The sequence below is a fragment of the Chiloscyllium punctatum genome, chromosome 46 (assembly GCF_047496795.1).
Source record: "Chiloscyllium punctatum isolate Juve2018m chromosome 46, sChiPun1.3, whole genome shotgun sequence".
In the NCBI taxonomy this organism is placed as follows: domain Eukaryota; kingdom Metazoa; phylum Chordata; class Chondrichthyes; order Orectolobiformes; family Hemiscylliidae; genus Chiloscyllium; species Chiloscyllium punctatum.
In genome coordinates, this window is record NC_092784.1 from 9,277,795 (window position 1) to 9,421,973 (window position 144,179).

A 144,179-nucleotide genomic window follows, 5' to 3' on the forward strand; every position below is an offset into this window, starting at 1 on the left:
ATTGCACTGGTCAACACAATCCAGCAATCTTTCCAGAGTGGAACACTGCACAGATCAGATCAGGGCATTGGTCTATAAACCCAGACCATATATCTGTCCAGGGCAGTGAGCTGTGCAGACCACAGCAGTGCGTTATCTATAAAACTCAACCAGATAGTCTGACCAGCACAGGGACCTGCGCAGTGATCACCCATGAATTAATCTATAAGCCAGGAGCAGTTACCCTCTCAACATGTAGGACTGTGTACACCACCCCAGTGCATAGATCTGTAAACCAGGAGCAGTTACCCTCCCACCATGCAGGACTGTGTACACCACACCAGTACATTGATCTGTAAACCAGGCGCAGTTAACCACACAGCATGTAGAGCTGTGAATAAATTAAACATTTTATTTTTAATGGCACAGGGCCATGTAAACATAGTTCTGCTAAAGGTGCATGACGGCAGCAATGTTGCACCTACATGGAGCAGGGAATGTGATGGAGACATATTTTGGATAATGTGCAAAGAGACCTCATATGGTCCAGTTTGGGAGAGGATGACATTACTGTGTGATTCAGCTCAGAGAGGGAGAATATGTAATCTGCCCGAGAAGGAATGGCCTATTGCACTCTCTCTCCTTCATTGTTCGTCAAATCAGCAATGCATGCAAGCTAAAAAAAAGTTCTACAGTCATTGTTACCATTCTTCTTTTTATAAAATTCCTGCAGTGTGGAAGCAGGCCCTTTGGCCCAACAAGTCCACACCAACCTTCCCAACCCTTTCCCCTATATTTACTCCTGACTAATGCAACTAACCGAGAAATTCCTGACTACAGACAATTTTTGCATGACCAATCCACCTAACCTACACAGTTTGAGCTGTGGTAGGAAAATGGAGCACCCATTAGAAGCTCACACAGACACAGGGAGAATGTACAAACTCCACACAGACAATCACCCAAGACTGCAATCGGACCCAAGTTCCTGGTGCTACGAGGCAGCAGTGCTTACCACCGTGCTACTGTTTGGGTGATCCCTGACCAGAATTCACTGAAATTTGCTCACTGCTTAAAGGAAAGGGAACTCTCCAACTCTCCCAGGATGAAATCCATTGCTTGCAGCTGTGTGTGAGTAGAATATTTTCAGAGGCAGAATAACATTTTGGACAATCTCAATGTTTACTTTTGTCGTAAGTTACACTAATGTTTAGACAAAGGTCTTTCAAATTAAAATTGCAGAGATTTGGGTAACCGGTGTGTGTGTGTGTGTGTGTGTGTGTCTGTGTGTTTGTGTGTGTATTTGCAATACCCAAAACCTTTTCCATTCATCTTTTCATCATAGCTTGAGTGACATTGCTGTGGAAAATAAACATGTTAAAGAAACGAGCCTGACTTGTTGCTAAAACTGACGCTGACCCAGTCTCAGACCGATATCATCGGCCATATCACCAACCAGGTTATATTTAATATTTGTTGTGAGCAGTGGAGCAGTGGGACGAGAAAAGGAAACAGTGACACAAAAGGTCGGGGATCTATAGACCAATTAGCCTGATGTCAGTGGTGGGTAAGTTGTTGGAGGCGATTCTGAGGGCCAGGATTGACATACATTTGGGAAGGCAAGGGCTGATCAGGGTAGTCAACGTGTCTTTCAGCATGGGAAATCATGTCTCATTATTTTGGTTTAGTTTTATGAAAAGGTGACAACGAAGATTGATGAAGGCAGTTTGGTAGATATTCTCTATGTGAACCTCAGCAAGGTGTTCATAACATTCCGATTAGTAGACAGATTATTAAGGTTCGGTCTCTTGGGATAAAGGGGAAGCGAGTCATAATTGGCTTGAAGGAAGAGGGTATTTTTCAGATTGGAAGCCTGTGAGCAGCAGTGTGCTGCAAGAATCAGTACTGAGTTCACTGAATTTCATAATTTATATCAAACATTTGCATGTGAACATTGGGGCCATAGTTAGTAAATTACAGATTACATCAGAAAGATGGTGCAGCAGATTATCTCAGGGTACAACGAGACCACAATTAAATGGTACAAAGGGGCAAGGAGTGAGAGATGAAATTTAATTTAAATAAATACGAGGTTTTGCATTTTGGGAAGGTAGATCAGGGCAGAAATTGTACACTAGATGCTAAGGTCCTGGGGAGTGTTGTGGAACAAAGGGACATAGGGCTGCAGGTACTTTTTTCCTTGAAAGTGGAGTCATATGTAGACAGTGGTGCAGTACACATTTGCCTTCATCAGTAAGAGAATTGAGTATAGGAGTTGTGGGGGCATGTTGCATCTGTGGTAGGAAACTGGAGCACCCATTAGACGCTCACACAGACAATGGGAGAATATGCAAACTCCACACAGTCACCCAAGGTTAGAATTGAACCCAAGCCCCTGTTGCTGTGAGGCAGCAGTGCTATCCACCGTGCTACCCTTTGGATGATCCTAAACCAGAATTCACTGGAATCTCCTCACTGCCTAAAGCAAAGGGAATTCAGCCAAATCCAAGTCTCCCAGGATGTTGGTGAGGCCACTTTAAGAATACTGCGTACAACTCGGTTGTCTGCAGAAAAGATTTACATGGATGTTCCAGGACTGGAGGTTTGAGCGTCGGAGAAAGGTTGATTAGGTTGAGATCATTCCCCCAGGTGTGTCAGAGGTTGAGGGATAACATTATAGAGGTTTATAAAATCATCAGGTGTATGGATATTCTGAATAGCCACGTTCTGATCCCAGGATAGGGGAGAGTGCGAATGATTTAGAAGGGACCTGAAGATAAATGTTTCAGACAGAGAGTTTTGTGTGTACAGAAATTGCTACCAGAGGAAGTGGTCCAGGCGGCTGCAATCACAGGATGGATATTGGCCAAATGCTGGTAAATGGGACTAAATAAGATTTGATACCTGATCGGAGTGAACAGATTGGACTAACGGGTCTGCTTCCGTTCTGCATGACGCTCTGATTCTCTAAGAGAGATGACGAAAAATTCTTGCAGTCCTTTCAAGTGGGAATTCTCTTCACTGGAAGTTTTTATTGTGCCTCGATGTTCACATGAACTGAAAGCTGTGTTAGTTAATTATTTGACAGGGAAGTGAGTCACAGATAATTTATGTGACAGACAGAATTTATGTGTCACAGAGGAGTGAGTCACAGATAATTTATGTGTCACAGACAGGAAAGTGGGGCTGAGACCACAACTTGATCAGGCACAATATCGGTGCCTGGTGGAGGAGGGTCAAAGTATTTAATGCCCCACTCCTGCTCCTCAGTCCCATGTTTCTGTGTTGCATTCAGGCCCTCACATATGCTAGACAGGTACAGATGGAGGCTACTTTCATCTATTACCTGATGCACAGAAATAGAGGAGACCAATCAGCCCTTCAAGGCTGTCACATGCTTTGAAGTGATTAGAATGTAATTGAAGAATCCAGGCTGGGTATGAAAGAGGTCCGTCTCTCTCTTTACTGAGCTTCCCGTCTCTGAAACTTGTGTTTAATTTGTTGATCATGTTATAGACCCAGATTCACTTTGAATACAGCCCCCATATCTCACCCAGAGATGTCTCACAAAATCCTCTGGTCTCCTGACTGCAATGTTCAGTAATTGCACATTCATGAAAATAAAACCCACTAACTTTCCAATAACAGAACGTGAGAACATGAGAAACAGGGGCAGGTCATTCACTCCCCAAGCCTGTCTAACCCTTGTCTAAGATCATGACTGATCTGCTCTTGGTCTCAAATCTTCTTTCATACCCAATTCTTCATTGCCCTCAACTCTCTGCCAGGTCAATATCCATCGACCTCCTCTTCAAACACTTTCAGTCACCTAGCTCCCCGAACACTCTTGAGAAGAGAAATCCTGACATTCAACACCAGCCGTTTGAAGAAAACACTTGCTGCTCCTATACCATGGCCTCTTGATATGAACAAAAGATACTGACACAAAGGTTCAGGTAATAATGACTGGCCCTGCTATCAAGGCAGTGGTTGCCTTCTGTTGATTTCAAGGAGCTGAACAAAACTGGACTTAATGGGAATCAGAGTAAACTCTCCAGTGTTTGGAGTCAAACGTGGCACAAATGAAGGTGTTCATCATCTCAGTCATGGGTCACCTCCTCCGGGTAGCTTCCTCTTCAAAAACATCTTCAGCTGCTTCATCAATGTCTACCCACCCCCACCCACCCCATCATATGATGAGAATTGGGAATGGTAACTGAAGATTCAGAACATTTTGTCCCCCCTCACCTCCTGAACGGGTCTGTGTCCATGTGCAGCTTGACCCAGACACCACTCAGGTTTGTTCTGTTAAAGTGTCTGTAACATTCATGTAACTGCACTGCCTGACACTGCACATTTCCACTGCAAAACAAGAGTTCATTCAGCACCTCACGCTGGTTTCACAGGAATATGAGGAGGTCATTCAGCCCATTGACAGTATTGGAGAAGAACAGGGACAGCCCATTCAGTGCCTCCAGCCTAATACTCAGGAACAGAAGGAGTCTAGTGTGATGGTCCACACCAGAGCCCCTTGAAAATATTTGAAGGAGGTAGCCTAGACGCTAATATTTTCATATTTTAAAGAAAATGTGAACTGTCTTTTCCAGATGCAATGTGAATGATCAAACCACTCGGTGTGAAGCGAAACACCGTTTACTTAAACACGGAAGATAAAACGAAACCAAATAATCGGGAATTTAGAATAGCTTAATTCTATTGGACAAGTTGACAGAATAATAGATCCAGGAACTATTACTAATGAACTGTTCGAATATAGGAAAATCGCATAGACAAAGCCCCTGCCAAAAATGAATATTCAGATACAGATTGTAACAAACATTTCTCCAATCCAGGAATTAAAAACAGCAGCAAGAGAAAATTCAGGGAGAGTAGCAGCCAGGAGACATCCAATGAAGCTTCCAACTCTTTGGAGACCCCAAGAGTTTCTGATTTTGCTGAGATTCTAATCTGTGAGAGCTGGCCACACCCATTCAGGCCGCATTAAATTAAACCCAAGGCCTCCCTAGCTGTTTAATAAAGTGGTCTGAAGTAGCCAGCTTGGTACCAATCGTTCAATCTCTGTTCTAAAAGAATCCAGAACAAAATAACCTCTTATAGCTACAGCATCATCACACTTGTCAGCACATCGAACGGTTAAACAGGAATCAGGGGTAACCCAGTCAGGCCCTTGGCCCTGCCCAATCGGACAAGGAAGAAACCAGTCAGTCCGTTGAGTCACTGACACAGCAGTAGGATGAGGCTATTCAGCCCCTCGAGACAATTACACAGGAACAAGAGGAAGGTATTCAGCCCCTCATAAAGGAACAGGAGGAGGCTATTCCCTCTCAACGCACTTACACAGGGGCAGAATGAGAAAATTGATGCTGATTCCAGATGAACGGCTTATGCCCGAAATATCAATTCTCCTGCTCCTCGGATACTGCCTGACCTGCTGTGCTTTTCCAGCAATCTATTCTCTACTCTGATCCCCAGCTTCGACAGTCCTCACTGCCTCCAGATTGATGCTCTAAAATGATGAAAAAGTGGAGCAGAGGCTGCACAGACAGACTGTTCCACGTTGTTCATCGTGGCTCCGTTGCTCATGACACACATATGGGACTTTAACGTGGTGAGCAGGGAAGCCAAATGTCTTGTGTGAAGGCTCAAGAAGTCATCTTTCATCTCCGAGAAGACAGCCTGGTGTTCTCTATGTATGGCGGAAGCTTTTGGGAATTGCTACCTGTTTCAGAGGAAACGTATTGTGGCTGCTGCTGGGGATTGAGAGCAACATGCGTTCAGTACGGGTTCACACGCCAACTTCACATTAATGTGGGGTGAGTTAATTTAGGCATATAAACTCTTAGGAAAGTCACGTTATACTCATGAATTGATTCTCTAAGTTCAAATAATGATGATATTACTCATGTTGATCTTGTCTAGTTCAGGTAAAATTGACTGGCCCTGATATCAAGGCAGTGGTTCACTTCTATTAACATTAAGGAGCTCAACTGAACTTAATGGGAATCAGAGTAAACTCTCCGGTGTTTGGAATCAAACATGGCACAAAGGAAGATGTTCATCATCTCAGTCCTGGGTCACCTTTATAGGAGATCCTCAGGGTAGCTTCCGCTTCACAAACAACTTCAGCTGCTTCATCAATGTCTCCCCGCCCCCAGCCCCACACTCCACACCATAAGATCAGAAGTGGTTATGGTCACTGAAGATTCCACAATGTTCAGAACATTTTATCCCCCGTCAGTTCCTGAACTGGTGTGTGTCCATGTACAGCAAGACCCAGACTCCATTGAGGTGCGTGCTGTTCAAGGGTCGATAACATTCAGATAACAGCACTGCCTGACACTGCATATTGCCACAGTGAAACAAGAGTTCATTCAGCACCTAACGCTGGTTACACAGGAATATAAGGAAACCAATCAGCCTATTGACACTATTGGACAAGAACAGGGACAGGATTCTGGATTAGTGGTGCTGGAAGAGCACAGCAGTTCAGGCAGCATCCAAGTAGCTTCGAAATCGACGTTTCAGGCAAAAGCCCTTCATCAAGAATAAAAAGGGACAGGGACAACCCACTCAGTGCCTCCAGACTATTACTCAGGAAGAGAAGGCGTCTAGTCTGATGGACCACACCAGAGCCCATCGAAAATATTTGAAGGCACTAGGCACGAATGCTTTCTTATTTGAAAGGAAATGCAAAGCGTCTGTTCCAGATGCAATGTGACAGATCAAACTACTCGGTGTGAAGCAAAACACCATTTATTTAAACACAAAAGATTAAATAAAACCAAAGAAAGACGAATTTCGAGTAACGAAATTCTATTGGACTACTTAACAGAATAATAGATCTAGGAGCTATTAGAAATGAACTAGTCCAATGTAGGAAAATCTCATAAACACAGCCCTTCGCAAAAAGGAAATTTCAGGAATTCAAAACAGCATCAAGAGGAAATTCAGAGAGAGTAGCATCCAGGAAATATTCCCCGAAGCTTCCAACTCTGTGGAGACCACTGTATTTTTTGATGTTACTGAGAAACCAAAACCCAGTGATCCTAATCTGTGAGAGCTGGCCACACCCATGCAGGCTGCATTGAAATAAACCTAAGGCCTCGCTAACTGTTTACACAAGTAGTCTTAACTAGCCAGCTTGGTAACGATCATTCAATCTCTCTCTTAAAAGAAACCAGGACAAAAAAAAACTCTTAAAGCTACAGCATCATAACACTTGTCAGCACATCAAGCTGTCAAACAGAAACAGGGGTAACTAGTCAGGCCCTTGGCCCTGTCAATCGGACGAGGAAGAAGCCAGTCAGTCCCTTAAGTCAATTATACAGGAATAGTAGGGGGCCATTCCAACCTCAATGCGCTTACACAGGGACAGAGTGAGGTAATTGATGCTGATTCCTGATGACCAGATTATGCCCGAATCGTCGATTCTCCTGCTTTTCGGATGCTGCATGACCTGCTGTGCTTTTCCAGCAATCGACGCTCTACTCTGATCTCCAGCATCGGCAGTCCTCACTGTCTCCAGATTGATGCTCTAACATAATGAACAAGTGGAGCAGAGGCTGCACAGACAGACTGCTCCACGTAGTTCCTCCTGGCTCCGTTGCTTATGTTAAACACGTGGGTCTTTAACGTGCTTTTCTAGTGGTGAGGAGGGAAGCCATATGTCTTGTGTGAAGTCTCAAGAAGGCATCTTTAATCTCCAAGACGACAGCCTGGTGTTCTCTCTGCAGGACGGAAGCGGGTGGGAATGGCTACCTGTTTCAGATGAAAGGTAATGTGGCTGCAGTTGGGGATTGTGAGGAACCTGACGTTCAGTACGGGTTCAAACGCCAACTGCACAATAACGTGGTGAGAGTTAATTAAGGCATATAAACTATTAGGAAAGTCACGTTAGTCTGATGAATGGACCCTCTAAGTTCAAATAATGCAGATATTATTCATGTTGATCTTGTCGAGTGCACGTTCTGTTCAGTGTAACCTGTATGCCTTTGCCTGTCCAAGGCTGTTTCCACCCTATGATCTGTCTGGCCATGCTTACTAATATCTTCCTCCACTGCTCATAAATAAAGTGTTTCCCTGTACTGACGTACACGTGGCAATAAATCAAACCAACCAATCCTGGGTAAAATATGGAATTTCTCACCCTATCAATGTCTCTTTTGGAAATAATTGATCGCTGCCACTCCTCGTGTTTCAGCTTCACTATTTCTTCATCTCTAACAGCTCTACAGATTAAACACTTAGCTTCTTCACTCTATCCTCATGTTACCATCATCCGTCTGTGGTAACGAGATCATTCTTTACAAAAGAGATGAACTCTGTAGAGAGTGCCCCTAATGCTCTCTCAGCAAGGCTCTGCAACAGCAGGAAGATGGCTTTACTTACGTACTCGAATCATCTTACAATGAAGGACAGCATACCATTGACTGCACCCATTACTTACACAGGGTTTGGTTCGGAGCAGTCAGCGTAGTCTTGTGAGTGGGAGTTCATGCTTCCCAAATTTGTTAGAGTTCTTTGATGAGTGACTAGGAAGGATGCTGAGGACAGAGCGGTAGATGTAGTATCTATGGATTTCATTAAAGCCTTTGATAAGGTTCCACATGGAAGGCTGCTCTGGGAGAATCCAACACGTGGAATGCTGGGGGGACTGAGCAATTGGATGTACAGTTGGCTTGATGGTCGGAAGCAGAGGGTTTAGCAGAAGGATGCTTGTCAGACTGGAGGCTGGGTCCATTGCTGTTTGTTATCTATGATTTGGTTGAGAATGTACAAGATATGATTAGTAAGTTTGCAGATGACACTAAAAAAGTGGTTTCGTGGTCTGTGAGGAATTTATCAGAAATTGCAGCAGGACAGTAATTAGGTAGGGAAGTGGGCCGAGAAATGGCAAATGGAATTTACTATAGATATGTGAGGTTTTGCATTTTGGAAACTCAAATCAAGGTCGGAGTTTCATGGTAAATGGAAGGTTCTTAAGTGGTGCAGAGGGAAGGGAGACCTTGGAGTTCAGGTACACATGGTTCTCTCAGAGAGGAGTCACAGGTAAACAGGGCAGTGAAGAAGGCTATTGGCATATTGGCCTTCATCAGGCAGGATATTAAGTATAGAAGTTGGGAATTTATATTGCAGTTACACAGGACATTGGTAAGTCCGCACTTGTCATATTGTGTTCAGTTTTGTCACCTTTTTATAGGAAGGATGTTATTAAATTAGAAAGAGTGCAGAAGAAATTTACAAAGACGTCGCCAGGACCCAATGGTCTGAGTTATCAGGAGAGGTTGAACAAACTAGGACATTTTCTTCAGCGTGTCGAAGACTGAGGGAGTCCTTATAGAGCTGTATAAGATCATAGGGGGTATGGTTAGGATTAATGCTCTCAGTCCTTTTCCAAGGTTTTGAGAATCGAGGACTGGATGTGATCAGTTTACGGTTAAAGTGAAATGAATAAAAGGGAACATGAGTGGCCACTTTTTTACCCAAGAGGATGGTACGTGTTTGAGCTGCCAGCAGATGTGGTTGAGGGGGGTACATTCACAACATTTCAAAAGCTTTTGGATAAATACGTGGATAGGAAATGACTGGAAGGATATGGGCCAACTGCAGGGAAATGGGGTTAGTGTGGATGGACGTTTACAAGGTAGAGTCGAACCCCTCTGTTAATGAAAATCAAACAACCAGAAAAGCTCACCTAACCTCGTAATCTGTTAAAATATGAGCGACACAGATCTCCTACATTCCAGTACTTAAACAGAAAATAACAAGATAATTTCTTAACTTTAATAGTGAACAGTAAACAACAAATATTAACAAATTCAACTCCGTCTTTTCTTAGCTACTTACTATCTGACTCCAACTGTGTAAAAACATACTAGTCCAACAACCCACATATTAAGCATCACAATCTCAAGACCACACAGAATCCATCTATCCCGCTGTGTTCACTCTTCCAGCTGCGGATCTCCCTGGGTCATGTTTTTTTTATTGCGAGTAGGTTTTACATCGACATTTATCTTTGATAGAAAGTGTGTGAGATGGCCAGTTGGCACTCCAGCTCTACAGCATTTACTCTGTTGTTGGATGGCCTGACTCTCCCTCCTGTGTTCGAAATGCTGGGTTTATATACTTCCCATGATACAATAATTCTCATAATTTGATTGCTTTCCAGGCGTCCTAACAATAATATTCAAATCCCGTTGGCTTCTGGTATCCTAAGCGTTATTTAAACTCTTTGGTTGTGTTTGAATTTTTGTCAAAATAGCAACCAAAACTCAGGTATCCATTTCCCAGCTAATGGTGACATGTGGAACAGGCTGACCTTTTGCTGGCATCTGTGGCTGGACTTTCTATTCAGCAAAATCCATTCTGATTTAAAGTGACCTGACATGCTTTCGTCTCCATAACAACTCCCCCCTTCAGAAAAAAAACATGACCAAGCAGAATGAAAAGATGGCTACATTTTTTTCCCTCTAATTCTTAATCCCATTATTATGAATTACAAAAATCACAGCTATACTATGCACATTAATTCTGCACACATATATAACACTGCAATAAGTCAAATCTTACCTAAACCTCTTCCTTGAAATCTGCGATAACACATCTGCTATCACATTTTAGAACACACAGCATGTATATTTTGTAAGTTTAATGTCGGTAAGATAAGACTCCAATTAAATACTCTCATATTCTGGCCTTTAAATATTCAAACAAAATGTGAGAGGTTTGTCGGTATTCACAATCATCTCCGACAATTTGTTTGTCATATAAACATTAAAATATTGTCAGTCCAGTGCGAAACATAATCATTCTTTTTCAATCATGGAGATCTTGCATTTTTATTTCTGGTGGATATTGAGTTTTTTTCGACAAGTAGCAATTGGCCATTCAATTCCATCATCATCTTTCTGTATCAATACATCTCTGACCCCTATATCCCTAATATCAAATACAATTTTCAAAGGTTTTCAAAATATTTGGTGCAGTTAAAACTGGTGTGGCGATTAATGCTGCTTTAAAATTCTCAAATGCCTCCTGGCATTGTTCTGTCCACCATAATTCTTTGTTCTTATTTAATAAATTCAGCAGTGGTGCCAATATGCTGCTGAAGTTTGGAACAAACTTCCGATAGAATCCACTCAGTTCCAAAAATCGAAGCATCTCCTTCTTCGAGGATGGTCGTGGAAATTCCTCTAAGCCCTTCATCTTTGTGTTCCATGGGGTCAACCTTCCATGGCCAATGTAATGTCCCAAGAACATCACCTCTGCCTTCGCGAATTCTGTTTTCTTTAAGTTTATTACCAAGTTTGATTCTTGTAATCGTTCAACATGTTCTGCCAACTGTAACGTGTGAGCTTTCAATCGCTTGCAAAAGGTCACTACATCATACAGATGAACTGCACACTTTGTTCCTCTGGTCACATCTCTGTTCCCGAGTCTTCAATATGTCTGGAGCATTATTCATTCACATGACATTCTCTAACATTTTTTTATCATATCTTTACCAGATAGTTGAACTGACTCAACACTTTTCTTAAATTTTAAAGGGGCCACTAAACCTGGCTTTGAAGGGATTTCCTACCACTGGTGGCAATACTAATACGTCATCCACACGGGAAATCGTCAAAGTTTCAGACTTTTCATTTGCCACCTGCTTCACTCTCTCCTGTGCCCTCTCAGGTGCTGTTTAGCTAACTCACCTACTCCATCTAATTTCTCCCTCACCCCAAATACATAATCCAAGTGTGAGATCTCTGACTTTGGTCCTGTCAATTTATATTTAATTAATTTCAAAGGACCTCTCACTTCATGAACGAAAATTAACTCTAAGGATGTAAAATGAGTAGATTTATTTCGGGCATTTCGAATAGCAAACAATATGATGAGACGCATTTATTCCAATCATTCGGGTAATTCGGACAGTACGCTGTTAATATTGTCTTCAGCATCTGATGCCAACTTTTCAAGACTCCCTGGGATTCGGGATGCGATGCCCTTGAGTTAAACTGCTGCATGCCAAGGTATTCAAGACGTCCTTAAACAGCTGATCGGTAAAATGAGACCCTTTGTCTGACTGAATCACACTGCGTCGTCCACAGCAAGTAAAGAAAGCTATCAACACCCTTTTTGCCTTAACACCCCATAATGGAATTATCCCTGGAAACCGGTTAACAGATACATTATGATCAGCAGATGTTGGGTTCCACATTTATTATTGAAAGAGGAGCACCACAATTAATCATAACCCATGTGAAAGTTTCTTCGAATGCAGGAATTGGCAACAACGGTGCTGGTTTTAAACTGCCTGTAACTTACCAACCATTTGGTATGTATGACATGTACAACAAATTTAAACCACGTCCTTGTGCATTCTAATTACTAGAAATGCTTGAGCCTGATTCTTCCATGCTTCAGCTCCTTTGTCGTTTTCTTTCAGTTTTCCTTCCTGCTGGAACTTATGACAGTGGGATCTTGTTACTACACGGTCTGCTAAAATCCCTGGGTACTTTTCTCTTAATTCCCCTGTTCCCTGGTCTTACTTTGGCTTCTCCACCACAAGGGTGACTTTCCCACCTTGTATCCTGCTAAATCATTCCCAAAAACATCTGTATTCCTTGAACTGACACTCTATCACTCACTTTCACTGTTACTTCCCCAAGCTTGATTTGGCATTCCAACCTGATGTTACACAAGGGAATGCTTAATTTTTGTCCCCATGCCACAAATAATCACGCTGTTGAGTAAAATGTCAGAAAGAATGAAAATACTTCCATCTCTTACTATTAGACACCGAGGGAAAGTGAGGACTGCAGATGCTGGAGATCAGAGTTGAAAAGTGTGGGGCTAGAAAAGCACAGCAGGACGGCAGCATCCGAGGGGCAGGAGAGTTGACGTTTCAGGCATAAGTCCTACATCAGGAAAGTGGGAGGTAAGGGAGGGGGAAGGGGCTAAGAAATAAATAGGACGTTGGGGTCGAGCTGGGAGGAAGGTAGCTTGAAAGGCGATAGGCTGATGCAGGTGGGGTCTGATGGTGATAGGTCGGAGAGGAGGGTGAAGTGGATAGGTGGTAGGACAGCTTAAACGTCAATCTATACAGCATCAACGTTGAATTCACCAATTTCCAAATGGCCCCTCCTCCAACCTCATCGCTGATTCAACCGTTCAAATTAACACTTCCCTCTTGAACTGCATTAACTGTCCATCTTCCTTCCCACCTATCCACTCCACCCTCCCGTCCGACATATCACTAACACGCCCACCTACATATTACTATCGCCCCCCCCCCCCCCAGTGACCCTCCTGCCAACCCAACTCCTACCCTCCTATTTATCTTTCAGCCCCCTTGTCCCCTGCCACATTCCTGTCGATGTGTTTATGCCTGATATGTCGATTGCCCTGCTCTTCGGATGCTGCCTGATCTGTTGTGCCTTTCCAGCTTCTCACTTCTCAACTCTTAGAAACTGAACAGATCCCGCATCTTGCAAAATTATAACTTCTTCTCCTCTCTCCACACCCGATTTTTCCTTAATAAGATTTATCTACCGAGGCGAATTCTTTATAGAGATCAGGCACTGACTCCATACACATCCCCTGTCTAGGCTGTACACTCGCCTACAGCTCATCGGCTCTACATGGGGTCTCCTTCACCAGGTTCACTAATACCATTGAGTTAAACTCTTTTACCACATCTTTTCACAAAGTGTCTTCCTTCAACTTCCAGCACTGTGTGTCCCAGTTTCCTGCAGTGCCCTTCTTAAACCATCAGCACTGTAATTTTGTGTGTTCCACTACGTTATCGTGAGAACACCTGAGGCCTTTCACTTCCTTTCAACCTTTGGGCTTTTTTTTTCACCTGTGGTAAACTATTGCCAGTGTGCTTTACTCTATCTTTTGTAGTGTAGGATCTCCCCTTCTCCCAATTTCTATCCCTCACAGGATGAAAATCCTCCCAAAAGCTAAATTTCATCTCATGCCCCAACTTAACTGCCATTTCTGCTACACTTCTCATTTCTTGAACTTCCTATTCATTCACATAAATTCTTACCATCTCTGGAAGTGAGTCTTGAAACTCGTCCAGTATAATAATCTCCCATCGAGCCTCACAGGTCTTACCAATTTTTAAGGCCTGCACCCATTTATCAAAATGACTGTGGTTAATTATTTCATACTCATTGTAAGTCTGACCTGGTTCTGACTCCATGTTTCTGAACGGCTGTCTATATTCTTCGAGTACCAATTCATAAGCACTCAAAATAGCCTGTTTGACATCTGCACAATCTCCTGCTCCCTGATGTGACAGCACTGCATATACCTCACCAGCTGTGCCCACCATCTTAGTCGGAGCTAGCATTACCCAGAAGTTCACTGGACATGCCATCTGCTGAGCCAATTTTGATAATAAAATAAAATAGGTTTTCGCATTTTTCTCACCGATTTATGGCAATGTATTCATATAGTTGTATACATACCTACGTTCTCCCTTCATCTTCATCCTGCTAATTTAACTTTCTTACCTAATTGCAAACTTCTAAATTTCAAATTCTCCCTCTCTTCCTTTTGCCTCTCTTTCTCTTTCTCTGTCTTCTCTCTCTCTTTCTGACTCTTTCTTTATCTTCTAACTCCTGTTGTCCCACTTGCAATTAAAGTTTTTGTTCTAACTCGACTGCAATTTCCTGCTTCTCTGATACACCAAAGTGCTTGACCAACTCCATTATGTTTACAGCTTTCCTTATGTTCCTGGTGAAACCCAATTCTGATATACATGTTAATTCTAAAAGTATGCCCTTCCTTTGCCTTTCTACGCCTTTTTGTCAAATTTGGGAATCATCTTCAAACCTCAGAGCCGCTTTAGTAATGTTAAAAGCCATTTCTTTTAATTTAACCAACCACAAGGAAACAAAATAAAATGAATTTTGTCACCAGTTTTATTTGAAGATCTAGGTCACTAACTGCCAGGTGATGGAATCTACTGGGACCTTTTGTACTCCAAATCTGTACAAATCCTATATGACAACAAGCCTTCAAGCCATTATGATGTCGATGTCTAACCCCTCTGTTAATTAAAACCACACACCCAGAAAAGCTCACCTCGTCCCGTAATCTGTTAAAACATGATTGACAGAGAAGTCCCAACTTCCACTATTAAGCGAAAAATAACCATTTATAAGTTTGTAAATTAGCTCGCTGAGCTGAAAGGTTTGTTTTCAGATATTTCGTCACGATGACTAGATAACATAATCAGTGAGAGTCTCTGGTGACGCACTGGTGGTATGTCTCGTCTTTCCATTTATCGATCTTGGTGTGTGATGTCATTACCGGTTTTTTTGTTCAAGAGAAGGTAGATACTATCTAAATTGATGTGTTTATTGATGCACTTCTGGATAGAATGTCCTGCTTCTACGAACCTTTGTGCGTAGCTTTGTCCTGGGAAGGGTGTGTTGTCACAGTCAACGTGGTGTCCTTCTTTGTATGTAGGTAGTGGAAGCTAGTGACTGTGAGTCATGTCATTTGGTGGCCAGTTGGTGTAGTACGACAACAAGACAGTTTTAAATGGAAGGAAAATGATTTTATATGCACTGTTTAATCAGTGTGTGTTCAAATAAGGAAGATTGTTCATATGTGTCCAACACATTCTGAATGAACAATGGAGACATAGCAAACGAAAAATGATGCACATGATTTATAAAATTTATAAAGCATTAAAACAGTATTTGATCCTCATCTGAAGTGATACCTTCCCTTTCTCTCAACGTTCCCCTTATTTCTGGGATCCCCAAATCTAATCTCTCATTCTTGTCATGATGTGTGTTATAAATTCTTGCTTCTCGTGTCCCAACTTATTTCATTTAATCCCCTTTCTACCAGGAATTAAATATGTTGGCTTGCTGGGTTCTTTCCAAAACTAGTGTCTGTCGTATTATTGGAGATAAAAGTTATAGCATCAGACCCAGCATTTGAACATATTGTTCTGTTGTACGTGTACTATACAAAGGACTATATCACGCCGGAATTGCCAAAACATTAAGGGAAGTACATCTACTTGTTTCGATAATGAAGTTTTCACATTTTCCACATCTCCATATCCATATCCTCTCTCTCGTTCTCCCTTTGTATCTCGTTAAGAAATCCACCAATTTTTCTTCGTGTCCCACCTCTCAAAACTCCTTGTTTCAGTTTATATCTAATGCTCTCTTCAAGATTTAATGTGGTTATAATTAAGCAATGTAACTACAAAGGCATGCGGGTGTATCTGGCCAGAGTTAATTGAAAGGGGAGTAGAGCAGGGAAGACCACGGAGTAGCAATGGGAGGAGTTTCTGTGGATAATTCGGAAGATAATACTAGAAATGTAACACCAAGAAAATGAAACATACTCACGGGAGGACAAGGCAGCCATGAGTGATAAGGCATCAAACTATAAGAGGAAATATACCATGTGGTGAAGATGATAGGGAATCCAGAGAATTCATTGGCTCTGAAACTACATAAGGCTGGCATCACTGATACTACAAAACTCTTAATCATGGTCGGGGGAGAAACAGAGGAAACACATTCACTTTAAACACAGAAGATGGCATTTATCAAGGAAAAACATTCAAGTGAATTAAACATTTGAATTAAGATCAGTTAACTGCTTTTGCGGAATGTGTCAGATCGGAAGCAAGTCCCGGGGAGACAGACCCTCAGCAGAATGCGAGTCTGCAAACTGAAGTATTTCCACATCAGAAACCAGGTTAGGCCACTGAGTGCAGGGCTGATAGGTGAATGGATCTCAGTGAGAATTGGGGAACAGTCAGCAGAATTCCATTGCAGGGGGTATTGCATCTCGAAACTGCGTATTCATGTAGTGCTGTAGACCACAGCATCAGGAGAAGCAGAACAACATTCAATCACAACCTTTAATTTTTTGCCAGGATGACACTTCAGTCTGTCATTACCATCAACACCATCTATGGCTCAGTGACGAATGTGGGTAAACACATCAGAGTCAGAATCACATGAACCTTAACCTGATGCTAACTCATTAAAGCTACCAGACTTGATTAACAGATCTGAACAAAGCCCTGCAGTTCTGCCACGTTCACTCATAAATAGTGATCGACGATTACACAAATGACGGAGGAAAGGGCTCCACAAAAATCTCCATCCAAAATAATGGAACAGACATGCACATCAGTGTAAAAGAGACAAGTGTTGAGTCGATGATACACCTCACCCTCATCTTGATGCCCACAAAATCACAGATTACAGTCTTCAATTAATTCGATTTGCTGCATGTGACATGAAGAAATAGCTGAACACAGTAGATACGACAAAGGCAATGGGTCCTGACCCTATTCCTGCAATAGGACTGAAGACTTGTGCTGCATAACAAGCCATGTCCCTGGGGAAGCTGTTTCATTCCAGGTACAACTCTAACATCTCCCTGGGAATGTGGAAAATTACTCAGCTCGGTCCCATTCTCTAAGAGGCGAAGAATTACAATCTGACCAATTACTACCCCCATCACGAGAGTCAAATTAGTGGGAGTTCTTTATGACAGAGCTTTCAAGCAGCAAAGAAATGAACAGTTCAGTGTGGTTTCTGATAGGTCTCCATGTGGAGATGGTGCTGTTGTGGATATAACACTGGATTACTAATTCAGATCAGGCTAATATTCTGGCAGCTGGTAGAAATTAAAAATATTTAATAAAATATCTAGATCTAAAATCTGGGGTCAGTAACAGCGACCTTGAAGCCAATTTCGATTGTAAACAGAATTTCCTTCTCCAATGTACTTTTAGGAAGTGAATCTCCCGTGATTTCCTGGGCTGACCTAAAACTGACTCCAAAGACCCTGAGATGTGATAAACATTTCAATGGTCTCTGAAACGGCCAAGCAAGGGCACTCATTTGTATCAAACTACTCCGAAGTCTGAAAGGATGAAACCGGACAGAACATCAGGCCTCAGCATCACTGTCAGAAAAGGGAATGGTAACACAGTCCCGTCGACCCTGCAGAGACCCCCTTCCTAACATCTGAGAGCTTGTGACAACATTTACCAAGCTTTCCCACAGACTGCACAAATACAGCAGGAAAGGAGTAGGTCATATAACACATTGAGCCTCCCCTATTCTAGCTCATGGAAAAAATCTCCTCAATGCACTTTTCCCACACGATATACATAGCCGTTAATGTGAATAACCTTGGGAAACTACAAAATAGGAGGTACAGTAGTACGTTTGGTCCATCGAGTTTGCTACCGATATGAATGTAATGATGGTTGGCCCTTCATTTCGACACCGTACTCCTGCTCTCCCACCATCCCTTGACTGTCTCTAAATCCTTATCTATAATCAGTATATTGGTTTCCTGGTGCGAGGGAATTCCCCATGTTCACCAGTCAGAGACTGCAGGCATTTATTCTCATCTCAATGCACAGTGACTGCCTGTACCTAATACTGTGGCTCCTTTTTTTAGACGTCCCAGCCAGGGGAATAAGACCCCTGGTTCCAATCTGTTTCAGCATGTCAGAATTTTGTATATTTCTCTGAGATCTGCACTCATTTTCCTAAACCCCATGCAATACTAGCCCAGTCACCCGAAACTCTGCTCCCACAACAAGCCCGTCAACCCAGGTATCAGTCTGGTCATCCTTCACTGCTCGCCCTCAGTGTCAGGTTTGTCCTATATTAGGTACAGTGATCAAAACTGCCCACATTACTGCACAATGTTTGAGATGATGACTCACCCAGGCCCTGTACAGCTGCAATAAGACACCCTTTCTCCTGGACTCAAATCCCTTTAAGTGCAGGTCAGCAAAACAATTTATATTATTCACTGTTTTATTTTCTGCAATATTGCTTTCAGTGACTGGTGTACAAGGAGATCCAGATCCTTTTCAATGTTATAGCTCCCCACTTGCTGGTTCTATATACACTGGTCAGCGTGGCAATGTCATTCCTAGTATTGACTTCTGGTTCCAGAACTCAATGCGCTGCAGGGAGCTCAGAGGATTATGCAGAAGGAAACAACAAAAAGGAGCATACGCCCCTTTGTAGATCAACATGTTTCAACCAATCCCTTTCAAATGGTAGGCTGCCAATTTTTCGCTTCCACCAAAGGGCACACCGTCACCTCTATCCACATTGTTCGCCATCTGTCACGTATTACCCCATTCACTCCACTTAGTCTTCACGGTGCTTTTTTACAACGTCCTGACCCACTTACAATCCAACATCCGTTAGTGTTTTCAGCAGGCTGGGATATATTTTATCTGATTCCAGCAACCAATTGTTTAAAGGGCATTGTCAACTGCTGTGCCCCAAGCACTGATCCAAATGACACCCCAGCAAACTTCCTCTGTTAATTTCTATTTAGCTATTTCTTGAATCTGGGTGTCCCTGGCTGGGCCAGCATTTATTGCCTGTCCCTAGTTGCCCTTGAGAAGGTGGTGGTGAGCTACCTTGTTGAACCATTGCAGTCCACCTGCTGTGATTGACCTCCAATGCCATTAGGGAGGGAATTCCAGGATTCGGACCCAGCGAGTGTGTAGGAGCGATGATATATTTCCAAGTCTGGATGGTGAATGGCTTAGAGGGGAACCTGAAGATGATGGTATTCCCATACATCTGCAGCCCTTGTCCTTCTAGATAGACGTGGTCGTGATTTGGGAACAAGGTCTTTGGCGAATCATTCCATTGCAGCATGTACATAGTAAAACATTGCTGCTGCTGAGCGTTGTTGGTGGAGCATTGTGGATGAAGGGACAGTCAGACTGGTTTTTTTGTCTTGGATATATAAAGCTTCTTGAGTGTTGTTGGTGCTGCACTCATCCAGGCCAATAGGGAGTATTCTATCACACTTCTGACTTACGCATTGCAGATGATGGACAGATTTTTGAAAGTCAGGATGTGAGTTACTCGCCGCAGTATTCCTAGCTTCGGACCTGCTGTTATAGTTACCGTGTTTGTGTGGCGAGATCAGTGAGTTTCTGAGCAATGATTACCCACCAATACTTTGATACTGGGAGATTCAGTGATAGTAACAATTTGAATGCCAAGGGACAGGTTAGATTGTATTTTAGTGGTGATGGTCACGGTCTGGCATTGGTGTGGCCTGAATATTACTTGCCACTTGTCAGCCTGGATATTGTCCAGCTCTTGTCGCATTTGAACATGGACTGCTTCAGTATCTGAGGAGCCACAAATGTTGCAGAATATTGTACAATCATTGGCGAACATCCCCACTTCTGACCTTATAATGGAGGGAAGATCATTGATGGAACAGCCCCGAAGAATATTTCGGCCACTGCTCGAGGGACTCCTACAGGCTTGGAGCTGAGTGGACTGTCCTTCATCAACCATGACCATCTTCTTACGTGTCAGGTATGATTCTAACCAGCAGGGAGCTTGCCCCTGATACCCATTGATTCCAGTGTTGCTGAAGCCCCTTGATACCAGATTTGGTCGCAGGCAGCCTTGTTTTAAAGGGGTGTCACCCTCACCCCACCTCTGGAATTCAGCTATTTTGTCCATGTTTGAAAAGCGGTAATGAAGACAGGAGCTGAGTGGCCCTGGTGGAGACCAAACCGGGCGTCATTGACCAGGGTATTGCTGAGCAGGCGCTGCTTAAAAGCACTGAGGCCTTCCACCACTTTAATAATGATCGAGACTAGACTGATGGAGTGGTATTTGGCCGGATTGGATTTGTTCTGCTTTTTCTATACAGGAGATACTTGGGTAATTTTCCACATAATCGGGGAAAGCCGTTGTTGTAACTGTATTGAAACAGTTTGGCTAGGAGAGTGGCAAATTATGGAGCACAAGGTTTCAGTACTATTGCTAGAATGTTGTCAGAGTATGGACTCTTTGAAATATCCAGTATCTCCAACCGTTTCTGGATATCACGTGGATGAATCGAATTGGTTGATGACTGGTAACTGAATGCCTGCGGACCACTGGAGGGGGCTGAGATGGATCATCCACTCAGCACTTCTTACTGAAGATTGTTGCGAATGAATCAGCCGTACCTTATACACTGAAGTGCTGGGCTCTTCCATCATGGACGAAGGGGTTATTTGTGGAATCGCTGCCTCCAGTGAATTGTTTAATTGTCCCCAACGTTTCTCGACTAGATGTGGAAGGACTGCAGAGCTTACATCTGATCCTTTGCTTGTGCGATCATTTAGCCACGTCTATCATTTACTGCTTATGCTGTTTGGCACACACGTAGTCCTGGTTGGTGGCTTCAACAGGCTGACACCTCATTTTCAGATTTGCCTGATGCTGCTCCTGCCATCCTGCACACTCCATTGAACCAGGGTTGATCCTCTAGATTGATGGCAATTGTTGGGAGGGGGATATGTCAGACCATGAGGTTGTGCTGGAGTACACTTCTGCTGCTATTGATGACCCAAAACACCTTATGGCCACTCAGACTTGAGCTGCTAGATCTGTTTGAAGTCTGCCCTATTGAGCACCGTGATAGTACCACCCAAAATGCTGGAGGCTATTCTCAATGTGAAGGTGTGACTTTGTCTCCACAATTACTATGCGGTGGCAGCTCTTACCTATACTGTCATGGATACTAGCAGATTCGTAAGGCTGTGGTCAGCATGTATTTTCCTCTTGTTGCTTCCTTCACCACCTGCCGCAGAACCAGTCTAGCAGTTATATCCTATTGGACCCCGCCAGCTCAATCAGTAATACTGTAGCTGAGATACTCTTGGAGATGGACATTGAGATCCTCCATCCAGAGTACATCTTGCGCCCGTGCTACCCTCAGTGTTTCCTTCAAGTGTTGCTAAGCATGAAGGAGTACTGATTCATCAGTTGAGAGAGGCTGGGACATGGTAATCAGCAGGAGGTTTCCTTTCCCATGTGTAAACTAACGCCATGAGACTTCATGCGATAAGGAGTCACTGTTGAGGACTCCAAGAGTAATTCCCATCCAATTGTATGCCACTATGCCGCCATTTCTGCTGTGTCCGTCCTGCTGATGGGACAGAAAATATCAGGGGGAGGTGATGGGGAGTCTGGGACATAGTCATACTCATAAAATCATACCTTTTAGATAATGTCAGGTTATTGCTTGACGAGTCTGTTTATTTCAATTCACTGTTTCCTGCCAGCTGCCCCATTCTAGAAACATGTCCATTTATTAGCCCCAATCCACTAAGATTTGATTTTGAAAACTGGCCTTGCAGTTTTACAAAAACATCTCAAAAAATCCAAATGTTTTACTTCCATTGCTTCTCTTTCATTTGTCTCCCAGTCTATTTCTCAAACATAATTCCCATTTCATAAATCTATGTTAGTGTTGTCTATGACCATTACTTTCAGCCCCAATATTTTCTCCTAAAACATTTACTTACTATGCTCTATGTCCATGTACTCTATCATTTTCCCGCACCAGACTCGGGTGGCACGGTGGCACAGTGGTTAGCACTGCTGCCTCACAGCACCAGAGACCTGGGTTCAATTCCTGCCTCAGGCGACTGACTGTGTGGAGTTTGCACGTTCTCCCCGTGTCTGCGTGGGTTTCCTCCGGGTGCTCCGGTTTCCTCCCACAGTCCAAAGATGTGCAGGTCAGGTGGATTGGCCATGCTAAATTGCCCGTAGTGTTAGGCAAGGGGTAGATGTAGGGGTATGGGTGGGTTGCGCTTCGGCGGGGCAGTGTGGACTTGTTGGGCCGAAGGGCCTGTTTCCACACTGTAAGTAATCTAATCTAATACTTGATTTTCCTTGTATTGTTTGAAAGTTCTGTGAAGACAGAACTGAAGTTGTGGCTTCATAGTTCTGCGATTTTCCTGTTCCTCATTCTCCATTCTCCATTCTCCATTCTATAAGGAAACTGCACTTGTTTTCTCATATTTTTCACATTGACATAATTTATCAAGTTATTACAGTTCACTCTTATAACCCTTGTGAATATACTCTTCAGAAACTCATCAATTCCTGCCTTAAACTGGTCAATAATTGACCTTCCACACCATACACTCACAGGGGCAGAGACTCTTTGCCAACAGAAGTACAGCACGATCTATATTAGTCCCACTTTCCTACAGCAGATCCATAGCCTGGAATGTTATGACACTTCCAAGTACTCGTCCAAGAACTTTTTAATGATTGTGAGGTTACCGTGATAATTCCCCTCTTAGGAAGTAATCCCAGAACACAACACCCTCTCGGTGAAAAAAAATGTTTAAATCCTCTCTGAACCTCGAAATTTCACTTTAACTGTGTGCTACTTTGTTCTTGACCCTCTGCCTAAAAGGAACAGCTGCTCTCTATCCACCCTGTCCGTGCCCCTCATTATCGTATCCTTCTGAATCACGGACCCTTCATCCTTCTCTGCTTCAAAGTTAACAACCCGAGCTTATCCAGCCTCTCTCCATAGCTGATATGCTCCATCCCAGGGAACCTCCTGGTGAATCACTTGTGCACGCTCTCCAGTACAATCACATCCTTCATGGAATGTGTCTCCCAGAATTACATTCAGTATTCCATTTTGGCCGAACTAAAGCCCCGTATTGCTCCTGTAATCTATGCCCTGATTAGGAAACGCAACACCCAAGGTTCAATTCTAAAGTAGTCCATTAACCTGGAGAAATTGAGGACTGCAGACGCTGGAGATCAGAGCTGAAAAATGTGTTGCTGGAAAAGCGCAGCAGGTTAGGCAGCATCCTGTGTTATGGACGAGCCCTCCACAATCACCTGATGAAGAAAAATCGCTCCGAAAGCTAATTTGCTTCCAATTAAACCTGTTGGACTATAACCTGGTGTTGTGTGATTTTTATCCTTCTGATAAAGTCATGATGATTATCCATGATCAAACCTTGCGACTCTGATTGGAGTTAGATTTTCTCTTTCCCTTTTTTCTCCTATTGTTTCCTTAACAGTGATCGAATACTCGCTCGTCTATAGCAACCTGGTCTATCTCTCCTACCCGAACTGTGAAGTGGAATCGGTTTAGCTGTTCTCCAGTTCTCTGGCACCTCCCCTATGGTCAGATTATAAATAAAATATTCAGTCAGTGTCTTTCCTCCCTTGACCCCAACAAGGCCTGTGATACAACTCGTTCAGACATGGAGATTGGTCCAGATTTGTACAGAACAACGCCTCCAAACCCTTTCTCGTATTTTCCAAAAATCTGTTCAAGAGCTTTCCAGTCCATCTTCTTATATTCTGAACCTGCATTCTCCTTCTCCCAAGTAAAATAGATATGAAGGTCTCATGTAACCATTCATCAATGTTCTCCAGCTTGACACACAGATTTCCCCTTTAGTTTCTCATGGACACTAACTGTTTGCTGATTATTCTGTTCTACTTGTCCGTGTAGAATATCGTGGGATTCTCCTTGATGACACCTACTTGTACTTCTCCATGTCTCTCTGTTGTTCAGTCCCCTCCATGTTTCTAAGTTTCACTGCAATCACCTCTCACAGGCTGAGTTCCCACATCAGACAACTTTGCCAGTTTAGGGTTTAATCTGCATAATACCTTTTGCAGTTCCTCTGTAGTCAGTACACTTTTTTTTAGATTGTGACTCCGAACGATATGCAATACTTTAAATTTAGTCTCACCAGCACTCGATGCAACTGGTGCACGACATCCTCTATATTCCAAATTCATTGATATGAATGTTAACCTAATTTTTGCTTTCCCATTTGCATATGTTCTTCCTAATACCTCTCGCTTTAACGTTTCTTGTGAGCTTACTGTGTGAGTTCGTAAAAAAAAGCTCATGAATATCAAACTATACGTTATTCATTGGTTCTTCATTGCCTATGACCACAAGAATCATCTTCATACCGTTCCCAAAAAAATGTTTGCCACTTCTGGTTTTGCTTTCATCGATACATTATCATACTCCCCAGTTATGGTATTACCTTCTAAATATCTAGTAGCATGTTCTTTGTAAACGAGTCCAACAGATACATGACTGCGGATGACAAGATAACTAGTCTGTAGTTCACCACTCTCCATCTTCATCCTTTCTTAAACTGTTGGATAATATCTATAACCTTTGTCTTTGTCCAGATTGGTTAAATGCCTTTCGGGAATGTGTCGGAAAATAAAGTGAAAATCCGCGATGCAATCAAAAAGTCTATTGTTGCTTCCTCTGAAATTCTTGTATGAAGTACATCTAGTCTGTCAGATTTATAAATACTCAATCCAGCTTTCTTTTCAAAGATGACCTCAACACTGATAAGAATGTTCGTAGACTTTACTTACACAAGTCCCATGGTCACTTGGTATTTCTGGAAGAATTTCTGGACATTCTTCCATGAAGATAGACATAAAGAAACTGTTTCTTTTCCCTGTCATTTCTCTGTTCTCTACAATAAATTATCCTGAACGCACACTAACTGTTCCACATTTGACCTTGTCTTTAGTTTTTTTTTGATATATCGATAGACGCTTTTTAGGAAGCTTAATGGTTTTATTTCACTTGCACGCTTTTTCTCTTTTTGATTTTCTTCTCAGTTTCTTGGTCATCTTTTGCTCGGTCCAACATTTCTCTGAATCCACTGGCTTACTGCAAAACCTGGCATTTTTCTAATTTGCCTCCTTTCATCAAATAGGTATATGAAGGTGAGGTTGAAAGTGATAGTCAGAGAGGAGGGTGGACCAGATTGATAGGCAGGAAAGTGGACACATCGGAACGTTCAAAAGGGCGGTGCTGACTTCGAAAATTGGAGTAGGATAAGGTGGGATTAGAGTAAATGGGGAAATAGGGAAATCTACTATGATCTCCTGTGGTTGGAGGGTCCCAAGTCAGAAGAGGAGGCTTTCTTTCTCCAGGTTTCTGGTGGCTCAGGTTTGGCGATGGAGGAGGCCCAGGACACTCATGTCCTTGGCAGAGTGGGAAGGGGAGTTAAAGTGCTCAGCCACAAGGCAATTGAGTTGTTCAATATGGCTGTCCCAGAAATGTTCTCTGAAATGATCCACAAGTTGACCTCCTGCATCGCCAATGTAGAGAAGACCACATTGGGTTTAATGGATGCAGTAGATGGGGCGTTTTGTCTCCCTTCATCACCTCCCAGTTTCAACCCCACCTTCATCTACCTATCGCAAGCTCAGCTACCTCCTTCCTGCCACACCCCCTTCTCATTTAGCTCTCAGCTCCCTTGGCCCAGAAGCTTCATTCCTGTTAAAGAGCTTATGCTCGAAACATCGATCTATTTGCTCTGAGTATGCTGCCTGACTGTGCCTTTCCAGCACCACACACTTCGACTCTGATCTCCAGCATCTGTAGTCCCCACTTTCTTGTCACACCTTCATGGCCTGCATGACTCAGATTTATATCGGTTACTTCAAATAAAACAAAAATTGTCGTGAACTCAACCAGCATAAAAGAAAACCAATACATTTTGGTCACTGTTCCCAAAAGGTCCTTTACAGAAAAAAAATTCAATTAGCTCTTCTGTTCACTCAACACCAATTCCTAAATAACCTGCTCTCGAACTCAGTACTCGACATAATGTTAAGGGGATGTGGCGACCGATTTTTACGGATGTTGGTCGTCGACCGGTGCCTGTGTAGTCACATTTGTAATCGTTTCTACGTATTTTTTCGGCTGCAAAGTTGGTCGAACCTCCACGTGGTTCCTCCTGGAAACGACCTTTAAGAGGAAGCTCCAAACAGAGGAGTGGTTTTAACTTTTTTGGAGGTTATATTAGCATGGTTTTATCATTAGTTTTATCACTGATTTTATCATTGGTTTTACCTCTGGTTTTAACCTATGCTGTATTCCGCTGACAGTTTTACTATTTCCTTCTATTGTAAGAGGATTACTCAGATCAAGGCGGCGAATACGACCAGCGAAAGGAGTCGAGACGGCTGGTGACCATTCGCTCAATGATAGAAACCTAGTTTTGGCAGTGGCGATTATGGTTAACTCCAAAATCTCCGGTTGGGTGGGAGACTGGGAAAATAACCGCCCCGCACGGTTGTTATTGGTGGCACCGTGTGCGAAGTGTGTTAGCCAAACATGGACTGGACAATCCGTTTCGACACAAATGGAAGAGACCTTAAGAGTTACTCTGGCATGGCTGCCCTCTGGCAGGCACGAGGAAGCGAATAAGAAAGTACGGAGTAATCAGGACCAAATTCGAATAGAAGGAGTCTTAGAGAAGGTCCCTCTCGAGCCTGGTTCGTTTACTAGCTGGTCAATTTTTAATTCGAATTTTAAAAGGCCATTTGATTTTAGTCAAATTGGAAAACTAGAGAGCAACAAGGAGAGGAGTGAGAGTAGGATTATTCATCCAGTTATTAATGAGGAAGATAAATTAGAGATAATAATAAAGTACCCGTTCGATAATTTTATGTGTAAATTTTGTAACAATATTTGTAATACTTTGGGAATGTTTAGGAAACAACTAGAAGTATGTAAAGGGATTAAAGCTGTAAGAATTAAATGTAGTAACTTTGGCTGGGAAGGTAACTACCACGCAGTGGCATGCCACTATCCTAAGTGCAATAGTAATAGTAATAGTATTGATAATTATATAAAAGAGAAGGAAGACGAGAAATCATACCAATGTGAAATGTACCCATTGAAATTTACAACAGATAGAGGATTGGGACAACACGAGAGGCATGTGCATCCCAATTTGAGAAACGATAAGAGGAAAAAAGAGAATAAAGTGAATAAAGGTAGCTCAGAAAAAAAGTGAGAAAGGTAAAATTGGTATATGGTCTAATTCTGAAATTAAATTGGTACAACAATTAGAATTGGAATTCAGAGGTTGTAAACATATCAATAACATTATTGCGGAAAAATTGGAACCTAAAACAGCAAAACAGATTTCCGATAAAAGGAGATTGTTAAAGGAACATAATAAGAATAGCGATAAAGTTTGGGCATGAGTCAAGAAGTGGTCCTCACTAATGATAATAACAGTGAGGGTGAGGATAGTGCTCTAGACATAGATAATGTAATAGAGGAGATAGGAATTGGTGAGTATAATCGTCAAGGTAACAAAAGACTAATGGGAGTGTAGGATATAAAGATAGATCACTAATAGAATTGGTAGAGAAAATAGCGGATAAAATAAGTAGGAGTAAAGGGATAATGAAGGACTACGATCGCATCATGGATATGATAGTTGGTAAAATTAGAGATTGATAAGGAGAATAATAAGTCAAAGAAATTGAAGTATGAAAAACAAGTAGGTACGAAGCAGAGCATAGTACTCAAGTTTATAATAAGAAGGCAAATAATGCTAAGAGAAGATACAGTAGAAAAAAGGAAAGTTCAAAGAAGTACAGATTTTATGTAAAAATAAAAGGCAATACTTAGCCAGAACCTTGATGGGGGCTCTGGCTAAGTGTGAATGTCCGCTTGGCAAGGAGGAATTAGAGGTAAACTTTAAAGATAAATTGTCTAATTCCAATGATAAAAGCAATTTAAGAGGTTTTGCTAAAGAAAAGCTCAGATTGAGGGATCAATATGCGACATACTGACTGGTCCTATAACGGTAGAAGACGTAAATCAGGTCGTGAAGAATATGGACGTTAAAAGCGCGGCGGGACCAGATCGGATGACGCTGAAAGAAATAATTTGAATATTTAAATATATATAATATGGTAATTCCTAGAATATATACCATTTGCTTAAAAACAGGTAAAATTCCAAATAAAGTTAAAATAAGTAGAACAGTGCTGATTCCTAAAGTTGGTGATGAGGATGGAATAAAATATTTTAATAACTGGAGACAAATTACAATACGTCCAATTATGCTTAGGCTATTTACAAAAACAATAGCCAATAGATTAAGTAGAGTTATAAATTTAAAGAAAAGGCAGAAAGGTTTTATGGCAGGTGTGGCAAGGTTTGAAGAAAATATTAAAATCCTGGAGAATATCATAAATGGAGCCAACAAGAATAAAATTGATCTAGCAGTGGTATTCGTAGACCTGGCGAAAGCCTTTGATACCGTAGGACATAAATTAATAATAAATGCCCTTAAAAGAATTCAGCAACCCCAACATTTCTTAAAATAATTACAAGTTTGCATGAAAATAATTTTACTCAAATTGAAGGTTTTATTTGTAAAACTAGTAAGATTAAAATTTTAAGAGGCGTTATCATCAATTCTTTTTAATATTGTTATAGACCCCCTTAAAACACTATCAAAGAAAGGGAAAAAAAGGATTATTTCTAGGCCAAGATAAAGAGAGCTAACATTGTGCAACTTTAGCTTTAATTAGCCAATGCTACGATGGAATGGCATACAATTTAAAACTGGTTGAGAAATTTTGTAATAATACGTGGATGGAGGTCGATATAAGAAAAACAAAAGGGTTTCACTTTACCTTTTAAAATAAAACGTTTATATGTAATGAGAAGGCAAATTGGAAATTTAACGAAGGAAATGCTCAATTCATAGATCCAGGAAGTACTGATAAAATTTAGGAGCAAATATAGTCCCGTGGATTAGTGTAAATCAATCGGATTGGGAAAACCAACTCGGTATATGGATTGAAAATTTTAAAAGATCCCTTTTAAAACCTGTCCAGAAATTGGAACTTTTAAAAATCTATTTTACCCCTAGATTATATTATTATCTAATTTTATCAGAAGTATCAGTAAACTAACTTAGAAAACTGGATTACATAATTAAAAATGCAATGAAGGAAATTTTATATCTCCCACAATCCGTCACGGATGGGATATTATATACAAACTCCCGGGATGGCAACCTTGGAATAAAAGTTGACAGTTTATACAACTCCCTTGCGGCCTTGCGTTGTATAAACTGTCAACTTTTATTCCAATTGCGATTCTGCGGAAATACGAGACGCTATACAAATCCGCGGATGAAATCCTACATGCCTCGTTTTCATTCGAGGGTGGTAATATGGCGACGAAGATGCACAAGCTCAGTAAATTGAAAGTATTAGAAAATATCTGGAATCCCAATATAAATCGACAGTTGGGAAAATCTGATACTATCGAGGAAGAGAATGATGGAATAGAAGAATTTAGCATTAAGAACTATGTTAATTGGAGATCCATGGAACTTTAGAGATGGATGGCCTTGTGCTGTCAAGGGGCTGGTACCCGTTATTTTAAGAATTATAATATTTCAAATAACTGGTTGACAAAAATACAACACATGAAGACGTCTTAAGTAATAAATTCGATTTTACAGCGAATGAATTTCACATTACGCATCGCTAGCATATGGAAGACATTTTAATATCAAAAGTTGTCGGAGAGTAATGATAATTCTGGAACAATTATGCATATATGAGGATGTGTCCCTATGTTAAAACTATGAGGATGAAAAGACACAATGGGGTAGTGGAAGAACTAACAAAGTTTATTAAGAGAAAAGGATGGATAATATATGTGGAACCACGTATTAAAGCCAATACAAGGAAATTATGGACACCGGACTAAATTTTTAAAAAGGAAAATCAGATTATCGTGGTCGATGTAAATATTAGAACAGATGTACAGATCAACTCACTCGAACAAGCCTGGGAAGAAAAGAAAAACAAGTATAAATATCTGGAAAAAGAGATAATGGAACTTACAAAAGGAACAAAAATGTCCTTTTATGATTTTGTGATTAAATCCCGAGGAAAATGGTTCGTGAAGAATAAATTAATGAAAGACCTCGGGACCGAGAAATTTAAATCTTTTGCTCAGAACATGGCAAGCCTTGTATTATCTTTAAGTCCCCAGCTTTTAAGGATTTTATGGACACTTAGGATTCTCCAGTTGACAAAATTTAATAATTTTTAAAATTTTGATTGTTTTCAAACTTAATAATTATTAATTTTGATTGATTTTAAATTAGGATTTTAGGTTAATTTTCAATTACCATTGATTTTAACTAGTATTTTAAAGTTTTAATATTTTATTAATAAAATTAGAGTATTTTAAGTCACATTGGTGGTGGGTAATTAAGGTGTTAAGAATTAAAGTGCACGCAACATGCGACAGACGATGAGCGGTAACGTAATCTAACGTTTGAAAAATCCAGCTCATCCCTCGCTTTGTAGGTATTGTGTTCCACATTATTTAAACCCGTTCCCTTAAGATCGTCTGGCTGTGGTTAGCTAGATAGGGGTATCCATGCGTCGACGAGCGACAGTAAAACTCGAAAAGGACATGATCCAATCATATGGTACGTGCATGAAAATAAACCATCTCACACGTGGTCATGAAATCTATTTTTCCCAGCATTAGCATTCAATTGAGTTAACACGGTTTAGACATAATTTCAACAGTATATTATTACTGCAGAACCCAGAAATATGTACATCTCATTTCCTGTTTTATATCATACACAGCATTTGTATTGCAGCTTTCGCTTTGATATATAACGGCCATCAATGTTTGCTCCTCTTTGCTGTTTTTGTGCTCCGCCTTACTAGATTCTGTGGAATCTGAGCGACATGGGCTCTGGGGAGATTAATGGTAGAGATCATCTTGCCTCATCATTTATGATCTTCTCAAACTTTTAGTTCTCCAGATATCCCGTTATGCTGTGGAATGGAGAAAGACAATGATCTTCCAACAATTCTTTGTATTCGCCAGAGAGCTAAGACAGCTGTAACCTTGGTGGGAACTTTCCAGCAGGCTGGTAAAGTGTTGCTGCTGCGGTACAGGGTCTTAGTGAGATCATATCTGGGGTAGTGTGTACAGATTTAGTCTCTTCAATGAAGAAAAGATATTGGAAGGTGCTCAGTGTTGATTCCTGCAATGAAGATGCTACCTTATAACGAAAGGATGATCAGGTTGACGCAGTAGCCATTGCATTTTACAAAAATTAAAGATGATCTTATTTCAACATAAATGACAGAAGGAATCAACAAGTGCAGCGAATTACACAGATAGTGGAGGAATCCATTCCGTTCTCCAGCCTGTTACACAGGAGAAATATCAGGAGATTATTCAGGCCTTCAAGCCTGTTACACCATAACAGAACGAGGCTATTCAACTCCTGGAGTCTGATATACATCGACAGAAGGAGGCTAATCAGCCAATCTACCCTATAACAGTAGACCATGCTGCACCAGTATCCTGTTAAACAGCAACAGGATCAGTCCATTCAGCCTCCTCAAGTCTGTAACATAGGAACTGGAAGAGGTCACATAGTGACTGAAGATTGTTACACTGGGAAAGCAGGAGGCCATTCAGACCCACCGAGCCAATTGCAAGGGAATTGGATAAGGATAAAAACTATCTGAGACTTCTTTCATGAGAAAGGAAGCGGTAATTTAGACATGTGTTTGTTGTATGGGAACAGGAGAAGACCAATCACTCTCTCGCTCCCATCTCCGGTATACATGTGAAGATCATTCAGCATTTCCACCTGTTATGGAGAAGTATGAGAAGACCCATCAGCCCCTCAAAATGTCATACAGCAAAAGGAAGATTCCATAATCTCCCAATCCTCTAACAAATCAACTGGAGGAAGTTATTCTGGCGTTGGAGTCGACAACATGGGACCACCAAAATGACATCAGCCCATCGAGTTTGTATACCAGCGGGATGATGAGTCCAGTCAGCCACACATACATTTACACATCTATTGGAGTAGACCTCTTCAAAAACGCGTGACCATTAGACAGAAATTCAAAGAAAACGTGAAGATTTTCGAAAGGGAAGGACTTATAATAACTGTATGCATTAGGGAGTAAAACTTAACGATAGAACTATTGTAATTTAAGACAATTATTAGAATCCATTGTTGAGGATATTTGCAAAGCTAAACCGCAATCCATCGGCGTCAACATAGTTTTACAAAGGATAAATCAGGTTTGAAGTGTTTGTTAGAGTTACTTAAAGATATGACAGACAAGGTGGACAGTGGGAATCCTGAAGATGGAATACATCTAGTCTTCGTGAAGGCATTGGATACGTCACTTCTCCACAGAGTAAGGGGTAAGATCAGACAACATGGGTTTAGGAGTAATTTATTAGCTCGGATGGAGGATTGGTTAACCAACAAAATTCAGTCACATGGAATAAATGTCTCATTTTCTTTTGGAAAATGCAAGTTGTGGGGTGCCATTGATTTCTGTACTCATGCCTCAATCATTTGCGATCGATAGTATTACTGTACGCAGTTGACGGGATTGAAAATACGATACCACATATTCAGATTACAGTAACATCGGTGAGAAATTACTTCGGAATGATGATGCAAGAGGTTTTAAGCTATATGGATAGCTTGAGTGAACGGGCCAACATTTGGCATGGAAAATTAAAGTGAATAAGTATGGAGCTATTCAAGTTGGCTAGCATAATAGAAAAGGAGAAAGTGAGGACTGCGGATGCTGGAGATCAGAGCTGAAAATGTGTTGCTAGAAAAGCGCAGCAGGTCAGGAAGCATCCAAGGAACAGGAGAATCGACGTTTCCTGAAGAAGGGCTTATTCCCGAAACGTCGATTCTCCTTTTCCTTGGATGCTGCCTGACCTGCTGCGCTTTTCCAGCAACACATTTATAGCATAATAGAAAGGCAAATTATTATTAAAATGGAGACAAACTTCAAAGTGCTTAGGTGCAGAGGTATATGGGTGTCTGCTTGCATATCACAGAAAGCTTGCATGCATGTACTGCAAGTAATGAGAAATGCGAGAATGATTTCAGCGTTTATTTATAAAAGCATAGTGTTGAAAGGTAGGGAGTGTTGGTGCAGCTATGCAAGGCATTAATGAGGCTGCAACTGGAGTACAGCTTGGGTATCCTGCAGAATGAGGTATTTGTATTGGAGGCAATTCAGAAGAGCTTCATAAGATTGATCCCATATTTGAAGTGTTTGTCTTATGAAGAGAAATTGAGCAGTTTAAGCCAAAACTCTCGAGTTTATAAGAATGAAAGGAGATCTATTTGAGGTCTGATAAACGCTAAAAGTAATTGAAACTGTAGATGTGGAGTGATTTTTTTCCACGCGGTGCAATCTACAACAAGAGACTAGAGTTTTAGGATGGAGAGATGGCAGGAAAGTGGAACAGACGCCGCGATGACATCAGCCTCATCGAGGGGGTTGGATTCCTCACGGATGGTCCTTGTTCTTATACAACTCTTCGACTGTGTTGCACAGGAATGGGGCAGGACTGGGTATTATACTGGAAACAGGCACTCAGGATAAATCAGTTAGGTAGAATTTAACCAGTAGGGTCCCACAGTGACCAGCACTGGGTTCTCAACGATTAACTGTCTATCTTAATGATCAGCAGGACGGAACAGATATTCAGATGCCGAGTTTGGTGATGTAGCTGGTGATAAGCAAGATATTAAATTATCAAGAGAGGGTGGAGAGTCGGCAGATAGATTCAGACCGGTAAAGACAATAGATAATATTTTGGCAGATGTAATTTAACATGATATAACCCATCATTTCATTTACATGAAAAATGGAAGGCAGCATGTTACTGTTATGGAGAGGGATTAAAGGACTTTGTAATCCTGTGCTCTGGGGGGTTCACTAGGGCCCGTTCAGACATGGGAGGTTTTGCTCCATCCCTGATTGTCTGCTCCTTGACGCTCCAAGTGACCCCATTGCTCTCCGTGCATATGGAATGTTTTGATGTGGCTGATTGGTGGTGGGGATGATGTTTTGAAACTTGTATCAAGGGGACCGATTTTGCCCAATATATATTAATTCCTTTCTACGTGGAGACCCGATGGCTGACCGCTTCTGAATGAAGAGGCCGTGACTGCTGCCAGGACAGTTGATATCCACCAACTTGATGCTCTGTGCATGGGCACGCTGCAAATTTAATAGAGAGAGAGCTCTTTCAGTTCCTCTACCTCTCCACATTGACTGCGACTCTGCAGTTTCCATGTACACCATCGGCAATCCCACTATATTGGATACACCAGGCAGCTCCCTGCTGTGGGAGGAAGAATGTATTTACCTCATCCACCATATAGATCCTCCATCACCGAATGGTGACATTGATGTTGAGATACTGGGAAATGATAGATATGTCACCTAGTCCTGCCCGGGAATGAAATTGTGACCCAAACAGCCCCTGGTAGCACCATCCTCCCCCTGATGTGAAGCTGCAAGTCGTGTTGTTGAAGGTAACACCGCTCTGTGACAAGCTCTTGTTCAGTCGGGTCCCTCACACTCTGCTCCTGGATTAAGTGTAACTTGGGAAGATGTTCCAGGAATACTCGGGGTGGATACAGCAGATCCCTTTCCCCAGACGCACTCACTCCGTGGTTTCAGAGTTTCCCCTCTCTCTAGCCTCTGCTTCATTTGTTGTTCACTTGGGGATTATGCATTGAAGCTTCCAACCCTTCTGGGATTTCCCAGAAGCTTCTGAATGCTGCAGCAATGGACTAAACGAGAAAACCTCGTATGGGAGAGCTGGCCACTGCCCTCCCATTGTTACCAATGTTTTAATAAAACCTAAAGACTTTCTCAGCTATTTACCTGGATTCACTTTTTAGACAACAGTTCTGCACCTCTGCCTCTAAAGCCTCTCTTAAAAAAAAACCCACGAGAAAATAAACTTTTTAAATGGATACTGTCCTCACCACTCCACCTTTAATAAAATGATCCATCAATATACAAAGATGGATTCATTTTAGACCTCCCAATCTTCCTCTTTTAGTAGACTAGAATGCATATATATTACTTTGACTCTGTGTATACAAATGATCACAACGAGATTCGATTTCAGTCATTTTACTCTTGCCACAGAATGCATTTGTCATTCTTCATCCAAGTCTCCACAATGTGACAAAACGTAGGTGTTCTTGCCCTGTCACCTGTATAATTTCAACCTGAATGGCAGCAATAGTAAGCTCAATCGAAACAGACTGGTATTTTTCTCCCTAAACCCCTGCAAAATCTTTACTGGTTCACGATCCACAGTAAAGATTGAACTCAGGTATGTTATTCGCAAGTTAAGTGCTGAAATGTTGAAATGCAAACACCAAGCTCAAGGTCTCCTTCCTCATTGTGGAATAAATCTGTTGATGTTTCCACTGGACACTCCAACCACATGTTACATAATGGAGCACTTCTCATCTCTCCAATACTCCCTCTGAATGACATGTCTCCTCATGTCTCAGCATAAAAGAATTACATGCTTCTGTACCTCTAAATGCTGTAACCTCTTTACCTGCTACTACTAGCCTTTGCCAGTAAACCTTACTTTCATAGGCATATGCTTTAAGAAAATCTCGCACATTCTTCTCAATCTCTCACAGAAACCAAACTTTGGTTTCTGAACCCAATCTTCATCATCAGCTATTTCCGTTCCAGTCTTGCTGTTTTAATTCTCTGCTCTTCCACGCGAGTTCTCACGATTGCAGGAAGTGAATTGTTGAATTTCTCCAAAATAAGAATCTCTCTCACAGTGTGATAATTTTGCTCTGTTTTTAATACCCTTACTTAACTTTCAAAATTACTTTGTTTGATCCTTTCAAACTCAATGTGTTTTTAACCAGGGACCCTTTTTTAGATTCCTGAAATGATGTCTGTCGGCTTCTGGCAGAGGCTCATATGGACTTCAGATGGCTTTCTTTACCACCTCATACTGGCCAGATACCGCCTCTGATAGGGATGCAAATACAGACAAATGTCCACTAAATCCACATTGTCACTGGCCATTGGTTTAGCCATTTCTCAAATGAAAATCAAAATTCTTCCCCATCCTTCTCATCAAATTTAGATAATACGTGGATGTATTTAAACAGAACCCCATCAGGCCATTGGCGACAATAGGGTTGCTCAACCTCACTATTCTCCTCATACAGCCTACCATAAACATTCATCTCCGCCTTCCATGTCAATGTTCCTCTCTAAATGCCAACTTTTGAAGTTGAAACTCTCTAGTTTTCTTCTCTCTTTCTACTTTATTTCCTTCTCTTTTATTTCTACTTTTCATCATAATTCAAACTATTTCAGTTCCTTCTCATGTTCAGAGTACCTAATTTGAAATTGAATCCTAGCAATTTTCAAAGATTCTGATGGAGCTTCCATCAAATTTAAATGCCGAGCTATCGCTGTAAATTATCTCTCATTTTCTCACAGACAAACGCAACCGCACTGCAGCTTGTCTGCCAATTCCTACAGCTTTGCCCTCATTACCTGTTGTAAAACCCCCAACTCCACTTTTTTCCACACCCAGAGAACTCTTAGTGACTGATAGAATCTTTACACACAAAACACTGTTTTAACCACCTGAATTCAACATCCGGAACAAAAGACACTAACAACTACCATACGTAACCTTTGAAACCAATAGCCTCCCTGTGTATACTTACCAGTGTCTGCATGAACTTATTCTGGATTTTCTGGTTTCCTCCCACTATCCAAATATGCGCATGTCAAGTGAATTGGCCATGCTAAATTGTTCATAATTTTCAGGGATGTGTGGGTTAGGTGCCTTAGTCGGGGTAAATGTGTAATGATAAGGAAGAGGAATGGGTCTGAGTTGGTTACTCCTCGGAGGGTCAGTGTGGACTTGTTGGGTCGAATGGCCTGTTTGCAAATTCTAAACCCAATTTGGTATTATCGATTTAGAACCAGACAAAATTTCCCAGTTTGCTATAAACCAACCAGACTTCCTCAATCTATTTTAAGAAGGTAGCTTGGATGCCAACCTTTCCTTATTTTAAAGGTAGATGTATGTTGGGTGTTCCAGATGTGATGCTACTAGACAAACTACTCACGATTAAGCAAAACACAATATATTTGAATACTCTAATGAAAATCCATACAAAGTGAAGATGAATTTAGAATAACTTAACGATTGGAAATCTTAACCGAATAATGGATACAGTACGTTCTACAAATGAACTGTTCCAATATATTAAAATCACTTAAACACACCCCTTGGCAAAAGGGAACATTCAGACATGCATTCTTGCATACAGTTTTCCAATCCAGGACGAAACAGCATAAAGTGAGGTTACAGAGAGAACAGCAGTTCGGGATACTTTACTAAAATTTGCTACCCTTCTGGGACCCCAAGCACCTTTTGATTGTTACAGCTACAAGAAAAATATCTAGAAAGCCTTGTCTGTACGAGTTGGCCATTGTTACTACTATTTATTAAAAACCCTAAAAGCCCCGTAAGTTATTTACTTGAGCCGTTTTCAGTAGGAAGTCTGGCCTTTAAGACCTCTTACAAAAAAAAAGAGAAACTAACCTTTCATTTAAAAAGTGACAGCATTGTCCAGCAATTTAGATGCGTGGTCCTTTACTAAGTGGGTTTCCTCGTGTTGCTGATCGCAAGGTCATCTGAGAGGACAGCCACAGGTACAGACCAAGTTACAAGGATGTTTCTCATAACTTCTGAAACACGCCTGTCCATGGACCATTTCATGGGACATACTGGGAAATGAACAACAGCCTGACGCACCCCATTTCATTATTTCTGAGTTACACAATACCATCACTCGATACACTAGGGAGCAAAAACCGAAGGCCGGGGTAAGGTACAGAGGGACAGAGAGATTCAAATTTAAGAGAGAAACAGACAGTTAATTAACTGAAAAGATGTTGTGGAAATATGAGGAAAATGACAGGGCAGTGGGACTAACTGGAGAAGTGAGACCTTCGAGAGTAAAATGACAAGAATAAGAACATTGAATAAAGGCATTGGCAGATCAGCGGAAATGGTTCGTTACATCACATTCTCAAACTGCTTCACAGAACACCACAAACGACATAAACTGGGACAAGATGACAGCCCAGCATGGAGAGCTGTGCAGACCATGCTAGTGTGTTGCTCAGTACACTGCACTATCTGCCCAGCATGGAGAGTATTGCAAACTTTACTATCATATGCTAACTATACTCGCATCAGATTACTGCTTACAATGGGAAGGTTTTCTCTGTGTGTGTGTGTGTGTGTGTGTGTTTGTGTGTGTGTGTGTGTGTGTGTGTGTGTCTGTCTGTCTGTCTGTCTGTCTGTCTGTGTTCATCAGCCACTGAGAGAGTGAGCGTGTGCGTGCGCGATTGGCGTGGATGAATGCGAAACTCATTGTTTGAGAAGGAACACTTATGGAGGAAATTATTTTAAATACGAACAACTGGCAGGCTTTTTGTTAATCGACAGAGAGAACAGAGAGAATTTTCATGAACAGATGAGGTAAAGTGTTAGAGAATGTTAAAATAAAGGCATTGCCAGACACAATAGCAATATACATCGTTGTGCACATGAATGACAGATGGACCGGAGTTTGGTTTGTGTTAGAATCAGATTTGCTTCGGCAGGCTTGAAGCCGGGAGAGTCGGCAGCAGGGTATTGGCTTCATTAAGAATGTACTTCATAGCTCAAGATTCAAACAGCAGATGGAATAAACCAGTGAGATATATTCTGGAGTGGGGAGTATTTTAAGTTAGAAATGGTCAGGGAATGATGTCAAGAATCAGCTCATAGTCAAAGACAAGACAGTTGTGTCTTGTCTGCTTCAGCTGCAGATATTGGCCAGGCATGGGATAGAAACAGTGGAAGGAAGTGGAGTTTGTAACCAGGACAGTAGACAGTGACCTCCATGCTCTTAATAGCAAAGGCAATGATACAATACATTATGGTTCTCCACTGAAACTGAGTAGGTCAATATAGAGACCCGTGAGTAAGAGACCGAGACAGTAATTGAACACCTTCATTGTTGTAGTTAGTCGTGGTCTGTAGAGTAAATATCTGTATTCAGAGTTAAAAGCTGAAAAGCTGAAATATTAGAACATTTTGCCAACAGAGTCATTTAAAACAATGATATGTGTCGCTGCAGCTATATGAGGTGTTACTGAGAGGGCACCTGGAGTACATTGTGTTGTCTGTGTGTCTGTAACTGAGAAAGGGTGGACCTCCATTAGATATAGTTTACTGGCTGCTCGTAATCCACTGGTTGCTGTGTCATTTGATGTCTCGGGTCTGTAACACATGAACAGGTGGAGGCCATGAAGCCTTTTTTGTCTATTTCAGAGGGACAGGAGGAGGTTCATCAGTCTCTCCAGTCTGTTCTCGAGAAACAGGTGGAGGCCATTCACCCTCTAGACCCTATTTCTGAGGGACAGGAGAAGGCCATTCGGCCTCTCCAGTCTATTACAGAGGGACTGGACGAGCCTATTCAGCCTCTCGAGCATGTTTCAGAGGCGCAGGTAATGTTTATTTAACCTTCACGACGGTTACGCATACATATTTGTTTTCAACTAGTTGTGGAATCGGAAAACCCTGATGTAAACATTAAAGTTCTAACTTTGAATAAGGCCAATTTTGAAAGTGTTAGGCGAATCCTATGAAAGGCTGTTTGGAATACTCTCTTCACAGGTCAAGGGACGGTTGGAAAATGCAAGGCGATCAAAACTTGGTTTCAGAGGCTCCAGAGCCAACATGTTTCTATAATCAGATGAGCAAGGCTGGTGGGTTCAGGGAGTGCTAGATGGCTAGATATATTGATGCTCTAGTCAAGGTAAGGAAGGAGGCACATGTCAGGAAAACAGAGATGAGATCAAGTGAATCCCGAGAAGAGTATAAGGGCAGTAAGTGTATAGTCAACGGGGAGCTCGGGCCAGAAAAATGTGGACATGAGATGGCTTTAGAAAAAGGGTTAACGAGGCATTGAAGCAACTCTACACATCCTATCATGGCAAAATATTAACTAGGGAGAGAACAGGGCACTTTAAATATCAGTAAGGCTACCTATGTGTGGAACCATAGGAGATGGAAGGGATAATAAACAAGTATTTCTCCTCAGTCTTTCATGTAGAAGAGATTGCAAGAGCGAGAGAATGATGAAATATATAGTGATACCTTGAAAAGTATCTATATTACAATGAGATGTTGGACATTTTAAACATATGAACGTGAACAAATCCCTGGGACCTGATCAGTTGAATCGCAAAAGTTTGTGGGAAACTAGGAAAGAAATTGTTCAGCATATTGCTGATATATTTTTAGCATTTATTTTCACGTGTGATGTGTGAAAAGACTGGAGGGCTGCTAACGTAGTGTCATTATTTAAGAAATTAAGGAAAGACCAGGTGACTATACACCAGTGAGCCTGACGTCAATTGTGGTAACTAAATTGTGGGAGGGGATTTTGAGGGAAACGATGTATATGCATTTGGAAGGCCAAGGGCTGAAGAGGGCTTTGTACATTAGAGATCACATCTCACTGACTCGGTGGAAATTTTTGAGGAAGTGATGAAGATGATTGATGAAGGCAGTGCAGTGGTTGTTGTCTTTATAGAATTCAGTAAGAAAACTAAAATGTTCTACATGATAGACTGGTTAGCAAGGTTAGATTGCCTGTGATCCAGGGAGAGCTCGTCATCTAGATCCGAAATGTTCTTGAATATTGGAGACAGACCGTGATAGTGGACATTTGTTCATTAAACTTGGAGACCTGAGACCAGTGGCGTGACGCAAAGATCAATAGTGGGTCCACTGCCTTTTGTCACTGACACAAATCATTTGCATTTGAGTATATGAAGTATGGTCAGTAAGTTCGTGGATAATTCCAAGTTTGGTGGTATATTCAACATTGAAGAATGATATCTCAGAATATAATGGGATATTGATTAGGTGAGCTGAGGAGTGGCAGATGGAATCTAATTTAGATAAATGTGAGGTGTTGCATTGTGGCAAGAAAAATCAGGGCAAGACATTCAGGTAGGGTCCTGTCGAAAGTTGCCATTCAAGGATAACTCCATAGAAATTATAGAATCCTTACAGATAGGAAACAGGATTTTCGGCTCATCGAGGCCACACCGTCCCTCTAAACAGAATCCCACTGAACAAACCCCTGTCCTATCCCTCTGAGCCTGAATTTCCCATGGCTAATCCACCTCGCTCACACATCCCAGGGTACTATGCACAATTTATGATGGCCAATCTACCCATACCTGTATATCTCTCTATTGTCGGAGGAAACCATAGCACTGGAGGAAACTCACACAGACACGGGGAGAATGTACAAACTCCACATAGCCAGTCATTCAAGAATGGAATCAAACCCAGATCGTTGCCCTGTGAGGAACCTTGTGGTGCAGGTTCTCAGTTCTTTGAAAGTGCTGTCACAGGTCGACAGCATCGTTAAGAAGGCACTCGCGTGTTTTTCCCTCTATTGGTGCGTGCTTTGAGTCTAAGCATTTGCATGACATGTTGCATCTGTACAGGACATTGGTTTGGCTACTTTCGTAATACTGCCTTTAATCCTGGTAACCCTGATGTCGGAAAAACGTTGTCAAACTTGAAAGGGTGCAGAAGAGATTTAAAAGAATTTTCCAGGTATTGGAGGGTTACTGTGAGAGGGAGAGTTTTAATAGGCCTGGACTACTTTCAAGTGTTGAGGCTGATGGGGGACCTCAAAGAGGTTTATAAAATCATGAGAGGCATAGAAATGGTAAACAGTCAAGTCAATGTCTTTTCCCCATGATAGACGAGTCCAAATATAGAAGACAAAGTTTTAAGGTGAATGGAGAAAGATTTAAAACGGGGCTTGAGGGATAACATTTTCACACAGACACTACTGTGTATGGATTGAAAAGCCACAAAGAGGTAGTGGAGACAGGTACAGTTACACCATTTAAAAGGCATTTGGATGGATACATGCATGAAAGTTGCTTCGAGGGAGATGGGCCAAGTGCTGGCAAAGGGACGAGATTTATTTAGGATATTTGGTCGGCATGGACGACCGGACTGAAGGATCTTTTTGTGTGCTGTACATGTCCGAGACTCTATTGCCTATTGAGTGTATAACACAGGAACAGGAGGAGGCGATTTAGCTTCTGAATTCTGTCAGTCAGCTTGTTTGCTCAATTACTGACAGTTAAATACAAAAATAAATCATTCAGATTTTGATGGTGTTTTACAGCAACAGGAGAAATGTTTTTCGTCAAGAAAAGCTGTGAAGAATGCGAAGAGGCCATTCAGGCATTCAACTCCATTCCACAGGAGCAGCAAGTGAGCACAGAACTATTGCAGCCTGTTATTCAAGAGCAGGAGGAGGACATCTATTTTCACACAACTTCGATTAGGAGGCGGTCACTGAGCTCCTGAGGACTGGAACACAGAAATAGGAGGATGTCATTCAATTGCTCGAGACTGGGGCACAGGAACAGAAGGCTGTCATTGAACTGCTCGAAACTGGGACACAGAGAAATCTGGAAGCTCGTGAGGCCCGAGGATCCTGTTACGCAAGAACAGGAGGAGGGGACTCACTCCCCACTATATGGGACACTGGCAGAGAAGTGGAGTTTGCTTTGGAACAAATAGAAATATATGAATAAATTGCATGAATGGTCCATTTAATCCTGCCCCACCATTCACTAAGAGTACGGCTGATCTGATTGTGATTTCCTGATTCCATTTTCAGGAGTTTGTCCCCGATGCAGCCTCTGCTTATTTTGTTGGTCATGTTGCAGAGCCAGATGCTGTAATAACAGTCACCAGGACTCATCCAGAGGGTCAGGTCTAACCGGATGACTCAGGATTTGAAGGGTCCAATCACATGAATGAAAACATAAAATAAAGGTATTGCCAGATGTTTAGTTCTCTCACATTCGCAATCCAACTCACATAACCAGCCCATCCATTATACTTTCAGTGTGGAGCAATGTGTAGATTTGGCTTGCGTACTGCTGAATGCAACCCAGCAACATCCAGAATGTTACTCTGTGCAGCCCACATCAATGCTTGATCTATAATCATGGGCTAAATGTCCAGCTTGGGAAGCTGTGCAGACCGCACTGGTTCATTCATATATAAACCCAGGCTGTTGCATTGTTCGGTAACACTGTGTTAGATAGCTGCCCAGTGTGGGGAAACTTGCAGCCAATGTTGGAAGTGACAGGATGTGCAGCTTCCATCCATTTGCAGTTCCATAACTCCACTGTGCCTTGACAAGGGGTGCCATGGATGTGAAAATCACTGCGATGGAGAGATGTAAATGGAAACAGTTTAAATACCAATAGTTCTGATTAAGGCGAGTATCAAACCAGTATTTAAAGTTGAAATAACAGATAATATCCAATGAGGTTTCGTGAACGGTGCAAAGTAGTGAAAGCGGGATGGCAGTGTTATAGTGGTTGCACTATAAGCCTCCAAATCATCAATGGGAATTAGAGGAAGAAATATGCAAGGAGACTGGGGAGACTTGCAGAAACAATAGGGTTGTGATAATCCGTGATTTCAATTTTCCTAACATAGATTAGGACTTCGATGATTAAGAACTTAGATGGAACGTAATTTGTTAAGTGCGTTCAGGAACTTTTCCACGAGCAATATATAGAGTATCCTACTCGGTAAGGGACAATCTCGACCTACTGTTGGGAAATAGGGCAGGATAGGTGAAAGAGATAAAGTGGGGGAACATTTTGGGAAAAGTGTTTAGAGTTGTAGTAATTTTGAAATAGTTATGGGAGGGACAAAATTGGTCCACAGATTCAAGTTCTAAATTGGGGCAAGGCGTATGTTGTTGCAAATAGACAGGGGATTTCAGGGGATGATTGGAGTAGTTTGTTTCGAGGTAAAAGGAACTCGGGCGAGTGGGAGAGCTTTAAAAATGAGATAGCTCTAGTTCAAGGTTTCCATTTTCCTGTGAGGGTAAAGGTAAAGTGAGACTGGAAGAGCGAACCCTGGATGTCAAGAGATATTGAGGCTCTGACCAGAACAAAGGAGGCGTGGCTCTGGTTCAGGCAGCTCGTTACAAAGGAATCCCTGAAGGTATACAGGGAATAGAGGAGTTTACTGAAGAAGGGAATCAGCAACGCGAGAAGGGGGTTATAATATAGTCTTGGCTGAGAACATGAGGGTGAATCCATGTTCAGTATAGTAAAGATAAAGAACAACTCGAGAGAGAATAGGAGAATAAAACCTCAAGAGATGGGTGAATTCCTCAATTTCCTCTCTCTGTTTACCATGAAGAAAGACATGAAGACCTGTGACCTTGAGGAGGTTAGTTATCATATTTCTGTACAGTCCATATCACAGTAGAGTCGCTTTTGGACATATTATAATGCACAAAATCAGATAAATCTCTTGGTCCTGACCAGATATATCCAAAAGCACTGCAAGAGGCGAGAGAAGACAGTTCAGTGGCCAAGGTCCTGGAAGACTGGGCGGTAGCAAATGTTGTGCTCTACTTCAAGAAGGGCTGCAAAGAAAAGCCTAGGAAATATAGACCAGTAAACTTCACACATGTTTTTGCTGAACCACTTGAGAAGCTTCTGAGAGATAAGATGTGCATGCATTTGGAAAGACAGAGTTTGACTTGGAGCAGTCAGCATGGCTTTGTGCATGACGGATTATGCCTTACAAATTTCGTTAGAGATTTTTGAGGAAGTGACAAGGAACGTTGACGAGGGCAGTGTGGTAGACATATTCTGTATGGATTTCAGTAAGACCTTTGATAAGATACCACATAGTAGGCCGCTCTAAAAGGTTAGATCGCATGGAATCCAAGGTGAACTGGCAAATTGGCGACATAATTGGCTTGATGTTAGGAAGCAAATGGCTATGGTGGATGTATGCTTGTCGGACTGGAAGCCTGTGACAATTGGAGTGCCTCAGGAGTCGGTGCTGGGCCCATGGCTGTTTGTTATCTATATAAATGGTTTGGACCAGAGTGCACAACGCAGATAACACTAAAATTGGAGATATCATTTACAGTGGTGAACGTTATCAGAAATTGCAGCAGTACCTTGACCAGCTGGGAAAGTGGGCGAGAATTAGCAAATGGAGTTTAATATAGATAAGTGTGACGTCTTGCATGTTGGAAAGTCAAATCCAGGTAGGAGTTTAATGATGAATGAGAGGTCCTTAAGAAGTGTAGTGGAACAAAAGGACGTTGGAGATTAGGTGCATGGTTGTCTGAAATTTGAGTAACAGATACACAGGACAGTGAAGAAGGCTGTTGACACATTGGCCTTCATCAGGGCACTGAGTATAGACGTTGTGACGATATGTTGCAGTAGTACAGGCTGTTGGTAAGGCTGCAGTTGGAGTGTTGTGCTCAGTTCTGTTCACCGTTCCCAAGAAAGGATATTATTGAACAAAAAAATGTAGAAGGAATGTACAAAGATGTCTCCTGGGCTAAAAGGTTGAATGATAGGGAGACGTTGGACAGGTTAGAACTTATTTCTTTACAGAGTAGGAAACTGAGGGATACTGTATGATTAAAATTCAAAATAATGATTAAAGTTTACACATCTTGGATGAGATATGTGAGGGTGAGTGAGGGAACGAATGTTGGGGCTTGTAGACCAATTGAGTGTAGGCATTCAATCTGCATTGGATATGGGAGTAATGCCTTATGTTGTTGTGGTCCTGTTCGCCGCGCTTGGAATTTGTGTTGCAGACGTTTCATCCCCTGGCTAGGTGACATCCTCAGTGCTTGGGAACCTCCGGTGTAGCGCTTCTGTGATGTTGCCTCCGGCATTTGTAGTGGTTTGTCTCCGCCGCTTCTGGATGTCAGTTCCAGCTGTCCGGTGCAGTAGTTGGTGTACTGGATCCAGGTCGATGTGCTGATTAATTGAATCTGTGGATGAGTGCCATGCCTATAGGAATTCCCTGGCTGTTCTCTGTTTGGCTTGTCCTGTAATAGTAGAGTTGTCCCAGTCGAACTCATGTTGCTTATCATCTGTGTGTGTGGCGACTAAGGATAGCTGATGGTGTCGTTTTGTGGCTCCTTGGTGTTCATAGATGCGGATCGTTAGCTGTCTTCCTGTTTGTCCTATGTAGTGTTTTTTGCAGTCCTTGCATGGGATTTTGTACATTACGTTGGTTTTGTTCATGCTGGGTATCGAGTCCTTCATTCTGGTGATTTGTTGTCTGAGAGTGGGTGTTGGTTTGTGTGCTGTTATGAGTCCTAGTGGTGGCAGTAGTCTGGCTGTCAGTTCGGAAATGCTCTTGATGTATGGTAGTGTGGATAGTCCTTTGGGTTGCAGTCTGTCCTCGTTCCATTGTCTTTCCCTTAGGTATCTATTGATGAAATTGCGGGGGTATCCATATCTTGGCGAATACATTGTGTAGGTGTTCTCCTTCCTCTTTTTGCAGTTCTGGTGTACTGCAGTGTGTTGTGGTCCTTTTGAACAGTGTCATGATGCAACTTTGTGTATGTGTTGGGGTGATTGCTTTCATAGTTCAGGACTTGGTCTGTGTGTGTGGCTTTCCTGTAAACCTTTGTGGTGAATTCTCCGTTAGGTGTTCTTTGTACCATCACGTCTAGGAATGGGAGTTGGTTGTCCTTTTCTTCCTCTCTAGTGAATCGGATTCCTGTGAGTGTGGCGTTGATGATCTGGTGTGTGTTCTCTATTTCTGTGTTTTTAATGAATACAAATGTGTCATCCACATATCTGACCCAGAGTTTGGGTTGAATTTGCAGTAAGACTGTTTGTTCTAATCTTTGCATTACGCTTCTGCTATGAGTCCAGAGATGGTGAGCCCATGGGTGTGCCATTGATTTGTTCCAATATTTGATAGTTGAATGTGAAGTGTGTTGTGAGGCACAGGTCCAGTAGTTTGAGTATGCCGTCTTTGTTGATAGGTTCACCGTCCTGTTGTCTAACCAGCAGGTTGGCTATTGTTTCTCTGGCTAGAGTTTTGTCAATCGAGGGGAACAGTGCCACTACATCGAATGAGACTATCGTTTCTTCCTTGTCTATGTGTATAATTCTGATGATGTCCAAGAATTTCTGTGTTGACTGTATAGAGAGTCCTGATCCGCTGATCAGGTGTTTCAGTTTCTGCTGCAGTTCTTTAGCCAGTTTGTGTGATGGTGTCCCTGGTAGTGATACTATGGGTCTGAGTGGGATGTCTGGTTTGCGCACTTTAGGTAGTCCATAGAATCTGGGGGTGTTGTTGCTTTCAGGTTTCATTCTTTGTAGGTTAAACCTGGTTATCTGTCCGTTTTTTTGAAGGTTCCTCAGTGTGTTGTTTATCCTATTGGAGAGCTCTGGGGTGGGGTCAAACTTCCTCTTTTGGTAGATGCTGGTATCTGCAAGTAGTTGTTGCGCTCTTTGGATGTACTCTGCTTTGTCAAAGATGACCGTCATTCTGCCTTTGTCTGGTGGTAGTCTGATTATGTTCTTATCGTTTCTTTTTGATTTTAGTGCTTCCCGCTCGTTGGTGTTGAGGTTATGTGTTTGTCTTTTCCTTTTTATCAGAGGCACGATACTTTGTCTCACTGTTTGTTGTGTCTATTCTTTCAGTCCCTTGTTTCTGAGAGTGCATTCTAGTGAAGCTAGGAAGTTTGCTGTATTGGCGTCACTGTGGTTGTAGTTGAGTCCCTTTTCCAGTATCTTTCTTGCCGTGTCTGTGAGCTGTCTGTGGGAGATGTTTCTAACCCAGGTGTGTGTTGTGGTGTCGTACCTGTTGTGTGTTAGGTTGGCCATTTTTTCTTTTCGTGCTTTTCTTTTGCGGTGTGTGGTCCTGTTCTGTCCGATGGTGACGGCCTGATCTATGGTCCTGGTCAATTCCTGATTCACTAGAGAGGGAAAAGAACAACGAACTCCCATTCCTAGAGGTGATGGTACAGAGAACACCGAAAGGAGAATTCACCACAAAGGTTTACAGTAAAACCACACACACAGACCAAGTCCTGAACTATGAAAGCAACCACCCCAACAAACACAAAAGAAGTTAGATGAAGATAGTATTCAAAAGGGTCACAACACACTGCAGTACACCAGAACTGCAAAAAGACGAAGAACACCTATACAATGTATTCGCCAAAAATGGATACCCGACAATTTCATCAAAAGATGCCTAAGGGAAAGTCAACGGAACGAGCACATGCCGCAACCCAAAGGACTAGCCACGCTACTATACATCAAGAGCATTTCCGAACTGAAAGCCAGACTACTGCGACCACTAGGACTCATAACAGCACACAAACCAACACCCACCCTCAGATGACAACTCACCAGAATGAAGGACTCGATACCCAGCATGAGCAAAACCAACGTAGTGTACAAAATCCCATGCAAGGACTGCACAAAACTCTCCATAGGACAAACATGAAGACAGCTAACGATCTGTGTCCATGAACACCAATTAGCCACGAAACGACACAACCAGCTATCCTTCGTAGCCACACACGCAGATGACAAGCAACATGAGTTCAAATGGGACAAACCAAACAGAGAACAGCCAGGGACTTCCTAGAGAAATGGCACTCATCCACAGATTCAATCAATAAGCACATCGACCTAGACCCAATATACCAGCCACTGCAGCATCAGCTGGAACTGACAACCGGAAGCGGCAGATACAAATCACTATAAATGCCGGAGGAAACATCACAGAAGCGCTTCACAGGAGGCTCCCAAGCACTGAAAATGTAACCTACACAGGGGACGAAACGTCTGCAACACAAATTCCCAGCTCGGCGAACAGAACTACAGCAATGAGCACCCGAACTAAAAACCTTCTCACAAACTTTGAAAATGTTTTATGTTTTTTGGAACGTAAATATGCTTCTCTGTTTATAAATGGAAACATTTATCCTGTAACTACTGCTCAGTTATTACAATATCAGTAAAACATTGAGAGAACGTTTATACTCCATGACTGACAAGAAAATGTGCCTCAAAGACCGTGGGATTATAACAGATAGACGGTATGGATATGTTAACAGAGAATTGTACCTTCGAGACAATGGGGACTGCAGATGCTGGAAAATTCAGTGTATATGAAGTGTGGCGGCGGAAAAGGCACAAAATATCAGGCAGCATCCGAGGAACAAGAGAGTCAATATTTCACGCACGACCCTTCTTCAGGACTGGGGAGGGGGAAGGGGGATGAAAGACAAATCGGTGGTGGGAGTGAGGCTGAGGGAAAGGTAGGCAATAGGTGAATGAAGGTGGGAGGTGATAGTGAAAGGTCGGTGGGGAGTACAGAGAAGATCATTTGGTCTCCTCGAGACGGCGGACCTGAGTCATAAGTTTGGATCTGGGATCTGGGTTGGGGAGGGATGATTTGCAAATTAACTAATCCAATTTTCATGCCGTCTGTTTGTCGGCTCCCGAGGCTGAAGATGAGGTGTTCTTGGCAAAATCCTGCTTAACCTCCTCTGAACCCTCTCCAGCTTAATAATATCAGTCCAATAACAGAACGCCACAGAGTACTATAGAAGAGGATTTATCGATGTCCAGCGCAATCTCAGCATGATTTCCGAACTTGTAAAATCAATGGTCTGAGCAATAAAGGCACCTTAATCAGTCTTTCTGTATGCTGCAAAGGAATAGACATAAGCCCCTGGCTCCTGCTTTTCTACAGCACCATCACCGCACTACCATTAAATATATAATCCCTCCCTTTGTTTGTTTTACCAAAATCCAATACCTCATATTTATCCAAGTTAAAATCCATCTGCCACACCTCAGCCCAGTGAGTGATATTACTGCCACCTCCCCACCACTTCAGAAGTCCCACCCTCTCCATAAGTCCTACAAACGCCAGCCTTGACTTTGCCAAAGACGCAGAGCTTTGTTTGCCTTGCGCAGGCATAGGATAGAGTGGGTAAGGAGAGTCTGGAAAGGAAACAGTTGCCTTGAATCATTGAATCATTTGAGGGAGAGGGAAGCCACATGTTATAAGTTGGAAATAGTGACCAGTGTTTGTTGTGCTCTTTCGCCATCTTACACCATCTAGTATTGGGATTGTTTCGAGATACTTCATAGTGCAGACTGTGTTTACAGGATTTCTTTCCCAAATATTGCAGATTATAGATAATAGCCATTTCAACTGGAAATCATAGCCAAGCAATTAAAGATGTTCGCAGGTTATCTCAATCGCAAAGCACATGATCTCAACATCCTACAGTTGAGACTAATAACTTTAATTTGTTTAACCATGAGAAAGGTTGCCTGTGACTTTCAGTAATGATAATCAGAATTTAATAAATCCACACAGAGCGGAAACCTGACACTGAAAATATGACCCAAATTCTGGGCCTGGTTTAAGTCTTGTTTAGTGGATATCACCTCTGCTCATGTGCAAGAGTTCTGGATTCTTTTCCAGTCCATGAACATGTGGTAGTGTCACAATCTCTGGAACAGATGATCTGGATTCAATTCTGCCTGTTGTGGAGGTATGTCACAGCATGTCAGAACATGCTGATGAACACACAGGGGAATCATGTTGCAGCTTGAGGGGCTATTGCTGAGTGGTGGTAGTGTCCCTACCTCTGAGCTTAAAGTTCGAAGGTCAAATACCACAGAGATGTTTAACCCTATGTCGGAACTTAGATTAGATTTTCTACAATGTGGAAACTGGTCCTACAGCTCAACAAATCCTCACTGACCCTCCGAGGAGCAACTCATCCTGATCCATTTCCTCTGATTAAGGCACCTAACTCTATGGATAATTTAGCATGGCCAATCCACCTGACCTGGATTATGGGAGGAAACCAGAACACCTGGAAGAAGCCCACGCAGACACCATGCAAACTCCACAAAGACAGTCACCCAAGGCTGGAACACGTCGAATAAAATTGTTTTAGAATTGTGACTTGATGGAGACGAAAAAGACATAAGTATTAAATTTCTGAATTTTGGCCAGTGATAACTGAAAACACAGCGATTCGTGTTGACTGGAGTCACATCTGCACTTTCTAGAGCGTTATAAAATCATGGGAAGGATGAATAGTCAAGCTCTATTTCCTCGGGTAAGGAGTCCAAAACTGCAGGCTATAGGTTTAAGGTGGGAAGAGAAAGATTAAGAGGGACCTAAATGTCAACTTTACCACTCTGACTGTGGTGCGATTATGGAATGAACTGCCAGAGGAAGTGTTGGAGACTGTAACAAGCACAACATTTAAAAGGCATGGGTATATTAATAGGAAGGGTTTAGAGGGATATGGGACAAATATGGCAAATGGAATGAGATTAATTCAGAATATTGGGTCGGCTTGGATGAGTTGAAGGAACTCTTTCTCTGCTGTACATCTCCATGATTTGCTAATTCAATTGATCAAGGTCACTTTGTAATCTTAGACTATTAACCATTATACAAACCCCATCCAATGTACAACCAATCCTGACATAATATTTAAATTTGCTAATCACGCCTTCTGTAATTCTCATCTACATCATTAATATAAATGAAACAAAAACGTGAATCCAACACATGTGCTTCACGGCTGGTCCCATGTTTCTATTTCGAGAAACAACCCTCTACGAGCACCCTATCTCCAGCTATTAAACAGGTATATACACAAAAACACACGCACACAACCCTCTGCGACTACCCTGTCTATTGCCATTGAACAGATATGCACAGAAACACATGCACACAACCCTCCTCCAATACCCTGTATCCTGCCATTAAACAGCTATACACAGAAACACACACAACACACCAGCACCACTCTGTATCTAGCCATTAAACAGTTTTACAGAGAAACGCAGACACACAAACCTCCAGCACCATGCAATCTCTCGCCATTTAGCAGATATGCCCAGAAACACACGCACAAATCTCCAGCACCACCCTGTTCTCTTGCCATTGAATAGATGTAAACAGAAAGGCACACACACACCCTTCACCACCACTCTGTCTTCTCTCATGAAGCAGATATATGCAGAAATACCCACACACGAACCCAACCCTCCACCACTACCCTGTCTTCTGCAAATAAACAGATATACACAGAAACACGCACATGCATCCCTCCACCACTACCCATCTCCTGCTCTTAAACATGCATATGCAGAAACACACAGATACAACCCTCCTCCACCACCCTGTCTCCTGCCATTAAACAGATCTACACAGAAACACACACACAACCCTCAACCACCCACCTGTCTCCTGCCATTAAGCAGATAAACACAGAAACGCACACAGAAAAGCCTCCACCACCACCCTGGAAGGGGGGAATTGTTTTGAGAAACATATCAGGATGGAGCGAACAGCAAAGTAGAATTGATGGGCTAAATGGCCTTATTTCAATTTCCTATGCTGTGTGGCCTTAAGACGGCAGGAATATTTTCCCACGTATGCAATGGAGGCTGAGTTTGATAAATACTTTGAACATTCAATGGCCTGTGGGCTAGGTTTGAGTGTCTGCAAGGTCTACATCTGTTCCTATTTGCTGTCCCCTTATTTCTGAAAAGAGGAAGTGACTTGCTGTGAGGTTAACACATTTTACACTTTTACACTTGAGATTCAGTTGTTTGTTTCTCCTTCGGACTGTGTGATCTGTGGCACTGCCATCCCCAGGGAACAGTGAAGTCTAGATCATTGAAGATATTCAAGGCTGACCATAACAGAACTTTGATGGACAGCAGAATCAATGTTTAATGGGAACAGACATGAGAGGGATGATCAGCTGCAATCAGACCAGCCATGATGTTTCTAAACTGAGCAGCTGGCTGGAGGGGCCGAATGGTCAACTTCCTCTCCGACGTCACACGTTGTTCTGTCAATTGATGCCTCGAGGCTCGAGCGAGATAGAGAGGATTGTCCCTTTCAGCCAGTCAGAATCGTTACAGTGAGACATGACGAGGCCATTGTGCCCCTCTATGGAGATACACAGGAATAGAATACAGTTTTTTAACCCATTGACTTAATTATACTACAGAGGAGCAGGCCACACAATCTTTCTGGGCTGTTCCATAGGAACAGTTGAACCCTGGTTAGCTAGCCAGACAGACAGATTAGAGATAATTACTTGTTTCCAAATTGGAAAGCTGTAACTAGTGGAATTCCTCAGGGTTCAGTGTGTGTTTATCAACAGTTTACAATCTCGGTTAATGCCTTGAATGAAGTGGCTGAATGGATTGAAGATACAGTTTGCTCATATATCAGGATAAACATTCAATAAGATGTCAAGTGGAGGCAGAACACCTGCAATGGGATACTGAGAGAGGAGGTTAGTGAGTAAACCTGCGACAAAACAATCAGTACAATGTGAGTGACTGGAACTTTGTATTTTGGGGAAATGGCAAAACAGCAGTCAACAATTTAAATGGAGAGAGAATGCGAAACTTGGAGGTATAGAGGGATTAGTGCGTCTTAGTACATGACTCACATCAATTTACTCTAAAGATGCAGCAAGTGATTTGGAAGGTAAACAGAATGATCCTGTTTCGTGGAAGGGGTATCGAGTTTGGTCTTAGCAATTTTTTTTCTGTACCAGTGCAAGGCATTGCTGAGAAAACATCTGATGTACTGTCTTAAGTTATGATTCCCTAAACTGAAAAATATGGCAAAATTGCTTTCAAATCTTTCAAGGATATTTCTCTTTCGTCGGCGTTGTGATGAAGGCATTGTGTTATGAAGGATTGGCAGTTTAGGCCTGAGCCTGAGATATGTTCTTCTTGACCATATAAGATCGTGAAGAGAGTATAGCTGGTGAATACCTAATTGATCTTTCCGCTTGTGTGGGAGAATAAAACTTGGAAAGTAATTTAAGAATAAAAAGGGTTCAAAGGAAAGGTCATTGGAACAAAAAAGTTAACAATGATCACTCTTCATGCATGCTGACAGACGTACTGAGCTTAGCGAGCAATTTCTGTATTTGTTTAAGATTAGGACACATGCATTGTAACACACTTATTGTGAAAACATTAAATGTCTTATTTTTGTATTACGCAGGCACATATAAACACATCTTCAAATCAAGTAGGACCAATTTTTGTTAATGAAGTGATTCTGTGCATGACAGCCCCATTGATGCACTTGCATGGAGCAGGGAATGTGATGGAGTCATATAGTTCAGACAATGCACAAGGAGAGATCACATGGTCCAGTTTGGGGACTGATAACATCACTGATTCAACTCAGAGAGAGAAAAATGTAACCTGTCTGAGAAGGAACAGTCTATTGCTCCCTTTCGTTTCCCTGTCCCTCATCACAGCAATGTTTGAGAGGTAAAACAAAAGCCTCGTCAGCTTTACCACTCATGAAGCATTCCTGATGAGAATCTCCCCACTGCTTGAAAGAAAGGTAATTCAGACAAATCCAAATGTTCTAGGAAGGAATCACATTGTCAAAAGCTTGTGTGAGCGGAATAAATTCAGAAGTAATTATTCAGACCCGATAGAGAGGGGGGCAGACAGGAGATTCTGTGACTGCAAAAGATAATCCGGGATGGTGTGTAGCCTCACACGTGCGAGGGTGCAGGATTTCTTCGAGCGGGTGCAGTATATTCTCAAGGGGGTGGGGGGGGGGGGTGGAGCAGCCATACGTCATTGTGCAGTTGGTACAAATGACTTAGGTAGAAATAGTGATGAGATCCTACAGAGTGATTATAGAGAACGAGGGAAAAGGATAAAAGCCATGACCATGACCGCAGTAATTCCCGTTGTTCTTCCAGTGTTATGTGCCAGTGAGGATAAGAGCAGGAGGGTACAGAAGATGACTGTGTGAATAAAGAATCGGTGCAGGGGCAGTGGTTTATATTTTTAGAGCATTAGAATCTTTTGTGGGGCAGGGGTGACCTGTTCACTAAGGATGGGAAATACCTGAACTGGAAGGGGACCAATATTCTGGCAGGCAGATTTGCTAGTGCTACATGGGAGGGGTTCAAATAGCTTGGCTGTGGTTGACGGGGGGCGTGGGATCCTCAACAGCAAGGAAAACAAGTGCGAGGCTGGAAGGCGATACAGTAATGAGAAGCAGTAAAGTGAAGAGATAGGTTCGGCTGGAGCATGGCAGGGAGCAAGGAATGCCTGTAGGATTAAATTGTATCTGTTTCAAAGCAAGAGGTATTGCATTCAACTCTGGAGTGGATAGGTACATGGGACCAGGATATAATAGCCATTACAGAAACATGGTTAACGGAGGGCCAGGGCTGGCAGCTGAATATACCAAGGCACTGGTATTTTAGGTGGACAGAGATGTGGAAGGAGGGGAGGGGGAGTTGCATTTCTGATTAAGGTGAGTATCACAGCAGTGATCAGGGATAAAATAACTGATGGATCATCCAGGGAGGCTTTGTGGGTGTAGCTAAGAAATAAGAAGGGAATGGTGACATTATCGGGCTTGTAATGCAGCCTCCCAAACATTAAGCAGGGATTAAAGGAACAAAAGTACGTAGAGAGATTGGGAAGATTTGCTGAACCAATAGGATTGCCATATGAGGAGATTTTAATTTTCCAAACATACACTGGGACTGACATAGAACTAAGGCTTTGACGGGGTGAATCTATTAAGAATGTTCAGGAAAGTTTACTCAAACAGTATGGAGAGAGGCCTACTCATGAACGGACAAAACCTGACCTACTCTTGGGACATAGAGCAGGGCAGGTGACTGAGGTGATGGTGGGGGAGCACTTTGGAACCAGTGCTAATAGTTATATTAATTTTTAAATAGTCATGGAGAGGGACAAAGTGGTCATCAGTTCAAGTTCGAACTTAGGTCAATGTGAATTTTGATGGAATCAGAGAGGAGCTTGCAGGGGTTGATTGGTGCAGTCTGTTTGTAGGCAAAGGGATCTCTAACAACTGGGAGGCCTTTAAAAGTGAGATAGCTAGAGTTAAAAGTCTCTACGTTCCTGTGAGGGTAAAGGGCAACGTTGATTGGAAAAGAGAACCCTGGATGACAAGTGATATTGAGGCGTGGCTCAGGTTCAGGCAACTGGTATCAAGGGATTGCCTGGAGGTATACAAGGGATACAGAAGTTTACCGAAGAAGAAGATCAGGGTGAATCCAAAGAGGTTATTTAAGTAAATTAATAAAGGAGAATCACTGCAGTGAGAATATGACCCCTCAAGGACCAAAGTGGACATGTGTATGTGGAACTGCAGGAGATGGGCAAAGTTCTCAGTTAGCATTTCTCCTGTGTTTACCATGGTTAAAGACATAAAGACTTCGGAGCTTGAGAAGTTAGTGGTGATATTTTTGGGATAGTCCATATCATAGTTGAAGACGTGTTGGATGTATTGGAATGTATGCAGTTGGATAAATCTCCTGGTTCTGACCAGATGTGTCAAAGAACAAGGCAGGATGCTGGAGATGAAACTACGGGGATCACTTACTGATATTTTTACATCATCGTTACTTAAGGCTGAGGTCCCATAAGACTGGAGGATAGTGAATATTGTGCCCTTATTCAAGGAGAGAAGGCAAGAAAAACCTGGGAACTGTAGAGCAGTAAGTTTGCTGATGAGAGTGAGGGAAGTTTTCAGAATTTGCAGCAGGACCTCGATTCGCTGGGGAAGTGGGCAGAGAAATAGGGAAATGGAATTTAACAGGTAAGTGTGATGTCTTCTATTTTGGAAAGTTAAAACAAGGTTGGAATTTTATGGTAAATGACAGGGCCTTAAGGAGTGTACTGTAACAGAGGGTCTTTGGATTCGGGTGCATGGTTCTCTGAAAGTGGAGTCACAGGTAAGGAGGGCAGTGAAGAAGGATTTTGGCGCACTGGCCTTCATCAGTCAGGGCACTGAGTTCCTAATTTGGGAAGTTATGCTGCAGTTATAACGAGTGTTGGTGTGGCCGCACTTGTTCGTGTTGTGTTCCGTTTTGGTCACATTGTTATCGGAAGGATGTTGTTAAACTGGAAAGAACACAGACAAAATTTACAAGGGTGTTGCCAGGACCCAATCATCTGAGTTACAAGAAGAGATTGGACAAGCCAGGACATTTATCTTTAGAGCAGAGGTGACTGAAGGGGAGGGGGTCCTTAAAAGGGTGGCACAGTGGCTCAGTGGTTAGCACTGCTGCCTCAGAGCAGCAGGGACCCCAGCCTTGGGGGACTGTCTGTTTAAAAGGGACTTAGACAAGTACATGGATAGGAAAGTTTCAGAAGCATATTGGCCAAATGCAGGAAAACGGTGTTACAGTAGATGGACATTGGGTCAGTTTGGGCCAAAGGGCCTGTCTTCATGCTGTAGGTCTCTATGACTCTATAAGTTGAATAACATTTGTGCCAAACGCTCATTTTTCCTTTTGTCATGAGTTTGAATAGTACTGGCACAAAGTTCTTTCAAGTTAACGTTGCAGAGATATTGCTTTTCAGTTTGTTATCAAACGTGTATGTGTGTGTGTGTGTTGTGTGTGTGTGTATGTGTGTGTGTGTGTGTGTGAGAGAGAGAGAGAGAGAGTGAGAGAGAGAGAGACAGAGAGATCAATGTACATACTTGCAATATGCTTTCATCATTCTTTTTTTCCATCATAGCTTAAGTAAGTTTGTTTTGGTCATAAACGTGTTGTTTTAGCAGATTAGAGAAATCTACCTGACTTGTTTCTTACACCTTTAGAGAACTATATCCTTGGCCATAGAACAAACAGTTATATTTAAATTTATTTGTGACCATTGGAGGAGAGGAACTAGAAAAGGGAAGAGTGATCCAAAAACACACGAATTTATGGATTCAATGAACCAAATATCAGTGTAGAGGTACTTGTTGGAAGGTATTCTGAGGGATAAGATTAACATGCACTTAGAAAGACAAGGCCTGATTGAGGATAGTCAACATGGCTTTGTGCGATAGAAATCATGCCTCATTAATGTGATTGAGTATTTCGAAGAGGTGACAAGGACTGTCAAAGGCACTGTGTTGTACATTGTTTATACAAACTTCAGCAAGGCGTTGACTGAGGTTCCTCATCGTAGATAGATTATGAAGGTTAGATCACATGGAATCCAGGGAAAGCTAACCAATTGGAGAGAAAATTGGATTGAAGCTAATGGTGCAGTGGACAATGAAGGAGATGAGTAGAACGGCAACCTTGACCATCAAAGGGCCAAGGACTGGCAGATGGAGTTTAATTTAGATATTTGTGAGGTTTTGCATTTTGGTAAATTAAAGCAGGGTAGTGCGCTGGGGAATGTTGCTGAACAAAGAGATCTATGGGTGCAGGTTCATACTTCCTTGAAAGTGGAATTGCAGGTGGACAGGGTGTTGAAGAACAAGGTTGGAATGCCTGTCTGAATCGGTCAGAACATTTAGGATAGGGGTTGACGTGGCATGTTGCGCCTGTAGAGGACGCTGGTGAGACCACCTTAAGAATACTGCGCACAATTCCGTTGGCTCTGTGGGTGGGAGGAGTTTGAGACTGCGCAGTAAAGGTTTATCAGGATTTTTCGGTACTGGAGGGTTTGTGCTTCAGGGAGAGGATGTACAGGTTAACGCTTTCCCCCCTGTATAAGCAGAGGCTGAAGGGAGACATAAAAGTGGTTTATAAATTCCCGAGGGTCATGGATAGTCTGAATGGCCAAGGTCTTTTTCCCAGGGTAGGGATGGTCCAAAATTAGACGGCATAGGTTAAAGGTGAGAAGGGAATGATACAGACTGGGCCTTAGGGGTAACATTTTCACGTGGAATGTGGAGCAGTTAAGAAGTTCTTCCAGAGAAAATCGTGAAAGCGTGGACAGATACACATCTAAAATTTATTGGGATAGGAGCATAAATAGGAACGATTCAGAGGGATATGGGCCAAATTGTGGCAAATAGTACGAGGTCAGATTACGATATCTGGTTGGCGTGGGTAAGCTGGAATGAAGGATCTGATTCCATGCTATATGACTCTCTGATTCTGTAAGGGGGATGTGGAAAAAGTCTAAAAAGAGCTTTTGGAGTGCGAATTCTCTTCCCTCGAAGCTTGAGGTGACTCTTTGTTTACGTTTATTCAAAGCTCAGTTAGTAGAGAGGTGATAATGGGATAGAGACAGGAAAGTGGGGCTGAGACCACAACCTGATCAGCCACAATTTTAGTGCCTGGTGGAGAACGGTCAAAGTGTCTAACTACCCACTCCAGCTCCCAAATTCCACGTTCTTATATTCCATTCAGTCCCTTAAACCTGCTGGACAGAAACACTTAGAGAGGCCACTTACTGCTATCACCTGGTGCACAGGAACAGAGGAGACTATTCTGCCCCTCAAGATTGTCACACAGGGTTTAAGGTGATTTAGGAAATGTAATTGGAAAACCCAGGCTGGGTAAGAAAGAGGCCCGTCATCTCTCTTTTCAGAACTTCCCATTCCTTGCAACTTGTGCTTCATTTGTTGATCATGTTGTAGACCCAGATTCACTGTGCATACATCCCCCATACCTCACCCAGCGATCACTCGCAAAATCCTCTGCTCTCCCTGACTGCAACATTCAATAACAGACCTTTCAGGAAAATAATACACACTAACTGAATGTGAGAACATCACAAACATGAGCTGGTTAAAAGTCCACCATGCCTACCTTGCCCTTCACGACGATCATGGCTGATCTGCTCTCGGTCTTAAATCCTCTTTAATGCCCGATGCCTCATAGCTCTCACCTCACTGACAGGTCAAATCCACCTAACCCATATTTAAATAGTTTCATAGAACATAGTACATCAAACAGTATAGGCACTTCGAACCTCGAAGTGGCACCAACATTTTGATCCTACTCTCAGATTAGACTAACCAACATACCCTTCATTGTAATATCTTCCATGTGCCTTCGATGAGCTTACGTGTTCCTAATGTGCCTGACGATACGACCACTGCTGGCCGTGCATTTCACGCACCCACGATTCACTGTGTCAAAAATCGACTTCTGACATCTCCTCTAAACCTTCCTCCAAATGATGCCTCCTTGTGATAGCCATTTCTGCCCTGGAAAAACATAGTTCTGGCTATCCAATGTAGATATGCCTCTCAACATCTTCGACATCTCTATCAAGTTGTATCTCAACATTCTTCCTTCCAATGAGAAAAACCCTAGCTCCCTCAAACCTGCACTTCAGGACAGCCAGTAACCTGGTAAATTTCCTTGACACCGTTAATAAAGCTTCCACATGCTTCCTATAATAGGGTGAATAAAATTGAAGAAAATGTTCCAAGTGCGGTCTAACCAGGCCTCTGTTGAGTTGCAGCAAACCTCTGCAGCTCTTAAAGTCAATCCCCCTGCTAATGAAAGCTAACACACCATTCATCTTCTTAAAAGCCCGATTAATTTGGGTAGTAAATTTGAGGGATCCATGGTCATGCGCCCCAAGATCCCTCTGTTCCTCCAAACTGCCTATAAACCTGCATTCTACATTCAAATTTGAGGGTCAAAAGGGATCACTTCACACTTTACCAATTTGAACTCCATCGGCTACTTCTCAGCCCAGCTCTAAATTATGTCAATGTCCCATTGCAACCTACAACAGCCCTCCACACTATTATCACTCCACAAACCTTTGTGTTGTCCGCAAACCTACTAACCCAGCCAGCCACTTCCACATCCAAGTCATTTATACAAATCACAAAGAGCAGAGGTCTCAGAACTTATCCCTGCGGGTCACCACAGGTCCCTTGCATTGATCTCGCTCCCCTAACTCTGTGTAAGAGAATGCCTGACAGTCACTACCCTCTGTTTGAAGAAAACATTCTCTGCTTCGACACCACGACTTATTGATTTGAACAAAAGAGGAAACACTGGGGCTCAGGTAATAGGGACTGTCCCGGAACACAAGACAATATTTGACGGAGGACGACATCAAGGAGCCTGAGCAAAATCGCACTTAATGAAAATTGGTTGTGACTTCTCCACTTTTTGGAGTCATTCACAGCACAAGGGAAGATGTTTATCATCGGTGGACATCGCTTACCTCAGCCATGGGACACAACTATAGAGATTCTCAGGGTAGCTCCCACAGCTCAGGCATCCGCAGTTGGTCATTGTAGACTCCCTACAGTGCTAAAGAAGGCCATTCAGCCCATTGAGTCCAAAATTAGCTTAATTTGGGGATATTCACTGAAGTTTACATAACGTTCAGAACAAGTTGTCCGTCTTCAGCTCTTGAAGCAGTCCGTGTCCAAGTGCTACAAGATCCGGACAACGCTCAATATCGTGCTGTTAAAGTCTGGGTAACATTTATGTAACAACACTGTACATGTCCACAGTAAATGGTGAAGCTCATTCAGCTCCTCAATCTGGGTTCACAAAAATATGGGGAAGTCATTCGCCCATCAAACTATTACAAGATATATGATAGTTTACTCAGTCCCTCCTGCCTATTACACAGGGACAGAAGGAATCTGCTCAGTCCCATGCATCATTTACACGGTATCAGAAAGAGGTTACTTCACACCTAGATTGACATACAAATGAACAGGAAAAGGTGGTTCAGCTTCTCATGTTACTAATACAGGAACAGGAAGGTGTCAGAGATGCTCCAACATCACAAACAAATGTAAGAACTGCACAGAGAGACTGCTCTGTCCTGGTCCACATGGTTTAATTTCTCATAGTACATTAACATAATACATTAACATCGTGGTATTTTAACATGGATTTCTGGCAGTAGGAATGAAACCAAGATTTTTTAAACATTCTCCAAGGTGACTTCCATCTTCAAGAAAGCAAACCCATGGTCTCCATGGAGGTCAGACGCTGATGAGGAATGGTTAACTGTTTCAGAATGAAGTTATTGTGGCTGCTGATAGGATTGTGTACAAAGTGACATTCAATGCAGTGTCACACAGTAACTACACACTAAAGTATTCAGAATTCATTCTGAGCCTGTACCTCTCTGACAAACAACATGGGGGCTTGACACAATCACTTAAACTATCGGGAATTAAACATCCAAATAAAAGTATGAATCTTTCATCCTATTCAGATGTTTGGAACATCATGAGCATCCATCCATAACCATCAAGTTTCTACTTCGTTATTCTCTCACAGTGCCACAGATTAAACACACAGTTCCTGCACTCTCTGCTGATTGTACCATCATGCCAGGGTTTCGTCTGGTGAAAGTCTTTTGCACTCCCTCGGTGAGAAAGTGATCATTATTTATAAAACAGACCAAATGTGTACACAATGCACCACATACTCTCTCAAAAAACACTAGCATTGGGAAAGATACATGTCCGAACTCTGATACTTCAATCATTTTGTATGAAGAGCTACATATAACTTACTTCCTGCTCTGTAAGAATTCAGTTAGTGACTTATGACCAAGGACATCCAGGTCCTTTTCAACGAAGACACTTCCAAAACACTCATAATTTTAAAAAATGCATTTGTGAATTATGATATTTGCTGTTCCCATCTGAATTTATTTTTACCTTTGAACAGCTATTGCTCAAAAACTGATTCTCCTGATACCCTACAAGTCCTCAGTCCAGAGAAAAACACTGCTATTCTCGTATTTCCATTGTCCAATTTTTAATCCATCTGGTATATATTCCACCTCTACCTACCCATGGACACTAACATTCGCCACTCAGCTGTATTCAACCATGTCGAACATGTTCTGAAATGTAAAAAAACTCCACTCCCACTGATTCTTAATTGTCGATGTCACAACAGACAATCTGCACAAATTCCAGCAGGTTTATCAAAGATCATTTCCCTTTCCTCAATATAGGAATCTACCAAATAAGATCATTATTTTCCAAACGTCTGGGTGTCACAATCCTTATAAAATTTTCCAATGCTTTACTCACAGCTGACATCAAGCTAGTTAGTTTTCTTTTTTCCCTCTCCGTGCTGTTTTAAATGTTTAGGTTTACAGTAGCTGCTTTCCAGTCTACAGTATCCTTTCCAGAATCTAACCAGCTTTGAAGAATAATCCGTAATTCTTTCACTAGCTCAGTTGTCACCTGCTCAATACTCTGGGTTGAAGATCATCACATGCAACAACATGCCAAATTTCAATTCGATTAGATTTTCAAAAGCATACTCTTCATTAATTCTAATTTCCTGCAGTTTCAAATCAGCTCCATTGGCCAATACTTATAGTTACTGAGATATAGATTTCCTAGTATATCACTCTGTTTCATAGTATTTCTGGAAGTTAGTTTCTGTACATTCCGCTGTGGAGATTGAGCCATTGCCTTCCTCTCAGCAAGCAGGTGTCTTCTGTCAGCTCGTGATATATCAGAGGATTGCCCTTCAGAGATGCTGGGTATATAACCCACTCTGTCTGGAAAGTTCCAGAATCAATCCAGTTTTCTTCATGGTGAGTGTCAGCACAGTCCTGTCCCTAGTCTGAGACCACAGGTTATAGAGAAGGAGGGGGCACAGCTCAGTGAGCACATCATTGTTGAAACAAGCTTGTTTCAAACTTTACACCTGAATGGGTCCAGCGTAGAAAAGTGTTCCTGGAAATCTCAGAGAGAATAGAGCAGTTCCCTGTTACCCACTGCTGACAGAGCTTGCCTTCTGTGTAGTCGCCACTCCATTTGTTTACCATGGACGCAGCCACTCTGTAAATGCAGCCTCCAGTGTGGTGTCACCAGACCCGCGTGACTCCCTGAACGAACCCAACAGTTGACAATACAAACCCGAGGAAAGCATGCACAGAACCTCACCTGATTTTCTAATGACAGCAGCAACTCAATTTTCCCACACCCACAGTGCACCCATTCAATGTTGAAAATGCCTCCGTCTCCTCAGTTTCTCTTCCTGGCTGAGAAAGCTGTTACATCTTCATGCAGTCGCACATTTACAGTTCCTCTTGCCAAAGAAGCAGTTGTCACTATAATATTACATTTCTCTATATATCAGTAACTATAAGTATTGGCCGATGGAGCTGATCACCACACTCAGAGAAGAGAGATAGAGGGAAAATGCCTCACATTAAGCAGGGACATCTCAAAATAGATATGATATGCAGGAATATGCGAAAAGGAGAAATGTTAGAATAACTTTCCATTCTATTCTCTTTCCAGTCCATCATCAGCAATCCCTTTTCTTGCTTTTCCTTTATTCTCTCTCTCTCTCTCTCTCTCTCTCTCTTCCTGGAAATTTCCCCATCCATTCAACACAAACCTCCCACTCACCCTTCAAACCATCTCTGATATAATAATATTACTCACCAGTTGCATTCAGTTTTGACAGGGTCAGTGAACGCAAAACTTTATCTGTGTTTCTCCCGACAGACTGCCATACCTGCTGCGATTCTTCAAAATTCTTTCAGACGCTGGAGAATTTTATTTCAGATCTCAAGCATTCATACTTCCTTGGTTTATTCACCTTTAATGTTTTTGTTTCCCGGGATGCTAGCATCACTGGCAAGGGCAGCATTTGTTGTCCATCCTAACTGCCCTTGACCACGCGGCCATTTGTCAAGGCAATATGGAGGCAGCCACATTGTAGTGGGTCTGATGTGACGCTTAGTGCAGACGGACCAAAAATGTTAGGTTTCTTTACCAAAGGTTTTCAGTAAAATATGAAAGGAAATCTGATGGTTTATGACTGCCATGTGTGTAATTAGGTTTCATTCCAATTTTTGTCATTCGAATTTATGTTCAGTCATCAGCTGTGGCAGGATTTCAAACAATGCTTTTAGAGTTATACCCTGCGCCTCTGAATTACACAGTCAGTGACATTATTACTCTGATACAGAGTCCCTATTTTGAAGTAACTGTGGTGACAAGAGCAAGTTCGTGGTCAAAATATTTGTAACTGCAAGAGAGGTCAGAGGAGAACTGGAGCAATATAATCTGCCGTTAACAAAGGGGGAGATGATGGCGAAGTAAGCAACAGAACTCAAGCAGAGTTGGGGAGTGGGAATATCATGTAGGTGTGTATCGGCAGGTTTGATGACACAGAGAATATGAAGACGGTATTCACGGTAAAAAGGAGACTCAATGTTCCGAGCAGTCTTTTTCCTTCTCAGATTTTATGAGTAAGTAGTTTGGAAATGCATGAAAAGGAAGTGGAGTTTGTGACTGAAAGGTTATGCATTTGCTAAATATAATAAACCAGAATCGCAATAACAATCAGCATCATTTATAGAATTGACAGAGATAAGCTTTCTAGGAACACTAACAAGAGCGAGGATGTGATAGTATCCAGCTTGAATACTCATCAGTACGGCTCATATCCGCAACCCTAACTGTGGCCAATCCTGAGAAAGATAGTAAAGACCAGAGGATAAACTCCTGTCCATTGTTGGAACTTTCCAGTTTAATGTTCTCAGCTTCTGATCCACTGTTGGAACATTTCAATCTAATATTCTCAGATTCTGATCCACTGTTGGAACATTCTCACGTTGTCAGATTCTGATGTCTGTCTCTTTCTCTATAGCTGCTGATCCCAAACTTGTTGAGGTTGAGTCTGCCCGAATACTATAGCATAAAAAGCCGAAAGAAGGCCCTATTTATGGAAGAGGCTAACCCTCCAGTAACACAATTAAGTCCAGGGAGACTGATACTAATCGCAGTCACTGAACAAACAGCTCCAGTTAACTCTTTTCATGACAACCCTGACCTACCACAGTAATACTTCGTCTTCATGGGATGTTGATATCGCTGAGAATTGGGCTAATGGCACATCACCAGTTGTAACCTTAGAGGTGAAAAGCAAAGGATACTGCTTTCTCTTCACAATCTCGATGGGTTCTGCAGTGTTTTGGCAGGATAGGAGTTGCTGGGCTCCTGAGGCCGTCTCTGTCTGATCACCAGGCCTGCTGCATCTTTTCGTTTCACTTATTTATGTTTTACGTTGACATTTATCTGGCCAGAATTAAATGGCTTGGCTGGGTTTAGACATTTCTGAGAAACTACTACAGTACCATAAACGGCGTAGATACGGTCTATTCCTTGTAGATCTTGTAGCTGTGGCCTGGTCCTGTGGAGTGATAGTCAACCTCTCACAGAACCAGGATTCTTAATTTTACCTCTCGCTAGTAATTGCTGGGGTCTCAGCAGTGTCGGAAGGCATTAAATATATCCCGGCTGCTTCACTCTCTTTCTGATATTTCTCTCGGGATTGTTGTTTGATTATCTTTCCTCCTGGATCAGAGAACTGCATGTTTCCTGAATTTGTTTTTTCTGAATTTGTGTTTATTGGAAATACCATATTGCAGCAGTTCCTCTAAAGTCATTAAATAATCCATTATTCTGCTAAATCTTCCAACAGAATTAAGTTATTCCTAGTTCCTCTTCCTTTTGTTGTATTCTGAACACAGTGTTTGAACAAATTTTGTTATGTTTAATTTCGAATATTTTGACCAAATGAATTGTATCTGGAACACAGCAACTCACATTTACTAGCGGAATGGGCGAAGCTAGAAGAGTGACAGTTTTGTCAAGAATTATATCGGATACTCAATACACCTCACAGATCCCTCCCAGGCACAGATAAGCCCGGATGAGATACCTGCTCAGCATGAAGCACTGCGTAGACCAGGCTAGTGTAAAGATCAGCAGACGATCGAACACGATTTCGAGCTCACCAGTTCACTACTTATGTGTCTAACAGTGCACTGACCTATAAACCTGGACTCAATGATCTGTTCAGCACATGGCGCTGGACAGAACACACAAAGGCATTGTTCTATACATAAGGACTGGGTATCTGTGCAGCATTGGGAGCTGTGCATTGAATAGCAGTGAATTTATCTGTTAATCTGGAGCAGTTACCTTCCCAGCACATATATAGCTGTGTCCAGCAACACTGAATTGTTGAGTAACACTATGTTAGATCGCTGCACAGTGTGGGGAAACTTGCATCCCATGCTAGAAGTGACAGGATGTTCAACTCCCATGCATATACAGCTCCATATCTCCGTGGCGTCAAGACAAGGGGTGCTGTGGGTGTGAAACTTACTGCCAGAGAGAGGCCACCAAACTGTTGAAATACCATCAAAGGGGAGGAGCTTGGTTAAAAGAGAGGGGGAGATTAAGAGAGAATATAAGAGAAGGATCTGATGGTAGATTTAAAAACTGTTAAATGAAAACATTTCGATAGCATCTTTCAATATGCGCCTCTGTTTCCAGGAATGATAGGTGAACAGGATATTGGTGTGATTTCGGATGTTGCAGTGCATTGGATGAGCATTTGTTCTGCAGGTTTGTAACTGGGAGCAGGGTCAGCAGTCTTCGACTCATTGGGCTGAATCTGATAATAATTTGTCTCAGTGTCATTTTCATTGAATGTGACAGAGGGATTGTCTTTCCAGGGCCGAGCTAGTTTCCAAATGCTATCTTATCGATCTCACCTTATTTATTACCCACTCAGTCCCATGATGTCCCTCTCATTCAATGCAAGCCCAATTCTCAAACCCATCATGGTTGGAGGTACTCACTATCGTCCGGATGTCTCTGGATATTCTGTGATCGATGGCACTGGTGCCATCTTTAAAAGGCCAATGGGCACACGGTTGCGCTTTCTCAGTTTGGAACTGCCCTGCAGAGTTTACCCCGAGCATGGCAGATAAGGGGCAATTACACCACGACTTGTCGATACGGGCATGGAGGTCCTGGTGGATCAGCTAGTACAGAGTTGAACCATTCTCTTCCCGGGGGAGGCAGCACCACCAGACCAACAGAGCATGGTCTGAGATTATCACCCTGCTCAGTGCAGTATCTGCGGTCTGAAGAAATGTCCAGCAATACAGAACAAGCATCAATGACCTTCCCCACTCTGTCAGGATAACTGTTACCGTATTCGCTTTGCTCCCTCACACTCACTGCATATCTGTTACAGCGCCATCCCCAGAATAAGGCTCCATCACTCTCACTACTGCATGCAGCACCTTCTCTCTCTCTCTCACCTATGCAACAGCCCCACACTGTTATAAAATGTTCTAGAGAGTTTCTAGAATTCTCCGAATGATGTAGTTTGTGCAATGTTCCAGATAATTTTCAAATTAATACACAACTTCAATAAAATGTTCGTTCCCAATGTGTAACACATCAACGAAAGAAGCAGAATTTTACTTTTTAAAAAAAAATCACTCAGGACGAAAGTGTGTCATGAGGTCATTAATCCTCTCGAATATACTCCACGATTCAGACAAAGGGAGCACCTAAACACTTGAAGACTCACTCTCTTCTTGATGACAGGCGCCACATTGGTGGTTCTCAAGTTTTGCTGGAACACTCCAGCCATCCAGAAAGTTATGGAATATTTCACACAGTGCCAACAGTCACTCTGAAACCACTTCTATTAAAACCAGTTTTGAATTGCTGATGACCTGTTTACCCTTGGTCTTACCTGTTGAGAAAAGCCTTGTTTGTTTTATTAGATACAGTGCAAGAACTTCCATCTGACTGCAATTTTGTTTATATTATTGAAACTCTTTGTGAGTTCCCCTGTGAGGAACGATTTCAAATAATGTTTTAAATTATCTGCCTGCTCCCTGAAACCAAATCCCCAATCACATCCTCCAGGTTTCTCACGTATTCTTTCCTGCCTTTCTCCTAAGGGTCACACACACATCATGAACGTTTTGTATTCGATATGGGAAAACTCTTGCGGTTAGTTTTTTTTCATGTTTCTTGCCAGTTTTGGAATACTTTTCTTGGCATTTTACTTTATACAACCTGCTTCCGGTTCCAAAAATAAACTTCCCAAAGCTGGCGGATGCTAGAGCTCCCCAATCTGAATTCTTTAGTTTGTGATTGATTAGTATCCTTGATAGTCTTTGTCCATCATGGGTGGTTGATATTCACATCTTCATATCACCATTTTTTTGATCAGAGTCAATCATTGCTGAGCGTTATGAAATATCTGATTAAATGTCTCCCGCACATAACTACTGACCTTCACCTGGGTCGATTTTAACATTCCGTTTTGGACAATATGTAAGACATAAATCTGCAATTGAAATGCTTGGCTCTTCTCAATCATTCAGGAGGAACCTCTGTATGTGGCTGAACGCAAGATCAGCTGAGAGTGACTTCATTCATCCAGTTTCTCTGGCTGTAATTTCTGTTTGATGATGCCACATTCCAGTGGGAAGCTTCCGACATGTCATCCTTTTCTCTGAAACGAGAATACTTTCATTCTGGTGGACTGAAAATTCAACGGTAACTGTATCATCTCCCTCACTTCTGCCCTCACTCTGTCACCTCCTTTCCAGAATAATGATGGATCTCGCCTTGTCCTCACTTCCTCCTGCACTCGAGTCCATATTCACAGAATCATCCTCCGTCACTTGCACCACATCCAGCGGGACAGCACCATCAAACACATCTTCCCCGCCCATCTACTGTCAGCATTCCACAGGGACCATTCCCTCTGTGACACCCTCCATCACCATGAACACAACCCCTCCCTCCATGTCACCTTTGCATGCAATGACATAAGCTGCAACACTTGCCTTTTCACCTCTTCCCTTTTCAGTGTCCAAGGCCCGAGTCACAACTTCCAGATGAAGCAGCATTTCACTTGTACACTTTCAATCCAGTCTCCTGTCATTGCTGCTCACAATGCAGTCTCCTTTACATTAGTGAACCAAACAGAAACTGCTTTGAGGAACACCTCCAGACTGTCTGTAGGAAAGACCTGTTCTTCTGATTGCTCTCCAGTTCAATAAACTACATTGCTCTCAAGCTAATGAGAATTTTATGAAGAGGTAACAAGCAGGTTAGATCAAGGAGAGCCAATGGGAGTTACCTATGTGGACTTCTGGAAGGCCTCTGATAAGGTAGCATGCAGGAGGTTGCAGAGTAAGATAAGGGCCCATGGTGTTAGCGGCCAGGTACTTACATGGATGAAGTTGGATGTCTGGCAGAAAGCAGAGAGTAGTGTAAAATTGTCCTTCTCAGAATGGCAGCGGGTGACTAGTATTGCTCCACAAGGATTAGTGGTGGGACCACAACATTTCTCTTTATAGGTTAATGATCGGGATGGCAGAACTCAGGGCACTTTGGCTACGCTTACAGATGATGAAAAGATAGGTGGAGGGCCAGGTAGTATTGAGGAGGCAGGAAGACGGCAGGAAAAATTCGACAGTTTAGGAGAGTGGGAAAATGAGTGGTAGATGCAATATAATGTGGCAGAGTGTGAGGTCATGCATTTTGGTATGAAGAATACACGTATGGACTATTTTCTAAATGAGAAGAAAATTGAGAAATCTAAAGTACAAAGGGACTTGGGGTTCCAAGTCCAGGATTCGCCAAAGATAAATTTGCAGTTTGAGTCAGTAGAAGGATATACGAATTTGTCATTCATCCCGAGAGGACTCGAATATAGAGATGGGGATTCGGAGGCTTTCTAATGCTATGGTCAGACCATAGATCCAGTATTTTGTGCGTAATTCCTAAGGAGGAATGCATTGTCCTTGGTGTGTGTGTGTACAGGAAGTTCACGCGAAAAATCCCAGAAATGAAAAGCTTAACACATGAGGAACGTTTGAGAACTCTGTGTTTATACTTGATAGAGATTAGAAGGATGGCGGGATAGAACATAGAACAGTACAGCAGAGAACAGGCCCTTCAACCCACGATGTCGTGCCGACTATTGATCCTCATGTATGCACCCTCAAATTCCTGTGACCATATGCATGCCCAGCAGTCTCTTAAATGTCCCCAATGACCTCGCTTCCACAACTGCTGCTGGCAACGCATTCCATGCGGTCACAACTATCTGTGTAAAGATCCCGCCTCTGACATGCCCTCTATACTTTCCTCCGATCAACTTAAAACAATGACCCCTCGTGTTAACAATTTCTGCCCTGGGAAAAAGTTCCTGGCTATCAACTCTATCTATGCCTCTTTTTCTCTTGTACACATCAATTAGGTCCCCTCTCTTCCTTCTTTATTCCAATGAAAGTAGTTCGAGCTCAGTCAACCTCTCTTCGTAATATAAGCCCTCCATTCCAGGCAGCATCCTGGTAAATCTCCTCTGAACCCTCTCCAAAGCATCCACGTCTTTCCTATAATAGGGCGACCAGAAATGGACACAGTATTCCAAGTGCGGTCTTACCAAAGTTTTATGGAGCTGCAACAAGATCTCACGGCTCTTAAAAACAATCCCCCTGTTAATGAAAGCCAAAACACCATATGCTTTCTTAACAACCCTGTCCACCTGGGTGGCAATTTTTAGGGGTCTATGTACTTGCACACCAAGATCCCGCTGTTCCTCCACATTGCTAAGCATCCTGTCTATAATCGTGTACTCAACGTTCAAGTTCGACCTTCCAAAGTGCATCACTTCGCATTTATTCAGGTTGAACTCCATCTGCCACCTTTCAGCCCATCTCTGCATCCTGCCAATGTCATGCTGCAGCCGACAACAGCCCTCTATACTGTCAACGACACCTCCAACCTTTGTGTCGTCTTCAAACTTGCTAACCCCTCCTTCAATCTCCTTATCCAAGTCATTAATGAAAATTACAAACAGTAGAGGCCCAAGAACTGAGCCCTGTGGAACACCACTCATCACTGACTTCCAGGCAGTTTATTTTCCTTTCACTATCACTCGCTGTCCTCTGTCGACCAACCAATTCTCTATCCAGACAGCTAAATTTCACTCAATCCCATTCCTCATGACACTGAATGAGCCTAACATCAAGTGCCTTACTGCAGTTCACATACATCACATCCACCGCTTGACCCTCATCAACGCGTCTAGTCACATGCTCAAAGATTTCAATACGCTTTGGAGGCATGATCTGCCCCTGACAAAGCCGTGCTGACTGCCTTTAATCATGCCATGCTCTTCCAGCTGGTCATAAATACTATCCCTCAGAATCATTTCTAACATCTTGCAGACGACAGACGTGAGACTGACTGGTCTGTAATTGTCGGGGATTTCCCTGTTTCCTTTCTTGAAGAAACCATCTGATTGAAACTCACAGAATACTGAGTAGCCCGGACACAGTGGACTTTGGGACGACGTTTGCAGAGGCAGGAGAGCCAAGGACCTGAAGGCAAAGGCTTAGAGCAAAGCGAAGACCCTTTCAAACAGAGATAAGATTAAACTTCTTTAACCAGATAGTTTTGAAACTGTGGAATTCCTTACCACAGAAGGCTGTGGAAACCAGATCATTTAGTATATTTAAAACAGAGACAAATATGTTCTTGATTGCCAAGGGTCATAATGGTTACTGAGAGAAAGCAGGGAAATGAGTTTCAAAATCGAATGTTGGAGCAACCCGATGGGCTAAATGGCCTAATATCTGCTCCTAAAGCCTTGTGCGATAAAGTGTTCCAGTCCTGGGTGGCATGGTGGTTCAGTAGTTAGCAGTACGACCTCACACCACCAGGCCCATGGGTTCGTTTACAGCCTCGGAAGAGTACCTGTGTGGCGTTTGTACATATCTACATGGATTTCTTCTCACGTTTCAGAGATGTGCATATTCGGTGAGCTGGCCATGCTAAATTGCCTTTGATGAAGATTCAACCACAATCTGCAACTTTTTTCCCGGATAATCCCTCAGGCTCCCATTACCATGAAGCCAATCTATGGTTCAGTGAGAAGTATGGGTGACATGTCAGGGTCAGAACCATGTGTACTTAAACCTGATGACAACTCATTAAAGCTTTTGCACTTACTGCTTACATTAACACACAACAGAACTAACATCTAATAGAGAGGGAGCAATGATCCATTCTATTGAAATCAACTCAGAATTTCTGCTGATCTGCCTACCCTTACATTTATCTGTTTGTTAGAAACTCTGTTCCTTTTTTAGAGATGGTTCAAGAACTTCCCTCCTATTAACATGTTGTTTATATCATTGAAATACTTACAGTTCCTTCCCCTGTGAGGAATGATGTAACACGCGGGTATAAATTAGCTGTCTACTCACTTTAGCCATTTCCCCAGTCACCCCTCCAAATGTCCTCAATATACTTTCCTGACTTCATTTCTACCTAAGGTCACACACTCATATTGTAAGTGTTTTTTTAAATAAACACAGAAAGGTTTGTGATGCTTGTTTTTTTGTATTTCCTGCCAATTTGCTTACACTTATTTTTCTTCCCTTTTCCTCACTTTTTAAATTCATAGTCATATAGTGCAAAAAGAGACGCTTTGGTCCAACTTGTCCATGCTGACCAGGTTTTCCAAACTAAACTAGCCCTACCTGCTTGCATTTCCCCCATATGCCTATAAACATTCCCAATTCACACGTTTGTCCTGATGTCTTTGAAATGTTGAAGCTGCACTTGCATCTACCAGTCTTCCTCTGCAGCTCATTCCATAAACATATCACCCTCTCTGTGAAAACGTTGCCCCTTCGTCCCTTTCAAAGTTCCTCACTTCCACCTTAAAGCTATATCCTCTATGTTTTAACTCTCCTGTCCTGTGGAAAAGACCTTGGTTATTCACCCTTATCCATGCCTCTCATGAATTCATAAGCTTCTATAATGTCACCCCTCGAACTCCTACACTCCATCTGATAGTAGCTTGAAGAACAAGCATTTTTAGGTAAGCACTGCAAATTTGAAACAGCATTCAAATGACAGGTAAACAACACTCAGCCCAAACTTCGTACTGTGATTTGTTTTTATCCATATTTCAACACTAAGGCAGCATGCAACTTTTACTAGTGCCAATAAGAAGTAAAGCACCTGAATTCTTTTGTCGAAAGGGGCTGATGATTTCTACAGTGAAAGCGTATCTCTGGCTAGATCCATGTAAGAAAGGGAATTCCAATACCACACTGTCAGCGTGCGGTTCCTTTTAACAGAGAGCTGAGTATACATTTGGAAATTAGCAGCAAAGTGTGAATTCAGGGCAAATGGGGAGAGGTGCTTTCAATAACGTTTCCAAGAAAGTTTCCTCCAAGAAGGAAACTCTCCGGAATGAGATGTGAGTGGGAGGTGTAAAACAGCAAGAATGGAGAGGCCGAGCCACACTGAGACCATAGGCAAAGTGGCAGCACAAAACGCAGCTTGATGCCTGTGCAGGGAAGGTAGACTCGATCAAAGAGCTTCAGGTGAAGTTGGGAGGGACCATAATGTGAGAGGATGTGCTCTGTAATTGGAGATGGAGAACCTGGCATCAGGAAAGGGAGACAAGCAGGGAAGAGGATGGAGCAGCAAGGGCAGGGGTTTCTGGGATAATTCAGGAAGCACAGCTGAAAGTCATGCCCTGCATCTGCTTCTGGTCCCTGAAATAAACATTCGATATCTGTCCCTACACTAAAACTCATCAAATTGTGATTGAATAGTATACTTCGCAGCTTTTTGCAACAATGGGTGATCCATATTCTTATCAAGTCCTTCTTTTTGAACAGAAACAATAATTTCTGAGTATTGTGGAATATCTGCTTGAATGTCTGCCCATGTACACCCACTGACCTTCCTCTCGGTCTACTTCCACATCCCACTTCAGACCAGATGTGAGACAGAACCCACAATTTAGAAGTCTGGTTATTTTCAAGGGGTCCTTCTGCAAGTGGTTGAACACATGATCAGCGGGGGCTGAATCCATTCTCCCAGTTTCTCCAACTCTGTTGTTTCCGTTTGATGATGCCACATTCCAATAAGCTGCGCGTGACATGAGCTATTTTTCCTTCAAACCAGAAATCCCCTAAATACAGTGGATAGGGCCTTCAGCTGTGACTGTCCCCTTTCCCGCGCTGCCGCCCTCACTCCTTCCCCCCATTCCCTTGTACACTTTCAATTCAGTCTCCTGTCATTTCTGCTCACAATTCAATCTCCTTCTACACTGTGGAGACCAAACAGAGACTACTTTGAGGAATACTCCCAGTCTGTCTGTCGGAATAACCCTGAAATTCTCATTGCTTCCCATTTCAATAACCTACCTTGCTCTCATGCTGACATTTCGGTCCTGGGCTGCTGCAATGTTCCAGTGAAACACAACCGAAGCTCGAGTAACACGTCACTTAACACTTTGGTATGTTACAACCCGTAGGAGTTAATATTCGATCCCGTAACTTCACAGCCTAAACCCCCTTATGGCCTTTCTCCATTTTTCATTCATTCTCCCTTTTGGTTTCCCCATGAGCTTGTGTAGTTGTGTCGTCTTTACCTTGCGCACAGTAGAGGGAAACCATTTCCGCTATTCACCTATTAATTGAAATCCGTTCTACGTCATCTTCTCGTAAAAGCCCGTTTATCTTTTGCAAAAGATAAATGGGCTTTTACAAGAAAATGATGTAAAACACCCTCTATTCCTCGTCACCCATCCCACACCTCTGACAAGCGATTAAAGATTCCATTTTACCAACCTCTTCAGTTCTGAAGAAATGTCACACTGGACTTGAAACGCTAACTCTGTTTCTCTGTCTATGCAGATGCTGCCACACCTGCTGAGTTTCTCCAGAAATGAATAGGCACAGAACAAATTTTCAATTAAACAAATAATTATGGATACTGTAAATGAAAAGGCAAACATTTCTGGAGAAACTGGGATCTTTGCAGAAAGGTCAGTGGATGCGAAGGATTAACTCAGCTTTCACTGCACAAGATGCTGCCGGACCTAGAGTCATAGAGATGTGCAGCATTGGAACAGACCCTTCCGTCCAGTGTGTCAAAGCTGCCTAAACGCTCTGTCTAACACGGAGCGCCATACACCAGGAAATGAACGATAACACATGATGCACTCATTCATTGGTTCTGGAACTACAAATCGCTGACGTCAATGACTCTACAGAGCTCTTAATCGTGGTCAGGAAGAGAAACGGTGGGAAATAAGTTCACATCAAACAAAGATGCTGACATTACGGGAATGGAAAAGATTCAGATGAATATGTTAAAGAGTTTGAATAATGTAAGAAATTGGAGGCGTGACACCGGGGAGTGACCTATCTGAATGAGAATATGGAAAAGGAATTGACGCATCAGAAACCAGGTTAGGTCGCTGAGTACAGGGCTGATTGGGTGTGAATTGGGGGTCAGTCACTAGAATTGAATTGCAGATATTTCAGCTCAAACTGGGCATTTTTGTGATGATGTAGATGAAAGCAGCAGGAGCAGAAGCAGAATTGTGTTCAATCACTATCTGTAACTTTTTTTCCCCGGGATAATCCCTCACTCTATCATCACCATCATCCGATCTATGGTTCAGTGACAAGTGTGGGTGAACATGCCAGAGTTAGAACCATGTGTACCTAAACCTGATTACAACCCATTAACGCTTATGCACTTGAATGGTTGCATTCCAAACAGCAGATCTAACACCTGACAGAGAGGGTGAAATGATCGCCAGACCAACAGATGAGATCTAAACTCTGCCGTCCTGCCATATCCAATTATATAGGTCAATGCACTCTTAAACAACTCACTGGAGGAGAGGACTCCACAAATATCGCAATCCTAAATAATGGAACAGCCTTTTACCTCAGTGTACAAGATAAGGATGTAGTATCTGCACCATCCTCAGCCAGAAATGTTGATTCGATGATCCACCTCACCCTCCCCATCATGCCCACAGAATCACAGATGTCAGTCTTCACCCAAATTGATTGGCTGCAAGTGACATGAAGAAACAGCTGAACACAGGAGATACGATTGAGGCAATGGGCCCTGACACCATTCCTGCAATAGGACTGAAGACATGTGCTGCACAACAAGCTGGGGAAGCTGTTTCATTCCATCTCCAGCTCTGACATCTCCCTGGCAAAGTGGAAAATTACTCATCCATGTCCCGTCCCCTAAGAGGGGAATAATTACAAACTGGCCATTTACCACGCGCTCAGTCCCATCGCTATAGTGAAATTGGTGGGAGTTTTTTTTTTGGTAGAGCTGTCAAGCAGCACAGAAATAACCAGCTCAGTGTGGTTTTTGATAGGTCCACATGTGGAGATGATGCTTTTGTGGAAATGTCACTGGATTACTAATCCAGACCAGGCTAATGCTCTGGCAGCTGGTGCAAGTTAAAAGCAATTAATAAAATGTTGAGATCAAAAATCTGGCGTCAGTAACAGTGACCCTGTAGCCAATGTCAATTGTAAACACCAATTGCCTTCCTCGAAGTACTTTCCGGAAGTGAGTCTCCCGTGCTTTCCTGGTCTGGTCTAAAAGTTACTCCAGACACTCAGACATGTGATACACTCTTCAATGGTCTCTGAATCGGCCGAGAAAGACGCTAAATTGTATCGAACCATTCCAAGTTCTTAATGGATAAAACTGGACAGGTGATCAGCCCTGGGAATAGGGAATGGAAAACATAGTCTTGTTGACGCTGCAAATGTCTCCTTTCTAATATCAAAGAGTTTGTGACAGCAGTTAAAAAGCTTTCCCACAGACTGCACAGAAACATCCGGAAAGGAGTAAATCATTCAACACATTAAGCCTTTCCCGTTCTCGTTAATGGAGAAAATCTCCTCAATTCAGTTTTCCACATACAGTGTTTATATCCCTTACTATGTTTAAACATAGGGATATATAAAATAAAATAAAACCTGCTGTAATCCCTTCGGTCCATCAATTTTGCTCCTCCGTTCTAAATACAGGCAGTTCTCCGATAATGTGCGTTTATCAAACCCGACTTCAATCCAACACGATTGGTGAATTGTGCAACTTTCCTTATAAAGCGAGCTCACGATCACTGGGACACGATTCCTTCCCTGGCACCAGCTTAACAGCAAATCCCAGCCTCAGGATACTCTGACTGCAAAATGCACCCTCAGCGTGTTCAGCTCAAACATGAATGTAATCCGCTCTGCAGGCCTTGAACCTGAGCCTGAAACTGGGAATTGCAGTCAACATTGGGAATGAACTTTATTTTAAACTGGGAGAGAATCTTGATGCAAACTGGAATTCCGCGTCTGCATCATGTGGTCAGTCAGCTTGCGCGCTTCCAGGTGAAGAGTTTGGTGAAAGGTGCAAGGCTGTAGTCAGCTGTTGTGTGAAAGTGTTACATTTACTGCACTATTGCATTACAATATATCATTTGAAGATTTACGTACACTGCTATCGTTTGTGTTTGGCTGACATATTTTTGTTTTGATTTTTCCTGACAGTATTGCGGCTTCGCCCATTATCCTCTTTTCCCCCATAGGTCCCATTATTTATATTGCACCATTTTCTATAATATGGTGTTCCACAGGAACGCAGCTGCTGCATTACTGGAGAACCAATAATTGAAATGATCGCTGATTCCCGCCTCAGGCAACTGTCTGTGTGGAGTTGGCACATTCTCCACGTGTCTGCGTGGGTTTCACCGGGTACTCCAGTTTCCTCCCACAGTCCAAAGATGTGCAGGATAGGTGAATTGACCATGCTAAATTGTCCATAGCGTTAGGTGAACGGGTAAATGTAGGGGAATGGGTCTGGGTTGGTTGCTCATCGGAGGGTCTGTGTGGACTTGTTGGGCCGAAGGGCCTGTTTCCATGCTGTAAGTAATCTAATCTAATGCAATATCTCCACAACATACTCCTGCTCTCCCCCCTATCCCTTTCGTGTCTTGAAATCCTTATTTATACTCAGTGCCTTAACTTCCACAGCCTTATGTGGTATAGAATTCCCCAGGTTCACCGTGTCAGAGTGCAGACATTTATTCTCACCTCAGTGCAGAGTGGCCTGTCTGCACATAATACTGTGAGCCCTTGTTTTAGACCTCCCAGCCAGGGGAATTATCATCCCTGCTTCCAATCTGTCTCACCATCTCAGAGTTTTATATATTTCATTGAAATCTCCACTCATTTTCCTAAACCCCATTCGATACAGGCCCAATCAACTCAACTCTGCTCCAACAAGCCTGCCATCCCAGAGATCAGTCTGGTCATACTTCGCTGCACACCCTCAATGTCAGGTTTGTCCTTTATTAGGTACGGAGTCCAAAACTGCACACAACAGTGCACAATGTTCGAGATGGGGCTTCATCAAGGCCCTGTACAGCTGCAATAAGCTATCCTTACTCGTGGACTCAAATCCCTTTGAAATGAAGGTCAACACACCATCCACCTTCCTAACTGCATTCAGCGTCCAAAATCAAGCAACCATAGAAACATAGACTCTGTACCATCAGAAAGGCAGCAGAAAGGCAAATGTATGATCTGGGAGCTGGCTGATCCCATTGTGAATGGCAGTGACCACATCTGCAGCAAGTGTCGGTTGCTGGAAGAACTCCAGATCAGCGTTGATGATCTGGAATCTGAGCTTCAAACACTGCAGCACATCCGGGAGGGGAGAGTTACCTAGACGCTTTGTTTCAGGAGCCAGTCACACCTGGGAGATTAAGTAATTCACATTCAGCTAGTGATCAGGCTCATCAGAGTGTGACTCTAAGTGAGGCAGGTAGGGGGAACCTGAGTTCAGGAGTGGAGGAGCCTCAGCCCTTGACCTTGTCCAACAGGTACGAGATTCTTGCTCTCTGTTCGGATGAGGAAAAGGCCTCTGGACAGGTAGAGCCAACTGAACAAGGCACCACGGTGCAGGAGGCCATTCAAGAAGGGGGAGTTAATAGACAAGTAGTGGTTATAGGGGATTCTATAATTAAGGGGACAGATAGTATCCTTTGCAAGCCGGATCGGGTGTCTCTCATGGTGTGTTGCCTGCCCGGTGCCAGGGTGCGGGACATCTCCGACCGGCTTGAAAGGATAAGGGAACGGGAGGGGGAGGATCCAGTTGTTGTGGTCCACGTTGGTACTAACAACATGGGCAAGACAAGGGTGGAGGACCTGTTTGGGGATTACGAAGCACTAGGCAGGAAATTGAAGCTCAGGTCCTCAAGGGTCATAATCTCCGGATCACTGCCCGAGCCACGTGCCCATTGGCATAGGGCAAGAAAATTAGGCAAGTAAACACGTGGCTAAGGGATTGGTGTGGGAAAGTGGGATTCCACTTCATGGGGCATTGTCATCAGTCTTGGAACGGGGGGGGGGAGATCTGTACCGTTGGGACGGTCTCCACCTGAACCGATCATGTACCAATGTTCTAGTGAAGTGGATAAATACGGTGGTCAGTAGGATTTTAAACTTCTGTGTTGGGGGGAAGGGAAAGTGAAAGCGAGAGGGAGTATGGCGTTAAATGAAAGATAAGCAGCAGGAGAGCATGCGTCCAGGCAGATTTAAAATTGAGGCAGACTGGGAATGCAGAAAAAAGCAAGGATAACTTAGGACATCATATGACTTCCAATATCTCTAATAATAAGAAAGTTAGCATTAAGTCACTTTACCTGAATGCGCGTAGCATTCATAACAAAGCACATGAACTAATGGCACAGATCATAGTGAATGATTATGATGTGGTAGGCATCATAGAGACTTGCTTCCAGGGGGGTCACGACTGGTAGTTAAACCTCCAAGGATTTTCAATTTATCGAAAAGACAGGGAGGTCGGCAGAGGGAGTGTGGTTGCCTTGTTAGTGAAGAACAAAATTAAATCTCTGGCATTGAATGGCATAGCGTCAAATGACGTGGAGTCTGTGTGGGTGGAATTGAGGAACCACAAAGGCAAAAAAAAACCAAAACTGGAGTTGTGGACAGACGTCCTAAAAGTTGTCAGGACCAGGGACGCAACATGTACCGGGAAATAGAGAAGGCATGTCAGAAAGACAAGGTCACAATGATCATGGGCGACTTCAATATGCAGGTGGACTGGGTAAATAATGTTGCCAGTGGATCCAAAGAAAGGGAATCCATGGAATGCTTACAGGATGGCTTTTTGGAACAGCTTGTCATGGAGCCCACAACGGAGCAGGCTATTCTGGACCTAGTGCTTTGCAATGAACCAGACTTTATAAAAGATCTTAAAGTAAGGGAACTCTTAGGAAGCAGCGATCATAATATCGTTGAGTTCAATCTGAAGTTTCAGAGAGAGAAGGCAAAATCGGATGTAATGGTGTTACAGTTAAATAAAGGTAAATATGAGGGCATGAGAGAGGAACTGACAAAAATAGACTGGAAGCAGAGGATCGCGGGAAAGACAGTAGAGCATAAATGGCAGGAGTTTGTGGCTATAATTGAGGACACTGTACAGAGGTTCATCCCCAAGAAAAGAAAGATTATCCAGGGAGGGAGTAGACTGCCATGGCTGACAAAAGAAGTCAGGAAATGCATTAAAGAAAAAGAGAGATCCCATAAAGTGGCCAAGAGCAGTGGGAAATCAGAAGAATATCTGTTGGTATTCTTTGAAGAGGTGACAAGTACTTTAGACTAGGGAAACCAAGTGGATATGGTCCATCTAGACTTCCAAAAGGCCTTTGATAAGCTGCCACACGGGAGACTGCGGAGCAAGGTGAGGGCCCATGGTGTTCGAGGTGAGCTACTGGGATTGATTGAGGATTGGCTCTCTGACAGAAAGCAGAGAGTTGGGATAAAAGGTTCTTTTTCAGAATGCCAGCCGGTGACAAGCGGTGTCCCGCAGGGTTCAGTGTTGGGTCCACAGGTGTTGGCATTAGATATTAATGATCTGGATGAAGGGACTGGGGCCATTCTAGCGAAGTTTGCAGATGATACGAAGTTAGGTGGACAGGCAGGTAGTACTGGGGAAGTGGGGAGGCTGCAGAAGGATCTAGACAGTTTGGGAGAGTGGTCCAGGAAATGGCTGATGGAATTCAACATGAACAAAGGCGAGGTCTTGCACTTTGGCAAAAAGAATAAAAGCACAGACTACTTTCTAATCGGTGAGAAAATTCATAAAGCCAAAGTACGATGGGATCTGGGAGTGCTAGTCGAGGATTCTCTGAAGGTTAACATGCAGGTTGAGTCCGTGATTAAGACACCGACTGCAATGTTGTCACTTATCTCAAGAGGGTTGGAATATAAAAGCACCGTTGTGCTTTTGAGACTTTATAAAGCTCTGGTTAGGCCCCATTTGGAGTACTGTGTCCAGTTGTGGTCCCCACATCTCAGGGAGTACATACTGGCACTGGAGCATGTCCAGCGGAGATTTACACGGATGATCCCTGGAATGGTTGGTCTAACATCTGAGGAATGGCTGAGGATCCTGTGATTGTGTTCATTGGAGTTTAGAAGATTAAAGGGAGACTTAATAGAGACATACAAGATAATACATGGCGTGGAAAACGTGGACGCTAGGAAATAGTTTCCGTTAGGTAAGGGGACTAGGAGCCGTGGAAACAACCTTAGAATTAGAGGGGATAAATTCAGAACAGAAATATGGAGACATTTCTTCAGCCAGAGGGTGGTGGACCTGTGGAATTCATGCCGCAGAGTGCAGTGGGGGCCGGGACGCTAAATGTCTTCAAGGCAGAGATTGATAGATTCTTGTTGTCTCGAGGAATTAAGGGCTACGGGGAGAATGCGGGTAAGTGGAGTCGAAATGCTCACCAACCATGATTGAATGGCAGAGTGGACTCTATGGGCCGAATGGCCTTACTTCCACTCCTATGTCTTATGGTCTTATGGTCTTTTCTATTTTAATTCCACTTTCTTACATGAAATCCGAAGCCATAAATGTTATGATACTTCAAGTGCTGGCTCAATTGCTTTTTAATTGTTGTGAGCTTACACGTCACACCTACCCTCTCAGGACGTTTATTCCTGACCCCAACACCCTCTGTGCGAAAAACAATCCTCAAATCCTCTATTAACCTCAAACCCTTGACTTGAAAGGTGTTCTCCCTTGTTCTTGGCCCTCTGACTAAAAGGAACAGCTGTTGTCTATACATCCTGTCCATGGTCCTCATAATCTTATCGTACTGAATCACGTCGCGCTCAGCCTTTCTGCTCCAAAGTAAACAGCCCGAGCTTATCCAGCCTCTCCCCATAGCTGATATGCTGCATTCCAGGGAACGTCCTGATGAAAGTCCTCTGCATCCACTCCAGTGCAATCACATTCTTCCTGTAATGTGGCTCCCAGAACTGCAGACAGTATTCCATTCTGGCCGAACGAAAGTCCTGTATACACTTTAAAAATCTATATCTCGATGAGTAAACACTATGATTACTATCTCCTGTGCCATCTTAACTAACATATAACTCTGCCTAGTGACATTCAGGGATGTATGGAGAAGCACTCCCTGAGCTTCCTAGTGTGCAGCATTCATTGAGTACCCTCCTGTCTGGTTCCTTCTTCCAAAGTGCATCACCTCATATTTATCAGGGTTACATTCCATCTATCGTTGATCCACCCATCTGACCATTCCATCTGTATCTTTCTGAAACATAAGGCCTTCCTCTTCACTGCCAACCACTCGGATAATATTTGTATCCAAACACAAACTTACTTATAATACTTGATCCACCCCCTCCACATTCACATCTATATCATTTATAAATACCACAAATAATAAGGGATGCAGCAGTGATTCTTTTGGTACACCAGGGGACACTGATCTCCAGTCACACAAATAGCTTTCTACCACCACCCTCTGTCTCCTGCTACTAAGACAATTTGAATGCCAGTTGCCTAAGTACCCTTGATACCATGACCATGAGATTGCACTTTCTTCATCAGCTCTGTTAAAGGTCTGAATGAAAAACCATATAAATAACCTCTTCGAAAAAAGTAAATAAAATTCACTCGGTTTGACTTTTTTCTAATGATTCATGCTGACTATCCCTGATCAAATATTGCCTCTGTAAATGAAGATCAGTTTTTTCCTTTCCTATTTTCCCCAATAGTTTCCCTGACACTGATCTGATACTCACTGATCTGCACTTCCCTGGTCTATCTCCACTAGATTTCCTGGAAAGGGTGCACTCCAGAACTTGGGCCCTCTCTCCTTTGACCAGATTCTACTGAAATATTTGTTTCAGGGCCTTTCCTCCCTCTCTCCAACAGCAGCCTGTAATGCAACTCATCCGTACCTGGGGATTTGTCCAATTTTACACCAGCCAAAGCCTTTATTACCTGCTCGCATTTTATATCATTCTGCTCAAGAGCTTCCCAGTGCATATTCTCGTATTCTGTATCTGCCTTCTCCTTCTCCCAAGTAAAACACATGTGAAGTTCTCTTATCACAACTTATTAATGTTCTCCAGCTTCACACATAAATTGCCCCCTTTGTTTTCTCATGGGCCCTGGTTATTCTGTTCTGCTTGATGTCCTTGTGGAATATCTTGAAATTGTCGCTAAACCTGGTCACCCTAATCAATGCCCCTATTTTCTTTAGTCCCCTCTGTTTCAATACGTTAAATCTTCACTGGAATCATCTCTATTCCCTGAAACACTAGAGAACAAAGGCTGAGTTTCCTCAGCAGACAATCTTGTCATCTGAGGAATTAGTCTGACGAATGTCCATTCAGTATTCAGTTTGTTTTACTTACATCAGGACATCAAAACTGTAGCTGAAAAATGTGTGGCTGGAATAGCGAAGCTGGTCAGGCAGCATCCAAGGAGCAGGAGAAACGACGTTTCGGGCATAAGCCCTTCTTCAGGAATCCTGCCTGACCTGCTGCGCTTTTCCAGCAACACATTTTTCAGCTCTTATTTCCAGTATCTGCATCCTCACTTTCTCGTACATCAAAACTGTACACAATACTCCAGATACAGACTCACCAAAACTATGTGTGACCGGTGCAGAATGTCTTTGCTTCTAGTCAGAGCAAATTACTCCAGAATCTGCAATCTGTACTGAAACTAACGTATGCTGGAGATTACAGTGAGTCAGACAGCATCTGTGAAGAGAGAGCATGGAGCTCTACATCGGCGATACGTAATTCCCTTTAACGCAGTCAAACCTCACCTTTCCTTTCTCTCATTTGCATATGTTCCTCCCAATACCCGTTGCTTTTTTTTTCTGCTAACGTATCGTATGAATTCTTGAAAAATCCTCCTGAATATCCAACTATATCACATCCACTGGTTCTCCGTCATTTATATCTCTAAGGGATATCTTCAAGCAAGAAGTTTGTGAATGTTGCCTTGCTTTTCAGATATCTAAAATCATTCTCTTCGTGTTTGCTATGATTTTCGAAGAGTTCGAAGTCGCATTCTTTACAATAAAGTCCAGCAGATTCCTTACTGTGAGTGACAAGTTAACTGGTCTGTAACTCTCCACTCTCCCTCTTCTTCCCTTCTTAAATTATTGAAATGCATTCCAAACTGAATATAGAAAATCACAGTGATCCCTAATGCAGTCAACCCGTTTATTTCTGCTTTCTCTGAAATTTTGGTATGTCCCTACAGCCTTATCAACGCTCAATCCAGCTGTGTTTTGAAATCGTAGCTCCTCACTGATATGAATGATTTTAGTTTGTGGTTATGCAAGTCCATGGTCACGTTATATTTCTGGGAGAATTTCTGGATCTTTTTCCATGAATAGAGACATAAAGTAACTGTTTAATTTCCTGTCATTTTTCTGTTCTCTCCAACAAATTATCCTGTCCGTACATTCAATATTCTACATTTGACCTTGCTTTTTTTTACTTTCAAATATTCATAGAGGTTTTTCCGTCAGGCATTTTGTTTCTGGTTAGTTTGCATTCTTGTACTCTTTTTGATTTACTGAATACTTTTTTAGTCCTCTTTTGTTGTGTCATAAATTTCAGTGAATCCATAATGTCTGGCAAATTTCTGAGGCACGTTCTTTGATCTAATGCAATTTTGACATCTTTTGTTAACCCTCGTTGAGTCACCTTTCCCTTTTGCTATTTACACCTTGGACGGATATATGAGTACTGTATGCCTTACAGTGTTTCTATAAGTAACAGACATTGCCTGTCTTTCATTAAATATTTTTCATGTACTTTTCAAATTCGCTGAAGCCAACTTATTCCCCATATGTTCATGTGTTACATGACTCAGGAATATACACGTAATTTAAGAAAAAAAAACTCCTTTGTATTCAGACGTCATGTAAATTTCAATGTATTGAGGTCATTATTCCCAAAACCTCCTTTACACCAAAGTTTCAATTAGCTCTTCTGATTACACACCACTTCCAAAATCGCCTCATCTCTAACTTGGTGCTCAACATACTGTTAAAACAACCCATCTTGTACACGCTCAAGAATCAGATGTAACAAGAAGCTGTCCATTATTACTGCAGTACCCACAAACCTGAGTATCTAATTTCTTGTTTTATATCATACCCAAAAATTGTATCAAAATTTTGACTTTGATATATAACTCCCATCAACGTGTGCTTCTCCTTGCTGTGTCTAAGCTCCACTTTACCTGATTCTCTGGAATCTGAGTGGCGTTGGCTCTGGGGAGCTTAATGGTAGATTCAGGCGAGATGTTTGGCGACACATATCTAGACATTGATATTATCTCATCACATCTTACCCGTTTTTCTCCTGCGCCATTGTAACATTTTCTCCAGATCTCCCGTTATGCTGTGGAGTAGAGAAGACAATGATCTTCCAGCAGTGCTGTGTATTCCCCCAGTGACCTGAGACTGCTCTAACCTGGGAGGGAACTTTACAGCAGGCTGGTAATGTGTTTCTGCTGCTGTAAATGATGTTAGTGAGATCACATCTGCAGTAGTGTGTACAGATTTAATCTCCTCACTGAGGAAAGGATTTTGGAATTAACTCAGATAGTGTTCCCTCAACGGTTTCTGCAACAAAGGTGTTAATCATAGAATCTCTACAGCGTAGAAGCAGGTCACTTGACCCATCGACTTCACACAGATCCTCTAAAGACTATCCCATCGAAATCCAATCTATCCTCCCCGCCTCTCCTCCCCCCCATCCACCCAGTCACTGTATCAGGGCATTTTCCATGGCTGATGCACTTAGCCTGCACATCTTGGTACTGTGAGAAGAAACTAGAGAAACCGACGGAAACCCATGCAGACACGGGGAGAATGCGCAAACTCCAGACCTGAGTCTGGAATTGAACCTGGGTCACTGGTGCTGTGAGGCAGCAGTGATAACCACTGAGTTACCCAGTGAGGGCAACATAACCTGTCTGCACATTTCAGCCCTCGAAATGTGACATGACAGGAGGGTGTTTCCATAAGTCCCCAAACCTGTCGTTGAGCAACAGGAGGAGGACACTGAGATCTTCAACGGCTTGATCAGGAACTGGAGCAGGACATGCAAGGCATCGAAACTATAATTTTGGAACACCAGGAGGACATTCATGCCATCGAGACGATAATGTTGGAACACTACGAGGACATTCAGCCCATCGAGAGCATAACGTAGAAACACAGGATGATATTCAGCCCATCGAGAATATAATGTAGGAACACCACAAGGACATTCGGCACATCGAGACAATAACGTCAGAACACCAGGAGGGCATCCAGCCTATCGAGTGTGTAAACCAGGAACACAGTATGAGTCCATTCCGAGACTCATGTCCCTTACACCACAACTGGAACAGATCTTTTACAGCTTTGTGCCTATGACAGCGGAATTGAAAGAGAATGTAGAGGTTATAGAAAGGAAAGAATTTAGAATAATCAGCTTCACTAGGGGAATGGAAAGTAATGGACAAACTATTGGGACTGAAGACAAATTGTTCGAATCTGTTATTGAGGAAATAATAATGGGAGATTTTCAAAGCCAAACCACAATCCATCACAGTCAACATAATTTTATGAAGGATAAATCTTCTTTGAATGATGTGACAAAATTTCTTTTAATAAAAAAATGACAAACAAGGTGGATAAAGGGAATGCTATAGATGTATTATATCTGGACTTCCATGTTGCATAATGTGTCACACAAAAGATTAATATGCAAGACAAGAGCACATGGGGTTAGGAAATGTTTATTTTCTGGGAGAGAGGATTGGCTACGAATAAAAGCCATGATATGGAGATGCAAGAAGCCATTCTTTCTCTATGCACTCGGAATGATGTGGAATTTAAAAAGTGTCTTGCATCTGTATGTCAGCATCAATAAAGCCAGCACCAGAGGTGCCTGTCCAGATGAATATCACTCTCGGGAGATGCTCAGTCAGAAAGAATTCACTCGAAACAGGGAGTGGTCAGCTGCCTGTCTAGAAATGAGCTGGAAATATATGGGGAGCAGGCAGAGGATTGGAGTTACCGTTGCTTTTGTTCATCCCTCACAAGAGGTGTGCAGCCTTGGTCAGGCCAGCATGTTTTGCTGATCTTGAACTGAGTGGCTGATTCAACTGTTCCACTGGACAGTAAATAGCAAAGCACATTGCTGTGGGTTTACAGTTAAACAGAGATCTAACCTGGGAGGGATGTCCCATTGGCCTTTCTATAAAGGACACGAGTAAAGCAGATGGGCTTTTTCTCACAAATGATGATGGTTTCATTTAAACGCCCCAATTCAATTCATGAGCTATCTGTGCCTCCAGATTATGAGTCAATGACTTGACCACCATACACTCCTTTGGACTGTGTGATCTGTGTGTTGTCATTCCCAGGGAACAGTGAAGACAGCGTCATTGAAGATATTCAAGGCTGACCTTAACTTACTTTGTTGGATCGCACAGTCAATGCTTATTGGGAACAGACAGGAAAGGAGGTAGTCAACGGCAAGCAGACCAGCCATGATGTTTATAAATTTAGTAGCAGGTTGGAGAGGCCGAATGGCCAACTGCCGCTCCTATCCCACATGTTGTTCTCCCAATTCTTCCTTGACGCTGTTACACAAAGAAAGGTAGACTGCATTCAGCCAGTCAACGTTTTTATTATGAGACAGAAGCAGGCTATTTTGTCCCTCAATGGAGTCATGCAGAAATAGAATGCAGTCTTTCAGCCTATATACTAACTTATACCATTTGGAGGAGGTCCTACAAACTTTCTGGACAACAACAGTTGAACAGGGTAGCCCTGGTTCGTCAACCTGAAGTACAGTGTAGAGATAATGTCTCATTTTCAGAGTGGACAGCTGTAAATAGTGAAAGTCCTCAGGGATCAGTGTGAGTTTATTAGCATTTTACAATCTGGATTAATGATTTGGATGAGGGGGCTAATTGGATGCGGCTTCAATTGCCTTATACACCAGGATAGTTTTACAAAAAGCTGTCAAGTCGAGACAGAGATTCTGGAATGGGATAAAGACAGGTGAGGATGTAGTGCGTCTGCAATGGGATTCAGACAAGAGGAGGCAGAACGCCTACTATTGGATATAGACAGGTGAGGTCAGAGCATCTGCAGTATGATACAGACAGGGGGAAGACAGGGTGGCAGCAATGGGATATAGATAGGTGGAGGGCAGAGTGCCTGCAGTGGGATACAGACAGGGGCAAGGAAGAGCGTCTACAATGGGATACCGACAGGGGCAGGGCAAAGCATCTGCTATTGGATACAGAGGGGGGAGGGCAGAGCATCTGCAGTGGGATACAGAGGGGGGAGGGCAGAGCGTCTGCGGTGGAATACAGACAGGGGGAGGGCAGAGCGTCTGCAGTGGGATACAGACAGGAGAGGCAGAGCGTCTGAAGTGGCATAACAACGGCGGCGGGCAGAGCGTCTACCATGGGATACAGAGAGAGGGAGGGCAGAGCGTCTGCAATGGAATACAGACGGGGGAGGCAGAGCGTCTGCAGTGGGATACAGACAGTGGGAGGGCAAAGCATCTACAATAGGATACAGAGAGAAGGAGGGAAGAGCATCTGCAATGGGATACAGGCTGGGGGAGGGCAGGGTGTCTCCAATGGGATACAGGCAGATGGAGGCAGTGAGTAAACCTTCGCCAAAAACAGTGCAATGTGTGTAACAGAAACTTTGCGTTTTGAGGTCAGATAAGAAAACATTCAATTATTTAAATGAAGAGAGATTGCAGAACTTGGTCGTGCAGAATGATTTGCTTGTCCTGGTATACGAATCACATCCAGTTAGTCTGGAGTTACAGCAAGTGATTTGGAAGGTAAACAGAATATTGCTGTTTTCATTGCAAAGGGTATTGGGTTTGATCTGAGGAATGATATTTCTGCATCTGTGCAGTTCAGTGCTGATAACACATCTAATGTTTTCGTGTAGTTATAATTTCCTAAACTGGAAAAATAAACACAATGGCTCACGAAACATTCCAAGATGTTCCTTTTTTCTTGTTCTTGGGATGAAGGCATCATGCATTGATGGATTAACAGTTTATGCCTGAGAATGGGAGATGCTGTTATTGAGCATAGAAGATCAGGAGAAAAGTGAATACCTGATGGATATTTCCTCTTGTGTGCGGGAAAGTAACTGGGGAAGCAGTGTATGATTAAGAATGATTCTGAGGAACCATCACCAGATCAGAAACGTTAACTCGGAATTTTGGTCTCAGATGCTATCGGACCTCTAGAGCTTTTCCAGAAATATCTGTATTTGTTTAAGTTTAGGATGCATTCATTCCAACACAGATACTGTGAAAGCATTAAATGTTTCATTTTTAAAAAATTAGACAAGTGCAAATAAATATATCTTCAAATCAACTGGCACCATTTCCTGCAAAGGAAATGGGAAGGTGCAGCGACCTGAATCAGGGAATGTGAAAAAATACAGTTTGGGCAATATTCAAGCAGATCTCATATGGTCCAGTTTGGTGTTGGATAACATTATTATGTGATTCACTTCAGAGAGGCAAACAAATGTAACCGTTCTGAGGAGGAATGACATATTGCTGCCTCTATCTTTCCTTGTTATTTCTCCCAGCAATGTGTGCGACCTAAGAAAAGAAATCTATCAGCCAACTTTATCAGACATGGAGGCTGTGGGAGGTAAGGGTCGCCACTAGAGTCCCTGCTGACTTTGCCTGCGCGAATTGTACCTAACTCTAGTTCTTCACAGACCTCGTTCGGGAATTGGAGCTGGAGCTGGATGAAATTCAGATCAGTTGGGAGGATGAGGGGATGAGAGAGAGGAGTTATGGGAAGGTAGTCACATCTCAGTTACAGGATAAAGGTGGAGAGGTAACCGTCAGGAGAGGGAAATGGAATAGGCAGAGAGTGCAGGGATATCATTTGGCTCAATAACAAGTATACCGTTTTGGATGCGGTTGGGAAATGGGACCAACCAGGGGAAAGCAATAGTGGCCAGCTCCCTGACATTGAGCATGGGACTGTGACTCAGAAGAGAATGAGGGAGATTAGTAGAGCGACAATAATAGGGAATTCAGAAGTGAGAGGAACTGACAGGAGTTTCTGTGGTCGTGAGCAAGACTCCCGGATGGTATGTTGCCAACGGAGTGCCAGGGTCAGGGATGACTCAGATTGAGTCTACGGGATTCTTCGGGGTGGTGGTGGGCGGGGGGGGGGGGGGTGAAGAACAATCAGAAGTCGTGGTACACATTGGTACCAATAAGACAGGTATGGAAAGGGAGGAGGACCTGAAAAGTGAATATAGGCAGTTAGCTTGGAAGCTAAAAGGCAGGACAAGCAGAGTAGTAATCCCAGGATTGCTACCGCTGCCACCTCCGTCTGAGACAATAACAGAGAGAGCGAGTACAGCAGACACGAGGCTACAGGGCTGGGGTTGGAGGGAGGTTTTCAGATAGGTGTGTCATTGGGATACCTTCTGGGGAAAGTGGGATCTTTTCAAGAAGGACGGGTTGCACCTGAACTGAGTGGACAAAAATATCCTGGGTGGGAGATTTGCTAGAGATCTTTTGGAGGGCATAAAGTAGTTTGACAGGTGTGTGGGAACATGAGGTACGGATCACATGATGCAGTCGATAGCGATCAGTTGATACAGAGTGCAAAGAGTCTGTGAGGAAGTGTGGGCACTTGATAGGTCAAATGTGCAGTCAGTGTGATGGGTTGAAGTGTCTCTATTTTAATGAGGACAGCATGAAACAGACTGATATGCTAGAACCCTTGATTTTAAGAAAGAGTACGTGCTGAATATTTTGAAAAACGTAAAGATAGATAAATTCTCTGGCCCAGATGGGATATACCCAAGGTTACTAAACAGAATCAGGGAAGAGAATGCTATGTCTTTGGTCATGATCTTTGTGCCCTCACTATCCACTGGAGTCATACCAGAAGATGGGGTAAAAAACAACGACTGCAGATGCTGGAAACCAGGTTCTGGATTAATGGTGCTGGAAGAGCACAGCAGTTCAGGCAGCATTCAACGAGCAGCGAAATCGACGTTTCGGGCAAAAGTCCTTCATCAGGAATAAAGGCAGAGAGCCTGAAGCGTGGAGAGATAAGCTAGAGGAAGGTGAGGGTGGGGAGAAAGAAGCATAGAGTACAGTAGGTGAGTAGTGGAGGGGATGAAGTTGATAGGTCAGGGAGGAGAGGGTGGACTGGAAAGGTGGAAAATGAGATAGGCAGGTAGGATAAGTCTGGACAAGTCACGGGGACAGTGCTGAGCTGGAAGTTTGGAACTAGGGTGAGGTGGGGGAAGGGGAAATGAGGAAACTGTTGAAGTCCACATTGATGCCCTGTGGTTGAAGTGGTCCGAGGCGGAAGATGAGGCGTTCTTCCTCCAGGCGTCTGGTGGTGAGGGAGCGGCGGTGAAGGAGGCCCCGGGTTCTCTATGTCCTCGGCAGAGTGGGAGGGGGAGTTGAAATGTTGGGCCATGGGGCGGTGTTGTTAATTGGTGCGGGTGTCCTGGAGATGTTCCCTAAAGTGCTCTACTAGGAGGCGCCCAGTTGCCCCAATGCAGAGGAGACCACATCGGGAGCAACAGATACAATAAATGATATTAGTGGAAGTCCAGGTAAAACCTTTATGGATGTGGAAGGCTCCTCTAGGGCCTTGGATAGAGGTGAGGGAGGAGATGTGGGCGCAGGTTTTGCAGTTCCTGCGCTGGGAGGGGGAGGTGCCAGGATGGCAGGGTGGGTTGTAGGCGGCGTGGACCTGACCAGGTAGTCACGGAGGGAACGGTCTTTGCGGAAGGTGGAACGGGTGGATTGCAAAGGACCCACTCTGTATTACATCCTCAGGAGGATTCATACTCTCAACAAACAGTATTTCAATTCCATCTCAAACATCAAAAACTGTAAGTAAAACAATCTTTTATCTAGCACCTCCATAACCAGCGCTCCTCAAACATTCCAGAAGATTCCCCTGGCGTCGGAAACTACTCAGAGGCCATTAGCCATGAGGTTGATGCAGATGCCACCCCCACGCTGATTGATGATGTCACTTCCGCCCCATCATGGCCACTCTCACAACCACTTCTGCAACTCACAATTCCTCATGCATCACACGTGACAACACTTCCGACCCTCACATCATCACCGATGCCACACGCTCAGTGACTTCCGCCACCCCTACTGTCGTGGTCACCACCAATTCCGCCCCCACCAGCGCCACGCACCTGCATTCTGCTGTTACGCCCCCGATACACCACACTGTCACTATCCCCACCCCCAGAACCCCGAGGGGAACACTAACCCTGCTCATGACTCCACCCCATTACCCCCACCACCACCCACTCCCAGCTTCATACCCACACCAGAAGCCAACTCCCAGCCGCGCCGAGTTTTCACCATTCCTCCAGACCTCCCCCTCACTGAGGACAAACGATCAGTCCTTTGCAAAGGACGCATCTTCATCCCACTCCGTCCACGCATCAATGATTTTAATACACGCCGTGAAGTCGAACAATTCTTCTGCCGCCTCCGCCTCCGAGCTAACTTTCACAATCAGGATTCCCGCCCACCTTCCGAGGACCCCTTCGCCCACCTCCAACACATAGCATCCACCTGGACACCCCGCGCTGGCCTATTACCTGCCCTCGAAATCTTCATTTCCAACTGCCACCGGGACATTAACCGCCTCAACCTGTCTACCCCCACACCCACTCCAACATCTCACCGTCCCAAAGCGCAGCCCTTTAATCCCTCTGCTCCAATCCCAACCTCACCATCAAGCCAGCGGACAAAGGGGGTGCAGTGGTAGTCTGGTGCACTGACATCTACACCGCTGAAGCCAAACGCCAACTCGAGGACACCTCTTCCTACCGCCCCCTCGACCATGACCCCACCCCCATCACCAAACCATCATCTCCCAGACCATAAAGAACCTCATCACCTTAGGAGATCTCCAACCCACAGCTTCCAACTTCATAGTCGGTGAACCACGCACTACCCGGTTCTACCTCCTTCCCAAGATCCACAAGCTTGACCACCCTGGCCGACCCATTGTCTCAACATGCTCCTGCCCCACTGAACTCATCACTACCTATCTCGACACTCTCCTATCCCCCCAGTCCAGGAACTCCCCAGATAAGTTCGAGAAACCACCCACGCCCTCCAACTCCTCCAAGACTTCAGTTTCCCGGCCCCCAAACACCTCATCTTCACCATTGATATTCAATCCCTCTACAGCTCCATCCGCCATGACCAGAGCCTCCAAGCCCTCCGTTTTTTCCTCTCCAGACGTCCCCAACAGTACCCTTCCACGCACACTCTCATTCGTTTGGCCGAACTGGTCCTCACCCTTAGCAATTTCTCCTTCGAATCCTCCCAATTCCTCCAGATCAAAGGGGTAGCCACGGGCACACTTATGGGCCCCAGCTATGTTTATCTCTGTGTTGTCTACGTAGAACAGTTGATCTTCCATAATTATACTGGCACCACTCCCCACCTCTTCCTCCGCTAGATTGATGACTGAATTGTCGCCACCTCGTGCTCCCGCGAGGACGTTGAGCAATTCATCAACTTCACTAACACATTCCACCCTGACTTTAAATTTACCTGGACCATCTCTGACACCTCCCTTCCCTTCCTGGACCCCTCCATCTCCATTAATGACGACCGACTTGACACTGGCATTTTTTAAAAACCCACCGACTCCCACAGCTACCTGGATTACACCTCCTCCCACCCTACCTCTTGCAAAAATGGCATCCCGTATTCCCAATTTCTCTGCCTCCGCCATATCTGCTCCCAGGAGGGCCAGTTCCACCACAGAACACACCAGATGGCCTCCTTCTTCAGAGACCGCAAATTCCCTTCCCACATGGTTAAAGATGCCCTCCAATGCATCTCGTCCACATCCCTCACCTCCGCCCTCAGACCCCACCCTTCCAACCGTAAGAAGAAAAGAACGCCCATGGTGCTCACCTTCCACCCTATCAACCTGCACATAAACCAAATCATCCGCCGACATTTCCGCAATCTCCAAAACAGACCCCACCACCAGGGATATATTTCCCTCACCAACCCTTTCCGCTTTCCGCAAAGACCATTCCTTCCGTGACTACCTGGTCAGGTCCACGCGCCCCTACAACCCACCCTGGCACCTTCCCCTGCCACCGCAGGAACTGTAAACCCTCCTCCCTCACCTCTATCCAAGGCCCTAAAGGAGCCTTTCACATCAATTAAAGTTTTACCTGCACATCCACGAATAACATTTATTTTATCCGTTGCTCCCGATGTGGTAGACCACATCGGGACACCCGCATCAATCAAACACACCGCCCCCTAGCCCAGCATTTCAACTCCACCTCCCACTCTGCCGAGGACATGGAGAACCCGGGGCCTCCTTCACCGCCGCTCCCTCACCACCAGGCGGCTGGAAGAAGAACGCCTCATCTTCTGCCTCGGAAAGCTTCAACCCCAGGGCATCAATCTGGACTTCAACAGTTTCCTCATTTCCCCTTCCCCCACCTCACCCTAGTTTCAAACTTCCAGCTCAGCACTGTCCCCGTGACTTGTCCAGACTTGTTCTACCTGTATATCTTCTTTTCCACCTATCCACTGCACCCTTTCGCCCGACCTATCACCTTCATCCCTCCCCCACTCACCTGTTGTAATCTATGCTACTTTGTCCCCACCCCCACCCTCCTCTAGCTTATCTCTCCACGCTTCAGGCTCTCTGCCTTTATTCCTGATGAAGGACTTTTGCCCGAAACGTCGATTTCGCTGCTCCTTGGATGCTGCCTGAACTGCTGTGCTCTTCCAGCACCACTAGTCCAGAATCGTACCAGAAGATTGCTGGGTGACAAAAGTTATTCCCTTGTTCCAGAAAGGGAATAGGGTTTACCTTGGGAATTAGATACCAGTCAGTCTTAGGTCGGTGGTGGGCAAGTTATTGGTGAGGATTCTGCGAGGCAGGAATTCTGATTGTTGTGGTTATGTTCGCCGAGCTGAGAATTTGTCTTGCAAACGTTTCGTCCCTGTCTAAGTGACATCCTCAGTGCTTGGGAGCCTCCTGTGAAGCGCTTCTGTGATGTTTCCTCCGGCATTTATAGTGGCCTGTCTCTGTCGCTTCCGGTTGTCAATTCCAGCTGTCCGCTGTCATGGCCGGTATATTGGGTCCAGGTCGATGTGTTTGTTGATAAAGTCTGTGGATGAGTGCCATGCCTGTAGGAATTGCCTGGCTGTTCTCTGTTTGGCTTGCCCTATAATGGATACCCGTGCAATTTCATCAACAGACGCCTCAGGGAAAGACAACGGAATGAGGACAAGCCGCAACCCAAAGGACTAGCCACACTACCGCACATCAAGAGCATTTCCGAACTGACAGCCAGACTACTACGATCATTTGGACACGTAACAGCACACAAACCAACAGCCACTCTCAGACAAATTACCAGAACGAAGGACACGTTAACCAGCATGAGCAAAACCAATGTCGTGTACAAAATCCCATGCAAGGACTCCACAAAACACTACATAGGACAAACAGGAAGACAGCTAACGATCTGCATCCATGAACATCAACTATCCATGAAACGACACGACCAGCTATCCTTAGTAGCCACACACGCAGATAACAAGCAACATGACTTCGACTGGAACAAGCCAAACAGAAACAGCCAGGGAATTCCTAGAGGCATGGCACTCATCCACATATTCAATCAATATGCACATCGACCTGGACCCAATATACCGACCACTGCAGTGGACAGCTGGAAATGACAACCGGAAGCATCAGATTCAAACCACTACAAATGCCAGAGGAAAGATCACAGAAGCGATTCACAGGAGGCTCCCAAGCATTGAGGATGTCACCTGGACAGGGGACGAAACATCTGCAACACAAATTCCCAGCTTGGCGAACAGAACAACAACATAGGAAAGATATGGAAACTTTAGAGAGGATACAGCGGAGATTTATCAACATACTGCCAGGACTGTAGGGAATGCCTTATGAAGAAAGGTTGAAGGAACTCGGGCTTTTCTCTTTGGAGTTATAGAGGATAAGAGACGACTTGATAGTTGGACTGCTTGTACCTAATACTTTGACACTGTGTTTTAGGCTTCTCAGCCAGGAGAATTATCATCCCTGCTTCCAATCGGTCTGGCCCTGTCAGTGTTTTACATACCTCTCTGAGATCGCCACTGATTTTCCTAAATCTCATGGAATACAGGCCCAGTCGTCCCAAACTCTGCTCCCACAACAAACCTGTCATCCCAGAGATCAGTCTGGTCATCCTTCACGCCTTTCCCTCAATGTTAGGTTTGTCCTTTATTAAGGAAGGAGACCAAAACTGCACACAATACTGCAGAGTGTTCAAGATGCAGTCTCACCAAGGCCCTGTACAGCTGCAGTAGGACACATTTACCCCTGGACTCAAAACCCCCTGAAGTTAAGGTCAACACACCATAAACCTTCCTAACTGCTTTCTGTTCCTGCAATATTGCTTTCAGTGATTTGCGTGCAGATAGATCCAGGTAGGGGGAAGTGACGACGACCGGAGAGGCAGCCGGGAAGGAAAGCAGTGAGTATAAATACTCACCCTTCGACGCTAACGGTCATTTTGAGTGCGAGCAGCAGCTAAGGTAAGACTGTTTGTTTTAAAAGTACTTACCGGTAGCGGGCAGCGGTGGTTTTTTTTCACTCTCTCTTCACAGAAAGAGCGGGAGCAGTAGGGGGAAGTGACGACGACCAGAGAGGCAGCCGGGAAGGAAAGCAGTGAGTATAAATACTCACCCTTCGACGCTAACGGTCATTTTGAGTGCGAGCAGCAGCTAAGATAAGACTGTTTGTTTTAAAAGTACTTACCGGTAGCGGGCAGCGGTGGTTTTTTTTCACTCTCTCTTCACAGAAAGAGCGGGAGCAGTAGGGTAAGTGACGACGACCAGAGAGGCAGCCGGGAAGGAAAGCAGTGAGTATAAATACTCACCCTTCGACGCTAACGGTCATTTTGAGTGCGAGCAGCAGCTAAGTTAAGACTGTTTGTTTTAAAAGTACTTACCGGTAGCGGGCAGCGGTGGTTTTTTATCACTCTCTCTTCACAGAAAGAGCGGGAGCAGTAGGGGGAAGTGACGACGACCAGAGAGGCATCCGAGACCCGGAAGCAGGTAGAGCGTAAGCTTACCTGGGTCGGTTTGTTTCCCCTTTAAAAGCGCGCAGCTGAAGAACCCGAGGCACTACGGAGGTAGTGCCTCCCACCCGCCCTCCTCCTCTAACCTAATAATAAGATCCGTTGCAGTAAGGAGGTAAGTGCCGAATTTTGCTTGTTGTATTCTTTAGACCCAGTTTTTTGATTAAAATAAAGGTTAGCTTTAGAGGGATGGCAGTGAAGGCAGTGCAATGTTCCTCCTGCAACATGTATGAGGTGAGGGATGCCATGGACATCCCTGCTGATTACACTTGCAGGAAGTGCACCCATCTCCAGCTCCTCCAAGACCGTGTTAGGGAACTGGAGCTGGAGTTGGATGAACTTCGGATCATTCGGGAGGCAGAGGGGGTCATAGATCGGAGCTATAGGGAAGTAGTAACTCCAAAGATGGCAGATAGATGGGTGACAGTGAGGGGGACTGGGAGGAAGCAGCCAGTGCAGGGACCCCCTGAGGTCGTTCCCCTCAAGAACAAGTATACCGTTTTGGATACTTGTGGGGGGGACGACTTACCAGGGGTAAGTAACGGGGCTCAGGCCTCTGGCACGGAGCCTGTCCCCGCTACTCAGAAGGGAAGGGTGGAGAAGAGCAGAGCAATAATAATTGGGGACTCGATAGTTCGGGGCACAGATAGGCGGTTTTGTGGGAAGGAGAGAGACTCACGTTTGGTCTGTTGCCTCCCAGGTGCAAGGGTACGTGATGTCTCTGATCGTGTTTTCCGGGTCCTTAAGGGGGAGGGGGAGCAGCCTGAAGTCGTGGTCCATATTGGCAGCAATGACATAGGTAGGAGTGCTGAGGATGTTAGACAGGCTTTTAGGGAGCTAGGTTGGAAACTCAGAGTTAGAACGAACAGAGTTGTTGTCTCTGGTTTGTTACCCGTGCCACGTGATAGAGAGTCGAGGAATAGGGAGAGAGAAGAGTTAAATGCGTGGCTACAGGGATGGTGCAGGAGGGAGGGATTTCGGTACTTGGATAACTGGGGTTCTTTCTGGGGAAGGTGGGACCTCTATAGACAGGATGGTCTGCACCTGAACCTGAGGGGCACCAGTATCCTTGGGGGGAGGTTTGCTAGTGCTCTTGGGGGGGGGGGGGTTTAAACTAACTCTGCAGGGGCATGGGAACCCAGACTGTAGCTTTAGGGTGCAGGACCTGGAGTGTAGGGAGGGTAGGAATATGGCATCAATCTTAAAGGATGGTGCCTGTAAACAGAAGAGTGGCTTGAAGTGTGTATACTTTAATGCCAGAAGTATACGAAATAAGGCAGGTGAACTCGCAGCGTGGGTTGGTACCTGGGACTTCGATGTTGTGGCTATTACGGAGACATGGCTAGATCAGGGACAGGATTGGCTGTTGCAGGTTCCAGGGTTTAAATGTTTTAGTAGGGTCAGAGGTGGGGGTAAAAGGGGTGGGGTGTGGCTTTGCTTGTCAAAGATAGTATTACAGCGGTGGAAAGGAAGATGGATGAAGATTTGCCATCTGAGGTAGTTTCGGTTGAGGTTAGGAATAGGAGAGGTGAGGTCACCCTGTTAGGAGTCTTTTACAGGCCTCCTAATAGTCCTAGAATCGTTGAAGAAAGGATTGCGAAGATGATTCAGGAGAAGAGTGACAGTAATAGGGTGATTGTTATGGGAGACTTTAACTTTCATGATATTGATTGGGAAAGCTATAGCTCAAGTTCGTTAGATGGGTCAGTGTTTGTGCAATGTGTGCAGGAGAGTTTCCTGACACAATATGTAGATAAGCCCACAAGAGGTGAGGCCATACTGGATTTGGTTCTGGGTAACGAACCAGGCCAGGTATTAGAACTAGAGGTAGGTGAGCACTTTGGGGACAGTGACCACAATTCGGTGATTTTTAGTCTAGTGATGGAGAGGGATAAGTGTGTACTACAGGGCAAGAGTTTTAGCTGGGGGCAGGGAAATTATGATGCGTTGAGGCATGACTTAGGATGTGTGGATTGGAAAAGTAGATTCCAAGGCAAGAGCGTAATTGATATGTGGAACTTGTTCAAGGAGCAACTATTGAGTGTCCTTGATAAGTACGTACCTATCAGGCAGGGAGGAAAGGGTCGTGTGAGGGAGCCGTGGTTTAATAAGGAGTTGGAATCCCTTGTTAAATGGAAGAGGGCGGCCTTTGTAAAGATGAGGCGTGAAGGTTCAATAGGGGCGATTGAGAGTTATAAGGTAGCCCGGAAGGACCTGAAGAGAGAGCTAAGAGCAGCAAGGAGGGGACATGAAAGGTCCTTAGTTGGTAGGATTAGGGAAAACCCTAAGGCTTTCTATAAGTATGTTAGGAATAAAAGAATGACTAGGGAAGGAATAGGTCCAATCAAGGATAGTAATGGGAAGTTGCGTGTGGAGGCTGAAGAGATTGGGGAGGCGCTGAATGAATACTTTTCGTCAGTATTCACTCAGGAACAGGACATTGTTGTCGATATGAATACTGAGGCACGAATAAGTAGAATGGATGGCTTTGAGATATGTAGAGAAGAGGTGTTGGAAATTCTGGCAAAGGTGAAAATAGATAAGTCCCCTGGGCCTGATTGCATTTATCCTAGGATTCTCTGGGAAGCAAGGGAGGAGATTGCAGAGCCATTGGCCTTGATTTTTGTGTCCTCTTTGTCTACAGGAGTAGTGCCAGAGGACTGGAGGCTAGCAAACGTGGTTCCCTTGTTCAAGAAGGGGAGTAGGGATAATCCTAGTAACTATAGGCCAGTGAGTCTCACTTCTGTTGTGGGCAAAGTCTTAGAGAGAATTGTAAGGGATAGGATTTATGCACATCTGGATAAGAATGATGTGATCAAGGATAGTCAGCATGGTTTTGTGAAGGGCAGGTCGTGCCTCACAAACCTTATTGAAATCTTTGAGAAGGTGACGAAGGAGGTAGATGAGGGGAAAGCGGTAGATGTGGTATATATGGATTTTAGTAAGGCGTTTGATAAGGTCCCCCATGGTAGGCTACTGCAGAAAATACAGAGATATGGCATTGAGGGTGAGTTGGAGGTTTGGATTAGGAATTGGCTCTCTGGAAGAAGACAGAGGGTAGTAGTTGATGGCAAAGGTTCATCTTGGAGTGCCGTCACTAGTGGTGTTCCGCAAGGATCTGTTTTGGGACCATTGCTGTTTGTCATTTTTATAAATGACCTGGAGGAAGGGTTAGAAGGTTGGGTCAGCAAGTTTGCGGATGATACGAAAATCGGAGGAGTTGTAGACAGTGAGGAAGGATATGGCAGGTTACAGCGGGATATAGAGAAGCTGCAGAGCTGGGCAGAAAGGTGGCAAATGGAGTTCAATGTAGCTAAGTGTGAAGTGATTCACTTTGGTAAGAGTAATAAAAAAGATGGATTACTGGGCTAATGGTAGACTACTTGGTAGTGTGGAAGAGCAGAGGGATCTTGGTGTCCATGTACACAGATCTCTGAAAGTTGCCACCCAGGTAAATAGTGCAGTGAAGAAGGCATATGGCGTACTGGCTTTTATTGGTAGAGGAATTGAGTTCCGGAGTCCTGAGGTCATGCTGCAGTTGTATAAGACTCTGGTGCGGCCGCATCTGGAATATTGTGTGCAGTTTTGGTCGCCATACTATAGGAAGGATGTGGAGGCACTGGAACGGGTGCAGAGGAAGTTTACCAGGATGTTGCCTGGTATGGTAGGAAGATCCTATGAGGAAAGGCTGAGGCACTTGGGGTTGTTTTCTTTGGAGAAAAGAAGGTTTAGGGGTGATTTGATAGAGGTGTACAAGATGATTAGGGGGTTAGATAGGGTTGACAGTGAGAACCTTTTTCCACGTATGGAGTCAGCTATTACAAGGGGGCATCGCTTTAAATTAAGGGGGGGTAGATACAGGACTGATGTTAGGGGTAGGTTCTTCACTCAGCGAGTCGTAAGATCATGGAATGCCCTGCCAGTAGCAGTAGTGGACTCTCCCTCTTTATGGGTATTTAAGCGGGCATTGGATAGGTATATGGAGGATAGTGGGTTAGTGTAGGTTAGGTGGGCTTTGATCGGCGCAACATCGAGGGCCGAAGGGCCTGTACTGCGCTGAATTGTTCTATATTCTATGTTCTATGTTACAGCTGTCTCCGTGGTGGATCTTTGTAGATTGGGCAGTGTGCCAATGCTATCCCCAGTATTGACTGCAGGCTTCAGAACTCACTGCCCTGCATGGACCTCGGATCTCTGCGCAGAAGAAAGCAAATAATGGAGCGTAGGTCCCTTTACAGATCAACATTTTTCAACCAATACCTTTTCAAATGGTAGGCTGATGTTCTTGTTTTCTAACAAAGTACACAACATCACATCTACCCACATTACTCTTCATCTGACACAATTTTGTCCATTCATTCTACTTGTCTCAATCAATTTGCAGGTTTATTTTTTAACATCGTCTTCATGTAAAAACCTGCAAAAGAGCCTGATCTCTAACTCAGTGCTGACCATCCGGTTAAAGAAGACCATCTCACATTGGCTCATGAAATCGATTTTCCCAGTATTGCCATTCCCTTGGGTTAACACAGTTTAGTCGCAACTTGAATCTGTCTATTTTACTGCAGTACCCACAATCTTGTATGTCTAATTTCCTGTTTTATAACAAACCCAACATCTGTTTTACAGCTTTGATAGACAACTCCCATCTTTTCCTTGCTGTTTCTAAGCTCCACCTGAGCAGATTCTGTGAAATCTGAGCCACGTGGGGTCTGAGAAGATAATTGGTTGATTCAGGGCGATAGTTGGTGAGTCCAGTGTACACCGTGAGATCATCTTGTCACGCCTTACCTGTTCTTCTTAAGTGTCACTGTGATATTTTCACTAGATCTCCCGTAATGCCGGTGGAGAAATGAAGGAGAATGGTCTCTCAGAAATGTTGTGTATTCTCCCAGACAGCTGAGACAGTTCTAACCAGGGTGGGAACCTTACAGCAGGCTGGTACAGTGTTGCTGCTGCTGTACAGGTTCTTAGTGAGATCACATCTGGTGTAGTGTTTACAGATTTAGTCGCCTCACTGAGGAAAGGATATTGTTACACTGGACGCAGCTCAGAAATGGTTCACTCAACTGATTCCAGCAATGCCGGTGTTCGCTTATAAAGAAAGGATGTTCAGGTTGATCCAATGCCCATTGGGCTTTACAAGAATGGAAGAAGATTTTGTTTTTGCATAGAACACTGGAAGGAGTCAAAAACAGAGGCCAATTACAGAGCAAATGCAGAATTGCATTCCGTATCTCCATCCTGTTACACAGTTACAGCAGAAGGATATTCAGGCCTTCAACCCTGTTAGACCAGAACAGGACGAGGTTATTCAGCCCCTAGAGCCTGATTTACAGTTACAGGAGGAGGTCAATCAACTACTCGTGTCGACAACACTGGGCCAGAATAGGCCATGCAGCATCAATAGCCTGTTACACAACAACAGGATCATTCCATTCAGCTTCCTCGAGTCTGTTAGTACAGGAATGGAAGAGGTCCTACAGTAACTGGAAATTGGTACACTGGGATAACAGGAGGCCATTCAGCCCCATGGAGCATGTTGCATGGGAATTTGATAAGGATGCAAACTTAATGAGACTTCTTATTGCAAATGAGGAAGAAGTTCACGTTTCTATTGGAGTTTGGGGACAGGAGACTAAATACTCCCTTGGCCCCATTTTCGGGATGCGTTAGTAGACCATGTAGCAACTCCAGCCTGGTTTTGAGGAATGTGAGGAGACAACTTCAGCCCTTCAAATGATTACATAGCAACACGAAGATTGCATAAGCCCTCTAGCCTCGTACACATTAAGAGTATGCCATCAACATGATAATGTAGGGCCATCAATTTTGTACACAAGGAAGAGTGTTAGTCCAATTAGACACCCATATCACCTAAAGATCAATCAGACAATTCATTTCAAGCCATTTGCGAATCATACAGGATTGGAGGGAACGTAGAGTTTATCGAGAATTAAGAATTTAAATTATCACCTCCACGATGGAATAAAAAGTATGAGAAAACTCTTTGAATTTAAGAAAGATTCTTAGAATATATTATTCAGGAAATAATGGCAGAACGTTTGCAAAGTCAAAACCAATCTATCAGAGTCAACATGATGTTGTGAAGGATAAATCGTGCTTCAATTATGTGCTCGAGTTCGTTAGAGATGTGACAAGCAAGATGGTTATTGAGAATCTGGAGATATAGTACTTGGACTTCCAGAAGGCATTTCATAAAGTGTGCACAAAAGATTAATCTGCAGAATAAGGCCATGTGATTAGAAGTAGCCTTTAGCTTGGAGACCGGATTGGGGAACCAACAAAATGCAGTGAGATGGAATAAATGGGTCATTTCCTGTTTGGCAAAATGCAACTTTCTGTCCCCAGGCCCCAACCATTGGCAATCTGTACTATTACATATTTGCAGCGATAGACAAGCAAGAACCAAACTTTCAGATGACACTAGCATAGGTGTGAAATTGCATTGAAGATATAAGACATTTTGAAATGGATATGGATGGTTTGGGCCAACATTTGACAGATGAAACTGAACAACTGATAGTATGAGTCTATCATTTTTTGTCAGCGCAACAGATAGGCAACTTATTATTTAAATAGGGAGAATAACTTGAGAGTGTTTAGGTTCAGAGGGATCTGAGTGTCCTCATACATGTCACAGAAATCTCAGATGTAGGTACAGCAGGTCGTGAGAAAGGGAAGTGCAGTTTTGGCATTTATTTATAAAAGAGCAGATTTTAAAAGGAGAGAGGCGCAACTGGAGTACACAGCACAGTTTTGGTGACCAGACTATAGGAGGGATGTAGCTGCCATGGAGGCAGTTCATAGGTGGTTAATAATTTGATTGCAGAGATGATAAATTTTTCTTCTGAAGAGAGATTGAGCAGTTCAGGCCGATACTGTCTGGAGTTTGGAAGAATGAGAGGAGATGTCACTGAGGTCTGGAGGATGCTAAAGGTGATTGATAGTATTGATGTGGATTAGATAGTTCCTCATGTGGGCAATCTACAACAAGAGATCAGAGTTTTTGGGTAAGGCAGAGCAGAACAAAAACAGGGGTAAGGAAGACTTACTTCTCTCAAAGGGTTGTTCACTGCTCATGATAAGGCACTTAATTCACTGTCCCAGAGTGCAGTAGAGGCTGGGACATTGAGTAAATGAACGGATATGAAGAGCGTGCAGGAAAGTGGAACTGAGGCAGCAATGACATCAGACATGATTTTAATCAATGGCAGAGCAGGGTCAGGGACTGAATTGCCGACTGATTCAACTCGTTCTGATTCAGCCTTTTGAATGTGTTATACAGGAATGGGGAGGACTGATTATCAACTTGGAAGCAGGCACTCTGGGTAAAACTGTCTTATTTACTTTGTCAGAACGTAACCAGTAAGGTCACCCCGTGACCAGTACGAGGTCCTCAGCTATTTACAAACTATATCAATTATTTGTAGATGTAGAACAAATGTTCTATCACTAAGTTTGGCGATGTCACTAAGATAAGCAGGATATTAATTTATGAACGGAGGGTCTGCAAATGTATATTGACAGGGGAATTCACTGGATAATGGTTTGGCAGGACGAATTCCACGTAACATATAATCTGTATGTTTTTTCAAGAAGAATGGGAGACAGTACACGACAAAAATAGAGAGAGATTACAGGACTTAGTGATACCGTGTGTACTGGACGGTTCGCTCTGACACGTTCAGACATGGGAAGTGCTGCTCCATCTCCCTGATGGTCTATACCTTGATGTCCCCAGGGCCCCATTGCTCTCATTCATTTTATATATCCTCTGTTGCAGAATTATGATATTGATGTCGACATGCTGAGCAATGATGGATATGTCACCCTCTCCTGAATGGAAAGGTCCGGATCATAGAAGATTATTGAAACAGTAACCCTTATAGCCTCTGGCAGCACCGTCCTCCCCCTGGTGTGAAGCTGCAGGTCATGTTGAAGGAGGTGATACCGCTCAGTGACCAGCTTCTTGTTCAGTCAGGGTTCCCTCTCACTTTGCTCCTGGGTTAAGTGTAGCTTGGGAAGGTGTTCCTGGAAAACCGGGGTTGATACAGGGGATCTCTTTCTCTAGACACACTCACTGTGTTGTTTCTGAGCTTTCCCTGTCTGCACCCTCTGATCCATTTGGTGTTCATGTTGCAGACCCAGACGCTGTAACTACAATCCCCATATTCCGTCCAGAGTTTGGTCAAAAATCCTCAGGTCTCCCTGAATGTCTGAGGCAGTTCACAACACAACCTCTAGCAAACCATCCCCAACCCCTCCACTAACTTTTCAATAACAGGTGTCAGTCATAAGCCCCTCACCTACACGTTGTTTGGGACCAGACCAGGCCAGAGCACTCAGATATTTTAAGAAGTCAGCCTAGACCCTAACATTTCCTTATTTTAACCTTAGATGTGAAGTGCGTGTTCCAGATGTGTTGTGACTGGTCAACCCTATCAACGTTAAGCAAAATGTAATCCATTCAAACGCTCGAGTTAAAACACAATCAAAGAGAAGAGCAATTTGCGATAGCTTCTTTACTGGAATACTTATGCAAACAATACATACACTACATTCTACTAAATAACTGTGCTAAGACAAGAATATCACATAAACATATCCTTTGGCATAAAGGTAAATTCAAACACAGAATCTTACGTGCAGTTCTGTAATCCAGGAGGAAGCAACTTCAAGAGAGTTTTCAGGGAGAATAGGAGCTAGGGATAATGTATTAAAACTTCCAATCCTTCTGGGACCCCAAGCAGATTCTGAATCCTGCAGCAAAAATCAAAACTAGAAAACCTGTCTGAGAAAGCTGGCCGCTGCCCTTCCATTGTTACCAGCGTTTTAATGAAATCTAACATAACTGCGGTTACTTACTTCAGCCATTTTCAGTCGGCAGTTCGGCATCTCTACCTTTACGATCTCTCTTCAAACATAAAACAATGGAAAATAACAGTGGGCGGCACGGTGGCCTCCCAGTGCCTGAGACCCGGGTTCAATTCCCGCCTCAGGCGACTGACTGTGTGGAGTTTGCACGTTCTCCCCGTGTCTGCGTGGGTTTCCTCCGGGTGCTCCGGTTTCCTCCCACAGTCCAAAGATGTGCAGGCCAGGTGAATTGGCCATGCTAAATTGCCCATAGTGTTAGGTAAGGGGTAAACGTAGATGTAGTGGGTATGGGTGGGTTACGCTTCGGCGGGGCGGTGTGGACTTGTTGGGCCGAAGGGCCTGTTTCCACACTGTAAGTAATCTAATAACCTTTTCAAAATGACAGTATCGTCACACCTCCCCCTTTGACAAAATGAACCATCAATACACAATGGCAGCTTCATTTTAAACCCATTATTTTACTATATTAGTAGACTACAATGTGTATATAAGACATTGACACTAAGCATTCACAACTCTATTCTATTTCAGTCAGTTTATTCCTGCAACAGAACGCCTTTGTCTTTCTTCATTCACGTCTCGACAAATTGTCAGCAAGTATGGTTTCTCGTCATGCCACCTGTATAACTACCAAATTGTATAGCAGCAATAATAACCTCTATCTGAACAGACTGGAAGTTTTCTCCAGAAATTTCTCCAAAAAAGGTTAAGGAGTTATGATCAGTATATTGATTTGTCTCAGATTGGCAATTGGCAATTTAAATGCTGAATTGTTGCAACATCAACAACAAGCTCAAGGCCTCCTTCCCAATTGTGAAATATTTCTGCTGATGATTTCACCGGACACTCCAACCACACGTTCCATAATGAAGCAAATCTCATCTCTCCAATTGTCCTTCTGAATGACATGGCTTCTCATCTCTCAGCATCAAAGATTTGCATGCTTCTGTACCTTGTAATGCTGTAACCTCCACCTTCTAGGCCTGGTCTATGCCAGTAAACCTTACTCTTACAGGTATAGTTTTTAAGAAGATCTCGCACATTTTTTTCTATCCCTCACGATAAACCAAATTTTGAGTTATGGGCCAACTGATAATCATCAGCCATTTCCACTTGTAATCTTGCCATTGTAACACCCTGCTCTTCCACACGAGTTCTCACGACTGCAGGAAGTTAATTTTTGAACTTCTCTAAAGTAACAATCTCTTAAGAGTGTCATGGGTTGCTCTGATTTTACTACTCCTATTCACCTTTCAAAACTACTGTGTTTGATTCTTCCTCTCCTTTTCTTTTAATTCTACTTTTAATCACATTTAAAACTGCTTCAATTCCTTTCAGGATTCAAGCTGCCTCATCTGCAATTGAATTCTAACCATTTCCAAAGACGCTGATGGTGTTTCCACCAAAATTAAAATGTCAATCTACAGCTGTAATTATCACTCCTTTTCTCACAAACCCAACTCCAACTTGTCTTCCAATTCTTACAGCTTTGCTTTGCTCACATTTTGTAAAATCTCCAACTTCACTTCTTCCACACCCAGAGAACTCTTAGAGACTGAAAGAACCACTGGCAACAAAGCGTTATTCGAACAACTCGAATTCAACACCGGAACAAAAGACACTAACAACGACAAAACACCGCCTTTGAACCCAAAAATCTCCCTGCACACTCCCCACCCCCCCCCCCCCACCTGGGTTTCCTCTCAGTTTTCCTCCCACAGCCCAAAGATTAGATTACTTACAGTTTGGAAACAAGCCTTTCGGCCAAAAATGTCCACACCGACCCTCCGAAGAGCCATCCACTCATTCCCCTACACGCAATTAGTGATTCTAATTCTGAATCCCATTTGGAATTGTCGATTTCGAACCGGGAAAGAGTCCACAGTTTGCTATGGACCAGACCAATCTGTCTTAAAATATTTTAAGATGGTATCCTGGACTCCAACCTTTTCTTATAGCAAATGTAGATGTCAGAGGTGATGCAGTTGGTCAAACCACTCAAATTTAAGCAAAACACGATTTATGTAAACGCTCGAATAAAAACATATACAAAAAGAAGAGAAGTTTAGAATAACTTAACTACTGGAAATCTTACAGAATAATCGATACAGTACCTCCCACTAATGAATTGTTCCAATGTACGAACATCCCATAAACTCGTCCTTTGGCAAAAAGGCGCATCATAGGTCATTCAGTCTCGAATGCAATTCACCAATCCAGGAGGATACAGCATCAAGACAGATTTCAGAGAGAATAGCTACTCGGGATTATTTACTGAAGCATCCAACCCTTCTCCCACCCTGACACCCGGTCATTGTTACAGCTCAGAAAAATTGGAAAGCCTGGTCTGTTCGAACTGCACATTGTTATCAATATTTATTTAAAAAAATCTAAGTTATTTACTTCAACGGTTTGCTGTAAGCAGTTCAGCCTTTAAGATCTATCTTTAAAGAAAAGGAGCAAATAATCTGCTTTAAAGTCACAGCATTGTCAGAGATGTTAGATGCCTGGTCCTTTACAATAATACTCAAGGTGCTTCCTCGTATTACTGACCACACGATCAACTCAAAGGGCACACACAGACGTCAGACTTTTAATGGACAGGCACAGATCAAGTTTCAAAGACGTGAGTCAAAGATTCTGAAACTCTTATCCAACCTGATGCACCAAATGGGACATACCTGGAAGTGAACAACAGACCGATACACACACCCCTTTCCAAAATGGAGCACCAATGGGATACACCGGGAAGTGAACAACAGACAGATACACACACACATGTCCAACATGGAGTAGCACATGGGACACATCGGGAAGTGAGCAACAGCCCGACACACACTCCCCGAACATGGAACACCACATTGGACACACCGGGTAGTGAACAACAGCACAACACGCACATCCCTGTCAATGGAGAACCGCATGGGACACACCGGGAATTGAACACCAGCCTGACGCACACCATGTCACTGTTTCTGAACTTCACAATGCCAGCACTCGATACACAAGGGAGGCAGAAACCCAGGCAATGGAAAGGTACAGAGGGCCAGAGAGATTCACATTAAAGACAGAAACAGACAGTTAATTAACTCTGAACATCTTTCGGAAATATGGAGACAAAGACTGGATAGTGGGACTAACTGGATGATTGAACCCTTCGAGAGCAACATTACAAGAATGAGAACATTGAATGAAGCTATTTTCAGACAAGCTGGAATTGGTTGTTTCACCCCAAACGTTGGGTTAAAATCCTGGAATTCCCTCCCTAAACGCATTGTCGGTCAACCCACAGCACGTGGACTGCAGCTATTCAAGAAGGCAGCTCACAACCACTTCTCAAGGGCAACTAGGAATGGGATATTAATTCGGACCAGCCAGTGATGCCCAAGACCCACAAATGAATAAAAAATATGTTGGCCAGGGATTGGATGGAGTCCCAGGAAGGAAATTGAGTTTGTATACACAATAGAGAATCAATGAACTCCACACTCCTAATATTTAAATAACAAGGACAGTGAGGAAATGGTTCACATCTGAAATTGAGTCGAGCTTAAAAATGTGTTTCTGGAAAAGCGCAGCAGGTCAGGCAGCATCAAAGGAGCAGGAGAATCGACGTTTCGGGCAAAAGCCCTTCTTCAGGAATTGAGTTGGTCAACATAGAGACCCATGAGTAACACTGCCAGAAGCAAGGCGGGAGGCAGTATTTGAACACGTTCCGTGATGCAGTTTGTAATGTTCTGCAGAGTGAATATCTGGATGGAGGGTCTCAACATGAACAATAATAGTGGCAAGAAGTGAAGACTACATGAAAGAACAGTAACACAGTCATAACTTGTTTATAGAAAAAAACATATCTCGACGATGAGACTTACCAGGGACACCAACGATAGACAGGAGAGGATAATAAATATATTGAATAATGAGAAGAATAAAATTGATCCGCGATGATAATGACATCCCATCATAATAGATAGAAAGAAACCAAACATCATCGGATAACCCCCTGTCCATTGTTGAAACATTCCAGTCTAATGTTCTCAGATTCTGATCCATTGTTGGAACATTCCAGAATAATGTTCTCAGATTATGATCTCTCCACCCCTTCTGCATCTGATGCTGCTGATCCCTACCAGTACTGATGGTGATGCTCCCGCTCCTACGACGGGATAACACACTGAACAGAGCTCATATATCATTTAAAGATGGGAACTCTCCACTGGGAGAATTCGGATCCATGGAGACTGACATTAATCGCAGTCACCGAAAATACAGGCTTAGTTAACCCCTTCATTACATAACATTTCTTATTCATACTGAAAGGGAATATTTACTCAGTCTCGATGGAATGGATAGGGTTACTGACGGATGGACTATAGATCTTTCAATTGTTTAAAACTAGAACCAGACCAGACACCATGAACCCAGAGGAGATATGTGTTCAGCATGGAGCACTGAGCAGACAAGGCTAGAGCACTGCTGAACACCAACCTGCTATCAATCCAGAGTGGAACACTGAACAGACCTCAGCAGTGCATTGATCTATAAACCCAGATGAGACATGTGTTCAGCAGGGACCACTACGCAAACCGGACTAGTGTACTGAGCAATGCAACCCTCAATCTACCCGGAGTGGAAAGTTATGCTGACCACAGCAGTGCATTGATCGACAAACCCAGCGGAGATACGTGACCAGGGTGTGGAACTGTGTCCACCACCCCAGTACATTTCTCGTAACACTGTATTGGATCAGTGGGGAAACTTGCAGTCCATGCTGAAAGTGAAAGGATACGCAGCGCCCATCCATTTATAGCTCCAAATCACCATTGTGCCATGACACGGGGTGCTGTGGGTTTGAAAATCACTTCGAGAGAGAGATGGTGGGGGATCATTTTAATTATCATCAAATGGGAGGGCCTTGAGAGATAGACAGAGAGAGGGAGATTGAGAGACAATGTCATGGTAGGATGTGTTCCCAGGTTCCAGAATGCTGAAATGACGAAATTTTGACGGTATTCTGCAACATGAGTCAGTGTTTCCAGGAATGCAAGTTGAACAAGATATTCGTGTGAGGTCAGATGATGGAGAGTATTAAATGAGCATTTGTTCTGCAGCTTTCTAACTGGAAGTAGGGTCAGCACAAACTTCGACTCATTGGATTTAATCCAACAATAATTTGTGTCGGTAATATTTTCACTGAGTATGACAGAGGGATTTTCCACACGAGGTTGAGCCAGTTTCCTGCTGCCACCTTATCGAATTCATCTCGTTAACTACCCACCCACCCCAAGGTGTCCGTCTCATTCAATGCCAGCCCGATTCGCTCACCCCCCATGGCTGGAGGTACTCACCATCATACGCATGATGGTGATCCCTGGCACTGGTGCCATCTTTAAAAGGCCGATGGGCACATGTTTGAGCTTTCTCAGTTTGGAGCTTCCCTTGCACTGCTTACCCCGAGCATGGCAGGTGAGGGGCAATTACACTACGATTTGTCAACGGATAAATTGAAGTCCTGGTAAATGGGCTTGTACAGAAGGGGCCATTCTCTTCCCAGTGAAGTCCACACCACCAGTCCCACCGTGCATTGTTTGAGCTCACCACCCAGCTCAGTGCAGTATCTGAAGAAATGACCAGCAATACAGGGCAAGCATCAATAACCTTCCCCGCTCTGTCAGGATAAGGTCACTGTATTCTCTCTGCTTCCTCACCATCACTGTGCTACAGCACCTTCCCCCGAACAAACCTCATGCACCACCACTCAGTGCAGCATGCAACACCTTTCTTCTCTCTCTCTCTCTCTCTCTCTATCTCTTTCTCTCTCTCCAACCCCCCAACTCCACTTCACACCCCACACTGATGAGACTTCATGGATAAAACACTGTATACTGAATCCCTCTGGACATCTCACCATGTCATCCCTTCCCACCTGCACAGGCACTAACAGCAGGGCCAACCATTCCCACTCTCAGTCCCACCCTCCCTTTCGCCCATTTTAGGAGAAACAACCTGGAATAGGACAGAAATGACCAAGCCTGGTGGTGGTGTGCCCTATATCCATCCCCTCACCTCCACCCCCCCCCCCCGCCTCTCCGCCACATGTGGAGAATCCTAGTACAAGCCTGAGAGGACTGGGACGCCTCGTGTGGAGATTTTGAAACATCCACGCCCACCGACTGAGTAAGGAGCAAAATTCAGTGAAGGTCAATTCACACTTTAAACCCACAGGCAGTGCCGTTTTCCCCGGCACAGCTTAGAAGCCATCTCCATTTTGTGTCGAGCTGGTACAAATGAAATCCCCTTGGTCTCGGTGGGCAGGACAGTGGGCTCACAACACATTGTCTCCACCACCTCCCAAGATGGGAGCACGGAGGCTTTTTCCTACACCTCCCCCTGTAAACAGCTCAAATACTGAAACTAATCTGTGATAGTTGCTGCTCTCCCCACTTGTCCTGATATCACATAAACACAGAGCCCTCTGCTCCTACAGCGCCTTTGAAAGGGTACAGAACATTTTATATTGACTTTCTGAGTTATTCCTACCAAGGTGCATCACCTCACACTACTCTGCATTGATCTTGATCTGCCATATACCTGAATACTAGACGATTTTTTCACTCTCAGGCTGTAGAACTGGGAAGAAAGTCTGGAAAATAATCCGCTGCCTTTAATCATTTCGTGGTTTTAAGAAGAGGGCAGTCACACATTATAGGCTTGAAAGAGTGATTAGTGCTTTTGATCCAGAAAATATGCTCTTCCTTCGTCTGTGGACAAGACTTAAAAGGAACCTAAGGGGACTATTTTCACACAGAGCGTGGTGCATGCATGCAATGAGCTGCCAGACGAAGTGGTGCAGGCTGTTACAATTACAACTTGTAAAAGGCATCTGGATGGGGACATGAATTGTTTAGAGGGATACGGAACAAATGTTGGAAAATGAAACTATGTTAATTTATGACATCTAGTTGGCACGAATGACTTGGACCAAACGGTCTGTTTCTGTGCTGTGCACCTCTATGAATCATCGATCCAATTATTCAAGCTCTCTTTGAACTCTTATGTAACCTTCTTCCCCTTCCACGATATAACTAATCTTGTTATCAGCCGTAAACCTGCTCACCATGCCTTCTATAATTCTCATCTGAATCACTGATATAAATGACAACCAAAAGTGGATCCTGCACCAATTCCTGTGGAACGCCGCTAGTCACAGGCCTCCAGTCCAAAAGACAACCGTTCCCACCACCCTTTGCCTCCTGCCAATAACCCAAAACACACACACATGCAGACATACAGAGACACCTACACATTTCGGTCGTTAAGACAGAGATAGATATATTCTGATTGATAAGCGGAGCAATGGTTACAGTGAAAATGTGGGCGAATTTGGTTGAGCCAAATGTCAGCCATGATCGAACAGCAGATCAGACTTGATGGAGCAAACACTGTGGTACTGCACCAATGTCATATACTCTACGGTTTATGCTGTCTGGAATGTCGACCCAAAAGAGCACTGGAGGCTGAATTTGATAAAACTGTACGGAACAGAGTAAATGGGAATGTGGGGTAGGTTAGAGGGGCTGAATGGTCTATTTTTTATTTATTGGTTGTGTCTTCATGTCTTTTTTAAAAGAAAAGAGAAGCTGACTGTAAGGTTCATACACTTTTAAATTTAGATGTTCTACCATTTAAGATTGAGATAAGGATGTTCCTATCGCCTGAGGGAAGAGCTGCCTGTGGCATTCTCAACCCGAGGGAACAATGAAGACTGGGCCGTAGTGTCATAGAGTCATAGAGATGTACAACACGGAAACAGACCCTTCGGTCCAACTCATCCATGCCGACCAGATATCCCAACCCAATCTAGTCCCACCTGTCATCACCTGGCTTATATCCCTCCCAACCCCTGCTATTCATATAGCCATTCAGATGCATTTTAAATGTTGCAATTGTATCAGACTCCATCACTTCCTCTGGCAGCTCATTTCACACACGTACCGCCCTCTGTGTGGAAAAAGTTGCTGTTTACATCTTTTACATCTTTCTCCTTTCACCCTATACCTATTCCCTCTTGTACTGAACTCCCCCACCAAGGAAAGAAACAGTGTCTTTTTATCCTATCCATGCCCCTCATGATTTTGTAAACCTCCATAAGGTCACCGCTCAGCCTCTGATGCTCCACGGAAAACAACCCTCGCGTATTTAACCTCTCATTATAGCTATAATCTTCCACCCCGGCAACATCCTTGTAATTCTTTTCTGAACCCTTTCAAGTTTCACAATATCTTCCCGATAGGAAGGAGACAGGATTGCACGCAATATTCCAACAGTGGCCTAACCAATGTCCTACACAGCTGCAACATGACCTCCCAACTCCTGTACTCAGTACTCTGACCAATACGGGAAAGCATACTAAATACCTTCTTCACTATCCTATCTACCTGCGACTCCACTTTCAAGGATCTATGAACGTGCAGTTCAATTTCTCTTTGTTCAGCAACACTCCCGAGTGTATAGGATATGCCAAGATTTTCTTTCACAAAATGCAGCACCCCACATTTATCTAAATAAAGCTCTATCTGCCACTTCTCAGACCATTGGTTCAATTGATTGGGATCGCATTGTTATCTTAGAAAACCTTCTTTGTTGTCCACTACATCTCCAATTTTGCTGTCATCTGCAAACTTACTAACTATACTTCCAATGCTTACATACAAATCAGTTATGTAAATGACGAAAAGTAGGGGGTAAGGCGACTCTCTCTGAATTTTTCTGGATTTTTTAAAAAAAAATTCTCCTGGAGAATGTATGTTTTTGAATTTGCGTCTGAAATTGCCTTTTTGCCAAGTGGTTGTCTTTACGGGATCTTACTATATCAGTATAGTTAGTTAGTAAAAGGAACTTTATCTATTATTCTGTTAAGTTTTCCAATCGTCTTAAATTATTATAAGTTCATCTTTCATTGATTATATTTTAATGACAGCGTTTAAATAAACTGTGTTGTACTTAACATAGAGTCGTTTCACCAATCACATTGCATCTGAATCAGTTACGCTACATTTGCCTTTCCAATAACAAAGTTGTTGGATTTAAACTAGCACGACAAAATATTTTTAAGGGGCTCTGGCCTGGTCCGTAACACTGGATCCTTGTCTTCCTGTGTAATAGGCAGCTGATTCTGAATGGGCCATTCCTCTTCTTGATCGGTAGTTTCAATGGGTTGAATGGTTTCCTCCTATTCCTGTGAGGTGAGCTTGAGGTGCTGAATGAGTTCCTCATTCCCCTGTGAAATTAAGCATCATCTCGCAGTAATGTTACATGAATGCAACAAACACTTTAATGGCACAAGGCTGAATGTTGTCCAGGTCTTGCTGCACATGGACACAGTCTGGTTCAGGAGCTGAGGGGTGACACGTTGTTCTGAACATTGTGTAATCTTCAACAAATATCCCAACTTCTGATCTTATTTTGAGGAAAAACAATAATGAAGCTGCTGAAGATGTTTGTGCTAAGAAAGCTACCCTGAGGATCTCATGGACATGCGTTCCAGGATTGAGATGATGGACATCCACACACCACAAATATCTTCCCTTTTCATAAGATTGACTCCAACCAATAGGGGAGTTACACTGATTCCCAAATAAATCCAAATTTGTTTCGGTCCTTGATGGCCGCCTCAATCAAAAACTGCTTTAATATCAGGGCCAGTCATTCTGTTCTGAGACCTTTTATTTTTAGCAACAGGTAGAACAGAGAGTTCTGAATGTTAGCAATTCTCTTTTCCACAGTGGTCAGGGAGCGAAATACTTAAAGAGGAAGAAAATGGCTTTTGACCTATCAGAGAGTTGAGGACTGTGAAAAATTGGATCTGAATGAGGATTAGAGACCAAAAGCAGATCAATCATGATCTTAGTGAAGGCCAAGGCAGGCTTGGGGTGGGGGGGGGGTGGTGGGGTTGGGGTGTTGGGTGAATGACCTGCTCCTGTTTCTGATGTTCTCCCAATCTGTTATTAGAAAGTTAGTGGGTGTTATTTTCCTCGATGGTCTGTTATTGAATGTTGCAGCCAGGGAGACCACAGAATTTTGAGAGCCATCGCTGGTTGAGGTATGGGGGCAATATTCACAGTGATTCTGGGTCTATAACATGACCAACAAACGGAGCACAAGTTGCAGAGAGGTGGAGCTCTTTAACGCGAAAGGAGGGGCATCTTTCATTCTCAGCCTGTGTTTTTCCAATTACATTTCCCAAACTATCCCAAACCTGTGTGACAGACTTGAGGGGCTGAATGGTCTGCTCTGTTCCTGTGCACCAGTTTATAGCCGTAAGTAGCCTCCATTTGCTCCTGTCTAGCAGGTTTGAGGGGCTGAACGGAACACAGAAACATGGGACTGAAGAACAGGAGCGGGTCATTAGACACTTTGACCCTTCTCCACCAGGCACGGAGATTTTGGCTGATCTGGTTGTGGTATCAGCCCCACTTTCCTGTCTGTATCCCATTATCCGAATGAAACCTAACAAATCGTATGCCTTCTTAACAGTAGTATCCACCTGGATGGCAACTTTCAGGATCTATGAACATGGACTCCAAGATCCTTTTGCACATCCAGACTACAAGAATCTTTCCACTGATCCAGTACTCTGCCTTTCTGTTTTTCTTCCCAAAGTGCATCACCTCACATTTAGCTGCATTGAACTCCATTTGCCACGTCTAAGCCCAATTACGCTGTTTATCCAAGTTCCCCTGCAACCTGTGACATTCTTATAAACTACCCACTACTTCACCGACTTTAGTGTCATCTGCAAATTTACTAATCCATCCACCTATGCCTGCGTCTAAGTCATTTATAAAAATGACAAACAGCACTGCTTCCAAAACAGATCCTTGTGGCACAGCACTAGTCATCGGACTCCAGGCTGAATATTTTCCATCAACCACCACTCGCTGCCTTCATTCAGAAAGCTAGTTTTAAATCCAAACTGCTAAATTACCGTCACTTCCACGCCTCTGCATTTTCTCCAACAGCCTACCATGTGGAACCTTATCAAAGGCTTTACTGAAGTCCATGTATACCACGTCAACTGCCCTGCCCTCACCTACATGCTTCATCAGCTTCTCAAAAGAAATCAATGAGATTTGTGAGACACGAACTGCCTTTGACGAAACCATATTGGCTATCTGAAATCAAATTGTTGCTTGCTAGATGATTATAAACCTTATCTCTTATAATCCTTTCCCAAACCTTTCCTACAACAGAAGTAAGGCTCACTGGTCTATAATTGCTTGGGTCAACTCTACTACCCTTCTTGAACAAGGGCACAACATTTGCAATCCTCCAGTCCTCGGGTACTAAACCTGCAGACAATGCCGACTCAAATATCAAAGCCAAAGAGTCTGCTACCTCCTCCCTAGCTTCCCAGAGAATACTTGGATAAATCCCATTCAGTCCAGAGGACTTCTTTACTTTCAATCCTTCCAGAATTGATAACACCTGTTCGGAACTAACCTCGATCCTTTTTAGTTTAACATCTCGTACCTCATTCTTCTCCTCTGCAATATTCTCTTTTTCCTGCGTGAAACCCAATGGGAAATTTTCATTTAGCACCTCTCCGATCTCCACACGGTCTACACTCTACTTCCCACTTCTGTCTTTGACTGGCCCTATTCCTACCCTAACCGTCCTTTTATTCCTCACATACCTCTAGAGAGCTTTAGGGTTCTCCTTTATTCTATTTGCGAAAGACTACTGGAGTCCTCTCTTTGCTCTTCGTAACTCTCTCTTTAAATCCTTCAGCAAATGCTGAAAAATTATTTCTGTGGGTCAGGGAGTCCAAAACAGAGTCTTGGGATAACGGACAATTTCTTTGGGTCTGAGAAGGATGTGAAGTCATTTCAATCAAAGGGAATAAGAGTGTTTAGTATTCACCATTATAAGAATTGTGGATGAACTGTGAATGAAAACAGTAAAATGTTCACAGAGATATGGAGGAGCTCAGGGGTAGAGGAGGTTACAGAAATAGGGAGGTATAGGTGCAGGAGAATGTTACAGATATAGGGAAGCTGTAACAGAACAGAGAGATTGCCCGGAGACTGATGGGTTTATGAGCTGGATGTTAGAGAAGGCTGTAGGTGCTGGAAGAGTTTCCAACAATAGGGACGACTGGAGAGCTTGAACTGTTTATAGAGATAGGGAGGCCCAGTTATAAGAAAGGTGCTATTGTGTAACTAATCACTGTAATTTCGAGGGTGGGTTCCTGTCCTGTGGAGCGACATACGACAGTGACAGGAAGAGGTGAAGATGCTCGAGATCAGTTGGGGTGGAGGGGTGGAAATATTGCAGAGATAGGGAGGTGTGTAGTGACTGGAAGAGATTACAGAGATAGGGAGCGTTGTTGGTGCTGGACGAGATTACAGAGATAGGGAGAGTTGTAGGGAGCCGGAGGTTGTGACAGAGATTGGGAAATATTTAGGTTCTAGCTTAGGTTACAGATATTTGAAGGTCCGCAGGGTTGGTAGGAGCAGACAGAGATAGGCAGGTGTGTTTTGGATGGAGTGACATTTTTGCCGTCAGAGATGTGGTTGATGGAAATCAGAATTGACAACTTAATATTCGAAAGTACAGGAAGTATAGACCAGACATGATTTGGTTTTATTAATTAAGGAGTCAATTACTGCAGTAACGAGGGACAATATTGTGGAGGGGCCTTAAATTGAGGCTTCGTGGATAGTGGCTGGAATAAAAAGATGATAGATACATTGCAAGGGTCATATTAAGATGCCCAGTTCGAAGAAAGTACAGGAGCTACTGTGTAACTAATCTCTGTCGTGTATAAAACAATAAGAGGGTAATTCTATTTATGTTTTCAATATCCAACATTTATTGGGTTAGTCATGTGCTTTTAAGAGGGGACAAATATGTTGAACTTTATTGCCGAGAGCTTCTCATATCAACGTGTAGAAGATACCACCAGGGATAGTGCATGGCTGGTCCTTATTATGAAGAATGAAGCCAATCATTTGTGCGAGCAGGATTGGAAGAGAAGGTAAGGACCAATGAACATAACATCATTTAATTTAATTTCCTTAAGGGAAAGGCAAATACAGTCTTCAAATTATAAGGTTTTTGGATTGTGGAGACAGAGTTTATTAGAAAACAGGATCTGGCCAAAGTCGTCTGGGGACATTTCATTCTGGGTAACGCTGTCGTCAAATTGCGTGGATTAGGGAGGAGTGCCCATGCTCAGAATGGAACTGGTGAGAGTATGGGCCCAATATGTTACCATCTAAGATCAAGCTCAGGAAAACAAGCCCAGAGACACTCCGTTGTCGACAAATATTCAGAGCTGAGTAACAAAGTAGAGTAGCTTAAAGCAGCTATAAAGTGAGAAGATCAATGGAATCCTGCTAAGAATGTAGAAAGTGCAGCGCTGAAGTTAAGGAAGTCAGTAGAAGAAAATAAAGGAGGTGTGATAAAACATTAGCGGGTAAGATTAGTAAGAAGCTATCATATCGGGGGAAGAGGATAACAAGGGAAAGAAAGGGGAATATGAGGGATCAAGGCGGCAGGCTGTGCACACAGCCAGAAACTACGTGGAACACGTATTTCATATCCGTCTTCACTTGGGCAAAGGAGTTCCTGGATTCTGGGAGCGTGACCATGTGAGCCTTTAACAGATTGATAGCGACCGGAAGGAAGAACGGGAAGTTTTGTCAGAGTAAAGACTGGACAAATCCCCAGATCTGTAACTTAAGCTGATTTGAAAGAAGAGGGAAAAAAATAACAGGCTCTGAGCTTTATTTATTTATTGTGCTTTTGAACAGATTGGAGGTCGGGATCTAATGTCGGTTCAACAAAGTGCGCTAGAAATTAGCAACGAATTAAAGGCTCATATCATTGAGAGAAACAATTCCAAAAGATTTTGAAAATATCTTAAAGGCTGAGAGACATATTTTTACTCAGTCAGTGAATCATAGGTGACGGAGAAAATGCAAGAAAGTGGAGTTGAGGATATCAGAACATACTCGGTGAGCTGCTGGGCATATTGTTGCTATGCCTTGTGGTATCCAGTCTGCTACTATTCCTGTGTTTGTGAGAACAATAACCTGTCTCCCATTGGAGTGAGACACAGTTCGGAATACAACTGAATTTATAAATGGTACATGAATAGCCAGAAATTAGTTAGAAGCTGGAATCTAATCAGTATTCTGTAACTTCCAATAAAATTAATTTTCATTCCTTTAAACACCGGGGAACTCAGGCCACGTTTCTCATGGACCTCTTTGATAGCATTGCCCTTGATAGAAGCCTATTGAACCTTCCTTTTCCTCTCTCTCTGGCAATAAAATATTTACTGAGAGAAAGACCAAAACTGCAGAGTCCTCCGGGTGCAGTGTGGCCAAGCTCCAATTCAACTGAAGCAAGACGTCTCTCCCCTTGTGCTTCCATCCTCTGACAATAAAGGTTCTCATTCCACTGTCTTTTCAAATAGCCTGCTGCACCTGTAAGTTAGACGTCAGCAGCTTATAGACAAGGACAACTTGGGTTTTATTTATATCTGTACTTTTCAACGTTTCACAATTTATGAATTATAATGTCCATCAATTTCTCCAAAAAAGTGGATTACTTCACGTCTCTGCATTATATATGATTTGCAATGACCCTGCGCATGTAGAGGCCCGTTCAATTTTCATAAATATTTAAATCTTCTCAGAGCACACATACCCACACAAGAATGATCTGTTGAATTCTTCACTCTGTTTCCTGTCTTTTCGTGAATAGTGAATCCATACGAGTACATCCATAATTATACTATTGTTAGAGTGAAGGAGGCCCATAGTGTTGTCACTGGCCCTTGAAGTGAACATTATTCCCTCCACCCAAACCAATTTCCCATTTTTACTATGCAACCACCTTGACACATGCCAAACACAATCTACATCTTTTATTTCTTACTTTGAAAAGTTGAATTACTGTCCTTTTTGAACAAAATATTCTCAACAGAAGCAAAGAAAATGAGTGAAGGACAATACCCCATAATTAGAATTGTCCCTCACCCGCCTTCTGTAGGCAACACTAAGTTGACACGTTTCGGGTTATCCACTCAACATTCATCTTGTTCTCTGTTTTGGTTGGTATTGATTCGTTCTTTGTTTACACGTGAATACCTGGAATAGAAACCTTTTTAGCGAAGGAAGGGTCATGTCAGATTTGGCCAAAGGCAGGAAAAAGGAATTATATAACAAATCAGGTAGAATATCCTTAAATTATGGATCAGGCGCAAGGGGTTCAACAACCTCATCCTGCCCTGATCGTATTGTGTTACACATTGCAATGGCATGGCGATCATGCATCCAATTATAAAACTCATCTCAACAGATAATTGTTCAATTAAATTACATGGAGTCATTGATTGTAAAAAAGTTAAGTCGTATTGACAAAAATTGGATTAGATCACATCTAGAAAAGCTGTGCTGCCATGTATAAGAAAGGGTACATGTGTAGTCCAGATTAATTGCCACGACATCCAAAACATTCACTACCTCCCTATCAACCCTCAAATTAAGCAGGGTGCTCCAGCTAGAAGACACATTGCAGACATTTACCAAAGTCCATTCGACAGCACATTCCAAGCCTTAATCTTCTGAAGTAGCAAGGGCAACACCAACCCTGCAAGTTACACATAAAGTCAATGACCATCCTGACTGGAAATTATATCTCAGTTTTGCGGGTGTCACTTGATGAATATCCTGTCTTTCATTCCCTAACATTAATGTGGGTGACCCTACACCAACGTGACTGCAACAGATCAAATGGGCAGTGCACGGCCACCAAGTCCAGAACAACAGTGTATGGGCAATAAATGATGGCCCAGCCAGCAATGTCTGATACCTATCAATGAATAATACAATAATGTTTCACTCTTTGGCATCTGAGTTTCCCTTGCTGCGTTTCTGAATAGATTTAGTCGATATTCTTGAATCTCAGGAAATGAAGAAGTGATTTGATTGAGGTGCAAAGGTTTCTGAGTGGAAAGAACGTGATAAGGCAGATGCTGAGAAATTATTTCTGTGGGTCTCGGAATCCAAAACATGATGACAAGATCTCCGGATAAGGGGCAACTTATCTGGGACTAAGATGATGTGAAAACACATCCCTCGAAGCGTATCAGCGTATTCAGTATTCGCCATTCCAAAGATTGTGGATGCACTGTCAATGAATTCAGTGAAATTCTCAGAGATATGGAGGATTTTCAGGTTAGATGATTTTACAATGATATGGAGGCATAGGTTCAGGAGGGTGTTACAGATGCCGGGAAGCTGCAATAGAACAGGGAGGTTACTGAGATACGGATGGGTGCATGTGCTGGAAAACTTTAAAAACTTCGAGAAGGTCTGAAAGGCAGGAATGAGTGGAGGAGCTTGTGGAGTTTATAGCGAGAGGGTAGTATGGAATTGCGAGCGTGGATTCCAGAGTTATGGAAGGATATTCGTGGTGAAGGAAGACACAGTGATTAGAGGACTTAAGATACTGCAGGAGATTACAGGGATCAGTAGGGATGGATGACAGAAGATGTATGTGTTGGTGGAGGTTATGCAGATAAGAATAGATTTAGCTGTTGGAGGATGCAAGCGATATAGTGAGGTGTGGAGAGGCTGGAGGAGGTGGCAGAGCTCAGGAAGACCATGGATATTGGAGGAAGTTCACAGAGGTAGGGATGGGAAGAGCGGCTGGAGGAGTGTACATAGATAGAGGAGGATGAAGTGGGTGGAGGACGTACAGTGATGAAGAGGGCTGTAGTGACTGCGTGTTGTTACTGAAATGGGGAAGATGTAAGTGTTTATAGAATTTAGTACAACACAGCGCAGAACTTGCCCTTTTGCCCTTGATGTTGCACTGACCTGTGAACTAATCTAAGACAAACTCCCTACACTGTCCCATCATTATCCATATGCTTATCCAAGGATTGGATAAATCCCCCTAACGTGACTGAGTTCAATACATTGGCAGGCAAGGTATTCCATGCTCTTACCACTCCCTGAGTAAAGAACCTGCCTCTGACATCAGTCTTAAACCTGTCACCCTTCAATTTGGAGCTATGCCCCATCGTACAAGCTGATGTCATCATCTGAGGAAAAAGGCTTTAATTGTCTACCCTATCTCATCTTTTGATCATCTTATATGTCTCTATCAAATCCCCTCTTCGCTTTCTTCTCTCCAATGGGAACAGACACACTTTTCTCAGCCTTTCCTCAGAAGACCTTCCCTTCAGACCAGGCAACGTCTTGGTTAAATGTCCACTGCACCTTTTCCAATGCGTCCACACCCTTCCTGTAATGGGGCGACCAGAACTGCACACAATATTCCAAGTGTGGCCGCACTAGCATTTTGCATAGTTGCAGCATGACATTACAGCTCCAGAACTCAATACCTTGACCAATAAAACCTAACACACCGTATGACGTCTTAACAGCATTTCAAACTGTGTAGCAACATTCAGGGATCTATGTACACGGAAACCAAGATCCATCTGCACATTCACATTACCAGGAATATTTCCATTGACCAAATATTCAGCCTTCCTGGTATTCTTCCCAAAATGAATCAACTCATATTTAGCTGCATTGAAACTCCATTTGCCACCTCTCAGCACAATTCTGCGGTTTGTCCAAGTGATCCTACAACCCGCAAAATATTTCCACAATGTTCACTACACCTCTGACTTTAGTGTCATCTGTAGACTTACTAACCCATCCAGCTATGCCTGCATCTGAGTCATGTATAAAAATGACAAACAGTTGTGGTCCCAAAACAGATCCGTGTGGCGCACTATAGTTACAGGACTCCGTGCTGAATATTTTCCATCAACCACCATTCGCTGCCTTTTACAGAAAGCCAGTTTCAAATCCAATGTACTAAATCACCCTCAATACCACGCCTCTGCATTTTCTCCAACAGCCAACTACGTGGAACCTTATCAAGTGCTTTACTGAGGTCCATGGACACCACGTTAACTGCCTCACTCTCTTTAACACGCTTGGTCATCTTCTCAAAAACCTCAAAGAGGTTTGAGAGACATGACCATGTTGACTATTTGTAATCAAATTGTTGCTTGCTAGATGATTATAAATCCTATCTCTAATAATCCTTTCCAAAATATTTCCTACAGACAAATAAGGCCAACTGGCCTGTAATTGCCTGGGTCATCTGTTAGGCCTTTCTTGAACAAGGGCAAATATTTGCAATCCTCCAGTCCTCTGTACTAAACCTGTAGACCATGAAGACTCAAATATCAAAGCCAAAGGCTCCAACGACTCCTTCCTAGCGTCCCAGAGAATGCTCAAATAAATTCCATCCGGCTCAGGGGACGTTTTCACTTTCAATTCTTCTCGACTTGATAACACCTCTTCCTTATCAACCTCGATCCTTTCTAGTCAAATATCTCGCATCTCATCCTTCTCTATAATATTCTCCTTTCCCTGAGTGAAAACAAATGAGAAATGTTCGTTAGCACCTCTCCGATGGCCACAGAATCCACAGTGAACTTCCGAATTCTGTCTTTGACTGGCTCTATTCCGACCCTAGTCATCGTTTTCTTCCTAACGTACCTATACAAAGCTTTACAATTCTCCTTTATTTGACCTGCTAAAGACTACTCCTGTCCTCTCTTTGCTCTTCTTATCTCTCTCTTTAAATCCTTCCTCGATAATCTGTAACTCTCCATCGTCTCATCGTCACATGAGCCTCCTTCTCTTAACAACAGATGGAATTTCTGTAGTAAGCCACGGTTCCCTTACATTATCACTTCCTCCCTGCCTGATAGAGGGGTGCTATTCAAAGACACGCGATGTCTGTTCTTTGACCCAGCTTCACATTTTTAATATCCCCATTCCCTGCATATTGCTACCCCTTTCTATGCATCAAAAGTCCTGCCGAATCGCCTTACAATTGCCCTTCACCCATTGATAACGCTTGGCCTGTGGCGTGTACCTATCACTTTCCATCACAAAACTAAACGTGTTTATGGAGGTTATATACATAAGAAAAGGTAAACGTACTGAGAATGCCAGAATCATGGGGCGGTATGGAGACGCTGGAGGAGGTTACAGAGATCATGAGAGCATAGTGGTTGGATGAGGTTTACACCTCCCTACGGGAGGGGGCTATGGCTGGACAAGTATACAGCGACAGGGTATATTTGAGAGCAGCATAGAGAGATATGTAGGTTGTAGGGGCTGACGTAAGTCACAGGTACAGGGAAATATATAGATGATGGAGGAGGTTAGAGCGATAGGGACGGATGTAGGGTTTGGAGGTGGTGAAAGAGATAATGAGGGGCGCAAATGTAGGAGGTGGTTAGGGAGAGAAGGAGGGATCTGAGTTTCGAGGAGGTTGCAGAGTTCAGGAGAGTTGAAGGTGTTGAAAAGTATTAGAGAGATCGCTAGTGGTGTTGGATTTGAAGGAGGTTAGAGAGGTAGGGAGTGGTGTAAGTTTTGGAGGTGATTAGAGAGATAGGAAGGGATCTGGGTTTAGAGTAGGTTGCAGCGATATGGAGAAGTGAAGGAGGTGGAGAGTATTGGAGAGATAGGGAGGTTTATAATGTTTAGAGTAGGTCAGAGAGATAGGGAGGGTGTAGGATTTGAACTAGGTTAGACAGGTGAGGAGGGATGTCGGATTTAGAGAAGGTTAGAGAGACAGGAATGGGTGTTGGATTTACAGGATTTCAGAAAGATAGGGAGGGATGCAGGGTTTGGAGGAGGTTAGAGAGTTTAAGCGATCTCTGTTTTGAGGAGGTATGGGAGCTAGGGAGTGGAGCAGCTTTTGGATGAATTTAGAGAGATAAGGAAGGTCTGCGTTTGGAGGAGTTTGCAGAGATAGGGAGTTTTATGGGGGCTGGAGTAGGCGAGAGAGATAGGGAGGGGTGTAGGGTTTGGAGGAAGTCACAGAGGTAGGGAGGTGTAGCATTTGGAGAAGTTTAGCAATGGTGATAGGGTAGGGTTTGGAGGAGATTACAGAGATGGGAGGTATATGGGGCTGGTGTAGGCTAGAGAGACTGTGAGGGATGTAGGTTTTGGAGGTGTTTAGTGAGATGGTGAGGGGTGTAGGGTTTGGAAGACGTTACGGAGATACGGAGGGGTATAGAGTTTGGAGGAGTTTAAAGAGGTAGGGAGAAGGACGGTTCTGCAGATATTTACAGTGATAGATTGGTTGATGAAGGACAGACAAGGGTCAGAGAGCAATTGAAGTAGTGAGACCTTGGAGTGTCTAATCACGAGAGCCAAACAGTCAGTGTCATACACACACGAGAGGCCCTTCTGCTAACTGTATTAAAATAAAAGACCCTGTAGACCCTAAAAACTCATCCTTCCCAATGCATTGGAGCTTATGCCAGAATTGAGAGAGATGTCCTCCAGACTGCTCAAGCACAATGTGACAGAACAAAACCTCATGGGGTCATATCAAAGCTTGACACGGAAAAGTTCTGCTGACTCCCCTCCCTCCGCTTCACGTTGTCACATCAAACATTGACACGGAAACCTCCTGCTGACTCCCCTGCCACAGCCTCACAGTGTTAGATCAAACACTGACACAGAAACCTCCTGCTGACTCCCCTCCCTCAGCCTCACAGTGTCAGATCAAACACTGACACGGAAACCTCCTGCAGACTCCCCTCCCTCAGCCTCACGGTGTCATACCAAACACTAACACAGAAACCTCCTGATGACTGCCCTGCCTGAGCTGGTGGATCAGTGTCCCTCTACATTGAACAACACTTGGTGGAAGCACTGAGAGAGTGACAGAGCTGGAGAGTATATACTGGATGGGCCATTTCAAAACCACCACCAAGGGGAACTCTGCAGCAGCGTTGCTGATCGAGGTGGTCGGGTCCAAAAGGACGGAACTGCTTCACTACTTCTGCACCGGGTCAGGGGGAACGACTGATAGGGAGAAACATCCTTGACCTCATCCTCACCAACCTACCAGCTGCAGACACATTGTTCGATGACTGTATTGGGAACGGAGAACTACTGCACACAGTATTTCTGGAGACAAAGTTCCACTTTTACATCGTGAAGACCCCCTGTGTATATGTGACACCATCACTGTGCTAAACAGGGCAGATTTCCAATAGATTCTGGAATTTTGCACTGGCCTATGTGAGGTGGTTCGGGTCATTACCAACAGCAGCAGATTTGTACTCCAGTATAATTTTCACTATCACTGCCTGGTCTATGCTCCACTTTACCCTGACCAACAAGCCAGGGATACACCCTTGTTAAATGGAGAATACAGGAGGGCCTGCCTATAGTATCACCGAATACACCTCAGAATGAGATGAAGTTACTAAATTGGGCCACTTACTCACCACATGGTATAAATAGCAAATGATACATAGATCTAACCAATGAATCAGACCTAATCTCTGCAATCCTCTCGCAGTCTGGGTGAGTGGTGGTGGACAATCACACAACTCACTGGAGAAGGAGGATCCACAAATACCACCTTCTTCAAAGATTGAAGAGCCCAGCACAGTAATAGAACAGCTAAGACTGCAACTTTCACAAAAGTGTTCAGACATAAATATCGTTGGGATGATCTATTTTAGTTGAAAAATATGTTGCTGGAAAAGTGCAGCAGATCAGGCAGCATCCAAGGGGCAGGAGAATCGACGTTTCAGGCATGAGCCCTTCTTCAGGAATCATGCCCGAAACGTCGATTCTCCTGCTCCTTGGATGCTGCCTGACCTGCTGCACTTTCCCAGCAACACATTTTTCAGCTCTGATCTCCAGCATCTGCAGTCCTCAATTTCTCCTTCTTGATCTATTTTAGTCTCCTCCAGATGGCAATCTTCAGCTAATCCTATTCACTGTGTGTGGTATTTACAAACAACTGGAGGGATTGGAGAATGCAAAGGCTGTGCGCTCTGATAACATTCCATTCAGGCTGTTCCTGCTGGGATTCAGCACTAGCATCTATCTGACAATGTGGGAAACTATCCGGGTGTGTCCTGTACATAAACAGAAAAAACATCAGACAATCAATGACTGTCCCATTGCTCTCATCTCTATCATTAATAAAGAGATGGCAGATGTCACCGACAGTGGGATCAAGCAGCACTTCCTCAGCACCAACCTGCTCACTGAAGCTCAGTTTGGGCTCTCATCCCTTCGGATCATTGAAGCCTTGGTTTAACGATGTCCAACAACAAAACACACAGCTGAATTCTCGAGGGAGGGTGTCAGTGACTGCACTTTTAACATGTTCATAACTGCATTTGACCAAATGTCGTATCCAGGATTAACGGCAAACCTGGAGCAAATAGGAATCTTCTGCACTGGCAGAAGTTACACCTGGTATAAAGTAAGGTGGCTGGGGTTGGTAGAGAGCAGCCATCGCAGCTCCGCCACTGCTCCCCAGGGGAGGGGTTTCTGGGTAAGCCTGTCGATTAGAAACAGAAAGACAGGGCACCATACCCAACAGGATGATAGTGTCATTCTGTCGTTAGACAGAGACGACGGTTGGTAGTTTAACTGGACAGTCATTATGCCTCAAGTGAGGGAAGCTTGAGTAGGACAGCCCTTTTCAGACACCTCAGTCAGTGCAGGAATTGAACCCACACTGTTAGTATTAATCTGCAGTACAAACGAGTCGTCCAACTAACCAAGTCATCATTCAGCTCCATGTGGTAAGTATTGTAATATTATTCCGTTCATATTGGTTGCTAAACACCTTTGGAGCAGATGGAACTAGAAGCCAGCTTCCTAGGTCAGAGAGGGGGACAGCATCAGTGAGCTCTAAAAGCGCTCTCTCTGCCCTAGGCCCAATAATTTTCAGCAGCTTCATAAATGACCATCCCTACTCAAGTGAAGTCACAACGGGGATTGTTTGCCAATGATTGGACAATATTCACCACTGTTAGTGATTTACTCTGATACTGAAACAATCCTTATCCAAATGCAACAAGGACCTGGGAATATGAAGGTGTGTGCTTAACAGTGAAAAGTACCATTCCCATTGCACACATGTCAGACAACGACTACCTCTAATAATTGCAAATGTAATCATATCCTCTAATATTCAATGTCGCCACCATCACTGAAAACACAACAACCAATATCCCGCCTATTACCGTTAACCAGAACTGGACTGACCGTATATTTGCATTACCGATTCCTGTAAAGGCCTTATGCTAAAACGTCGACTCTCCTGTACCTCAGACGCTGCCTGACCTGTTGTGCTTTTTCAGCGTCACACTTTGACGCATATAAATTAATTGGCTACAAGAAGATCTCAAGGTCGAGGAATCCTGCAGAAATCACATACCTCATGATTTGCAAAAGCCTGTACAACATCTATAAGACAAACATTGAATGTGTGGGAGATAAAATACCCGCCCCCTCCCCATTTTCCCTGTGAATGCAGCTTCACCCCTCAACCACTGACACTCAGGAGCATCAATACTTGCGATCTACACGGTGCTCTGCAGAAATTTAACCAGGCTTCTTACAACGTACCTATGAAACCATGACCATCAAGGACAAGCGAAGCAGACACATGGGATTATCATCATGTTCGCTTTCCGTTCCAAGCCAACCACCATTCTGATTGGGAAGTATATTGCTATTCCTTCAGTGTCACTATTTCAAGGACCCCCCAATGGTATTAGAACATAGAACAGTACAGCACAGAACAGGCCCTTCAGCCCACGATGTTGTGCCGACCATTGATCCTCAAGTATGTACCCTTAAATTTCTGTGACCATATGCATGTCCAGCAGTCTCTTAAATGTCCCCAATGACCTTGCTTCCACAACTGCTGCTCTCAAAACCCTCTGTGTAAAGAACGCACCTCTGACATCCCCTCTATACTTTACTCCAACCAGCTTAAAACTATGACCACTCATATTAACCATTTCTGCCCTTTGAAATAGTCTCTGGCTATCGACTCTATCTATGCCTTTCATTATCTTGTATACTTCAATTAGGTCCCCTCTCCTCCTGCTTTTCTCAATTGAAAGGATTCCGAGCTCAGTCAACCTCTCTTCATAAGATAAGCCCTCCAGTCTCGGCAGCATCCTGGTAAATCCACATCATTCCTGTAATAGGGCGACCAGAACTGGATGCAGTATTCCAAATGCGGTCTAACCAAAGTTTTATAGAGCTGCAACAAGATCTCACAACTCTTAAACCCAATCCCCCGTTAATGAAAGACAAAACAGCATGTGCTTTCTGAACAACCCTGTCCACTTGGGCGGCCATTTTAAGGGATCGATGTACCTGCACAGCAAGATCCCTCTGGTCCTCCGCACTGCCAAGAATCCTATCCTTAATCCTGTACTCAGCTTTCAAATTCGAACTTCCAAAATGCATCACCTCGCATTTATCCATGTTGAAGTCCATCTGCCACCTCTCAGCCCACCTCTGCATCCTGTCAATGTCCCGCCGCTGCCTACAACAGCCCTCTATACTGTTAACGACACCTGCAACCTTTGTGTCATCTGCAATCTTACTGACCCATTTTTCAATCCCCTCACCCAAGTCTTCAATAAAAATTACAAACAGTAGAGGCCCAAGGACAGTGCCCTGTGGAACACCCACTCACTTCCAGGCAGAATATTGTCCTTCTACTACCACTCGCTGTCTTCTGTTGGCTAGCCAATTCTGTATCCAGACAGCGAAGTTCCCCATATCCCATTCCTCCTGACCTTCTGAGTGAGCCTACCATGGGGAACCTTATCAAATGCCTTGCTGAGGTCCATATACACCACCTCCACAGCTCAACCCTCATCAATGGTTCTAGTCAGATCCTCAAAGTATTGTAAGTCTAATTACAGCACATCGACTGCAGTGGTTTAATGGGGCAACTCACCCTCACCTTCTCAAGGGCAACAAGGGATGGACAATAAATACTGGCCCAATCATATTCCATCAATAAACGAAATGAAAATATTGTCCAGACCTGCCCAATGTTGGACGCTGTGCTTTGGGTTTTGTGAGCTCAGGCTGTTAGTGTCTAGGCAGTAACCTGTTTGTTGTAAACAGCGGAAGGGATGTGCTGTTTTAAACAATCTCTCAGTCTTTCAGAGGCATGGCCTACATACCGAGCATCACACAGACATTGCCATTCACATTCCATATTACTGAGCTCTGAGATAGACAGAAGCAATTCAAAATGTACCCAGATCTGACTGTCACATGTTTAAACACGCAGTGATACTGTTGCCATGAAAATGATTATGAGTGAATATTAGCAGGGAGAAAGGGAGGACTGCAGATGCTGGAGATCAGAGTCAAAAAGGGTGGTTCTGAAAAAAATAGCACAGCCATTCGTGTAGCCGCTGAGGAGCAGGAGAGTCGACTATGAGTTCACAATATTAATAAAAGGGAAAATAAATGTATATTTTCAAATGCCTTGTACTTAATCTTAATTTGGCCTTCTGTGCGGTAATGAGACTCATCATTTCAATGCTCCTTACTGTGAGTTGGGCACTGTTATCATCATATTGTTGTTATAAAAATGGACTGAATACATGGGTGGACTTTGTGCTTATTTGACAATCTAAAAGTTGGTATTATGAAAGGATGTCAGACCTTCAGTGAAGAGACTTTGCTGTTAATGGTTATAACAATGCTGCAAACATTTACACAGAGGTTTCCAGCTCAAGTCACACACAACGTCGTTGGGCTGGGATCACGCTGGCCATCAATGGAGCTGTACAATTCTGTTTGGATACTGACATTGTGGGGCTAACATACACTGGATATGGTTTATGAGGGATTCAATGTAAGATGCCTTTTGCTGCAGGAGCCCATCACCTTTATAACACCTCCACTCAGGATCAGGTCTAAGGTGCAGAATTACAGAGTTTAGATGCCATACACTTGCAAGACATGGTTGTTTACAGATCATTGTTACAAATGTTGAACTGCGCCATGTGCTAGTCCATTGACCAGTCTGCCCCACACATCTCTCCTCGTTGTTCAGGTATGTCTCTAACCGGTCTATTGCGCGAGTAACTGCCCAGCTCCAGTTTGGAAACACTCTGGACAGATTTTGGAGATGGTCAGTGTTTTGGAGGTCATTGTGAGGGCCAGTAACACTGTCTGAATTCAGGCTTTTCCTCAAAGTCATTTCCAACAGCTTTGCTGCCTGCAAGATGGTGTGTTCACTGATCTGAACATGAATCGGCTGTTTACTACATTCATTGAATTGTGTAATAGTCAAGTGTGCGCTCTGGTATTTCAATTAGTGTTCACTTCAATTGTTTTCAATTGAAAGATATTGATGTTTGCTTTATTTTAAAATATGTATGAAACAAAGTGATATTTACACTTCATTATACAAAATGTAAACGTGACCTGTTGTTTATTCCCCACGAACTAATCAAAAAACAGTCAGATATTGCCTGTAAAGCAGGATCCTGTGTACAGAACTATGTCACTGGCAACTTCACCATCCTCTCTGGTAGGTTCTGTCCCACTGACAGGATATAGCCAGGCTGAGGAGGCAGTTCTTGGCATATAGTCAATACAGTGCTCAGCATTGATGCTGGATCCTTTTGCTGCTTGACTGCTCTGCGGCAAGTTATGGGGGAATCAGTAAAAGGGAAACAGATCATTGACCACATCATCACCGATCTGCCTGCTGCAGACACACGTCTACATTTCATATACCGGTAAGAATGGTCACTGCACAGTCCTTATGGGGAGCAAGGGCTAGCTTTACATTTTGCAGACCCACCTCACCATGATATGGGTTCCTAATGGGACAGACGTTAAACAGATTGAGCAACAAATTATGATGCATCTATGAGGTACAATGGGCCATCAGCAGCAGCAGTCTGCAACTGTACAACTCAGTCTGCAACCTCAAACCCGACATACCTGCCACTGTGCAGTAACCATCACGGCCCGACATACCTGCCACTGTACAGGAACCATCACCGCCAGATATACCTCCCACTGTACAGTAAACATCACCACCAGATATACCTCCCACTGTACAGTAACCATCACGGTCTGACATACCTCCCATTGTACAGGAACCATCAATGCCCAACATACCTCCCACTGTACAGTAACTATCAAGAGCTCAGTGCTTAGCACTGCTGCCTCACAGCACCAAAGTCCTAGGTTCAATTCCGGCCTTGGTGACTGTCAGTGTGGAGTTTTCAGATTCCCCCCATGTCTGCATGGGTTTCCTCTGGGTGCTCCGGTTTCCTCTCACAGTCCAAAGATGTGCAATTCAGGTGAATTGGCCATGTTAAATGGCCCATAGTGTTAGGTGCATTAGTCAGGGTAAATATAGGGCTGGGGAATGTGGTTGGGTGGGTTACTCTTCGGAGGGTTCGTGTGGACAGGTTGGGCTGAAGGGCCTGTTTCCACACTGTAGGGAATCTAATCTAATCTCCAAGGTTCAAGTCATGAATATGATGGAATAATCACTTGTCTGAATGAGTGCAGCTCCAACAGTACTCTCATATGGACTTAATAGCAACAGGCAACGCAGTTGTGTGGGGAATATCCTGTCTCACAAACTTGATTGATTATTTTGAGGAAGTGACAAAATTGATTGATGAGGGCACGGGGCTGAATGTTGGCCGATTGGACCTTAGCAAGGCCTTGGATATGGTTCCTTATGGAAGGCTCATACAGAAGGTGAAGTGAAATGGGATCAGCGGTCAGTTCGTAAGGTGGACATAGAACTGCTTATTTTCAGAAGACAGAGTAGTGGTGGAACAGTGTTTTTGTGACTGGAGATCTGTAAATAGATTGGCGGAGTTGCAGATTGTGGGGATGATTGCCAGAGAATACCGTGGGATATAGGTCAGCTGCAGACGTGGACAGAGAAAACACAGATGTAACTTTATTTGGACAGTTATGACGTGATGCGTTTTAGAAGGTCTAATGCAGGAGAGAAGTTTCAAGTGAATGGAAAAAATACTGGCCGCATCAACATCTGATGGGATCTAGGTGTACAGCTCCACAGTTCCCTAAAAGTGGCAGCACAGGTGGATAGGTTGATCAAGAGGACTGACGGCAAACTTGCAGACAGGCATCGGAGCATGCAGTATGAAAATTAGCAGGTCATATTACAGCTGTCGAGAAACTTAGTTTGGGCACATTCAGAATATTGTGTACAGTGCTGGTTGCCAGACCAGCAGAACGATGTGGAAGTGTTGGAGAGGGGATGGAAAAGTTTTACCAGGATGTGGCCTGGTTTGGAGGGTATTAGCCAGAAGGAGAAATTGAACACACATGGTTTGTGTGCACCTGAGCATTATTGGGTATGGGGCTACCTGATAGATATTTACAAAATTATCAGAGGCATAGATAGAAGGACAGTTAGAAGCTTTTTCCCAGAGTAGAGGCCCAACTAACTTTAGAAGGACATCATGTGTCATTGCGGGCATGCTGGGCTGAAGGGCCTGTTCCTGTGCTGGACTAATCTCTAAAACAAGATTTGAGCGCGGGAGTGGCAAGATGTTGACTGAATGATTACTGATGATCAACAGCCACATTCAATGGATCTCTCCTCAACAACTTACAGCTTCATATTCTCCTTCCCACTGTAGGGAAACTCAATATGAAGAATTGGACGTGAAAGTTAGAGCTGGTAACTGGTGACTCCATCCCCCCACCCCCTCCCCCCTTCGCTCCTGTAGTCTTCTATCTTAGACACCAACGTCTCGGGGGACACTGCACAGACAGAAGCTGCATCTAATGCACACCCACCAATGCTGGCACATGTCACATGCCAGCCTCCACATGTTATCCCAGCACATCCCCGACCCACTGACAGTATACATTTGTAGTTCAATGCTGCAGCTCAGGGTGCACTCACACCTCTCATTGCAATTCTGCTGCAAGGACACTATGCTCAGGGACACACCCCCAGCTCATGGTCTGCCCCACTGGGCTACTCACTCCGTGTGTGTATGCACTCAATGCTGCCGCAAGGACACTGTGCTCAGGGACACACCCAAAACATGGCCTGTCCCTCTGGGGTGCTCATCCGGTGTTTGTACACACTCACTTTGAACTGACATGAATGCTCACAGAATGATTACCTTGCCTTCCCCTGCCCTCAACAGTGTTTCCCCTCAGCCAGATCTACGAGGCTCACCCGCCTGCTGTATTGTCTTGGTGTTTAGCACAGACATAATACGAGGAAGCCTGATATCATTGTCCACAGTCAGTCACGGTGCCCAGTACAGGGAGTCAGGGGGAGTCTCAGATCCCAGTCCGGGAGCTTGGACATGGTCAGTCACGGTGCCCAGCACAGTGAGTCAGGGGGAGTCTCAGATTCCAGTCCGGGAGCTTGGACATGGTCAGTCACGGTGCCCAGTACAGTGAGTCAGGGGGAGTCTCAGATCCCAGTCCGGGAGCTTGGACACGGTCAGTCACGGTGCCCAGTACAGTGAGTCAGGGGGAGTCTCAGATCCCAGTCCGGGAGCTTGTACACGGTCAGTCAGCCTCTCATGGTTGTTAGGGTCAGGATCCTTCCCTGTGATAGAGTAAGGAGCTGAATGTTGGGGAGCCCCTATCCCTCTTGGCTCTTTCTGCTCTTGTGTGTGTTAGTTCCTTCCGAAATGTGAGAATTACCAAACAGTATTAAGGGGGTGGGGGTGGGGGGTGGGATCATTTGTAACAGCTGGTACAGCTGGGGAAAGGTAGCGAGGTGTCCCGTGTGAGTGAGAAGGCTCTTTCTCTTGGGCGCCTTTACAAATGCTAATCAAAACCAATACTTCCACCTTCATCCTTTCCCTTCCCTTCTATAATTTCAGAATCCCTGATACTCAGCAATATTTAACACACAGTCCTGCCTTTCCTTGAGCCAGCTCTCGGTGATCAGTCCATCAGATTTCCACACACTAATCTGCATCTCGAACTCTCCAAACTCCGAGTATTCACGTCTATGCAGAGTACCTCAGATTAGGGCTTTCTTTCTTACTCCATCTTCCACTGATAAACTCGTTGTTGTAAATTAGTACCAACTGGATCTCCCATTATTTTGAGAATCCGGGTAGTCTCCTCTACTATTGCGGTTTGGATCCTATGCACCCGCCAAGTTATTTTTAATCCCTCCCAAACACCGCACAAGAAACTCAGTCCCAGCTCTATCACGTTAGCCCATCCAGCTTGTACAGTTGCTGCCTTCCCCAGAACCGGTCCCAATCCCAGGAAACCGAAGCCCTCCCTGCTGCACCATCGTTCCAGTCACACACTCATCTACCTAAAACTCCGAGTTCTGTTCTCACTTGGACACGGCACTGGGAGTATTCCAGGAATTGATACATTTGAGGTCCCGCTTGCTAACCATCCACCTATCTTCCTAAATTCTGATTCCCAGACCGCTTCACCGTTCGTATCCAGGTCATTCCTACCAATATGGACATGACCTTTGACTGCTCACTGTCCCCCAGACGAATGTCCTGCAGACACCGTTATATTCTTAACCCCACTATCCTGGAATTACATAAACACTGACACCTTCTTCAATTTCCTGACTCCCCTGTGACGATTGATCCTCCTTCCTTTTCCCTCCGCTCCCGCACAGTCAGGCTGCTTGTGGTGCCGCAGACATGGCTCCGACTGCCCTCCCCTGAACAGCTCACACCTTCATCAGCTTCCAAACCAGGAAACTGAATTGGGAGGGAGATATCAGGATATCCTTCCATTCCATGAATGTTTCTCTTCGATTGTCTACACCCCTATTCACTTTCTTCTTCTTGGCTGTCATGTTATCAGGGTTATCTGCTCTCTGTGTGAGCTATTCACCTAACTCTCAGCATCACAGATGTCCCATAGAGTCTCTAGTTACTATCTGAGCTCCAAGACAAAGTGTTCATCTAGGACACGAGCAGGGGCTATGACTTCCCAACATAAGCGAACATATTTTCCATCTAACAAACATGGCTTGTCATGTCTTAAAATGCAACATGTCTCGAGTAACTTAATTAATTGCTTAGAATTAAATTAACATCAGAGAAAAAAATATGGTTAACTCCCTTATTCAACTGTGGCTTACTGAGGATAACATATATGTATTGGCTCAGAACTTCACTTAACCCTCTTATTTCTGAGTTCAACCCTTATTTCAGAAGTTGAAAAAATAAATTTGCTAACTTCTATAAATTTACTGACAGTTGCTAATAACGGTGTATTATCTGCTAATGAATTTACAGCATTTTCTGTGAAGACTCTTGTACATCTTCCAAACTCAGTGCAGACTCGTCCCAGCAGCAGAAAGTTATCTGTGTGACTCCCAGGTACGTGTAATCCTCCGGCTCCCACTCCACTCTGTTTCCTCACACGGTCACCATCTCTGTGACTCCTAGGGACGTGTAATCCTCCAGCTCCCACTCCACTCATCTCCCTCACAGGGTCACCGTCTCTGTGACTCCCAGGCACGATTAGGCCACGATCTTCAGTGCTGATTTATATTCTACGACTTTCTTGCCTCTGTAACTCCCTGGTGTGCGTGAGCCTCATGGTCCTGCTCCAAGATATTGTGAGGAACTGTAAGAGTTATAAGTCGGGGAGGATGTCAGATATAAAAGGGAGAGCTGCATTGTCTGTATACAGTTACAGGCAAGAGAAGCGTTGTTGCGCCTGCTGGAGGCTACATGGATAACAACAGTTCAAATGGCTGGTGTAGGAGCTCAGGAAGGCAGCTCACCACCACCTTCTCAGGGACAACTCAAAATCAATGATAAATGCTGGCTCAGACAACAAAGCTCATGTTCATGAATGAATGAAGGAATAAAAGTTCGAAAAATAGCACTGAGGTCACTCAGGCAGGCCCTTTCAACAGCACTTCATAAACCCGGAACCACTATACCCTGGAAGGACTGGAGGTCCAGGTGCAAGGGAACACCAGCATTTCCAAGGTGCCCTCCAAGGCGCGCTCTATCCTCCCAGCACTGTGTCTGTCCCGACACCCATATGACTGCAATGGGTCTGGAAGGCAGCTCCCCACCACCTTCTCCAGGGAATTACAGATGGGAAGGTAATGGTGAAACTCTGCTGCTTCCAGCCAGACAGAAAAATAAATTCAGCAGTGGGTGTGAAATGACATTTGCTTTTCAGAACAACATGCTGAACATGGATAGAGGATTTGTCTGATTGGCACAAGGCAGAGAGTGTGAAGAAAGGTGTCTTTTTCACCAGGGGAAATAGTGATGAGGGGAGCTCCGCAGGGGTCAGTGTTGGGACTACACTCAACACGTTATTTATTCAGAGTCTGAACAAAGGATGTGAAGGAGTATGAGAAATGTGTTTCCAAGAATGATTTTAGGGATGAAATTCGTCTTATATGAGGAGCAGATGATGTCTCTGGGTCTGCACTTGCTGAAGTTTCAGAGGCGGCGGCAGAATCTCATTCAAACTTACAGAATTCTGAGGGGCCTCGATGGAGTGGACGTAGGCAAGATGTTTCCACGAGCAGGAGAGACGAGGGGCCAAGCGCACAGCTTCAGAGTGAAGGGAACGACCGTTTAGAATAGAGATGTGGCGGAATTTATTCAGCCAGAGGGTGATGGATCTGTTGAACCCACTGCCCCATGGGGTTATGGATGCTGAGTGATTCAGAGTATCTTACTCAGAGATAGGCAGGTTCTGGATGAAGAAGGAGATAAAGGATTATAGAGAGTGAGAGAATGGGGTTGAGAAACAATTCATACACAATCGAATAGTGGAATAGACCTGATGGATTGAATGGTCTAATTCTACTCTTGTACATGATGGTCTTATGGACTGCGCTTATTCCGTAAGTTTCTAAGTGTGCAGTTAGTATTTCTGGCATATCGTTTAACATACATTCCGGCACTTTCGTGATTATTGCTGTCAGCTCTTGGTTTCAGATCAACTGCAGAAAGCTACGCCATGGCACAACTGGGGAAACCTGGTGTATAAATCTCAGAAAGGGAGCATACAGGGACAGCAGGTCGTAGAGAATGTAAATGGAATGCTGGCATTGATTTCAAAGGCAATAGAGAATAAAAATAGGGAAGGCTTGTAATAAATATAGAGGACTCTTGTCAGCCCGCACTGAGAATACTGTGAACAAGTTTGGTCCCCTATCTGGTGTGAAAATGTTCTTGCACTGGAGGTAACCCAGAGAAGGATCACCAGGCTGGTCTTCAAAATGGAGGGATATTGATGAGAAGAGGTGGAGAATGTTGAACTTGCAGTCGTTAAAATTTAGAAAATGAGGCAAATTTATTGATACATCAAAGATTCTTGTGTTCTTACAGATTCGGTACTGAGACATTGTTCCCCTGAGCAAGGATCTGTAACCGGAGATGAAGGGGAATACAGTTACCAGAGAAGCTAACAGAGAAAAGCTGGGCTGTTGAGACTGGAGGACGTTACAGAATTCGGTGGTTTGAGATCACTGTTGGTGGTTAGAGATCAGGTGGTTGTCGGGCTGAAAGATGTCAAGGAGAGATACAGGGTTATCAGTTCTGAAGGATTTACAGAGATCGGGAGGAATATAGGGACTAGAGATTACGCAGTAGTAGTTGGAGCTACAGATGCTTTCAGAGAAAGGGAGTGTTATAGGCACTGGAGAGTAGATAGATGGGGTGGTATTTGGAGCTACAGGAGTTTATAGAGAAAGGGAGGATTGGAGGGACTGGAGAATACACAGGTAGGGGTGGTAGTTGGAGCTGCAGGAGGTTATAGAGACCGGGAGAGTTGTTGGCGCTGGGAATTACACTGACATGGACAAGAGTTGGAGCTTCAGGACTGAGTGAGATAGTGAGGTTTGAAGGTGCTGGATCAGTTCACACAGCCAGGGAGAAGTGTAGGGATTGGAGGACCCAGAGATACTGAGGCTTGGTGGGCTGCATGGGTTCAGAGAGTTAGTGAGGACAGTGAAGGCAGGCATACAGCATTCCCATCAGTTACACAGAGATGTAGAGTGCTGCTCTGGAGTGGGTTACAAAAATCGAGAGGGTTGCAGATTCTGGAAGATATTACAAGCTGTAGTATTTGAGAAGGTTCCAGCAACAGGACGCGTTGAGGAGTTGGAGGCTGCTACAGGTGTTAAACATGCTGCAAGGGATCCAAACCTTACATCGATCGGGGGATTGGAAGCTCTGGAGATAAATAATGAGAATTGCAGTAACTGAAGAATATCACAGAGAGGGGGAATAACACATGAGTTAGAGGAGTTATAACATGAGATGGGCTGTATTCAATGGACTCAGGAAATATACAGGGAGATCTGAAGGCACGACAGGTGATCAAAAGGACGGTGAGGTTTCTCACAGAGATTAAGAGAGTTGAAAAGAATTGAGAAAAGAACAGAGATATGGAAGGCTGTAGTTAATGAAGACTTTTGTTGATGTCAGATGCTGAGGTTCTGGAAAGTATATGCACCGGCAAGCTGTACAATCTGTTAGAACTTACAGAAACAGTAACAGCAACAGTTCCTGTAGACACAAACACAGATGGGGAGTATTGCAGACACTGGAGGAGGTTTCTGCATTAGGGATGGTTGTAGGGGAGTGTAACGTTTACACAGATAGGGGTGTAAGAGCTGGAGAAGGTTATGGAGATGATTAGATTGGTGGGGAGACCGGAGGAGCTTACATTGACAGGGCGGGTAATAGCGACGGGAGGATGTTACAGAGATAGTAAGTCCTGTAGAAACTGATCGGGAGAGTCACAAGCATTGGAGCTGTTTCCACAGATCGGGGGTTTTACAGAGTCCTGAGAGGATTACGCAGATAGGGAGGATTGTCGGATGTCCACATTTTCAGAGTGTTTCAGGAATGGAAAATGTTACATGGTTAAGGAGGGATGTTGGAGCTGTGGGAGTTCACAGAGACTCGGAGGTTTGAAGGGGTTGGGGCCGAATATGGATAGATGGATATATTTAGGGGCAGTAACTTGGAACGCAGAGGGAGAGTTTAGATTAGATTCCCTACAGCATGAGAACAGGTACTTCGGCCCAACAAGTCCACACCAACTCTCCAAAGAGTAATCCACCCAGACCCACTTCTCTCCGACAGTGCACCTCACACTATGGACAATTTAGCATGGCAGATTCACCTGACCTGCACTTCTTTGGACTGTGGGAGGAAACTGGAACACCAGGAGGAAACTCACGCAGACACAGGGAAAAGGTGCAAACTACACACAGATAGACAGTCACCTAACGCTGCAATCGAGCCTGGGTCCCTGGCGCTGTGAGGCACCATCGCTCACCACTGAGCCACCGTGCTGCCCCAGATTGCAGAATTACACAAAGAGAGAGTGTTTAAGGTGCTGGGAGGACTGCAGGGAGTGGACGAGCAAACAGAGATGTGGAGTGCTGCTGTGGCTTGAAAAGTGTCTGGAGGTGTTCACATCGGTAAGGAGGTCGGTAGGGTTGGGAGAAGGTTACTGTGGTCGTGTGGTGCTTTAGGCCAGGAGGCAGGAGTGTGATCTGACCTGCAGAAGATTACACTGATATCATGTTTTCTTGGGGCTAGAGGAAAGTACACAGGTGGGTATTTTGCTCCAGGCTGGAGGATTTTACAGAGACGGGGACACTGTAACTATTGTGCAAAACTACAGAAATGGGAATTATTGTACTGAGTGCAGGATGAGATTATTGAGATTGGGCATGTTATCGACATTGGAGCAATTTACATACAGGGAGAGTCGTCAGCATCGGAGGAGGTTTCAAATATACAGCAGGAATATGGGAGGAGTGGAGGTTACAGAAATAGGAAAATTTCTGCGAATTATAAGTATTGAAGACATTGGCACAAACAGGTTAGACCGAAAGGCATGTTTCCATTTTGTATGACTCTATCACATGACAAGAGATAGCTTGAGGAGGGAATATGGATCAGAAAGATCCCAGGTTTCAATACCATCTCCTTGAGGGTGGCCTGCTTTCCCCTCGGTTGTACTGATCCTCACGAAGATAGCACAGGCCTGGATTGATAACTATCAACTTACTGTATTGACATAGGAAGGCTCAGTACAGCAGTGATGAAAATTAACAAGAGGTGGGGTTTGAGCCTAGGACTATCATGCTCTGTCTTTACCCTTCAACACTGAATCTGTGTCACGCCTTCCGGACCAAAGTTCGACCCATTAAATACACTCTGCTCTGTTCACTGTGAGTGAACTTACCTCGCTGCAGGATTTACTGAAGGCTCCAGATCTCACTCTCCATCTCTCTGGCTGACCAACAGTCTTCAGTGTGGTGATGGACGAGAAAGGAATTGGGAATTCCCTTGAGTCAAGAGCATCCTGAGTATCTACAGGAGATAGATAAACAGACAGAATGGGAAATTAGACTGATGCAGTGAGGGTTACACATGGAGAATGGCACAGAGTCCAACAGAGATCTGGAAAATCCCAGTCTCCATCCCTGGTCTGTGTTGCCTCATCTCCCTGAAGTAGAGAATTCTGTTGGCTCAGTAAATGCTGTCATTCCATCTGCCTTGTTGCAAATGCATGGCGCGTGTCACCGACAGAGGGTCTTTCAGGGATGGTTAGAACTCACAGAGTGGGAGAGATGTTTGGGGGCTCGACAATGTTGCAGTGTTAAACATATTTACAGTTGCTACAGAATGTTCGCAGGAGAAAACATTTTATGGTTTGGAGGAAGTTGGAGAGATAAAGTGTCATTGAATAGACTTCAGAGATAGGGATGTGTGTAGGGTTGTGGATCGTAACATGGACTATGTTGATCAGGGCGTAGAAGCATTCACATAATTCCAGGATGTGGTACATTTAACAACAGTTGTGGGATCTGGAGAATATCACAGTGATAGGGAGGATGG